Source organism: Microtus pennsylvanicus, chromosome 1, assembly GCF_037038515.1.
Source record: "Microtus pennsylvanicus isolate mMicPen1 chromosome 1, mMicPen1.hap1, whole genome shotgun sequence".
NCBI classification, from domain to species: domain Eukaryota; kingdom Metazoa; phylum Chordata; class Mammalia; order Rodentia; family Cricetidae; genus Microtus; species Microtus pennsylvanicus.
The window spans coordinates 71,319,247-71,427,759 of record NC_134579.1 but is presented as its reverse complement, the minus strand read 5'-3'; the positions used below and the strand labels follow the sequence as shown (position 1 = coordinate 71,427,759).

Below are 108,513 nucleotides of genomic sequence, written 5' to 3'. Positions count from 1 at the left end.
CTTAGATTCAAAGTTTAAACTTCTGTGTTTAAATATGAGTGAATATTATAGAGTCCAGGAGTCAAGAAAGCAACCATAAGGTAGAGGTGGTGGCAGTGTAGGAAGAAAACTAAAATAGGAGAAGAGTAAAGTGTGTGTCACAAAGAAATAGAGGGAAAACAGTGTAGCGGCCCTTGGAAGGCAGAGGGAAGACAGTCTCTGTGAGTTCAAGCCCAGCTTGGTCTGCAAGGCAAGTTTCAGGACAGCCAGGGTTGCTACGCAGAGAAACTTTTCTCAAAAACCAAAAAGGAAAAGAGAGAGAGAGAGAGAGAGAGAGAGAGAGAGAGAGAGAGAGAGAGAGAGAGAGAGAGAGAGAGGGGGGAGAGAGAGAGCGCCTAGTTGGATAGGACTGGAGACCCACATGAAGCCTGGTCTGTGTTGGTGGCTAAAATGCCTCAGGCAAATGGCTTTTTCATGATTTTTTACCAAAAAAGTTGGGCATCAAATGTAGTATTAATATTAAAAAAAAACAGAGAAAGATTTTGGGGTTCAATCCAAAAGGCAGAAAGGCAAAGCAGCCAAGTCACTAGAGAAGTCTTACCTCTACCAAGGCTGGGCAACCACAGACTAAACAGACTAAGCAGCCTAAGCCTTTCTCTCCCCTCATTTTATATTCCCTCCAGTGCTGGAATTAAGGCATGACTCCCTAGTACTCGGATTAAAGGTGTGAGCCACCACCACCTGGATTTGGTCCAGCATTGATCTTGTGTGGCTCAAGGTGGTCTTGAAATCACAAAGATCCATCTGCCTCTGTCTTGAAATCACAAAGATCCATCTTCCAAATCCTGGAATTAAAGGTGTGTGCTACTGCTGTGAGTCAGTGGCCTTGTGCCCTGTAAAGATTTGTTACTTGTATTTTAGTAAACTACAGATTGTCCAGTAGCCAGGCAGGAAGTATAGATGGGGACACCAAGCAGGAAGTATAGGAGAATTCTGGAAGGAGGAAAGGTTCAGTCAACAGTTGTCACCCAGACATAGAGAAACCAAGTTGAGAATGCCTCACTGATAAAAGGTACCAAGCCACGTGGCTAACACAGACAAAAATTGTGGGCTCATTTAAGATGTAAGAAAGAGTTAATAAGAAGCCTGAGCTAATAGGCCAACCAGTATATTATTAATGTAGGTCTCTGTGTATTTCTTTGGAACTGAACGGCTGAGGGACCAGGCAGGACAGAAACCTCCCTTGACATGCCACCACCACCTGACCTCTAGTGACTTAGCTTTGCCCTTCTGATTTTTAGGCAAGCTTTATTTATGAAAACATAAGTAAAATATCATTACACACACATACACACACAAAAAAGTGGGAGAAAAGTGTTTGCTTGATGGACAGTGGGAAAAATATTTAGGCTCTCTAACAAAGGCTGGACATAGAAATATGATACTTCCTGTTGTTGAGTGAAGCACTGAGGGGTCATCCTTCTGTTAAATCTAACAGTTTGGAGACACTCCCTGGCTCCAGGCCCTTGTCATTCAATTTCATGTCCCCCCCCCACCAATCATCATAATAAGCAGTCTTAAGCACTTGGGCACACCAAGATCTGTAACAGGGACCTCCTGCCTACTCTACTCCAGCTCATATCCTGGCCTTCTGTCTCCCACATTGGTTCCCAGCCTTCTCCAACATCCTCCTACTTTATTGATCAGGTCTGTTCACTGATCAAAAACAACCATAGATTGATTGAGTCTCTGTTCCATATGCTTTAAAGCAATTAATGTTCTATTTATTTGTTTATTTTGTGTAGGTGTGCACATGCCACAGTCATGTATAGAGGTGAGAGGATAAAGTGGGAGTATGAAGACAGGACAATGCTCCCATCAAGTTGCAGTTCCTCCATTGAAGACATAAGCCATAAAAAATCCCACACCAGTTTGGAATTATGATTAATAAAAGGGTTATTTATTTAAAGGAAAAACCTACAGATCACCATCCTAGACAACAGCCCTCTATGCAACCACGAAAGGAGTCTAGAAGCCGGAAGCAGAGCCCAAAGCAAGAGAGCAAGTACATGGCTACTGCTGCTTTTTAAAGCAAAGGAGACCATGCCCAAGTGGGCTGGTATCTTAAAGGCTATTGGCTGAAGGAGTGGAAGGAACTCCCGCAGCACCTCCATAAAGTTTCTAGGGCTTGACTTCAGGTTGTTGGTTTGACCACAGGTACCTTTCCATACAGCACCATCTCACTAGCCACCCCCATGCCTTTGTCTTGACATTTCAGTGAAATTGAAAGCCCTTTCTGGGAAAGAATTATATCTTCTAAAATTCATCTTTCAGGACCTAATCTACTCAATTATAGTTTGCTCTACTACTGAGAATAGAGTCAGCCAGAGATATTTAACAGTTTTTGGTAGAAATAATGATCATCTCGGAATCATAAATTATGTTGGTATGTCTTTTAAAAACATCATTGTTTTATGTGTATGGGGTTTTTGTTGCGCATGTATATGTGCATCATGTGTGTACAGTGCCTGATGAGGCCAGAAGAGGCATCAGGTTCCATGAGACCTGATTTACAGACAGTTGTAAGGCGCCATGTGGGTCCTGGGAATACAATGTGTGTTCTCTGGAAGAGCAGTCCCTGCTCTTTCCAACGACATAGTGTGTCTTTTGTAATAATAACCTTGAAGAAAGTCTCAAGGTGGATCAGTATATTGGAATTTAAAGGTCTGAATTGGAGTACCAGCTCTGTCATTGATTAGCATTTGGCATTGGTCCCTTGACCTCTTCAACATCCTCTTTTATCCCATTGGTCAAGGTACTGATAATAAAAGTTTCCTCAATGGAAAAGAAACTGGAGCACAAGAACTCAGGGCATTTGTAAGAATTAAGTGACCTTGTGTGCGTCACTGTGGAGGCTGGCTTTGAAGTCTCATACATGCACAACCCATGTCCAACGATACAGTTTGCTTCCTGTTGCCTGTGCAGCATATAGAACTGTCAGGTATCTCTCCAACATCATGTCTGCCTGCATGCCACCATTTCACCCTCTGTTTGATGTGTAACTTCTCATCGTGAAGGCCACTTCTTCACATGAGTATTTACTTTGTTTACAGAAGCTGAAGTCCCCTTTGTCCCATTTGCCTTCTTTGCTGAGCACCATGGGTGCTACTCAGAGCCCTTCCCCATGCCTGTGTCTTGTTGTGTATGCCCTTCTTTTTCTTCTTGAAGTTTCAGGTTTTACACTGAGATCTTTGAGGCATCTGGAGCTGATTTTTGTGTAGAGTGAGAAATAAGAATATCACTTTAGTTTTTTGGTGTGGAAATTTCATTTCTCCACACCATTTTTGAAGATAATATCTTTACTCCAGTGTGTAACATTGACATCTTTAAAAATAAAAATCAAATGGCTTTATGTAGGCGGAGGCTGCTCATTTGTTCTCAGCTGCCCGGACCCAAAATAATCACACAGAAATAATATTAATTATAATACTGTTTGGCCAATAACTTAGGAATATATCTAGCTAGCTCTTATATCTTAAATTAACCCATTTCTATTATTCTGTGTATTACCATGAGGCTCGTGGTTTATTGGCACGGTTTTGGGGTACTTCTGTTCCATTGGCAGCTACATGGCGTCTATCTGACTCTGCCTTCTTTTCTCCTTTATCTCTGCTTGGAATTCCTGCCTTGTTTTATTCTGCACTGCAATAGGCTCAAATCAGAATCCTTATTAACCAATGGAAACAAAGATATTTACAGCATACAGAGGGGAATCCCATATCACCTCCCCTTGTCTGCCTAAATAAAAAGAAAAATATTAACTTTAACATAGTAAAATTATATAAACAAAACAGTTACCAAGCAAGAATTATTGCTTCAAGTTTATCTCCATTTAGTATGATCCTGGCCCTGGGTTTGTCATATGTGGCCTTTATTACATGGAGATATATTCTTTCCAGAGCTATTTTTTGTTTGTTTGATTTTTGAGACAGGATCTCACTATGTAGCTCTGGATGGCCTGGAACTTGCTTTGTGGAACTTGCTTTGCAGACTTCCAGGATGGCTTTAACTCAGAGAGAGCCCCCCGAGTGCTCTATTAAAGGCATGTACTATCATGTCTGTCTCTCTATAGGGCTTTTGTTTTAAGAGATATTGGCTATTGCTGTGTTGGGCTCAGGTTGAAACACCAGATGGAGCTGGGGTGAGGACTTTATCTGTGGAAGGAGCAGGTGTTTCAGGTAGGTCCTGCAAGGGTGGGGTTCATGTGTAAGGGGAAAGTAAGTTGCTCTATTTGTGGAGAGAGTGGGTTGTTCAAGTAGGTCCTCGGATGGCAGGTAGGGTTTCTAGTGCAGCCCCGACTGTCCTAGAACTCTGTAGATCAGGCTAGCCTTGAACTCAGAGATCCACCTGCCTCTTTCTCCCAGTTTCTGGGATTATGGGAAAGTAGCACAACTGGGCTAGTTTTTATTTCTTTGGTGGAGGAGTGGCAGGACCATGTTCCTCTACATATCTCAGGCTGGTTTACACTGTGTAACCCAGACTGACCCAAATTTTCAGCAATTCTCTTTCCCAGGCTCCCCCAGTGCTCCTGGTATTACAAGTAAAGTATATGCCATCATGGTCACTGGACATTTTATGATTATGAGAAGCTAGTAGATATCAAATTGACATAGATTATTTTCTATCTGGGAAACTCCCAGATTTAGAATTATTACTGAGCAAGTCTAATCATTTCTAGCATGGGCTTGGGGAGCAGGAGCAGGGTGAAGAACAATGAGCTAAGCTTTGGATACTGGCAGAATGGGACTCTCTAACCCTTCACTTATCACCCATGGCTGTCTAATTTAGAGGGAATGTTCCAGAGTGGGGTTGTAAGCTTCTGTAGCTGACAGCTTCAGTTTGCTACAGTGCAGATGTGGCTTAAAGGAGACCACTGTGAACTCATCAAGTCTGAATTTTATTTCACCCAGAGGCTGAATGATGAAGGGACATCCTTCCATGTTACATGTGTCCCATGATTCTTCTGTTCTGTCCACTTGGGGTCGTGCTGGGGCTACTGTGCCAAGAGTGAAGATTCTGCCTCTCTCCCAGGCGCTGACTCTGCCGCTGAGCGTCTGCCCTTGTATTCGCAGGTGTTTGTAAGCCTCTGTAAGTATAGCAAAACTCTGTTAATATGATGTCCATGCTCGATATTTGCAAAAGGATGAACTGCTTGACAAGGTAAGAATGTTTCCTGGTGTCACTGGTTCTTTATTTTAAAATGTAGACAATATTGAAATGAAAGAAACACTCAGAACTCAAAGCTTCCAGTAAACACCAGCAGCAGCAATGAGTGCATTCACAGCATGGCGTGGTTGTGAAATTGTATCTTTACTTTCCCTTCCTACTCTTGACTTTATTCCTGTCTGTAAATATTTTGCTTTTTCTAAATCCAAGGTTTACAGCAACTCTGCAGTACGGGAATCCCTTGATACCATTTGTTCCGTGGTGTGGGAATCCCTTCCTGTCATTCACATTTTGGGGATTCTTTCTTTTAAAGAAGAGAGGTGGCGACTTGAACGAAAGCATGGTTTCATGAATACAATCCACCTGTGAGAGGAGACAGGCGAAGCCAGCGTTCAAGCCTGATCTTCTAGCTGTGAGGATCAGGATGGAAAGGGTAAGCTCTGATTGGACCTGCTCTCGATGCTGTACAAGCTACCTTCACTTTTCTGTAAAATTAAAATAGCAGCACTCCTCCCAGGGCCCTAAAGACTGGTGAGAATGTGCATGGCATTTGCTTTGCAGAGCCTGGGACAAGGGATATAGTGATGTAATTCACTCTGGCGCCTCACAGCTTTTCAAATCTTTTTCTTTGTTCTGTTTTTATTGTTGCTGTTGTTGTTGTTTTTAGAGACAGTGTTTCTCTGTGTAACAGCTCTGGCTGTCCTGGAACTCACTTTGGAGACCAGGCTGGCCTCAAATTCACAGATATGTCTGCCTCTGCCTCTTGAGTGCTGGGATTAAAGGCATGAGCCACCATGGCCTGGCTGGCATTTCAAATCTTAGTGTCCCATCTTTGACAACTCACAAAGCACTATTCTCTGTAAAGACTTGAAAGGATGATGTAGGGTCATGCCTTACAGACATGAACCATGTGTGTGAGCCCTTAAAGACCTATTAAAACACAGGGCAGATCAGCATAGAAAAGGATAACTTCTTACTATTTTAAAAGAGATACCCCCTCCCTCCAGTTTATTTTCAGTAATGATTCATTTTGAATACCCAGATATGACTTTTTGGAATTATACGCAGAATTGACCCCAAGCTGACCGCAATTGAGTTCCTACCACTTCTAATACTTGGCACTTGACAGTCGGTTCGACTTTGTTCTCCCAAGGTCTCATGTATACATCAGCATTACAGCTGAGACCATTCTGATGAGGAAAGCAGAAGCCAAGAGGAAAATCGTTAGTCATAAGGGCCATGAGCAATGAATTTTAAAGCATCACCCAGGCCCCCTGCTACTCACACCAGAGGACTTGACCTCACAATCTGGTCCCAGTTCCATGTTATTCGCCTTTGAACAGTTGGTTTCTCTGGCTATGAAGTCAATAAAATACCTCATTCCAGCTACCACCTGTAAAGTGAATTAGAAAAATGTTGACAGAGAATTCTGTCCCCTCAGTCGCCCAGACATTCAGTCCTAAAGTTCTACATTAATCATAAACTGGTTGTCCTATTAGCTCAGGTTTCTTATTGCTTAATTCTTACATCTTATCCCATAATTCTTGTCTTGTGTTAGCCACGTGGCTTGGTACCTTTCATCAGCAAGGCATTCTCATCTGTGTCCTCTGTGTCTGGGTGACGACTGCAGACTGAGCTTTCCTCTTCTCCAATTTCTCCTGTTCTTGTTGCCCCGCCTCTGCTTCCTGCCTGATCATTCTGCCTATACTTCCTTCCTGCCTGGCTACTGGCCAATCAGCATTTTATTAAACGGGTACAAGAAACAAATATTTACAGGGTAAACCAAGATAAGCTTTTAATAAGGATTAATTTAACAAATTATACTTTTTTTACTCTGATAAGTTAAAAGTTAGAACCTTGACATTTTGATTATGTACTGATCATTTTAATAGTCATACTCCCCAAGCTACCAATATCTGATACAGACTTTAGGGTTGTATGCATATCTAGGATTTCTTGACATTAGTTGGATAGAGTCCTTTACTATGTGCAAGAAAAGCTGGCTACAGTATTTAATTTCATCCACATGTATCAATTTTAAGGCTCAAGAGCTGCAAACTAGGTTCACCAGGGACTCGGGACTTAAGTTACAATACAATCTGAGGTATGGGAGAGCAAACTCAAATATTTTCTCCATACATTTTTTGTTGTCTTGCTGCCAAATACTGAATCAGTAAATTCTTATGTAGATTAATATGCAATTAGGAAAATATTTAGATTATCTATTGCTTCTCATTATTATTATCAATTTGGTTTTTTTTTTTGAGTTAGGGTTTCTCCATGAAACTGTCCTGACTGTCCTGCAACTTGCTTTGTAGACCAGGTTTGCCTCAAACTCACAGATATCCAATTGCCTCCACTAAGTGCTGGCATTAAAGGCATGTGCTACTACCACTTGGCTGCGTGGGTGTTCTTGCATGTACATCTGTACAACACACTGGTGAAGTAGTGTCCTCAGAGCTCAGAATAACATCTGGAGTTACAAGGGTTGAGGGCCACCATGTTGGTCATGAGAATTGAACTTTAGCCTACATAAGAGCAGCCAACCTCTAAACCACTGCGCCGTCTCAGCAGCCCTTCCAGTTAAGTATTTAGTAACAGTTTTTTAAAATTTTATTGAGCTAAACATTTTCTCTGCTCCCCTTATTTCCTCCCCTTTCCCTTTCTACCCTGTCCTGTGATCCCAAGTACTTAATTTACTCAGGAGATCTTGTCTTTTTCTCCTCCTGTGTAGATCCATGTTTGTCCCACTTAGGGTCCTCCTCATTGTCTTTGGTAACAGTTTTAAACACTACACAATCTTGTCTATAAACAGTAGCCCAATTTTGTGATCCATTTATATACTGTAGGATTGAACTGTATATGTGCACATTTAGAGTATTACACAGCTAGTGCAAAGAATTCATCTGTACATATTGATCCAGAAGAACAGAATCTGAAACCTTTTATAGCTCTTTATGCTTTCATCTTTGTTGTACTAGAGAGGGGTGCTAGCATTTACCAGGGAACTACTACTGAGTTTTATCCTCAACGTTTTAAATTTTTATTTTTTTATTTGGCAAATAATCTCATTATGTAACTCAGAGTGGTCTGTAGATACTGGCTGTCAAAATCACAAACCTCCTGCCTCAACCTTCCAAGTACTAGAATTACAGTTGTGAGTTGGCATTCTGGCTTCCTGGTGCTGACAGCTTAACTTAATTCAGAGTTTGGGGGGGGATGCAACAGAGCTAGTAGGGGTTCAAGACTACATCCACCCTGCCACCACCACCAGTGTTCTGATCAAGGTTTGCACTGCACAATGTCTGAAGCCACTGTGCCAAATTTTGTCTATCTATCTATCTATCTATCTATCTATCTATCTATCTATCTATCATCTATCTATCTATCATCTATCTATCTATCTATCTATCTATCTATCTATCTATCATCTACTTTGTTTTCCTTGTAGACAATGCTGTATGTCAATATAAATTCCAACTGTACTTGAAAGTCAAATAATGGAGGGGAAACATAGTGGGAGGAAGCCTAAAGTAAAAGGAAAATCTTTACAGTGCTAGACAATGATGTAAATCATTCCTCAGAAATTAGAGCAAGGTAGGGTAGTGGTGGCACACGCCTTTAATCCCAGCACTTGGGAGGCAGAGGCAGGAGGTTATCTGTGAGTTCAAGGACAGCCTGGCCTACAAGAGCTAGTTCCAGGACAGCCAGGGCTGTTACACAGAAAAACCCTGTCTCGGGAAAACAGGAAACCAACAGGCTTCTAAGGAATAAAAGGAAATAAAATATAATATATTAAGCTAGAACAAAACATAACACATTCAATGGGACAAAAATCAGAGTAAATGACATAGCACAGCGGGCAATGCTTTAATCCCAGCCCTTGGGAAGAGAACGTAGTAGATCTCTGTGAGTTTGAGGCCAGTAATGTTTACACAGCAAGATCCAGGACAGCCTGAACTATATAATGAGATCCTGCCTCAAAAAAAATGAATATAAAAGTATTTAGGAAGATATCTAGCGAAAAAAGTCAAAGACCTCCACAATGAAATTCTCAAGATATTGGAAAAGGAAATTGCAGAAGGTACTAGACAAGAGAAAAATGTCAATATTCTTGGATAGGCAAAATTAATATTGTGAAAACGTCTACACTACCAAGATTAATATACAGCAGTGATACAATACATATGAAAATATCATGTCATATTTCACAGGCTTAGAAAAAATAAAACAAGAATTCATATGTAACCACAAAGAGAGAACGGCCAAAGCAATCCTAAGTGTTGTAATACTTGACCTCAAATCTGTATAGTATATACCCATAGTGTTAGTGACAGCCTACAACTGGCACAGAAGCAGACAGGGAGACCAACGGCTCAGGAACCAGCCCCAAGTCTCAACAGAAGAGACTGGAGGAGAAAGGCCTGCTCGGCTAAGGAAACAACCAGCAGAGGACACACAGCCCACAGCATGGGGTGCGCTCCTCCAGCTACACGTCAGACAAGGAGCTAATATCCAGAATTTACAAGGAACTGCAGACATTCAATGCCAAGGGAATAAAACTGTCACTCGACAAGCAGGCTAATGAGCCGATAGGCAGCTTTATAAAAAGGACACACAAATGACCAATAACTATTGTAAAATGTATTCGGTATCCACATACACTAAGGGAAATACAAGTTACAGCTACTTGGAGATAACTCCTCCTCCCACTCAGAATTGGCTACCATTCAAACAACAAAAAGCTGGAGAGAATATGGAGAGAAATGAACCTTGATTCACTGCTGGTGGGGATGCAAATTAATACAGCCATTAAGAAAATCAGTTTGAACGTTCCTTAAAAAAAGTAGAACCATTATATGACCTATCTATTTCACTCTGTGCATATGTACAGAGAACTCCACCCCCTACCACAGATAATTATACCCCATGCTTATGACTGTTTATTACTTATAGTAAAGAATTGACATCAGTCTAGTTGTCATTGACAGATCAATGGATAACAAATATTTAGGACATATGTTTGTACATTGGAGTATTACTCAGATCAGAAAAAAGTGAAATTAAAAATTTTCAGGAAAATGCAACTTAAACTGTGTAATAAATATTAATTCTGGTCACATAATCTGAGAAAAAAATATGTCACATGTTTTTTAGATGAGAAACCTGGCCTATAATATACATAAATCGGTATATATGTGGGCATAGTGTAAGATGAAATAAAGAAAACAATAAGATATAAAGCTAATTTTTTAATGCTATTTCTATCATGGGCTTTTTGAATTTGGTGTTGAATAAGTACATTATATACTTTTGATGCTGAAAATATAAAACAACATTAAGCTTCACAGCCTTTCTTTTGATGCCAATTATATTAGCATAAGTTCATTAAGGACTTCGGCTGTGGTTAATTTTGCTGTGTGATGTTTTTATTGTTTATTCAAGTTTATTAAAAATGATAAGTAAGATAGCACAATAAACAAAGTGAAAAGGCAAATGGGTAAAACTGAGATGTAGGATAAAGTTTGTCATGAGCATAAAGCCCGACGTTGAAAATTGGACATTGTGCTGAGTATCTGAGAAAAGATATTACGATGTGTACCAGTCATTAAAAGGTTTAATGTTGCTAATAAGCAAAGAGGGTGCTTTGAGAAAGGAGAGCAACATTATTCTCAGTTTTCCAGACAAGCAAGAATGAGGACAGGCAGACACCCGCTGTTGAGCAAGTGCACACTTGGTCCATGCTGGGAGGAGGAGAATCAAGACTACATCCTTTATAGTGGTCTCCTGCCTCAAAGTCTGGACCCTAGCTCTCATGTCATGAGGTCCTCTCTCCAAGCACAAAGTTCATTTCTAAATGGCAATTAAAAAAACCCTCCCCCCTCCTTCCCTCCATCCATCCTTTCCTCCCTCCATCTCTCCTTCCCTCTCTCTCTGTCTTTCTCTCACTCTCTCTCTCACTCTCCTTTTTTCTTTCTCACTTCCTCTCTCTCCTTCTTCCTTTTTTCCTTGATTTTTTTGAGACAGAGTTCCTCTGGGTAGCCCTGGCTGTCCTAAAACTCAAGCTGTAGACCAGGCTGGCCTCAAACTCCCAGAGATCCACCAGCATCTTGAATGCTTGGATTAAGGAAGTGTGCCACCACCACTCACCTTAGGTCTTTTCTTGAACCTACCTACCTCTCCATTTGGTTTCCATAACACTACTATGACAGTTTGCTTCAAAAGTGACAGGTATATGCAAACTGAATTGAGGGTTTAGTTCAGTGCAGCAAGCCCTAGGCCTTGGGTTTGGTCCCCAGACCACAAATGAACACATAAACAAATCCCTCAAAATCAGATGTCTACATTTTTTTTTACATTTCTTCTTAGGACTTCTGTTAAAAGAACATTCTCAAAACTGTGCACATAGATTTTCAGCATTTGTTCATCTGTGCAGAGACAGGGACAATTTTCACAGCCCCAGGGGACACCATCCACAGCCCCAGAGAATCCCCATCCACAGCCCTGGGTCCAGCAGCAGGGGGGCAGGAACAATGGACAAGAAGCAGCAGAAACCTCACTCATGGAAGATTTGGATTCAGAGTTTGGTGTCCCAACTATCAATCCAGTTTGGAGTGGATGCACACTCTAATAGGACTAAACAGATAAATCCAAGGCAAGGTTACAACTATATAAAATATCTTTAGCAACTTAGCAAGATCTTGGCCAAGAGTCTGCATCAAAACAAGTTCGTAACAGCTAATTGAGTCCCTGTAAATTGCTACTTTAAAGGCTGCTTTGAGTGACCAGTTTAAGGAGTCAAATAGAGGCTTTCAAATGAAGTTCTTACTATATTCTAGTAAATTTGGAAGCTAACTGCAGGTTTGTCTGTCACGGAGACTGCTTTTTGGTTTCCAGCTGAATAGTCACACAAAACTCTACCAATTACAACACTGTTTGGCCATGACTCAGGTATATCCCTAGCTAGCTCTTCCATCTTAAATTAACCCATTCTTATTAATCTATGTACCACCATGAGGCCGTGGCTTACTGGTAAGTTTCCACTGTCTTTCTCCTTTGGCAGGTGCATGGCTCTGTCTTCTTTCTTCCAGCATTGAGTTTAGTTTTCCTGCCTAGCTCTATTCTGAGCAGCTATAGGCCAAAGTGGCTTCTTTATTAACCAATGGTAATAAAACATGTTTACAGCATACAGAGGGTAATCAGTTGTCTGCTTCCTGCTCGCAGTATTATCTCAATGTGTTCCCTTGGCATTCTTGACACACACACATGCACACACACACAAACACTCATCCACACATGCACATACATACACACATGCACATACATACACACATGCACACACACACAAACACTCTTCCACACATGCACATACATACACACATGCACACACACACAAACACTCATCCACACTTGCACATACATACACACATGCACATACATACACACATGCACATACATACACACGCGCACATACGAGGGTGAGGTAGAAGAAGGGGGATGAATGAAGGGCTCCTAGACCCAAGCCTTGGATGTGCAGTGCATGGCCACCAGCAATTCTGACATCGCTAAGAATAAAGAAATTTCATCAGACAGCAGAACAAACAAACAAGAATAAAGAAAGCACAAAGAGGAACAGTAGAAAGCAGCAGCCCCTTTGAGGGAGCTGGCCTGTGACATCAGTGGGTCTCAGTGCTGTGAGCATCACACAGATGGCAAATGTCAGTTTAGATTCATTTTAAGAAAGTTTGTCTACTCTTTTTGGTGAAAAAACTGAGGAAACTAGAAAGATGAGAATAAGCGGACCCTTGTCCCACATTCTAAAATTCACCACTGTGAACAACCGAGGCACACAGCACCCCACCTTCTCATCTCTTTTCAGTGTTGCTTTCTGTAGGCGCAGCTGTGGCATCACGTGCATCCTCATCCTCTTTCTGTCTGTCTCTGTCTCTGTCTCTGTCTCTGTCTCTCTCTCTCTCTCTTTCAGACAGGGTTTCTCTTTAACTGCCCTGGCTGTCCTGGAGCTCACTTTGTTGACCAGACTGGCCATGAACTCACAGAGATCCACTTGCTTCTGCCTTCTGAGTGCTGGGATTAAAGACAAGCACCACCACCACCCAAACTCATGGATTCCTTTTTACAGTCTGCTTGTTGTTGGCTACTAATCACAAGACCCTCCTCCAGTGAACACTCCTTACAGAGATGCCTTTAAGTCTCTGCCTAATCATTCCCATATTGTTGGTTCTGTTATTTTCAGTGGGGTGGGGTGGGTGTGTGCATGCCATGGCCTGTGTGTGGAAGACAGAGGACAACTCCGCGGAATCGATTCTCTCCTTGCACCCATGTGAGTTCCAGGGATTGGATTCAGGCTGTCTGTTGGGTGGGTATAGAAAGTGCCTTTGCCATCTGAGCCACCACACTCACCTGGAGAGTGTGACATTTTGCCACATCTTTTGCTCCTATAACCGCAACGAAAGTGACTATGGCTATGTATGAAGTCTCTTGCTTCAGATGCCTAGGAAATCCAACTACTAAGCCAAAAAATGGGCATTTTCTTACTAGATTACAAAGGTCTCATCGGCTTCTTTAACAGTTTGGCTCTACTTTGATTACCTAGTATCTAGGAGAGACAGCTCGAGTCTCTAGAGTAGGAATCTGTCCTTGCACAATATGATTATAGACTACCAGCGCTGTTAGAGGGTCTGGCTTTTTTAATCCAGCTACTCATTTTACAGATGGTGCCACAAAGGCTGAAATTTTCATAACCACACAGAGTCACCAAGAATAGAGGCTGTTTTATAGCGGATCCCAGATGATAGGGTGTGAAAGTGGAGCTGAAGCTCTAGAGATATAGATATGAGGGCATTCATGGCAAAGGGAGAGGAGGGAGAAAGAACAAGGCCATGTGAGAGTGTAGGGCTTTTAATGACTGACTATCGATGTGGATGAATCTAAGGGGTTTAGCATTTTCCCCCACCTCATGCTTCCATCCCCCATCAGTGTGTGTGTATGTGCACGTGTACATATGTGTATGTGTGTGTATTAAATCAGACCTTGCTATGTAGTCCAAGCTGACCTAGAACTTGTGGCAATCCTCCTGCTTCAGCTTCTGAGAGCTTGGATTATGGGTGTGCACCACAACACCTTACACTAATGTTCTTGTGAGAGAAGAGCCTGCAAAGGGTGAAAGTAAAAGCCTTGCTCTTCCTCCCCAGGACCTAGTTAACTCTACAGTGGTTTCCAGGGTTTGTATAATAAAAGCCTTGCTCTTCCTCCCCAGGACCTTGCTAACTCTACAGTGGTTTCCAGGGTTTGTATAGTAAAAGCCTTGCTCTTCCTCCCCAGGACCTTCCTAACTCTACAGTGGTTTCCAGGGTTTGTAGCGTTTTCTGGAGTCCGACATTCATTTGTCACACTTTGTCTAATTTGAGCTTCATCCCAGACATTTTCAGGTAGAAAACAGAGCTTTTGCTTTGTTTTGTTTTGTTTTTTTGTTTTTCAAGACAGGATTTTTTTGTGTGTAGGCCTCACTGTCCTGGAATTAGCTCTGTAGATAAGGCTGGCCTCAAACTCAGAGATATGCCTACCTCTACCTCCTGAGTGCTGGGATTAAAGAGATGCGTTATCACCTTCTGGCAAACAGAGAACTTTAAAAATACTTGTCTGAGACCCTCAAGCACAGAGAAGAGTTGGGAGTTGAAATTTAAACCATAAAATCCTATTACAAAGTACAGTTTCCCCAACAACAGTAAAGACCAAGAATCAAATTAGCAACCAATCTGCACATAGACTACACCCTCCCATCTTTCTGTCCGTTTACAGACCTGGGATGTCGCTTTTTTCACTGTGTGGATCTTGAAATAGGAAATATGGTTAATCTCTGAGTTAAGCTTTTTGATGGCATGACCGAGAGGCTCTGTCAACACTGGGCTATCTACAGGTATGGTTCTGGGGCATCCAGGGCAGGTCGCAGGAAATGGGTGTTTCAAATACTTTCCTGAAAAAGAAAATAAATTTATAGTAAGTAGGTATACCCAAAAAATAGTCTACCCTGGCTCCTGTCACACAGAGGCCCAGCAATCTCATTTTCACAAGGTGGGAAGTGAGCAGAGAAGAGTTAAGGGATGATGGTCCATGAGCCACCCACTTTCTTCCTCTCTCTCTTTCTCTGTCCTCCTTGCAGCTCAGGTGCTTAGGGAAGCATGCCTTTGACCATGTTGAGCCATATGTTCTACTTTTTTTGATCCACTCCCCCAGACAGATTCTGATGTGTCCCAATGTTGGGAATATTAATTTAAGATGTGTTACATTTGTTTATGCTGTGATGCAAAGATGTGTTGCAGTCTTTTACGTTGCATGTATGTAACTCTGGGAAGCTCTTACCCTTTGCCTGTCTAAAACACGTGATGCTCTCATAAGGAGCTGAATGGCCATTCACAAGGCAGGAGGAGGGATAGGCAGGGCTGGCAGGCAGAGTGAACAAAAGGGAAGAAAAATCTGGGAGGAGAGAAGAAGAAGCAGGAGAGATCAAGAAGTGAGGAAACAAAGGACCAGCCACCCATCCAGCCATGGAGGAAGAGTGAAAGTAAGATACAGAAGTAAGAAAAGAAAAAGAACCTAGCAGGAAAAGATAGATGGGATCATTTAAGTTAAGGAAAGCTGGCTAGAAGCAAGCCAAGCTAAGGCCAGGCATTTATAAGGAAGAATAAGACTCTGTGTGTGATTTATTTGGGAACTGGGTGGCAGGCACCGCAAAGAGCCAAAAGAATCAAAGAGTAAGAAACAACCAACTACCTTTGGTGCCCAACGTGAGGTTAGAGTGAAAGAAAATTCGTCATCCCAAACCAGCCTTGAAGTCTATATGGCCTAGAACTTCTGCTCCCCTGCTTCAGTTTCCCAAGTGATGTGATTACAGGGGTGTGCCACCGCATCCAGCTTAAAATTTTGCATCTTCAGTGCAAACTTGGGAGAAATGTGTAACTTAGAGGAAGGCAGAGGTGACCATAAAGGAATGAATGAATGAGCCTCCAGCGCGGCTGCAGTGGACAGCGATGTCCTGGTGCTTCTCATCATGACCTGTGCACAGCGCTGCCTCCGGCTCTGACATGTGCAGAACTGTTTATGACTGTGAGAGAAATCAGCTCTCTTTTGAGAAATGCCAATTTAGCCATAAGCTTTTCACAGACAACCTCCCATCCTAACATGCTGGGAAATCCATCTTTATCTGGAGGGATTCCACTGTGTATGGCTTAAAATGAGTCCTCTCCAACTCAAAACCCCACATTTAATAAGAATTGGTAGAAAAGGAAAAGAAAGCCAGCTGGCATTGCCCCTGAAGATGGCCTTGGTCCAGAGAGCACACACTGTTCTTTCTGTCCTGGGTTGCCTTGGCGCTTTACAGACACGCTGCAGCTGGGTCAGAAGGCAGGCCCCATTGCTTCCCCATGGCCCCCTATGTGCTTTCTCACCTGAATAGATGTTACAGTCCTGGGAGAAGTCAGCAATGTTTTGATCGATATCCACAAAGGCATTATCTCTACACTTCCAAACATCCTGGTGGTTCAAAGTCAGAAATTAAAATCAATTTTGAAAACAAACAACTAATAAAAATCAAAGAGAGTATGCTTGCTTAAGAAATTCTTGCATAGGGAAAAAGGGAATAGAAGCTGAAAGCAAAAGAAAACCAAAAGCTCATGAGAGTATCTATGTCTACAAATAAACACAGAGGGACATGAAATAAGAATGTTCACTACATGGTGAACGTATAAGTGAGTGGGTTTCTCTCTCTCTTACTCTCTCTCTCTCTCTCTCTCTCTCTCTCTCTCTCTGTGTGTGTGTGTGTGTGTGTGTGTGTGTGTGTGTGTGTATTTCTGTGTGTTCACAAGTGCGGGATGATGAATCTCTTGACACTGGAGTTAAAGAAGTTTGTAAACTTCCTGATGTGAGATGGGGGTGCTAGATATCAAACTCAGGTCCTCTATAAGATAGGGCTTCTTTATAATCATTGAGCCACCTCTCCAGACTCTGCACCTTAGCTTATGAGAAGGGTTTCTCGCTTAGCCTGGGGTAATAAATTGTGTGAATATGAAATAAGATATAAAGATAGATAGGATGTCTACATATAAAATCTAAATTTTTCCATTTAAAACATTGAAAGTTGTAGAATTAGCTGTTGTTGATTAAAATTCATGCTATAAAATCTTCACTGCTGCATTGAAAAGTAATTTTACCCAACAGAAATTCTAAGTCAAGTAAGCAATAGACAAGAATACTACCCTTTCTTGGTCCCTCTGAATGTTCATCTACTTTCTGTCTTTATGAATTTGCTTACCTTATTTATTACAAATAAATGGCTTCATACAATATTTATACTTCCGTGTCTGACTCACTTCATTTATCCCACGCTTCAGAGTTCACACATGTTGTAGGTGCATCATCCTTTGGTGTATGTATAGAGTGTGTTATTCATCCATTCACCTGCTGTCCTGGTTAGTTTTTTATTAGGTAGATGCAAATGAGAATCAAGTGGGAAGAGGGAGCCTCAACTGGGAAATGCCTACATCAGATTGGCTTGTTTCAAGTCTGTGGAACAGCTTTTTCCTTCTTTTTTAAATTTTATTTTATATGTGCAAGTGTTTTGCCTACATGTGCATGTCCACCATGTGCCTGGTGCCCGCTAAGGCCTTGAGAGGGAATCAGAAACCCTGGAACTGAAGTTCCAGAAGGTTTTGGCTCAGCCGAGAATGCAAACTGTGTTCTCAGGAAAACAATAAACGCTCTAAAGTGCTGAGCCATTTTTCCAGTCCCAGCATTTTCTTGATTAATGATTGACATAACTGGTCCCAGCCCACTGTGGATGGTCCTACCCCCTGGGAAGACGCTCCTCAGAGGAATAAGAATCAGCCTGGTCAGCAAACCAGTGAGCAGCTCTGTGCTTTTGCTTCAGTTCATTCCTCAGGGCTGCTGTTTGAGTTCTTGCCTTGGCTTCCTTCAGCGAGAGACTGTGACTTGTGATAAAATAAAGCCTTCCCTTCCCAAGTTGTTTTTGGTCAGTATTTTATCACAGCAACAGAACTGAGAAAGACCCCTGTTGATGGGCATGTGGGTCATTTATACTTTTGGGTTGTCTGAGTAGTGCTGCTGGGAACACGACTTTCTCTGTTTGAGCTTCCTTTTGAGTTCCTTTGGGGAGACATCTAGAAGTGTAGTTGCAAGGACATCTACTAATTTTCTGCTTAGTGTAGCTTGATTTATTTGTTTGTATATTAGGTGTGCATACCTTCATCTGTGTGCATGCACGTACACGTGTTTGCACACAAATTCAGAATCCAAAGGTTGATGTCAGAGGCCTTTCTTAGTTTCTCTCTACCTTATTGGTTGAGATGGAGTCTCTCACTGACCCTGGAGCTCTCCTATTCAGCTAGGACCAGTGAGTGCCAAGATGTCATCCACAGAGGGCTAGAATCCCAGAATGTGTTAACTAACATGAAAGTAGAATTGAGAAGATGAAGAACCAGGAAGGGAAGAGCTGAAGTAAGGAGCCGGGGTCTAGAGGAACCTGTGGAACACTGAGCACACATGACGTCAGAGGAGACAAAGAGAGGATGGCAGCCCAAGCCTTGGGCCTCATTTCTGGTGAAGGTAAATATTCAGGGTGACGTGTGCAGTGTCTCTGCCCAGCAGTGTGGGGCCCAGAGATCCTTCGTGACCATGGATGCGAACTACAAAACCATATCTCAGTTTTAGGGACAGTCTTCCCGCAGGGTTGACAGTCCCATCATGCTGTTAACAAAATGTTAGAGACGATCATTCAACTTTTGCCTACTTACTCCATCCGCAAGGGATTTGCACTCCGGAGATAAGAATAGAAACTGCTCCTTTGAACAATTCGTTTGCACAATTGAGTAGATGATTTCATATTTCTTTCCACCCACCACCTGAAATGATTTTAGGTTGAGTGAGAACTTGAAGTTCAGCATGAACATTAATCACAGTGAGCAAAAGTTATAAACATCTTTAAACATTGAATTGGTTTGAGTAAGTGCTCAGGGAATATACACCATCATTGCTACCAGGCAAAGGGATCACTGAGTAAAAATTGAGTATCTTTGCACATGTGTGCGCACACACAACACACACACACACTTCCATGTAACTGCAAAATACACACAAACACTCCAATGTAATTGTAAATTATATATATACATATATATATAAGCACACACCTATATATACATATATACATTATATTTCTTGAAATAAAAGCCCCACAATCTTTCCTTTTCCAGGTTGCCAGAAGGGCACGGTTCCCCCAGCTTTGTTAAACAATAGGATTGTCTATACAGGAGGAATGAGAAATGGGAATGACCTTTCCTGGTGAGTCTACTGGTCTCAGATCACCAGGTAGTGAAATTCTCCTGCTTTGTTCTTGACAGGCCCCACACTGACCGCCAACTACATGCTGAATACACACGATCCCCATGGTGAGCACCTCCCCATGCTGACCACCCACCCTCCCTATGCTGACTACAAGCTCCATGCTGACCACTCCTCTTCCCTATGCTGACTACCCCCTTCCCTATCCTGACCACTCCTCATCCCCATCCTGACCACCCACCTTCCCCATCCTGACCACCCACCTTCCTCATCCTGACCACCCCTCTTCCTCATCCTGACCACACACCTTCCCCATCCTGACAACCCCTCTTCCCCATCCTGACCACCCCTCTTCCCCATCCTGACCACCCCTCTTCCCCATCCTGACTACATACCTTCCCCCATCCTGACCACCCACCTACCTCATCCTGACCACCCCTCTTCCCCATCCTGACCACCCCTCTTCCCCATCCTGACCACACACCTTCCCCATCCTGACAACCCCTCTTCCCCATCCTGACCACCCACCTTCCTCATCCTGACCACCCACCCTACCTATGCTGACCACAAGCTCCATGCTGACCACCTTCTCAATACTGACCACATACCACCCTCATGCTGACCTCTGTCCATGGACACAGATGGGTAAAATACAAATCTCTTGCCGTGGCAAGTTAAACTGACGGTAGAGAATGATACATAGGCAGAGGTGGCAGATCTCTGTGATTTTGAGGCCAGCCCTGTTTACATAGTGAGCTCCATGACAATCAGAGCTTTGCAGAGACACTCTGCCTCAAATAAACAAACAAAACCCCAAATACATGGATAGATAGATAGATAGATAGATAGATAGATAGATAGATAGATAGATAGATAATCAGATGACTGTGGAATAGACAGCTATTTCCACCTCACCACCATGAGCGAGTGTCAAGTATAATTTAGGGTGTACCCAGGAAGTCATGTCCATCTTTTTAGGACCAATTTAATACTTTGAGGCAGTATTTAATTAATAACAACAAGATAGTAATACAGATTTTTAAAATCCTAAAACCAGAATGACAATTTCATGAAATGCTGAACTATTTGTTACAAGCAAGCTCCAAGGGAAGAAGATGTGAGTCACCCATCCCTTTGTATGGGTCACTCTGCTCATTTGGGCCCTAGAGAAAGCCCCTTGCTTTAAAAGCTATTCTCGTGAAAATGCAGAGGGACACTCCAATATATTAAGCATGAGACCAAACAGGTTCCTCCTGGCAGGGGGAACAGCAGGAACCACACAGGTTTATTTTATGTGACAAGATGCTAATCTAACACATTTTTAACCATATCATGTCATGAAACACTGAAAAAACAAACCTGTCTCTGGGCTGCTTTTACTTCTTTAAGAGCAAAGAGGTGGAAGCGCCTGGTATCGATGTTGAAATGCTCGACTGCATGTTTCAGGACAGGCTCCAGTTCAGGGCTATCAGGCGGTATGGGGTGTACACAACCCAAACAGTTGTACTGGGCTGTCAATACGGGTCCATTCCCTTGACAAAGAGCAGACAAAGAGACAGCATTAACAACTGAAAACATCTCTCATATACAGCGTTCCAAACCTAAACCATTTAGAAGTTCCTGATAACTGACTTTCCAGTTACTCCCATAGGAGTTAAACATGATGAGCATCTAGGACTCCTGTGTATTCAAAGGAAAAGTGGAGAGTACTAAGAATAGTTTTTATGTTATATTTTTTATTTAACTTCTTAGAGATGGGTCTCATATGCCCATGTCTAAGAAGTGTTGGTCTGGAACTATGTGTAACTAAGGATGGCCTTGGAAGTCTAATCCTCCTTCCTCTCCTCTCTGCAAGCCTCTCTATTGTCTGAGTTTCTGTACTGCCCAGTTTCTGCAATTGTTAGGTTCCAAAGAAATGGCACAGAGATCTACATTAATTATAAAGGGATTGGCCCATTAACTCAGGTATCTTATTAACTCTTACAACTTATATTAGCCCATTATTCACATGGCTTGATAAATTTTCAGCAAGGCAGTCATATGTTGCCTCTTCTGTGGCAGGCTCACAACTGCAGAAAAAGCTTCCTTCTTCCCAGAATACTCCTGTTCTCATTGACGCACCTCTACTTCCTGCATGGTTGTCCCACCTATACTTCCTGCCTGGCTACTGACCAATCAGCGTTTATTTAAAATATAGTTGACAATACACAATTGTCCCACACTACTTCCCCCTCTTTTTTTAAATAAAGGAAGATATCCATAGTCCATTTTTGGGAATATCGGCATAATTTTCCAGGCTACTTCCTGCTGGTTGGGGGCATTGATAATCTTATAGGGACCTAAAGAAAATTTAGAATTATGATCAAGTCCTGACTGGAGTATCCTGTGAAGCTTGATCATCTCAGGCAGCATCTTGAATCTGTTCTGGATGTAGAACTCTGACATCTGGGCCATCTGTTCCTATCAGAAATTTCTCAAGTGCTCTTCCTTGATCGAACCTGATTTTCTTTTTTTTTTTTTTTTTTTTGGTTTTTCGAGACAGGGTTTCCCTGTGGCTTTGGAGCCTGTCCTGGAACTAGCTCTGTAGACGAGGCTGGTCTCGAACTCACAGAGATCCGCCTGCCTCTGCCTCCCGAGTGCTGGGATTAAAGGCGTGCGCCACCATCGCCCGGCCGAACCTGATTTTTCTTAACTCAGAACGAATCCATAGCCTCTCATTTCCTGCGGAAACAAAAGCAAAATCTCTTCTCCAAAGTAACATACCTTTTGACTTCAATTTTGAAGTCAAGGTATTTTCAAAATGCCTATCTTGGGTTAATTCAGCAGCATTTATAAACAAATATCTTTTAGCAGCAGTTGCTCCTTCCTCAGCATTCAAACAATTCAATGAGAATATAATAACATACAGTATCCAGACTCTATGTGTATTTTTCATCTTTATGTGGTTTTATTTTAACCTCGATTTCTTTTATTTTCATTTTTAATATTTGGCTATTTGACACAGAATTTCTCTGTGTCAAAATTTGTCCGGGAGTTTTCTCTGTCGAACAGGCTGTCCTTAAACACACACAGATCTGTCTGCCTCCCAAGTGCTGGGATTAAAGGTGTGTGCCACCACACCTTCAATTCACAGAGATCGGTCTGCCTCTGCCTCCCAAGCATTGGGATTAAAGGCGTGTGCCACTATGCCTTGAATTCGCAGAGGTCTGCCTGCCTCTGTCTTCCAAGTGTTGGGACTAAAGGTGTGTGCCACCATACCCAACTACTTCCTTTTTATATTTTAAGGTCTTTAGCCTTTTTTACTTACCCTCCCAAGCTTGCAAATATTTTTAACATGCTGCAAAACATTTAGAGGTTTTCTTTGTCTTTGAATATCTCTTTACTGTATCTCTCTCTCTCTTTTTCTGACCACATGAATCTTTAATTTGCTAAGCAATATGGAGAGGATTAAAGCCATGGCTTTGACAGCTGGATCTAGCTCATTCCTTAGCTTTCTGAGATTCCAGCCTTATGGTAGATATACCAGCTCTAGCCATGTATATTGCCCCAAATCTATGACATTTCAAGGTCCCTGCCACCAAGCAAGCTGCAACAGTGCTCACAAACCACACTCAAATGCTCTGTAGCAGACCTCCTGCCTGAAAGAGTCAGTGTTGTGCAGGCAGAACGGCCCAGAAAGCTGCATTTTAAAATGGTGCGGCTTTTTTCCTGCTATGGCTAAAATCCAAAAAGTGTGCAGTCAGCTTTTCATCAACACCATTTAAGTGTTTTGTGGCCTCTTAAAAGAGCTGCAAGGTTTTGCAACTAAATCTGAGTCAGGAAGCCTCTCTTAAATGAGAGCACTTGCCTCTAGCTTGCAGAGCCCCTCTGGGAAAATGCTGTTTCAATGAGCCGTGCTTAACTCTATTCTTTGCTGTCTAAAATTACTTCCCAAGCTCTGTCAGGCTTTATGTGGATGCAGTGCCTACATTGGGCGTCATTTATTGTCTGAGTTTTTTGTCCTGCCCAGTTCCTACAGTTGTTAAGTCCCAAAGAAATCACACGGAGTTCTACATTAGTTATAAATGGATTGGCCCATTAGCTCAGGCTTCTTATTAACTCTTGTAACTTATATTAACCGATTATTCTTATCTATGTTAGCCACATGGCTTGATAACTTTTTCAGCAAGGCAGTCATATCTTGCTTCTTCTTGGCAGGCTCACAACTACAGAAAAAAGCTTCCTTCTTCTCAGAATACTCCTGTTCTCATTGACCTGCCTCTACTTCCTGTGTGGTTGTCCCACCTATGCTTTCTGCCTGGCTACTAACCAATCAGCATTTATTTAAAATATAATTGACAGAATACAATTATTCCATCTCTCATATACACCATCCCAAACTCAAAACATTTAGACGCTCCTGATAACTGACTTTCAAATTACTCTCATATGAGTTAAACATGATGAGAGTCTAGGAATCCTATGTAGTCAGATGGAAAGTGAAGAATATTAAGAATAGTTTTTTATGTTATATTTTTTTATTTAGCTTCTTAGACATGGGTCTCATATACCCCAATCTTGGTCTGGAACTATCTGTGTAGCTAAGGATGGCCTGGTAAGTCTGATCCTCCTTCCTCTACTTTTCTCTGCAGGCCTCTGTGTCTGACTTATGAGGTGATGAGAATTGAACCCAGGCATTCAGGCATGCATACAGGCTTTTCAGAGAAAAAGGTCCAGGAACAGAGTTATGCGAGGAGAATTCTGAGTGTCAATGAGAACACTCCAAGAAACAAGACAAGGGTCTTGTGACCTCAGTTGCTTCAAAAAACAGAATTGTTCTTGCAATGGGTTTTGGGCCCCCGTAGTGAATACGAGCAAATTTACTGCTTGTTCTTGTTAGTCAGTTAAATATTGAAATTCTCCTTGGTATGTCTCTATGGAGAAACACATGAGTGCCACAATGTGGCTTGTCTTTGTGACTGTATACAGCATGTGCTCATGGGAACTTGACTGATGCGGCCTTTCTCTTGTCTATGGATTTAAAAAAAAAAGATAAAAAAAAAGATTTACTTATTTATTATGCATGTATGCCTGCGTGCCAGAAGAGGGCACCAGATCTCATTGCAGATGACTGTGAGCTGACGGTTGAACATAGGACCTCTGGAAGAGCAGCCAGGGCTCTGAACATCTGAGGCATGTCTCAAGGCCCTCATGTGACCTTTCTTAACCCTCAGGGTATAAGTCGTCTGAGGCTCTGAATGAAGTTGGTTATTGCTGAAGACTTTAGACTGCCTCACTTAACAACTCCATGCTCACAGGTCCCACCGCCTCCAGGGCGGTGACACTAGCTGAGCTACATCATTAGGCCTTTATTTTAATGATCACAGTAATATATCAACTCACCACTTTATGAAAGGGAAGCATTACAGATATATCATAATTTGTGTGTTAATTAAGCTCCTTTTTGCCTACCTCTGTTTATTTCCTGTCATTAATCCCGACAAAGTCCACCTGATCTTTAACTCTTGGAGAAAAACCCTCCCAAACAGATTTTTCTTTCCATTTTTTTATGTTATACATCATCTAAAACAAATCATTGGCAGGTAGAAAGTGAAAGGCTCTGAGTTCATGTGATTAGTGTGGTAGTTTGGATGTAAATAGTCCCCACAATCTCAGAGAGTGACACTCTAAGGAGTTTTGGCTCTGTTGGAGTAGGTGTGGCCTTGTTGGAGTAGGTGTGTCACTGTGGGGACAGGCTTTGAGGTGTCTAAGCTCATGATACCCTCCAGTTTCACAGTCCATTTCCTGCTGCCTTCTGCTCAAGATGTAGCCAGCACCGTGTCTGTCTGCACACTGCCATGCTCCCGGCCATAATGATAATGGACTGAACCTCTGAACTGTAGGTGAGCCTGCACAAACTAAATGGTTTCCTGTATAAGAATTGTCATTGTCATGGTGTCTCATCACAGCAACAGAAACTCTAACTAAGACAACCAGCATAAAAGGTCAGAGGTTTTCTTCTTAGTCATCCCAAGAGGAGCCTTTCCTTAAATCCATCTGCCCCTGCTATCACACACCAGGAGCTGAACTAGGGTGTAGGGACACATTAAGTGTCACTTCCATGAAGAAATGACAACCAGGTAGAACAGAAAGAGTGTACACAACATTTCATGGAGGTTGGCAGGAGCTAGGAAAACCAGGAGGCTAAAATGAGGTCAGAAAGGACATCTATGAAAATGTTGAAGATGCCTGAGCTGGAAGGAAGAAGCTGGCAAGAGGTTTCGGCATGCTGTGTGGGGGCGGGGGAGCTGTAATGGTCGAATGAGGTAACACATGATCCATGTGAGGTAATTAATACATGTAAAGTCCCTAGACACATGGCAGCACCTAAGTGCTTGGTGAGCGTGAGCTCTGGCTGGCATCTGCTGTCTGTGTCTGATGATGCCCAGACACTGCATCTTTCATCATCTCATTTTCTAGCACACCAGTCCTGTGAAGTGTGCAGTCCTGCTCTCTCCAGTAGGAAACAAGGAAAAGGAGAAGTGCAGATGATAAAAACCTGGACTGATTTCAGGTCCGAGCCGATCCCAAAGCCCACAGCCTCCTCCCTGTAGGAGGCCCTATGGGACTGGAGATGAGTCCAAGCCTCCTTCCTGTAGGGGGCGCTGTGGAACTGGAGGTGAGTCCAAGCCTCCTCCCTGTAGGGGGCGCTGTGGGACTGGAGGTGAGTCCAAGCCTCCTCCCTGTAGGGGGCGCTGTGGGACTGGAGGCAAGTCCAAGCCTTCTCCCTGTAGGGGGCGCTGTGGGACTGGAGGCAAGTCCAAGTCTCCTCATCCTCTGTCAGCCTCCACCCACACCAGTCCCAGCAGACACAACACAGGAGGACTTAGGATAGGATAGGGGATGATTGACACAGCCTGACCCAATCCAAAACCCTGGGTAGGGCTACTCTGCCCACACATCTACCACAGTGCTAACACTGCAGCTGGCATTGCCATTGTCACCGTCTGCAAAGGTAAAGTAGTCTGGTCTGGGTTGTGTTCCTGGTACATACGCATAATTAATGCCAACTGCAGGCTCCTACCCGCTGTCACCACTAGGGAAGTCCCCCTGATGTATCACCCACCTGGAGTAATATTGCAAGTCTGGGTAACTACATAGAATTTCTCAGTTTTACTCTTCCCCACTGTTGCTGAACATTCTCCAGTGGCCTAAAAGAAAAGAAAGAGGTTATTTGGTCGAGTCGTCCTTTCTTTGGGTGCATCTAGCTAGTACTGTTGCTAATTGTGATTTAAAGGTTATTTTTTTCTAATAGTTTTTTTTCTTAAAGATTTATTTGATTTTATGTAGATGAATGTTTTGCCTGTATGTATCCTGATGCCTGTAGAGGCCAGAGGACAGCGTCAGGACCATGGATCTAGAGTTACAGATGTTTATGGAATCCATCTGGGCGTTAGGATCCCAACCCAGTTCTTCTGGAAGAGCTCTTAACCCCTGAGCCATCTGTCCAGTCCTCTAACAAAGTTTAGAGACATGAGAATGAATATTGAGTGACTGCTCCCACAGGCCACTGATCTCCAAGGGTCAGGGAGAGGGAGAGTAAGGCTTCTGAACTTGAGCCTCAATGTGGAGTCCTAGAGAGACTTCTCTGTCTCCAGGACGGACACTGTGCCTCAGGAAAACAGGCTAAGCCTCCTCCTTGATGTCCATTTTACTGTCAGTGGGTTCATGTTCTCTGCATAATTTTTAGTTAAACCTCTTAGAATATCCCACTTCCGTTCTGCTGCGTGCCAGCTCCCTCTGCCCTGGTGCCTCTCAATGCCTGCGTTGTCCCACCTTGTAGAGATACACCACATGCATGTAACAGGTCATTGCGAGGAGTAAACATGCTAACACGAAGAAAGAGCCCAGTGAAGCAGCACACAGTCGGTCTTCATGGTGGCTGTCCACGCATGGTGCTGAACTGTGTTTTTTGTCTTCTTCCTCAGCCTTATCCACTGTACTGTGTGTCAGGAGCTATCATGTGAGGCTAGAACTCACCCCGCTGCCTCCCTGCAGCTCTGAGACATTCTGCAGGGCATAGCTGCCAGACAGGCACAGTGAGGGGCAGAGCCAGCGCGGCAATCCTGGTCTCCTAATCTGGAGTGCAGTGTGCTCTTTTACATCCATGGAGGACCACAGTGTGAGCACACTCAGGAGGATGCTGTCATCCCATATAAAAGTGCAGCCCAAGCTTATGAGAATTATCTGCTTCTCAGGCAGATGACTGCCTGCCGTCCCTTCTCACCCATGCAAGGCATCCATCCGCTGCTAGATCTGGAGTTTCTTTAAGATGCCGATTGTCAACAAGATGCTTTGTTTAATTGATCTCGTTTCAGCCTCCTCCAGCCAGGGAGACCAAGATTGTCTCATTTTAATAGGTTACAGCACCTACTGAGGAAGGCCAAGTGGCTTCCTACCACTAGGAGGCAAAGTCAAGATTTGTACTCAGGCCCAGTATAGTTGAAGTTCCCATATTTTTCTTCATTAGACCTTGGACTCAGCCCAAATGCCTATCTGCTGTCTCTGTGGGATCTGACACACAAGCTTTGGTTGGTTATTAGGACCATTTTCTCATGAGAAGACAACAAGATTGTTTAATGGTTGGCATATTCCTGGCTTTTCTGACCTCTCAAATTAAGACAGAATGAGGCTAAATTTTCTATATAATAGGAGGTTTATGTGCATCCTTCATAAACAAACTCAATAATAGAAAGCATGCCTTTTTAATTTAGAAAGTCTGTCGATGCTAATGGGCAAGGAAGTTGATGTGTGTACATAAAGGAAGAATTCTAAAGAATTAAATCTCGTCCCTTGCAGCACGGAAGGGACTGGAACCAGCAGGTTGGTGAAAGCATCAGGCACAGGCCAGCAAGGCCAGCAAAGGTGATGCCACAGAAGCTAGGAGCGGAACACTGGAGGCTGCAGACAGGACAGGGCTGGCAAGAATACTGAGCGAATACAGACGAGGATTTTATATTGTTCTTGCAGAATGGATGGAAGGATTTTGAATTTTGTCACCGTAAAGGACTGACAGCTGCCTGAGGAGACAGGTACCCCGGCTTTAAACAAGCCCATGGGGGTCAAATCCTCAGATGTGTACAAGTTTTATGTTTGACACTCTTATTTAAATGTTACAGAGCCCCGAAGGTTCCACGCAGCAGGCTGGGGACTTTGGAATGAAGAGCAGACTTACGGCTTCCTCGGCGTCCTTGTAGTCACAGTCCTGCCAGCTGAGGTCACTCTGAACAGGGCAGTTGCCCTCCTTGATTTGATACTTGAAGGAGTAAAATGTGTCAGAACCCACCTGAGGAAAGCAAGGGGAACACATGGCGTCATTCAGTGGACCCATAAGAAATATGTGGGAGTTGATGCATTACAAATACCTGTCCTTCTCAGACTCAAGGAGTGGTGTGTTTCTTAAAATATAAACGTTTACATTTGCATAAACACTCCTTGGAAGAATGCTCATAATATACTTATTTTCTTAGCAGTTCCAAAGCAGCACCCATAGTATTAGCCCTGCCCTCTTTTTCTGAAACCTAGTTTACGTGTACATATCTGAGTCTTTAAACGTCTGGTTGAAGATAGGCATAGTGCGAAGCCTGTAATCCGGGTACCACACTTGGGGAGCTGAGACAGGAGGGCCTTGGCTTCAAGGCCAGCTGAGCTACATCAAGAGGCCCTGCCTCAAAAACCCCAAAGGCCAGAGTCCAGATTAGAGTTTGGGTGACATGTGCCCTGGGCTGGATCCCCAGTGTCCGGGAGGGGAAGCCGACTACAGGGACATCGTAGAACAAACTCCCATGTACCCATCCATCATCCAATGGAGACAGCAGTGCACAGTGGCCCAGAGCGTCTGGGGGGAGAATGCGAGCTGTGCTGTAGTGAGAAACAAAAGGCTTCATTTTACCTTCAGAAAACAAACAAACAAGTCTACGTCCATTAGGGTTTTCTTTTTATTCTCATGTCAAGTTATTGGATTTTTCTTTTGCTGAAGTAACTTGCCCAATCCAAAGAAAGAGTCTTTAAAAGTAAAATTTATTATATTATATATATTTAAAAAGTTCTACATTTTTAAAAAGTTTTAAATGTGTGTGAGTATTTCCCTGAATATACTTACATATACTACATGTGTTCCTGGTACTTATTGTGGACAAAAGAGGTGCCAGATCCCGAGTTATAGATGCTTCTGAATGACCATGGGTGCTCACCCAGGTCTTCTACTAGAGTCGTCAGTGCCCGAACCTCTCTAGTCTGTGAACGCTACCTGTCTGTCTGTCTATCTGTCTATCTGTCTATCTATCTATCTATCTATCTATCTATCTATCTATCTATCTATCTATCTATCTATGTGTACACCACTGCCCAGCTTTCACCCAGCTATTTTTAAAACTCTTAATGATTTTGCTTTTCTCTGATATATGAATCCTGCCTGCATTTGCCTCCTGCCTGAGTGGACTAAGGCAGAAATGAAAGCATAGTCAAATCCAGCTGAAATGGACTCGGGGTGGGGGGTTAGCTGGTGAAGCCCTTGCCTACCTAGCATGCCCTGGGTTTGAATCTCTGGCACCACATAAACCTCGCATGGAGGCACACGCCTGTAATCAAAGCACTAGGGAGATGCAGGCGGGAAGATGAAAAGTTTATGTTTATCATCAGCACCATAGCAAGCTCGTGGTCAGTCTAAGGCTACCTGACACCCTGCCTCAACCTCCCTGCATCCCCCAAACTGAAGAAAACTAATGCACACATTGTTATAAACCTCAAAGAATCAGCTACACACACTCGGTGGTATTCACTTGGTCCAAGGCAATAAGACAGCTCTCTTCCTGTTCCCTTTATTCAGCCCATGCAGAACTCTCACTTAAGACTGGGAGGCCATTGAGTTCACAGACCCAAGGCTGATTAAGTTGCTGGATTGCCCTGTACCTTGTCCCTTTCAAACATCTCCACCCGCTGCTGTTTCTCTCTTCCCAGGAAACGGCTTTTAGGGTCACCCAGGAAGCCTCTCTTGCTTACCTAAGGACTGGCCACCTCCTGTCCTCTCCTCCCATGCCAGAGAGCACGAATTACAAGTGATCTCAGGGTTAAGCAGTCACTCACCATTTTAGTGCCCTCCGTCACTCGGTACAACACAAACTGGTAGCCAGTTTGGTTCCTAGCATTGTACTTCTTCAGAGCAGCGTCCACAGCCTGAAACACATCCTCATCATTGCAGTCGATTTTCTGGGTAGTTTCTTCCTGTGCTAAACTTAGGAGCAGCCTGGAGCAGAGGAACAGTATAGTAACTAGCTTCATGATTTGAGTTTCCCTCTATAATCAGAAGGGTCGTTTTGACGAGAACTGGAAGCCAACTCAGCAGCTGCTCTTAGCAGTCTGTCTGTTCTGTCCAGTCCTCCTTTCTCCCTGCCTGACCACTGGGACCCTATTTAAATTCCTGCCGTCGCAAGCTGTTTGCCCTCTTCCCAGAGAACAAATAGGACTTGGTTAGCTGTCCAAGCAGGTTTCAGGCTGGAACATTGCAACACAGGGGTTTTTGACCAGCGTCTTTGAAAAGAATGTGGGAAGGCAGAGCCCATTTCCGAAACATTGCACAATGTTAATGAATTAGAGCAGAAACCAATAAAAGAGGAGCTAAAAGCAACAACCAATTCTGTTAGCTTCCAGCAATGTAACTCTGCCAATTACAAAAATTTCTATGTTTGTGAACATGAGGACAATGTACAAACCTCCCACACAGCATTACTTATGAAATGCCAGTGTGCTCAGAAGCAGGTTAACGGGATGTCGGTGTGTTCAGAAGCAGGCTAACGGGAATTGATGTGTACAGAAGCAAACTAACAGGATGTCGGCAGGTTCAGATGCAGCCTAGGTTGAGTGTGAAAGCAAAGATTCTACAGTTAGAATGTTTTTTATAAATTACATGTATTGTGATTTTTGTGGACGTCAGAATGAGATGTTCTGCACAGAGCTAAAGATAAGCCTAAGTGTCATGTCATAATTGTACAAGACCAGCAAAAGCCATGGATATTAATAACAAAAAGAAAAGTTCAGTTCTTTAGCTGCATGAGTAAAGAGTCCAGCATGGGCCCTAATTAGTTCAAGAACGTAGACTATTCTACAAAAGCAGCAATTATGGGCAGATTGTGTAGGAAGACATGTGCTCCTGGTTGGTACGTTATCAATTTCTAATGGGAAAATAAATACAGTATTGTAAAAGGTTACACAAATCCACTGCAGTTCTACAGAAGCACAAAGGGGAATGAAGTAGCCAGTGTGCATGTCCATCCATCATGTCTCCAACAAAGAGGACTGTTGTACGACTGCACACCTGAGGAAGAGCTAGCTTCAGCAAGGGCTGGGAAACACTGGAGTCACACAAGTCACAATGGAGCCGGAGGATATCTCCTAGGTAAGAGGATCTTGTTAAAGCTAGGCCAGCAGGTTTAAGGCCGTCAAGTCTAAGCAGTTATTCAAATCTTTTGCAGCCTTTCTGTGCGTGTCTCAATCATGTGACTTGTCTTCCAACCTGTCGTGTCTCAATCATGTGACTTGTCTTCCAACCTGTGGCCAAATCATCTGGCTTACAAAACCCCGAAGGAAAACACAGACATAATCAATTCAGCAGAGGTTCTATTAAATAAGAGTAGCATACAAAGCTGTGATTATGGGGAAGCAAAGAAAGTTTGAGCATTAGCGAGGTAACACTTGCTTGCTCCTTGTTGGAGCCAGCCCTTCACCTGCTATGCAATAGGTACAATTACTGCTACATTAATTACATTGCTATTTCACGTTCTCTGTATCAGTGCACGGTTAAACTAGTCAAACCCTCCACACGTGTAGGTTTCCCTACAACGACAGCACACACTACCATTTCAATTATGGCACAAAAATTTCTTTTGTGTTTTTAACAAGTGTGGTCAGTACACTAACCTTGTGGTTGTATCAGAGGCAGCGCTCCTTCAACTCAATTCTACTTCCTGGAACTTAATGTTTCCTGAAGAATGTTTATTTGTAAATCCTTTACAGCATCAATGTTTCTCCTTCAAACTTCTCCTACATCAAAATGACCCAGATAACAAACAACACACGCCACCGAGCAATATCCGTGTTACCTTCAACATTTATGCTTGATACTCATTTTATTAAGCCCCTTACAACCCATTTGCTCTTTTTTTCTCTGTGTTAGTCAGGGTTTTATTTTTTTTTTATTAAAAATTTTCACCAACTCTCATTTCCCTTTTCCTCCCCCTTTCCCCTCCCCCTCCCTCTCCATTCCAAAGAGTGGTCAGGGTTCCCTGCCCTGTGGGAAGTCCAAGGTCCACCCCCCTCCATCCAGGTCTAGTAAGGTGAGCATCCAAACAGACTAGGCTCCCCCAAAGCCAGTACATGCAGTAGAATCAAAACCCAGTGCCATTGTCCTTGGCTTCTCAGTCAGCCCTCATCGTCAATCACGTTCAGAGAGTCTAGTTTGATCACACGCTCCATCAGTCCCAGTCCCAGCTGGCCTTGGTGAGCTCCCATTAGATCAGCCCCACCATCTCAGTGGGTGGACGCACCCCTCGTGGTCCTGACTTCCTTGTTCATGTTCTCCCTCCTTCTGCTCCTCATTTGGACCTTGGGAGCTCAGTCCAGTGCTCCAATGTGGACTCTATCTCCATCCATCACCAGATGAAGGCTCTATGTTGATATGTAAGATATTCATCAGTGTGGGTATAGGATAGGGCCAGTTCAGGTGCCCTTTCCTCAGCTGCCCAAGGAACAAGCTGGGGACATCTCCATGTACACCTGGGAACCCCTCTAGAGTCAAGTCTCTTGCCAACCCTGAAATGGCTCTCTTAATTAAGATATATACTTCCCGGCTCCCATATCCACCCTTCCTTCATCCCAACCGTCCCATTCCCTTAAGCTCTCCCTACCCTCCCCTCTCACTTCTCTCTCCCCATCTCCCCTAACTCCCCCCCCAAGATCCAAATTTTTGCCTAGCAATCTTGTCTACTTCCAATATCTAGGAGGATAACAATATGTTTTTCTTTGGGTTCACCTTTTAGCTTCTCTAGGATCACGAATTATAGGCTCAATGTCCTTTATTTATGGCTAGAATCCACTTATGAGTAAGTACATACCATTTTCATCTTTTTGTGTCTGGGTTACCTCACTCAGGATAGTGTTTTCTATTTCCATCTATTTGCATGCAAAATTCAAGATGTCATTGTTTTTTTACCACTGAGTAGTACTCTAATGTGTATATATTCCACACTTTCTTTATCCATTCTTCCATTGAGGGGCATCTAAGTTGTTTCTAGGTTCTGGCTATTACAAATAATGCTGCTATGAACATAGTTGAACAAATGCTTTTGTAGTATGATAGGGCATCTCTTGGGTATATTTCCAAGAGTGGTATTGCTGGATCCTGGGGTACGTTGATCCCGAATTTTCTGAAAAACCACCACACTGATTTCCAAAGTGGTTGCACAAGTTTGCATTCCCACCAGCAATGGATGAGTGTTCCCCTTACTCCACATCCTCTCCAGCATATGCTATCATTGGTGTTTTTGATTTTAGCCATTCTGACAGGTATAAGATGATATCTCAAAGTTGTTTTGATTTGCATTTCCCTAATCGCTAAGGAGATTGAACATGACCTTAAGTGTCTTTTGGCCATTTGAACTTCTTCTGTTGAGAATTATCTGTTCAGTTCAGTGCCCCGTTTTTTAATTGGGTTATTTAGCATTTTTAAAGTCTAGTTTCTTGAGTTCTTTATATATTTTGGAGATCGGACCTTTGTCTGATGCGGGGTTGGTGAAGATCTTCTCCCAATCAGTAGGTTGCCTCTTTGTCTTAATGACAGTGTCCTTTGCTTTACAGAAGCTTCTCAGTTTTAGAAGGTCCCATTTTTTCAATGTTGTCCTTATTGTCTGTGCTACTGGGGTTATATGTAGGAAGTGGTCTCCTGTGCCCATGTGTTGTAGACTACTTATTACTTTCTCTTCTATCAGGTTCAGTGCGTTCAGGTTAATATTGAGGTCTTTCATCCATTTGGACTTGAGTTTTGTGCATGGTGATAGATATGGACCTATTTTCATTCTTTTATAGGTTGACATCCACTTATGCCAGCACCATTTGTTGAAGATGCTTTCTTTCTTCCATTGTATACTTTTAGCTCCTTTGTCGAAAATCAGGTGTTCAGAGATTTGTGGGTTAAAATCCGGGTCTTCTATTCAATTCCATTGGTCAACATCTCTGTTTTTGTGCCAATACCAAGCTGTTTTCATTACTGTAGCTCTGTAATAGAGTTTGAAGTCAGGGATGGTAATGCCTCCAGAAGTTATTTTATTGTATAAGATTGTTTTGGCTATCCTGGGTTTTATTGTTTTTCCATATAAAGTTGATTATTGTTCTCTCAAGGTCTGTGAAGAATTTTGTTGGAATTTTAATGGGGATTGCGTTGAATTTGTAGATTGCCTTTGGTAGAATTGCCATTTTTACTATGTTGATCCTACCCATCCAAGAGCATGGGAGATCTTCCATATTCTGGTGTCCTCTTCAATTTCTTTCTTCAATGCCTTAAAGTTCTTGTCAAATAGATCTTTCACTTCCTTGGTTAGAGTTACCCCCAGATACTTTATGTTATTTGTGGCTATCGTAAAATGTGAAGTTTCTCTGATTTCCCTCTCTGCTTCTCTATCCTTTGTGTATAGGAAGGCTACTGATTTTTTTGAGTTGATCATGTAACCTGCCACATCACTGAAGGTATTTATCAGCTGTAGAAGTTCTTTGGTAGAGTTTTTGGGGTCACTAATGTACACTATCATATCATCTGCAAATAACGAAAGTTTAACTTCTTCCATTCCGATTCAAATCCCCTTGATCTCCTTATGTTGTCTTATTGCTATTGATAGAACTTCGAGAACTATGTTGAAGAGATATGGTGAGAGTGGAGAGCCTTGTCTTGCTCCTGATTTTAGTGGAATGGCTTTGAGTTTTTCTCCATTTAATTTGATATTAGTTGTTAGCTTGCTATATATTGCTTTTATTATATTCAGGTATGATCCTTGTATCTGTAACCTCTCCAAAACCTTTATCATAAAGGGATGTTGAATTTTGTCAAATGCTTTTTCCGCATCTAATGAAATGATCATATGGTTTTTTTCTTTCAGTTTATTTATATGATGGATTACATTGATAGATTTTCTTATGTTGGACCAGCCCTGCATCTCTGGGATGAAGCCTACTTGATTGTAATGAATAATTTTTTTAATGTGTTCTTGGATTCTGTTTGACAGAATTTTATTGAGAATTTTTGCACTGATGTTCATGAGTGAGATTGGTCTGTAATTCTTTTTCTTGGTTGGGTCTTTGTATGGTTTTGGAATCAGGGTAACTGTAGCTTCATAAAAAGAGTTTGGCAATGACTCTTCTGATTCTATTATGTGAAACACATTAAGGAGTATAGGTATCAGCTCTTCTTGGAAGTTCTGATAAAATTCTGCATTAAAACCATCAGGTCCTGGGCTTTTTTTGGTTGGGACGTTTTTTATGACAACTTCTATTTCCTCGCGACTTATAGGTCTATTTAAATTGTTCACCTGGTCTTGATTTAATTTTGGTAAATGGTACTTATCAAAAATAAGTCCATTTCTTTTACATTTTTCAACTTTGTGGCACATAAGCTTTTGTAGTAAGACCTAATGATTCTCTGAATTTCCTCAGTGTCTTTTTTTATGTTCCCCTTTTCATTTCTGATCTTGCTAATTTGCATGTTCTCTCTCTGATTAGTTTGGATAAAGGTTTGTCAATCTTGTTGACTTTCTCAAAGAACCAGCTCTTTGTTTCATTGAATCTTTGGATTGTTTTCTGTGTTTCTATTTTGTTGATTTCAGACCTCAGTTTGATTATTTCAGTCTTCTACTCCTCCTGGGTGAGTCTGCTTCCTTTTTTTCTAGAGCTTTAAGCTGTGCTGTTAAGTCTCCAATGTGAGCTTTCTCTGTTTTTTTAATGTGGGAACTTAGAGCCATGAACTTTCCTCTTAGCACTGCTTTCACAGTGTCCTGTAGGTTTGAGTATGTTGTGTCTTTATTTTCGTTGAATTCAAAGAAGACTTTAATTTTTTTATTTATTTATTCCCTGCCCCAGGGGTTGTTTAGTAGTTGACTGTTCAGCTTCCATGAATTTGTAGGCTTTCTGGGGAACTTGTGTCTGGAACATTTGACGAGAAAGAGTCCCTTCGAGTGGTGTGTACTGTCTAAACGACATGTTTCACAGGTGTGTGTTATACTTACTGGAGGCCTTCTGTGGAAATACTGTGTAGAACAGTTCCACATAGAGAAGTCCACATAGTAATTGGGTCTTTCCCCTCCTCTCTAGAACAGAGGAATCAGCAGAGTTTCAGGAGCAGAAAACGATAAGAGGAAAAGCAATAGATATCTATTATGCAATATCTCGCAAAGCACTATGGGAATAAAAATGACAAATGCAGCCGGGCGGTGGTGGTGCACGCCTTTAATCCCAGCACTCGGGAGGCAGAGGCAGGCAGATCTCTGAGAGTTCGAGGCCAGCCTGGTCTACAAGAGCTAGTTCCAGGACAGGCTCCAAAAGCTACAGAGAAACCCTGTCTCGAAAAAACCAAAAAAAAAAATGACAAATGCATGCTATTTTTCTATGGCTTCTGCTTTTAAAAAATATATGACATGACCCTATCCTATAGCCATACTGATGAATATCTTGCATATCACCATAGAACCTTCATCTGGCAATGGATGGAGATAGAGACAGAGACCCACACTGGAGCACCGGACTGAGCTCCCAAGGTCCCAATGAGGAGCAGAAGGAGGGAGAACATGAGCAAAGAAGTCAGGACCACGAGGAGTGCACCCACCCACTGAGACAGTGGGGCTGATCTATTGGGAGCTCACCAAGGCCAGCTGGACTGTGACTGAAAAAGCATGGGATAAAACCGGACTCTCTGAATATGGCGGACAATGAGGGCTGCTGAGAAGCCAAGGACAATGGCACTGGGTCTTGATCCTACTTCATGTTCTGACTTTGTGAGAGCCTAGCCAGTTTGGATGTTCACCTTCCTAGACCAGGTTGGAGGGGGGAGGACTTTGGACTTTCCACAGGGCAGGGAACCCTGACTGCTCTTCAGACTGGAGAGGGAGGGAGAGAGGAGTGGGGGGAGGGGGAGAGGAGTGGGGGGAGGGGGAGGGAAATAGGAGGCTGGAAGGAGGCGGAAATTTTTTTTTCTTCAATAAAAAAAATAATTAAAAAAACAAACAAAAACATATGACATCGGTGATAAGAGATTGCCATTTTGCAGAAACTCTAATATACAAGTGGAAGTACAGCAGGGAAAACACCCTCCCTGAGCGCAGACCCTCATTCTTGGGGGATGTCAGTGCTACTGGTTTTTTTTTTTCATTTTATTTATGCTTTTATGTGTGGGGTGTTTTTCCTTCATATGTGACTATGTTCCGTGTACATGCAGTGTCCAAGGAGTTCAGAAGAGGGCGCCAGATCCTATGGAATAAGAGTTACAGATGGCTGTGAGCCACCATGTGGATTCTGGGAAGCCAACCTAGGTGTCTAGAAAAGCAGTCAGTGCTCTCAACATGTGAACAATCTCCCCAACCCCATTGCCACTGCTTTGATGTGTTTCTTCTTCTGGGCTTTTCCACATGTGGGGATATTTAGATATGTAAATATTTCATTTGCATGGGCTCATAAGCTCAGTAGCAGTCTGCAACCTGCTTTTTCTCTCTTGCAAATACACGTGAGTCCAGAACACTCTTCATAGCAAACCACATTATATGTATCCTGCTTCATAAAACATGACATATTTAAGTTTCCCTTTCCAAAACACTGGGCAGGGCTAGAGAAATACTGTTATTGTTAAGAGTACCTGCTGCTCTTTCAAAGGACATGAGTTCAATTCCCAGTACCCACAGCAGGAGATCCAGTGCTCTCTTCTGGCCTCTGGGGGCAGAGCACAGGCAAAGTGCCCATACATATACGCAAGCAAATACACACACACACACACACACACGCAAATAAAAAATCTTTAAAATATGAAAAGCAAAGGGCAAACACCAACCAGCTCTCCTACCAGACAGTTCTGTGTGGGAGGCACTAGAATTCGTGGTCTGTGAGGCAGCATCAGCGACAATGCTGGTCATGGTGAGGATTTTGTTTTGTTTTTGTTTTGTTGAGCCTCGGTATTCTAACCATAATATAAGAAAGCTAAATTTGGATGGTTTTTCAATGCTCAGATAACCCCATCATGCTCTTGCCTTTCCTTTGGATTCTTTTCTTTTTCCTTTCAGATGTTCAGTGTTTCCTCGTTCTACTCTCTCTCAAGCAAAAGAAGTTGTAGAAAAGCTGTGCATTGGCCTTGCTGGTGGCCGAGCATCGAAGGCTGTGACTGTCAGAAAGGAAGCTGGCCAGGTGAGCAGGTGAGGCAGTAGACAGTGTGTGGCCCTCAGCTCCCCGCACCAGGTCGGAGCAGGGGAAACTCACCGCTTTTATAACCCTCTCTACTCGGTCCACTCGGAAAGAGTCAAAGCCATCGTTCTCCCCTTTGTACTTTTCCAGGGCCTTATGGGCTTGTTGTCTGTGAACCTCGGACTCTCCAAGGTATTCCAGGAGTACAGGGCTGTCTTTGGTGTTGCTCAGGGCTGAAGAGACTGAGGAAGAAAGAGGGTGAGACCACGGGGTCAGAGGACCAGGTCTGAATACAGCTCATGTAAGCGCAGTGCGCAGGGGACACTAGGTTCTGTATAAAAGAGAGAAGAACTGATAATGCTTAAAGTAACGTGTCAGGGGCTGGAGAGATGGCTCAGCGGTTAAGAGCATTGCCTGCTCTTCCAAAGGTCCTGAGTTCAATTCCCAGCAACCACATGGTGGCTCACAACCATCTGTAAAGAAGTCTGGCGCCCTCTTCTGGCCTTCAGGCATACAGACAGAATATTGTATACATAATAAATAAATAAATAAATAAATATTTAAAAAAAAACAAATAAAGTAACGTGTCAGGATCAGTCAATCAGGCTGCACAGACACCAGGCTTTCCCTGCCTGCTGGTACTTGTTGGGACCTCTACCCATGATGCCTTGCCCACTCCAGACTTCACAACTTCCTATCTTTGTCAAGGAGCAATCTTTTAAATTAAAGGTACAGAAAAGGATCCAGCAGTCTCTCTCTCTTTCTCTTTCTCTATCTCCCTCTCTCCTTTTTTTTTCTTTCTTTTTTTTTGTTTTCTTTTCTTTTCTTTTTTTTTTTTGGTTTTCAAGATAGGATTTCTCTGTGTAGCCCTGGCTACCTGTAACTCACTCTGTAGACCAAGCTGGCCTCAGACTCGCTGAGATCCACCTGCCTCTGCCTCCCAAGTGCTAGAATTAAAGGTGTGCACCACTACTTCCCAGCTCTCACCTGTCTCACTCTGTAGCTGGCCTCAAACTCACACCTTGGCCTCCTGACTGCTGGAGGGTAGGCCTGTACCATTGTGCCTTGCTTCTTTCTTTCTTTAAACAACTTCCTGTAGAAGCTGCTGGCTTGTTGCCTACGTTCAATCATGCTGAAATCTGTCCTTCTGAAACTAAGTCTTTCAGAAAAATAAATAGGAGTCTGGACTCTGGAACCAACGCTGCAGAGATGTAGCTAGAGTCCTTTCTATCATGTCTCCATTGCTTCTGAGAACACACATTGGATCTTTGCCAGATCCAGTTAGTTTTATCTCTAAAATAGAAAGTTTGGCAATGATTACTTCATACTCTTATGTGAGGTTAAACAAAATGACCAATGCATGACATAACACAATATATAACCACTCTGTATACTGTGGAGTGATATAGACCGTCTAACTGTCGAAGCCAGTTCTTACCAAGTGTTAAGGATTCTGTGAAGATGACACATTCTCTTTGATTCTAACAAGAATCCTAAATGAGAAAAACCTGAAGAGGTTACACGACCTGCTCCCCAAGCCACAATTATTTGGAGATAACATACCTGGGCTGGCAGAAGTTCATGACCTTGAAAACAAAATCTAGACACAATGGAGACACGATTCCATTCCAACGGTGTTGACTGTGAGGCAACTGGCAAATAAGGAAGCTTGAACTTAAGCTCAGGCCGGCCGAAACTCAGAGCTGCATCTCTTTAGTGGTGTGTGTACTGCCTCTTTAAGTCTCTATGAGTACATACTAAATCTCTTTAAATGACGTTTGCCGGGGTGGGGGTGGGGTCTATTTCAGCAGAGGGAGTGCGAATGGAGAAGGGAAGGGCAGTGGCCCTCCCTGATGGCTACCGTGTGTTCCATTACGAACACCACCATATGATCGGGTTCTATGTTAATCTGGAATGAGCAATTCGGCAGACGACCTTACCAGAGCTCGTGGTGCAGTTATAGTTGTTCACTCTAAAGTCTTGAGACTCGTTAGAGTATCTTGTAGCTATGACCTTACATTGTCCAATCACCTGCAAAACAAGACGATTTTAAGCCCTTAGGAACCATGTGCACAGACGGCCTATGACAGAATACCAAGGCCGTGTTACACCATCTCATGTAATGTGTATTTGGGGATTCGTCCACCAGTCTTGTCCCAGAGCGGCCTTTTCAGCCTGCTCCGTGTGCTGCACACCTTTGGCACACCAAACCCTGGTGAGAGCAACTGTTTAAATGGGTCGTGACCACTTCCCAAACATTATCAAAGGGGACAGAACTAGTGTGTCCCCTCGGTGTGCAAAATTCTTCTGGCCCTGACATCCCATGTCTGCTGATCCCTTGTGCTGTCTTCTGTGACAGGGAGACTGGCCTCAGTAACCAGGGCCAGCATGCACAGCAAGGCCGTGTTCCTTGCTGCAACCCTGGCTGTCAACAGAAGGACCGATCACTCTTCAAGGCACACAGTTCCCAGTTCATACATTCATAGACTGTGGTTCTGGAAATGACATGGGCATTCCAGTTGAGGAGACTGAAGTCTAAGATGGTTGGGGATTTGCCCAAGGCTCGTAGCAGCTGATGTTATCCTGGGGACACCACAAACCCTAACAACTTACTTCAACGGGGTTCCGGAGAATGGTTCTTAAGGGAGTACTACTTAAGGCTGACGTCATCTTCATACATAAGCAGCTTTTTCTAGCTTCCATGTGGCTCCACTGAGTGAGCAGAGTGGATAGAAGATAGAAGAGCAGCGGTCCTAGTTACTTACGATTTCAGTTGGCCATGAAGCTTCAAGACAGTCATTCTCAGATTTTGTGGATAGGGCCCAACAGTCAGGTTCTTTCACATCTAGGACAAAGTAGTAGATGGTGGTGTCTCCCTGAGGATGACAAGGAAGGATGGTGTCAGTAGGATGTGGGAATCCAAAGATTTCTCGTTTTGGTTTGTTTCTGTTTTTATTTTTAATGATAGGAATTTCTTCCTTTCCCTTTCCTTCCTTTCTCTCCCTTTACCTCCCTACCGTTCCCCTCCCCTTCATTCTCCTCCCCTTTATTCTCCTCCCCTCCATTCTCCTGCCCTCCATTCCCCTCCCCTTCATTCTCCTCCCCTTTATTCTCCTCCCCTCCATTCTCCTCTCCTTCCTTGCCCTCCCCTCCATTATCCTACCCTCCATTCCCCTCCCCTTTCCTTTTTCTGTCCCTTGCTCCTTCCCTTTCCTATTTAAGAACAGATCCTAGGATGTGAAAACCCAGGCTGGCTTGGAATTGAGTGTCCGGCTTCACACCCCCAAGTGCTGAGGTCATAGGCATGCATCACTATGCCCATCAGCAATCACCTTTCTTAAATCAAATTTCTTTTTTTTTTTTTGATTTTTCGAGACAGGGTTTCTCTGTAGCTTTTTTGGTTCCTGTCCTGGAACTAGCTCTTCTAGACCAGGCTGGGCTCAAATTCACAGAGATCTGCCTGCTTCTGCCTCCCGAGTGCTGGGATTAAAGGCGTGCGTCATCACCACCCAGCTCAAATTTCTTGGCATACCCAAATTTCTGCAGATATTCTTTCTGGTGTTTGGGTATCAGGGTAATTGTAGCCTCATAAAAAGAGTTTGGCAATGTTCCCTCTGTTTCTATTGTGTGGAATAATTTGAGGAATATTGGTATTAGTTCTTCTTTGAAAATCTTGTAGAATTCTGAGCTGAAACCATCTGGTCCTGGACTTTTTTGGCTGGGAGACTTTTGATGACTGTTTCTATTTCTTCAGCAGTTATAGGTCTGTTTAATTTGTTTATCTGGTCTTGATTTAATTTTGGTAAGTGATATTTATCCAGAAAGTTGTCCATTTCCTTTAAGTTTTCCAAATTTGTGGAGTACAGGTTTTCAAAATATGACCTGATGATCCTCTGTATTTCCTCTGTCTGTTGTTATATCCCCTTTTCATTTCTGATTTTGTTAATTTGGATATTCTCTGTGTGCCTTTTGGTTAGTTTGGATAAAGGTTTGTGTATTTTGTTGATTTTCTCAAAGAACCAACTCTTTGTCTCATTGATTCATTGTATTGTTTTCTTTGTTTTTATTTTGTTTATTTCAGCTCTCAGTTTGATTATTTCCTGCCATCTAGTTCTCTTAGGTGAGTTTGCTTCTTTTTGTTCTAAAGTTTTCAAATGTTCTGTTAATTCACTAGTGTGGTATTTTTCCAGCTTCTTTATGTAGGTGTTTAGTGCTATGAACTTGCCTCTTAACACTGCTTTCATTGTGTCCTATAAATTTGGGTGTGTTGTGTGGTCATTTTCATTGAATTTTAGGAAGTCTTTAATTTTCCCCCTTTATTTCTTCCTTTACCCATTGATGATTCAGGTGAGCATTGTTTAATTTCCATGTGTTTGTGGGTTTTCTAGAATTAGTATTGCTGTTGACTTCTAGTTTTAAAGCATGGTAATCTGATAATGTACGTTGGGTTATTCCAATTTTTTTTGTATTTGTTGAGGTTTGTTTTGTTGAGTATGTGGTCAGTTTTTGAGAAGGTTCCATGAGGTGCTGAGAAGAAGGTATATTCTTTTCTGTTTGAATGGAATATTCTATAGATGTCTGTTAAGTCCACTTGGGTCATGACATCTGTTAGTTCTCTTATTTCTCTGTTCATTTTTTGTCTGATTGACCTGTCCAGTGGTGAGAGGGGAGTGTTGAAGTCTCCCACTATTAGTGTGTGAGGTTTAATATATTATTTAAGCTTTAGAAGTATTTCTTTGACATATGAGGGTGCCCTTGTATTTGGGGCATAGATTTCAGTATTGAAATTTCCTCTTGATGGATTTTTCCTGTGACTAATATGAAATGACCTTCTTTGTCTCTTTTGACTGATTTTAGCTTGAAGTATATTTTGTTAGATATTAGGATATCTACACCCGCTTGTTTCTTAGGTCCATTTGATTGGCATTTTTTTCCCAACCCTTTACTCTGAGATGATGTCTGTCTTTGAGTTTGAGATATGTTTCTTGTATGCAGAAGAAGGATGGATTTTGTTTTCGTATCCAATATGTTAGCCTGTGCCTTTTTATAGGTGAGTTGAGTCCATTTACATTAAGGGATATTAATGACCAGTGATTACTGTCTAATGTTAATTTAGTTTTCATCGTTGGTGATGTTAATTTGTGCATTTTTTTCTTCTTTGGGATTTGCTGTAATGAGATCATCAATTGTCTGTGTTTTTGTTGGTGTAGCCATCTTCCTTGGGTTGGAGTTTTCCTTCTAGTAATTTGTGTAGGGCTGGGTTTGTGGCTAGGTATTGGTGAAATCTAGATTTGTCATGGACTATCTTGTTTTGTCCTTCTATGGTGATCAACAGTTTTTCTGGGTATAGTAAGTAGTCTGGGCTGGCATCCGTGGTCTCTTAATGTCTGGATAATGCTTGACCATGACCTTCTGGCTTTCATTGTTTCCAATGAGAAGTCAGGTGTAATTCTGATAGGTCTTTCTTTAAATGTTTCTTGACCTTCTTCCTTTGCAGCTCTTTTTTTTTTATATTTTTTATTGAGAAAAGGAGAAAAAAAAACAAGTTTCCACCTCCTCCCAGCCTCCCATTTCGCTCCCCCTCCTCCCACCCTTCTCCCCCTCCCCCCACTCCTCTCCCCCTCCCTCTCCAGTCCAAAGAGCAGTCAGGGTTCCCTGCCCTGTGGTAAGTCCTAGGTCCTCCCCCCTCCGTCCATATCTAGGAAGGTGAACATCCAAACTGGCTAGGCTCCCACAAAGCCAGCACATTACGTAGGATCAAAACCCCATGCCATTGTCCTTGGGTTCTCATCAGCTCTCATTGTTCGCCATGTTCAGAGAGTCCAGTTTTATCCCATGCTTTTTCAGTCACAGTCCAGCTGGCCTTGGTGAGCTCCCAGTAGATCAGCTCCACTGTCTCAGTGGGTGGGTGCACCCCTCGTGGTCCCGACTTCTTTGCTCATGTTCTCCCTCCTTCTGCTCCTCATTGGGACCTTGGGAGCTCAGTCCAGTGCTCCAGTGTGGGTCTCTGTCTCTATCTCCATCCATCACCAGATGAAGGTTCTATGATGATATGCAAGATATTCGTCAGTATTGCTATAGGATAGGGTCATTTCAGGTTCCCTATCCTCAGCTGCCCAAGGAACTAACTGGGGACCTCGGCTTGGGCACCTGGGAGCCCCTCTAGGTTCAAGTCTCACTAAGAATTGTGCTTCCGTGCTCCCCTATCCAACCTTCCTTTATCCCAATCCTCCTTTTCCCCCAAGTTCCCCCCATCCTCCCCTTCTCCCTTTTCTTTCCCCATCACCCCTTACTCCCATCCCACCCCACCCCCAAGATCCCAATTTTCTCCCCGGCAATTTTGTCTACTTCCCATAGCCAAGAGGATAACTATATGTTTTTCCTTTGGTTCACCTTCTTACTTAGCTTCTTTAGGATCACCAATTGTAGACTCCGTGACCCTTATTTATGGCTAGAAACCAATTGTGAGTGAGTACATCCCATATTCATCTTTTTGGGTCTAGGTTACCTCACTCAGGATAGTGTTTTCTATTTCCATCCATTTGCATGCAAAATTCGAGAAGTCATTGTTTTTTACCGCAGCGTAGTACTCTAATGTGTAGATATTCCACACTTTCTTCATCCATTCTTCCATTGAAGGGCATCTAGGTTGTTTCCAGGTTCTGGCTGTTACAAATAATACTGCTATGAACATAGTTGAACAAATGCTCTTGTCATATGATAGGGCATCTCTTGGGTATAATCCCAGGAGTGGTATTGCTGGGTCCAGGGGTAGGTTGATCCCGAATTTCCTGAGAAACCGAAACACTGATTTCCAAAGTGGTTGCACAAGATTGCATTCCCACCAGCAATGGATGATTTGTACTCTCTATGTTTAGTGTTTTGATTATTATGTGGCAAGAGGACTTTTTTGGATCCAGTCTACTTGGTGTTCTGTAAGCTTCTTGTATCTTCATAGGCATATCTTTCTTTAGTTAGGGAAAGTTTTCTTCTATGATTTTGTTAAATAGATTTCGTGTGCCTTTGAGTTGAACTTCTCCTTCTTCTATACCTATTATTCTAAGATTTGTCCTTTTCATGGTGTCCCATATTTCGTGGATATTTTGAGTTAAGCTTTTGTTTGATTTAATGTTTTCTTTAACTGGTGAGTCTATTTCCTCTATTGTATCTTCGGTGCGTGAGAGTCTCTCTTCCATTTCTTGTATTCTGCTATCCATGCTTGCATTTGTGGTTTTTGATCTTTTTCTCATGATTTCTGTTTCTATAATTCCTTCGGCTTGTGTTTACTTTATTGTTTCTATTTCAGTTTTCAAGTCCTGGATAGTTTCTTTTATATGTTTGATTTCTTTTTCTTGGTTTTCTTTAAGTGATTTGCTGATATCTTCCAATTTTTTTTGTTTGTTTGTTTCCTCCATTTCTTTAAGGGAATTTCTCATTTTATTTTCAAGAATCAAACATTCTCTTGAGGTTATTTTTTAGATCATTTTCTTCTGGTTCATCCAAATTTAGTTGTTCAGGTCTTGCTGTTGTAAGGTTTTTAGGTTTTACTGGTATTGTGTTGCTCTTTGTGGTGTAGCGTGTGTTCTTACCTTTTCTACTCATCTTTTCCTCTAATAAGTGTGGTTGGGGCTGTCTGAGATTCTGTTGAATAATCTTCTAGATGCCAGAGAATCCAAAGCTCAGATGGTTGTTCCTCATGGTACAGTCAGTGTCACAGTTCTGGTTACCCCGTTGGTTACTCGGGTGTTCCTGAAGATCACTCAGCACTCCTGTGCTTTGCTCTGCTCCCTTAGAGTTTGCTGTCTCAGACCTTTGCCTAGGTTGCTGGCTTTGATATGTTTCTGTAAATCCTGGTCTGGATCTCCTCCTGCAGAAGTCCCTGGCTTGGAGTAGGACCTGTTCTGGTGGAGATGGCTGTCTCTGGATCTGGTTTCTGGATCAGTCCTGATCTGCCAGTGTTCCGGGACTGGGTTGGCTCCCAGGACTGGATTTGCTCCTGGCTTCTGCTCCCAGTGGAGCTTGTTTCCCCAGGCCCTCTCTGTCCTAGGTGTCTAGTTCGGTTCCATTCTTGTGGAATTTGTTGCCAGGGTGGAGATCCTGGCCTCCAGACAACTTTGACCTGTATCTGTAAATTCTGGTCTGGATTCCCTCCTGCAGAAGTCTCTGGGTTGAAGTTGGACTTGGAAAGGTTTCTGGTTCCGGTCTACATCCTTGGAGGTCCCAGGCTCAGGTGCACCTGAACCTGCAGACCTGAAGGGGTTCCAGGGTTCCCTTTGATGTCCCAGACCAATGCCCAGACCCACAAAGGTCCTGACTCAAGCCCACTCTCTCTGAGGTCTCAGACTCACGCCTGGTCCCGCCGAGATCTCTGGTTCCTGCCTATTCCCTCAGAAAACCCAGGTTCACTCAAGTCCAGACTCGCAGAGGTCCTGGCTCAGGCCTAGTTCCTGGGAGGTCCTAGACTCTCACCCAGACCCACTGGGGTGTTGGCTTAGGTCTACTCCATTGAAGGTCCCAGATTCATGTCCCCAGCAGCCTCTGGCTCTGGCTCACTTGCTCAGCGGTTACTCCCCTGTACCTGTACCAACTGAGATCGCTGACTCTGGATCTAATCACTGGCTCAATCCAGATCCACCCATGTCCCAGGACTAGGTTTGCTCCTGGCTTCTGCTCCTGTGTCCTAGGTAGCTGGTTCAGTCCCACTCCGGTTCCTGTGAAGATCAAAGACTCTGAATCATGTCCTTGGCTCAATCATGGTCTGCCAGTGTCCCAGGACTGGGTTGGCTCCTAGGACTGGAATTGCTCCTGGCTTCTGCTTCCAGTGGAGCTTGTTTTCTCAGGCCCTCTCTGTCCTAGGTGTTGGTCTTATATTTTAAATTAATCCATTTATATTAATCTACATTTGCCTCATGCCTGAACTGGCTTTCCTTCCTTAATCTTGACTGGAGCTACATTGCATGTAGGCAATGTTTCCCAAAGTCATTTAGAAGGGAGCCTTCACTGCCCTGTTCTTCGCAATAGCTTCTAAGCATTGTGTGCCAACTAAATGGCCCGATGGGTAAAGGGGCTTGTGCCAAACCTGCTGACCTGAATTTGATCTCCCCATGCAGCCCAGGGGGAACCTGAACTAGTGATCATCCTGATTCAGCCTCCTGTGTACCAGGACTGCAGGTTTTTACCATTATAACCCATACATCCTTAAAACAATGATATTGTGTGTGAGCCATTCATATGATAGATGTATTTCAGAGGTTGAAGCTGTAATTATCGCCTCCCCTTTTTAATGGTAAAAAAATTAATATTCGCCAGGCGGTGATGGCGCACGCCTTTAATCCCAGCATTCGGGAGGCAGAGTCAGGCGGATCTCTGTGAGTTCGAGGCCAGCCTGGTCTATAGAGCTAGTTCCAGGACAGGCTCCAAAGCCACAGAGAAACCCTGTCTTGAAAAACCAAAAAAAAAAAAAAGAGAGCTAGTTCCAGGACAGGAACCAAAAGCTACGGAGAAACCCTGTCTCGAAAATAAAATAAAAGAGTAAAATATTAATATTCATTTGTTTTTTTTTATTCTCTTACTGCCCACCCCTTAAAAAACTAACCATTTTTTTGAATTTTATGTTTATAACCTCTTTCTTAGTTAGAGTTTCTATTGTCCAAAGAGACATCATGATCATGGCAACTCTTACAAAGGACAATATTTAATTTGGGCTGGCTTATAGTTCAGAGGTTTAGTCCATTATCATCATGGTAGCCACTCTGCTATCCAGCCAGCTGTGGAGTAAAAGTGAAAGTAAGATACACAGAAGTAAGAAAAGGAAAAAGTCCAGAGGCGGTAATTTACGTTAAGAAAAGCTGACAAGAAACAAACCAAGTTAAGGCCGGTTCCTGATACCTGAGCCCAATGTCCAGGGCACACATGGTAGGAAAGAACCGACTCCTGCAAGTTGTTCTCTGTCTCTGTGTGCACAGATCTGTACTGCCCTGGGGAACGGGGAGGGATGTGAGATGCCCACCACAGCCAACTGCACGGTTTCTATCATCTACAACCATATATGCAATAAGAAATGGATTGAACCACTTAAATTCTAGAAAAACTTTAAAGTTTTATTTTTATTACCAATATGGGTGTTTTGCATGCCTGCATATCTGTGTCTCAGGTCCGCGGAACTGGAGATACAGTTGTGAGCTGTCACGTGGATACTAAGAATCGAGTCTGGGTCCTTTGGAAGAACAGCTAACACTCTTAAACACTCAGCTCTCCTGCCCTCTAGATAAACTTCCATAGATTTGATTTAAAATGACCTAGCTCAGCCGGGCATGGTGGTTTATGCTTTTAATCCCAGGACTCAGAAGGGAGAGAAGGTGGATCTCTTTGTGTAAAAAACAAGTTACAGGAGACCCAGGGCTGCTCAGAGAAACCCTTTCTTGAAAATCAAAACCAAAGCCAGAGGTGGCACATGCCTTTAATCCCAACACTGGGGAGGCTGAAGCGGGCAGATCTTTGTGAGTTTGAGGCCAGCCTGGTCTACAAGAGCTCGTTCCAGGACAGGCTCCAAACCTACAGAGCAAACCCTGTCTCAAAAAAAAAACCCCAAAAAACAAAACAAAACAAAAATGAAAAATAACCCACTCACGAAAACAAAACAAAACCTAACTCTTGATTCACGGCACTTTATTGCTGCTAATTTTCAACACAGCATTTCTTTGTGTAGTTCTGGCTGTACTCTGTAGACTAGGCTGACCCTAAACTCACAGAGCGCTGCCTGCCTCTGCCTCCCAAGTGCTAGGATTAAAGGTGTGTATCACTACTTCCCTGTTTACCAAATTTTATTATTTATTTATTTTTATTGTATGTATGTGTGTGTGTGTGTGGTTCCCAAGTGTGTGGGGTGGGGAGTGAGATGCACCCCAAGTGTGTTTCAGCCTCTCCTGAAGAGAAGAAATTAGCTGTCTTAGCATTTTCTGTCTATACCCTTTGGTGGCTTCTCAGGTGACATCTCAGAAGATTGCTAAAAAGCCCTTCTCCCCTCTCTTTCCCTTCACATAAGAGAGATGAGTGAGCTGACTCTAGAGAACCCGGATGAAATGATCCAGAAGCCACTGCATATGGAAATGGGGGGATTCCTGGAAAATTGCAGGTTCGTAACTGGAAGGGGAGAAGACCTCAAGCAGTTGGTAACTTCTGAAATTCTTCCTACTTTTTCTTCTCCCTCCCTTCCTCTGTGATATCTTTTGCTTGTTTTCTATTAAAAGCTCTATTCATGTGTGTAATTTACCTCAATTAAATGCTCCCCACCACCTTCCCCAAGATAGCCCCCCACCAACACTTCCATCTCCCACCTTCATGCCTTTTTCTTTCTCCGTCCAATTAGTGCTGATCAAATGTACTCAGGCCTGGGGACATCCCCTGACATTGGACAATGCAGTGTTTAAATAGGTATGGCCCCCATAGACTCCTATGTTTGAATGCTTGGCCCACAGAAGTGGTATGGCCTTGCTGGAGTACGTGTGGCCATATTAGAGGAAGTGTGTCACTATGGCGGTGGGCTTCAAGGTCTCCTATGCTAAGCTATGCCCAGTGTGGCCCACAGTCTCCTTTTGCTGCCTCTGAATCAAGATACAGGACTCTCAGCCCCTTCTCTAGCACCATGTCTGCCTGTATCCCACCTTGCCCTGCCATGATGATAATGGACTGAACCTCTGAACCAATTAAATGTTTTCCTTTCTAAGAGTTGCCATGGTCATGTGTTCTTCACAGCAATAGGAACCCTCACTAAGACAGAAACTTCCCAATTGTGCTGGAAAATTTGCTATGATGCTGGTAAGTGTATACAGAGTTCTTCTTCAGGATCACCAGCTCCTCAGTAAATCACATGGAGACTTATGATTAATTACAAATGCTCAGCTGATAGATTAGGCTTGTTACTAACTAGCTTTTCAACTTAAATTAACCCATATTTCTTATCTACCATGTAGTGGTATCTTTTTTCAGAATGGCATGTTTATTTCCTGCTTTTTCTATATCTGGCTGGTGAGTGACTCCACCCCCTTTCTTCCCAGAGTTCTAGTCAGGTTCTTTCACCTAAGCTCTTTTTGCCTACCTACTGGCCAGTTGGTTCTTTATTAAACCAATGAGAACAATGCATCTTCACAGTGTACAAAAGGATTATACCACAGCAGGTAAGGAACTTCAACTAGATGTGGAGGTGAGGAGCCTCTCCCTTCTCTTCTCCCCTCCCCCAATTTTTGTCCTTCTCCATCCTGGTGGATGGACTGGAATTTGAGACATATCTTCAAGGGTCTATGAAGTCCTTCACATACGCAGCTTCTAGGCACTGTGTTCATTGGGTTTTATGGAAAAGGAGAAGAAAGATAACAAGAAACCATCACATCCTGTGAGGGTAGAGGGATGTGTGGGGGTGGGAGACAGCTCAACAGATAAAAGCACTTGTCAGGCCTGTGTTCTATCCAAGAACTCACATCATGTTCCAAGGAGAGAGCCAAGTTCACAAACTTATTCTCTGATCTCCACACATATTTCATGGCACACGAAGACTCACACTCACATATACAATAACAATAAAGTGTATTAATTTATCTTTAAGAAAAGCAGACCACAAAACAGTGTCCTTAAGTATATCTGGCAGACCTGGTTGCCAAGAATGAGTTTCTTTTTCATTTTCTCATCCACTGGGCTGTGGACAAGGCAGTGTTGTGACAAACTCAGTAGGTGAACTCCCTACAGGGCAGGGAAACATGAAATCTCAGCACCCATATGGGGATGCTGGAAGCTCTCAGGCCTGTTGCTCTAAAGTACAGCATGGCTACAGACTAGAGACGTCAGGCTCAGCAAGTCAGAAAGTAGGAGCAATGCCTGACCTTTGTCCTCTGATCTCCACACACACGATATGGTTTTCTCTGCCTCTCTCTCTTCTCCTTCCTCTCTCTCTCTTATCCCCCCTCCCCAGCACACATAAATACATAAGTGAACCTGTCTAAGTACAGTGCTATCCTGACTTTTAGCAGATGACACATCTCCTAGCATCTGCTGTGGGAGCTCTTTCCACTCCTTCAGCAAATAGCCTTTAATATACCAGCCCACTTAGGCATAGTCTCTTTTGCTTTAAAAAGCAGCATTAGCCCTGCTCTCTCTCTCTCTCTCTCTCTCTCTCTCTCTCTCTCTCTCTCTCTCTCTCTCTCTCTCTCTCTTTCAGCTCTGGCTTCCAGCTGCTAGGCTTTGTTCCTGGTCATGCCGAGGGCTGTTTTCTAGGACAGTGATCTGTTTTTTCCCTTAAATAAATAACCCTTTTATTAATCATAATTCCAATCTGGTACGGGATTGTTTTATAACTTATGCCTTCATTCTGGCACCCAACGTTTGGTTTTAGAACCTCCCAGCTCGGCTGACTGCCGCCAGCTCGGACTTCGCCCAGCTTGGCACGAGCCCTCCTTCAGTGGCCATGACCTTTATATTTTCTCTTTACATGCCTCCGATTGGCGTCAAGTCCCCATGTACCTTATCATTTGTCTCCCGCCAGGGTGCACTGCAGAAATCTGGGTGAGACGCGGCTTCTCTTGTCTGAGCCAGCTGTTCCACGGCTTTCTAATGATTCATTTGCATTTGCCTATTCCACTGCTCTAAAGACATCCGCAGAGCGCACAGTCCATGATTTATCTGTCTGCTTTTTTCTCTAAAATCAGATTTCAGACAGGCCACATGAACTCACCTGCACCGCTACACCCCACCGGATTAGTTTTATAGGTGGCCCATGACACCTACTGGCAGGTAACAGTTATTGCACCTAATCCAGCTAATTAAATCACAGGTAAGATTTAATATCCTAAATATAGATTATAAATTGCTAATTCAAAAGGGCAATATGTTAGACAACCTAACCATCCAAGGTTTAATTAGCCTCTTTACCTACGGCATGTGTGAGGTTTTATAAGACTTATATGATGTTCCTTCTACATCATCAATCTTAATTTTGGGGATTAGTTTTTTTCCTCAATATTTTTTTCTTAAAATAATGGTTTGACAATAGGGTTAAGAATGAGGCGATTTTAGAAATGGTGCAGTCTTTACAGACTGAAACCACGTTTCTCAAAAAAGAGTTTGGAAATCTGAAAAAGTATACAACTTCATTTAACTTTAGTTTCCAAACTCTTTTTTGAGAAACATGGTTTCACTAAAGATTAAGCACTCTGAGCCGGGCAGTAGTGGCGCACGCCTTTAATCCCAGCACTCGGGAGGCAGAGGCAGGTGGATCTCTGTGAGTTCGAGGCCAGCCTGGTCTACAAGAGCTAGTGCCAGGACAGGCTCCAAAGCTACAGAGAAACCCTGTCTCGAAAAAACTAAAAAAAAAAACTAAAAAAAAAAAAAGATTAAGCACTCTGGAGAAGGAAACAGATGATTTGGCACATAAAATCCAATCGATGACAGTGGGTGCTGAAACATTATTTGAGAGAATTTGCACTGTTGACGTATTAATTGGACTCTGTCAAAGGGGTATGACAGATTGACTGGGAGAATGTCTCTACAGGAAGGTAATATGTATGCTCTAAAGATTATGCCCAAGGATGAGACATTATCTCTGCTGGACAGACTTCATACCTTGGAATCCTCAATGAGGGCATTAGAGCAGAACACTGGACAGGAAATCCAGATATTATAAAAGGCAATAGTAGACGGATCTGAAAAAATTGAGGAAATTATCGAATTTGATGACCAGGAACAAAAGGTACAAAGGCAAAATTTAACCTCGTTGGTTCGTAAAAATATCCAGGATAGCTTCCCTGGGGTTCTGCCTGCCTTTCCAGTAATAACAACATAAAAAGTATCTGGCTCCAAGTATCCTAAGGATGTCAAAGAATATACATGGGAGCCCATACATATGACTGATCTAAGGGAAATTAAACAAGCAATTGTAGCTTACAACTATATTCATCCTTTGTTAGGGAGATGTTCAAAACTTAGGTCGAGGTAGGAAGATCACTTGAGTCCAGGAGTTTAGCAAAATACTTAGGTAATTGTCTTGAAACAGAGAAAAAGTAACTGCTCTGGACATATTCAGGGTTTTCCTGACATATATATGCTTGTAGTTTTCTTTCTTTGAGACAGGGTTTCTCTGTGTAGCCCTGGCTCTTCTGGAACTCACTCTGTAGACAAGGCTGGCCTTGACTCACAGAGATCTGCCTGTCACTATTTGAGTGCTAGGATTAAAGGCAAGCACCAACACCACATAGCTTAGTTCTTCTTAATTAAGCTACAAAAGGATTGTGCTAACAAGTCTTATGTCAATTTGGCATACAAACTAGAGCTATCTGAAAAGTGGGAACTTTAATTGAGAAAATGCCCCCATAAGAATAAGGTATTTTGCCGGGTGGTGGTGGCTCACTCCTTTAATCCCAGCACTAGGGAGGCAGAGGCAGTGGATCTCTGTGAGTTCGAGACCAGCCTGGTCTACAGAGCTAGTTCCAGGACAGGCTCCAAAGCTACAGAGAAACCGTGTCCTGAAAAACAAAAAATAAATAAATAAATAAATAAATAAATAAATAAATAAATAAATAAAATAAACATGTACACAGTTGTTGATGCCCTACCTTGGCACGTCTGGCTTTCAAAATATTTTTAAGCAAATGAACAAACAGTTGTTTGCAACTTTCTTGACCCAGAATTATGTTTACACTTAAACTGAAGTTACTTCTTTTTCCTGCTGCCCAGCTAACCTCTTTCATTTACACCACACACTCACTTTTATCTGGACACTATGCAGGCTCCTGAATGCAATTCTACTTTCTCCGAGTGTACTCTTTTAGCCCACGATGGCCTTGTGAAAGCCCCTGTATCCAGCCCTGTGCTTGGCGCCACTTGTCAGAGCCTGCTCCAACAGTCAGCTGGGGTGCCTGCAAGAGGGCACCGAGGCTGAAGAGATGTTAGACTGAGAGAAATCCAGACAGAAAACACAGGATAGATTCGGGGGACTGCCAGCTTAGGCCGCACAGCCTCGAGTTTATTTCTCAGGAAGCGTATATACTAGTTACAGGCAAAAGCTGATCAAAGAGCAGCAGAATCAGGTAACCACCCCCACACCGTCCCTTGACAGAAAGAAGCAAGTAACCTTATTACCTATCTCGAGAGTCCTGCTAGCAGCCAACACTTGTTATAGTTTTTAACTGGACGTGCCTTTGGCTGGCATTCAGCAGCCTGATTCTTAATAGGGAATGTGTTCTTTCCCATGGGCAGAAGTTTTCTTTCCCAGAACTTTCTCGCAGCCCTCAAGGATACTGGAGCGAGCAGAGCAGCCAAGTTTGAACTCAAATGACGGTTGAGCCAGGATGGACTCCAGGAGGAAATGGAGTCTCGTGTGTACTCCAACAGTCTCTGAGCTCTTCCAGGTGCAGGAGTTGGGAAGCAGATGTACCCATTGCAGCTTAACTCCGTTGATCTCTGCATCATGACCAGTCATGGTTTTCTGCAATGATCTTGTTTGCTGCAAACAGAACTTTCTTGGATGAGGGGTAAGAACTACATTTACCTGTGGGTATAAGGCTGTCTTAGACTGTAGTTAGAAATCACGCTGGCTTAGTAAAGCGGTTGTAGTGGGTTAAGAGACACAATGCAGGGGCGGGGGAATGGTTAGTTTACGGTTTTTCAATACAGTGTTTCTCTGTGCTGGGATTAAAGGTGTGCTCCACCACCGCCCAGCTAAGAGACACAGTTTTAAAGATTAGCACAGTGGTGACACACACCTTTAATCCCAGCACTTAGAAAGCAGAGGCAGGCACATCGCTGTGAGTTCGAGGCCAGCCTGACTTACAGAGCTAGTTACAGTATCGCCAGTGCTACACAAAGAAAACCCTGTTTGGAAAAACAAAACAAAACAGATTATCAGAAGTAATGAAACTTCACGCCAGAGTGAAAAAAACTCAAGAGGGAAGAGAACAGCAGTGTTCTGCCACCTAGTGCCCATGGGGGGAAATTGCATCCTGAAACTTACCAAAATTTCTCCAGGAAGTTTAAGTCTCCCAAGACTGAAACCTGAAAGGTCTCCTCTACCAGAAGCAAACAGATGGTGTCTTTGCTTCTAGATGGAAGAACCTCAGTCAAGACATCAGTTAAAACTGTAATTCATCATAATAAAATTTACAAATATAAATTACATTCTGAAGAGAGCTAAATTATTAACAAAAAGTAAACTATTAGATTTTCTAATACACACACACTCAAAAGTAGTCATTAGACTGAGAAAAACAGAATTTTCATTTCTGTGCTCACTTTGGCGGCACATATAGTAAAACTGGACCAATACAGGGAAAATTTGCATGGTTGCCGGGGCCTGGCGGTGGTGGCAAAATGGCTTTAATCCCAGCACTTACTCAGGAGGCAGAGGCTATGAGATCTCTGAGTTCAAGGCCAGCCTGCTCTACAGAGTGAATTTGAGGACAGCCAGGGCTACACAGAGAAATCCGGGTAAGGAGAGTTCTATGTGGTGACACACCCCTAGAATTCAAGCATCGTGGGGACGGGCAGTGGCTAGGGAACTAACTACATTCTAGACAGGGCTACAGAAACAATTAATGGGTTCCAGGACAGGGCTACACAGAGAAAACACATCTTGAAAAACCAAAAAACAACCAGACCAAAAAAAAAAATCCAGTTAATGATGCCAGTCACATTGTTGAGGAGGTAAAGCCATCAGCTGCCAATCCTGAAGATCAGGCTTGATCCCCAGGACCCACATGGTAGAAGCAGAGAAACAATTCTCATATACTGTCCCCTGATTGACACACAAGTTGCTATAGCACTTGTACACCCAAACACGTAAACACCCAAAGTAAATACACACAAAATAAACTGGAGGCTGGAGCCCTGACTCAGCAGGGAAGAGAGCTTACTGCTCTTGCAGAGGATGGCTTTGGGGTTCCCAGCACCCACAGGATGGCTTACAATTCCAGCTCCAGGGAGTCTGATGCCTCTCAGGCCTCTGCAAGAACCTACGTGCATACACTGCCTCCCCCACATATCATTAAAATAAGTCTTAAAGGAGACTAATAAATCAAATGTAATTCATAATAGCCAATCAATCAGTACAGTTTCTGAAGATGCCAGTTACGGCAGGCCACACTGTGTATCAGCATTCAAGAGGCGGAGGCAGAAGGATCTTAGTCCAAAGCAAGGCTGCTCTGAATAATGGCACCCTCTTTCAAACAAACACACAAGATTTCAAACAAACACCATTCAGGATAAGGGTTCTGTTGGCAGCTAAGACTATTAAGAATGGGTCCTTGCTTGTCCTGTGTGGATTAAGCTTTCTGTTTGCAGTTAAAGAATAGGCTCCTGTTTGTCCCACGTTAAGACCTTGCAAGTTAAGGTTGCCTTTTGCAGTTAATAATAAGTTCCTATTTCTTTTTTTAAAAATATTTATTTATTTATTATGTGTACAATATTCTGTCTGTGTGTATGTCTGCAGGCCAGAAGAGGGCACCAGACCCCATTACAGATGGTTGTGAGCCACCATGTAGTTGCTGGGAATTGAACTCATGACCTTTCCTGATTATATATATGCATGCTTGTAGTTTTCTTTCTTTGAGACAGGGTTTCTCTGTGTAGCCCTGGCTCTTCTGGAACTCACTCTGTAGACTAGGCTGGCCTTGACTCACAGAGATCTGCCTGTCACTATCTGAGTGCTAGGATTAAAGGCAAGCACCAACACTACATAGCTTGGTTCTTCTTAATTAAGCTACAAAAGGATTGTGCTAACAAGTCTTATGTCAATTTGGCATACAAACTAGAGCTATCTGAAAAGTGGGAACTTTAATTGAGAAAATGCCCCCATAAGAATAAGGTATTTTGCCAAGCAGTGGTGGCTCACTCCTTTAATCCCAGCACTAGGGAGGCAGAGGCAGGTTGATCTCTGTGAGTTCAAGGCCAGCCTGGTCTACAAGAGCTAGTTCCAGGACAGTAACCAAAAGCTAAGGAGAAACCCTGTCTCTAAAATCCAAAAAAAAAAGGATAAGGTATTTCCATCAGGTGGTGGTGGCACACGCCTTTAATCCCAACACTCGGGAGGCAAAGGCAGGCGAATCTCTGTGAGTTTGAGGCCAGTCTGGTCTACAAGAGCTAAGAGAAAGCCTGTCTCGAAAAACCAAAAAGAAAAAAAAAAGAACAAGAAGAAAAAAAGAAAGAAAGAAAGAAAGAAAGAAAGAAAGAAAGAAAGAAAGAAAGAAAGCAAGCAAGCAGGTCAGGAGGCTGGAGAGATGGTTTAAAGGCTGAGAACACTGGCTGCTCTTCTAGAGGTTCTGAGATCAATTTCCAGCAACCACATGGTGATTCATAACCATCTGTAATAAGATCTGGATCCTCTTCTGGCCTGCAGGAATACATGCAGATGGAACACTCTATACAAAATAAATAATCTTTTAAAAAAAATAAAGAAAGTAGGTCGAGCAAGCCTGCATGTTCCTGGCCTGCCTGAGTTCCTGTCCTGGCTTCTAATGATAGACTATGATCTGAAAATGCAAGCCAAATAAACCCTTTCCTCTCCAACTTGCTTTTAGTCCTGGTGTGTCGTTGCTGCAATAGAAACCTTAACTAAGACAGGGACTTTGCCCTTCTCACACATTCATAGAAATGTAAAAAGAAAAATCAAACAAAAAAGAGGGAAACAGGTGGGGAGGCACTCTCCCCACCCACCTGACTTCCGCGTTCTTCTTTGGGGCAGAGTATCTTAGCATGTCGTTCTTGTCTTAGGGTTCCAATTCTTTTATGCTTTTGTTATTGTGAAATTTACTCCTTTGTTGTTTCTTGTAGACTCTTCTATTTTCTGAAGTTTATAGACATCAAATCCTATTGTTCCAAGACTTCCTCAGTCCTGAGAGAATCCGCTATATCTTTGGTGGAAATTTAGAAAAAAGATCCTAGCAGATGTATCATCTGCTAAAAGTCGGGATAGCACTGTGCTTAGACAAATTCATATGTTTGTATGTGTGTGTGTGGGGGGGGGAGACAGAGAACACCACATCGTGTGTGTGGAGATCAGAGGACAAAGGTCAGGCATTGCTCCTACTTTCTGACTTGCTGAGCCTGACGTCTCTAGTCTGTAGCCATGCTGTACTTTAGAGCAACAGGCCTGAGAGCTTCCAGCATCCCCCATATGGGTGCTGAGATTTCATGTTTCCGTGCCCTGTAGGGAGTTCACGTACTGAGTTTGTCACAACACTGCCTTGTCCACAGCCCAGTGGATGAGAAAATGAAAAAGAAACTCGTTCTTGGCAACCAGGTCTGCCAGATATACTTAAGGACACTGTTTTGTGGTCTGCTTTTCTTAAAGATAAATCAATACAATTTATTGTTATTGTATATGTGAGTGTGAGTCTTCGTGTGCCATGAAATATGTGTGGAGATCAGAGAATAAGTTTGTGCACTTGGATCTCACTTTGGAACATGATGTGGGCTCTTGGATAGAACACAGGCCTGACAAGTGCTTTTATCTGTTGAGCTGTCTCCCACCCCCACACATCCCTCTACCCTCACAGGATGTGATGGTTTCTTGTTATCTTTCTTCTGCGTTTCCATAAAACCCAATGAACACAGTGCCTAGAAGCTGCGTATGTGAAGGACTTCATAGACCCTTGAAGATATGCCTCAAATTCCAGTCCAGCCACCAGGATGGAGAAGGACAAAAATTGGGGGAGGGGAGCATGAAAGAGAAGGGAGAGGCTCCTCACCTCCACATCTAGTTGAAGTTACTTACCTGCTGTGGTATAATCCTTTTGTACACTGTGAAGATGCATTGTTCTCATCGGTTTAATAAAGAACCAACTGGCCAGTAGGTAGGCAAAAAGAGCTTAGGTGAAAGAACCTGACTAGAACTCTGGGAAGAAAGGGGGTGGAGTCACTCACCAGCCAGATATAGAGGAAGCAGGAAATAAACATGCCTTGCTGAAAAAAGATACCACTACATGGTAGATAAGAAATATGGGTTAATTTAAGTTGAAAAGCTAGTTAGTAACAAGCCTAATCTATCAGCTGAGCATTTGTAATTAACCATAAGTCTCCATGTGATTTACTGAGGAGCTAGTGATCCTGAAGAACTCTGCTACACTTACCAGCATCATAGCAAATTTTCCAGCAACATTGGGAAGTTTCTGTCCTAGTGAGGGTCCTATTGCTGTGAAGAAAACCATGACCATGGCAACTCTTAGAAAGGGAAACATTTAATTGGGGTGACTTACAGTTCAGAGGTTGAGTCCATTATCATCATGGTAGGACAAGGTGGGATGCAGGCAGACATGGTGCTAGAGAAGGGGCTGAGAGTCCTGTACCTTGATCCAGAGGCAGCAAAAGGAGACTGTGGGCCACACTGGGCATAGCTTAAGCATAGGAGACCTTGAAGCCCACCGCCATAGTGACACACTTCCTCTAATATGGCCACACGTACTCCAGCAAGGCCATACCACTTCTATGGGCCAAACATTCAAACATAGGAGTCTATGGGGGCCACACTTATTTAAACACCGCATTGTCCAAAGTCAGGGGATGTCCCCAAGCCTGAGTGCATTTGATCAGCACTAATTGGCCTGAGAAAGAAAAAGACATGAAGATGGGAGATGGAAGTGTTTGTTGGGGGGGGGGGGGCTATCTTGGGGAAGGTGGTGGGGAGCATTTAATCAAGTACATACACGAACAGAGCTTTCAATAGCAAAACAAGCAAAAGATATCACAAAGGAAGGGAGGAAGAGGAGAAAGGAGGGAGAATTTCAGAAGTTACCAACTGCTTGAGGTCTTCTCCCCTTCCAGTCACGAACCTGACACACTTGGGAACCACACACACACACACACACACACACACACACACACACACAATAAAAATAAATAAATAATAAAAGTTGGGAAACAGGGCAGTGGTGATGCACACCTTTAATCCTAGCACTTGGGAGGCAGAGGCAGAGGCAGGCAGAGCTCCGTGAGTTTAGAGTCAGTCTGGCATACAGAGTACAGCCAGAACTACACAAAGAAATGCTGTGTTGAAAAATAGCAACAATAGGGGGCTGGAGAGATGGCTCAGCGGTTAAGAGCATTGCCTGCTCTTCCAAAGGTCCTGAGTTCAATTCCCAGCAACCACATGGTGGCTCACAACCATCTGTAATAGGGTCTGGTGCTCTCTTCTGGCCTTCAGACATACACACAGAAAGAATATTGTATACATAATAAATAAATATTTATTTAAAAAAAAAAGAAAAATAGCAACAATAAAGTACCGTGAATCAAGAGATAAGTTTTATTTTGTTTTCGTGGGTGGGTTTTGTTTTGATTTTTTTGCTTCTTATTTTGGGTTTATTTGTTTTATTTTTTCGAGACAGGGTTTGCTTTGTAGCTTTGTAGCTTGTCCTATAACTAGCTCTTGTAGACCAGGCTGGCCTCAAACTCACAGAGATCTGCCCACCTCAGCCTCCCCAGTGTTGGGATTAAAGACACGTGTCACCTCTGGCTTTGGTTTTGATTTTCAAGAAAGGGTTTCTCTGAGTAGCCCTGGGTCTCCTGTAACTTGTTCTTTACACAAAGAGATCCACCTTCTCTGCCTCCTGAGTCCTAGGATTAAAAGCATACACCACCATGCCCAGCCGAGCTAGGTCATTTTAAATCAAATCTATAGAAGTTTATCTAGAGGGCAGGAGAGCTGACTCAGTGTTTAAGAGCATTGTCTGTTCTTCCAAAGGACCCAGACTTGATTCTGAGTTCCCATGGAACAGTTCACAACTGTATCTCCAGTTCCAGGGGACCTGAGACACAGATATGCAGGCATGCAAAACACCCGTATTCATAATAAAAATAAAACTTTAAAGTTTAGAATTTAAGTGATTGAATCCATTTCTTATTGCATATATGGTTGTAGATGAGAGAAACCGTGCAGTTGGCTGTGGTGGGCATCTCACATCCCTCCCCGTTCCCCAAGGCAGTACAGATCTGTGCACAAGGAGACAGAGAACAACTTGCAGGAGTCGGTTCTTTCCTACCATGTGTGCCCTGGACATTGGGCTCAGGTATCAGGAACCGGCCTTAACTTGGTTTGTTTCTTGTCAGCTTTTCTTAACGTAAATTACCGCCTCTGGACTTTTTCCTTTTATTACATATATATATATATATATATATATATATATATATATATATATATATTTGGTTTTTCGCGACAGGGGTTCTCCACTAGCTCTTGTAGCCCAGGCTGGCCCTGAACTCACAGAGATCCGCCTGCCTCTGCCTCTCAAATGCTGGGATTAAAGGTGTGCACCACCACTGCCCGGCTTACTTCTGCATATCTTACTTTCACTTTTACTCCGTGGCTGGCCACGTCGCTGAGTGGCTGACTCTAGAGTCTTCCTCTCGTCTAGCTCCTCTTCCTCTCCTCAGTTTGCCTTGGTTCGCCTTCTATTTATTCTCTCTGCCTGCCAACCCATGTCTATCCTTGCTCCTTCCTCCTAGCCAGTCAACTCTTTATTAGGACCATCAGGTGTGTTGTAGTCAGGCAAAGAATGACAGCGTCTCAAAGTTAAACAAAAGCAGCATAAACAAAAGTCACATACCTTAAAATAATAGTCCCCAACAGACCCTAAAGTGCCATTGTCCAACTATGGGTGGAAGTAGTAACAATTGGATGATCTCTAAAACTTAATGAAGAGTTTTGACACTCTAGATTGCTGGAGGAAACAGACTCTGGCCATGTATTTGGCTGCCCTCCTGGTCGTTCCTACTCAGTTGTAAAGCTTTCCTGAAGTGATTGTGTACAAAGTACTGGAGAGCTGACAAAGAATCTGTTGGTCCATTTGACATAGGAATAAAAGATGCAAAATGTCATTTCTACACTTTTGGATCACGTCTCACAGTTCCAAAAACCCTTAGCATCGCTGCTTTTGTCTACTTTTCACGTTAACGGCCTTTGCTAGTGTATTTATTTATTTATTTATTTATTTATTTATTTATTTATTTATTTATTTATTTATTTATTCTGGTTTTTCGAGACAGGGTTTCTCTGTGACTTTGGAGCCTGTCCTGGAACTAGCTCTTGTAGACCAGGCTGGTCTCGAACTCACAGAGATCCGTCTGCCTCTGCCTCCCGAGTGCAGGATTAAAGGCTCGCCCGGCTGCTCGTGTTTTTAGAATTCCTTTTCTATTGATTTATTCAGGGCTCTCTATGTATTTTAGATACTAGTACGGCTGGTTTGCAAATCTTTCCTCCTGTGTAGTTTGTCTTTCTAGATTTACTTTACCAGAATCTTTCAAAGGCAAGGCGTCTCCACACCGGCGGCTGCGCTGCAGCAGGAGACTGGGCTGCGGATCTTTGCAGGCACTAGGGAGGGTCGTGCTTGCTTAGCAGCCACACGCCGGTGGGGGGGAGGGGCTGGGGAGCAGGGGTGGAAGGAAGAGCTGGCGGAAGCAGGAGGTGGATCCAATGGTGGAGGAAGAACAGAAAAAAGGCGGCAGGAGGAGGAGGGAAGTTACGACCAGGGGACGCCAGGGGCAAATTCTGAAGCTGAGCTGCTTTTCCCGCAGCTAAGAAAGTGAAGCTTCGGCTTTAGGGGAGCCCACCTCTGTACCCCAGGAGCGCGGGAGGCACCAGCCCAGGGCACTCTCAACTGGTGACCTAGCCACACAGATGTTCCCACCCCAAGACTTCTCGATTGGCTTTCTTTGTAGGGAGCACTGCTCCCTGTGGGGATCCTGGTGCTGCTTAGACCCCCATCTTGCTGTGGGCCATGTGGCCAAGCCTCTAATCCGAGTCAAAGTTCATAGCAGTTGAGTGTGTCTCTGCTGGCTACAGCATAATACTCTCCTTTGGGCCCCTTTCCAGCAAGACGGACCCTTCTAGCCTGGGTGTGCCCCACCTTTGAAAGATAGATGGGAGATAGGAAACAGAAAACTGGCTTCTTGCCCCAGGCTCAGCTCCCAGTCCCGCTAGCCCCAACCCTTTGCCTTCTTCCAGCTTCCACGCAAACGCAAAGGGCAGGAGAGTTGGAGCACTGGACACATCGGGGAGCATGGCCCCTAGTGCTGCTTTATCTGCCCGGACCAGCACCTTGGGACCATCGACTATTCTCAGTCTCATTCTTCCACAGCACGTACCACAGTTGTGAGTTCTACTCTGTGTGACCAGAGTTGTACAGTCTTCCTCCCTTTGGGGTGGAGGGGGAGGGGAAGGGGGGGAGCAAGACAAGCGAAGTTTTAACTTTGAGGATCTGCCCAGGTTATCCCCCCAACCAACAAACATACAGACCAATACACACACTCATACACACACCCATCGCCAACACACACACACACTAGCTCAAACTGGTTTTGAATCCTTAGTCCTCCTGCCTCCGTTTCTCTAGGGCTGGGATTACAGGAGACTGACTCAGAACTACATATCAAGTGGAAACTTTGCTCTAATACATAAGAAACTCAGAAAAACAAAACAAAAAACCAAAAACATTTTCTTTTCATTATTACTATTTTTTTTTAGTAGACAAAATCTCTTTATGTATAACAGTTTGAGGCTATTCCAACTCACTGCGAGTCTGGCCCCTTAAGCAGATGGGAGATCTGCACAGCATACGGAATATATTGTCAGAATCATTTAAAATTCACCAGGGTTTTTGTTTGTTTGTTTTGTTTTGTTTTTCTGAGACTGGGTTTTTCTCTGTGTAGCCCTACCGTCCTGGAGCTTTGTAGACCAGCCTGGCCTCGAACTCAGTGATAACAGCTACCTTTGGCTCTGTAGTGCTGGGATTAAAGGGGCGGACCACTAACGCCCAGCTTAGTTTTCTTTCTTTTTCTTTTTGTTTTTAAAGATTTATTTGGGGAGGGAAATGGGAGGAGGGAAGGAGGTGGAAATTTTTAATAAAAGAAAAAGATTTCTTTATTTACTATGTATACAGTGTTCTGTCTGCATGTGTGCCTGCAGGACAGAAGAGGGCACCAGATCTCATTACGGATGGTTGTGAGCTACTATGTGGTTGCTGGGAATTGAACTCAGGACCTCTGGAGGAGGAGCAGCCAGTGCTCTTAACCACTGAATCAACTCTCCAGCCCTTGTTTTTTTTTTTTTTTTTTTTAAATAATTGTTGCTGGGGTCACCTTACACACCTGGCTGGCAGAATTACGTTTTCCTTATAGGAGCACAGAAGACTTAATGGCAAACAGAGACTTGATGATGGTTGTGACCCTGCTCTGCTGCCCTTGAGTTGGTGGTTTGTCTTTAGTATGCAAACCAGGGCTACGTTTTGTTTTTGTTTTGTTTTGTTTTGTTTTTTTTTTGGTTTTTCGAGACAGGGTTTCTCTGTAGCTTTGGAGCCTGTCCTAGAACTCCCTTTGTAGACCAGGCTGGCCTTGAACTCCCAGAGATCCACCTGCCTCTGCCTCCCAAGGGCTGGGATTACAGGTGTGTGCCACCACCGCCCCGCAAGGGCTACGTATTTTTTGTCAAGGGAATGGAATCGAAAGGCTGGTCAACCTTGGTGAAGGGACATTTACACCCTAGCATCTAAATTTCCTTTATCTTTAGCAGGCCTGGTTGGCATACTACTTACCTTGCGGTGTTTCGGAGGCTTTGTCCCTTTACCTAAATCCCACCTGTGTGACTTGCTGATACCTAACCAAATCTAGTAATAAGTTCTATATTACTCTTGTTACTTTTGAGTTTCTTCTATATCAACATGGTCTATGTAGCCTAGACTAGCCTTGAACATCAGGCCCTCCTGCCTTAGCCTCCTGGCCCCGGAATTCTAGATGTGTGTCCTTGACTTCTGTGTGATACTTGATTGAATCCCAGTTTCAAAAATGGAGACTGTATAAAAAAGAATCTATTTTCAATAAAAAGGAAAAACACCTGAACTCAGATTCAAGGTTAATGTGCACCATGAAGTGTCGTGTTTTACTGTTCTTATAAAGAGATAATGGTTTAATCAAGAAAAGTAGTGGTTCGTTTTTGTGTGGTTTTATCTCTCTTTCTCTCTCTCTTCTTTATTTTTTTCAAGACAGGGTTTCATTGTGTAGCCTTGGCTGTTCTGGAACTCATTCTGTCTCACTCTGTAGATCAGGCTGGCCTCAAATGCATAGAGATCCACCTTCCTCTGCCTCCTGAGTAAGGGGATTAAAACTGCGCCCCAGCCAGGCGGTGGTGGTACAGGTCATTCACCTCACCACTTAGGAGGCAGAGGCAGGCAGATCTCTTTGAGTTCAAGGCCAGCTGGTCTACACGCGGAGTTCTGGACAGCCAAGGTCACACAGAGAAGCCCTATCTCGAAAAACAAACAACAGCAGCAACAACAACAAATGTGTGTTACCATGGCCCAGCATGAAAAAGGCTTCTAATATTTTCCTACCATCATGTTTCAACATGGAAATAACAAACTAATTTCTTTGTCATATTGTGTTAAAGTTCTTGACTTTAAAAATTGCTGGTTGAGGCCGGGCGGTGGTGGCGCACGCCTTTAATCCCAGCACTCGGGAGGCAGAGGCAGGCAGATCTCTGTGGGTTCGAGGCCAGCCTGGTCTACAAGAGCCAGTTCCAGGACAGGAACCAAAAGCTACAGAGAAACCCTGTCTCGAAATTATCAAATAAACAAACAAATAAATAAATAAAAATTGCTGGTTGAGTTCCTAACTCAAGTTTCTTAATACTCATGCAATGGATTTTGCCTTAGTTTTAGAAGAGAATTTCTAACAGTTTCTTAAATGACCCTAAAGATATTCCTGTCATTTTATACTATATATTTATACAAAACAAACTATCAGAAATGATGATTCTATGGGCTGTTGAGATGGCTCAGTGGTTAAGAGCACTGACTGCTCTTCCAGAGGACCCGGGTTCAATTCCCAGCACCCACATGGCAGCTCACAACAGTCTGAAGATCCAGTTGCAGGGGATCTGACACCATCACACCAATGCACATAAAATAAAGTTAAATAAACCATAAAAAAATTTAAAAAAAGATGATTCTAAAATCAAATACTGATTATGAAATTTCTGTTAAGCTGTGTCCTGTAATATCAAAAATTCAGTCAAGATTTCTATATGTAAAAAAAAAATAAGTCCATCCATTTTTTTTATTTTATTTACCATTCATTTGTTTGTTTGTTTCAAGTCAAAGTTTCTCTGTGTAGCTCTGGCTGTTCTAGAACTTGTTCTCTAGACCAGGCTGACCTCAAACACAGAGACCCACCTGCTTGTGACTCTCGAGTGCAGAAATGAAAGGCATGCAATACCACCACCTGACTTTAACTATCTTTATCTTTGACAAAGAAATAAACAAAATTCTTGGTTTGTCGTTTCCGCTTCAGTTAATTTCAAGTGCTGTTTTTTTGCTTTTTTGAAAGATCGCAAACACTATAAATAGAAGCGAAACAAAATCTTTCCCCAAAATTTAGCCATAATGTTTTTTCTTCTCCCTTTTTGTTTTTATTTCTTTCCTCTTTTCTTTTTTAAGCCAGGGTCTCACTTTGTAGCTAGCCTGGAACTGGCTGTGTAGACCAGACTGGTTTTGAAAACAGAGATCTCTATGTCTTCATTTCCTGAGCGCTGGGTTAAAGACGGGCACCCACCACCACACCTGGTTTTGCTTTCTTTCTATGTAACATTTTAGATAGTCACTTAAGGGATAGAAGGCCATGCAGGTGAAGATTCCTGGAGTCAAACCTGCGGACCTGAGTTCAATACCCGGAATCCATGTGGAGGGAAGAGAGCACCAACTCCTATAAGTTTTCCTCTGACCTCTACATGTGGGTGTGATGTGATCTGCGGTCTCTTCCTCCTTCTTCATATAGATAAATGTTAAAGATGTAATCTGTTTTATCTACTTAGTTAAAACACTTTAAAATGTTCTTGTGTGTGTGGTGTGCTGTGTGTGTTATGATGTGTTGGGGTGCAATGTGTGTGGTGTGTGTGGTGTGTATGTTTGTGATATAGTATATGTGTGGTGTGGTGTGTGGTGTGGGATGTAGCATGTGTGGTGTATGTATGTGGGGTGTGTGGTGTGTGTGTGGTATGTTGTGTTGGGGTACAGTGTGTGTGTGGTATGTGTGTTTGTGGTATGTATATGTGTGGTGTGAGTGTGGGGTGTGTGGTGTGTGGGGTATTATGTGTGGTGTGTGTGTGTGTGGTGTGGTGTATATAGCGTGTGTGTCATATGGGGTGTAGCATGTGTGGTGTATGTATGTGGGGTGTGTGGAGTGTGTGTGGTATGTTGTGTTGGGGTACAGTGTGTGTGTGGTATGTGTGTTTGTGGTATGTATATGTGTGGTGTGAGTGTGGGGTGTGGGGTGTGTTTGTGGTATGTATATGTATGGTGTGAGTGTGGGGTGTGTGGTGTGTGTTGGTGTAGAGTGTGTATGGTGTATGTATGTGTAGTCTGTCTGTGGCGTGTGTGTGTGAAAATGGGCATGGGTGTGGAGGCCAGAGAGAGCTTTCAGGAGACTGTCTGTGCCTTCCACCTTGCTGTGGCCAGGTTTCCTTGTTTCTGCCTGGCTGTGCACTCCAGCATAGCTGGCTGGTGGGTTGTTTCTGACAATTCTCCTGTCTCAGGAAGTAGAACTGCTGGGATTACAGATGCAAGTCACCACATCCAACTTTTATTTATTTTTTTTATTTTTCGAGACAGGGTTTCTCTGTAGCTTTTGGTTCCTGTCCTGGAACTAGCTCTTGTAGACCAGGCTGGCCTCGAACTCACAGAGATCCACCTGCCTCTGCCTCCCGAGTGCTGGGATTAAAGGCGTGCGCCACCACCGCCCGGCTCACATCCAACTTTTAAAGTGGCTTCTGGCAATCAGAACTCAGATCACCAGGCTTGTGCTGCCAGCTGAGCCAGCTGGGCCCCAGTAGCTTCATCATTAACAATAACACTGAATTGCTGGTAGGTCAGTCTGTTCGATCATCCTGAGACCTAAAATTCTAACTATGTGAGAAAAGCATCTTATCTCCCGACGTTTACAACTGTTATGTGATCTAGCTACATTGGTGGCCCCCATAAGCCCACAGGAAATGGCACTGCAGAGGTGTGGCCTTGTTGGAGGATATGTGCCACTGTGGGGGTGGGCCTTGAAGTTTCCTATGCTCAAGACCACTTCTTGTGGCATGAAAGAGGTAGGACTCTCAGCTCCTTCTCCAGCACCATGTCTGCCTGCATGCCACCACATCCTACCATGATGATGACGGACTAAATCTCTGAACTATAAGCCAACCCCAATTAAATATTTTCCTTTGTAAGAGTTGCTGTGATCATGGTGTTTCTTTGGACAATAGAAACTCTAAGAGAGCAGTTATAAACATGAAATTCAAAAGGTGGTTAGTTATTTTAGGGGTGGGCAGTAAGAGAATGGAGAATAACAAATGAGTAATAATTTTTTTTACCGTTACAAAAGGGGAGGGGATAATTACAGCTTCAACCTCTGAAATACATCCGTCCTGTGCACGGCTCACGTGCAATATCATTGTTTTTTTTTTTTTTTTTTTTTTTTTGGTTTTTCGAGACAGGGTTTCTCTGTGGTTTTGGAGCCTGTCCTGGAACTAGCTCTTGTAGACCAGGCTGGTCTCGAACTCACAGAGATCCGCCTGCCTCTGCCTCCCAAGTGCTGGGATTAAAGGCGTGCGCCACCACCGCCCGGCTGCAATATCATTGTTTTAAGGATGTATGGGTTATAATGGTAAAAAACCTGTAATCCTGGTACACAGGAGGCTGATCACTAGTTCAGGTTCTCCCTGGGCTGCATGGGGAGATCAAATTCAGGTCAGCAGGTTTGGCACAAGCCCCTTTACCCATCGGGCCATTCAGTTGTCACACAATGCTTAGAAGCTATTGCGAAGAACAGGCCAGTGGAGGCTCCCTTCTAAATGACTCTGGGAAACATTGCCTACATGCAAGCAGAATCTGTCCTCTAATCTGCTCCAGCAACTGAACGATTAAAAGCAGTAGGTAGGTAGCAGCAACCATTCTCGTCCAGCATAGGTCTTCCCAGACAAATTACAGATTAAGACAGCTGCAGGTACTGGGCTGTCAGCATACTGAACAGTAAATTTTCATAAGTAGTAACTAGGTCTTCAAATATGCATGAATACTATTTTGTGAATCAATTGATTACCAAAATGCTGTTTTATTTTTGCTTGCTTTTTATTTTGTGTGTGTGGGGGGGGTATTTAACACTGGCTGGCCTGACACTTGCTATTGTAAGCCAGGCTGGTTTCTAGCTCACAGAGATCTACATGCCTCTGCCTCCTGAGTGCTGGGATTAAGGGTACATGCTATGCAGGGCTCTATTAAATGATGTTTGTTTTCTTTTTAAACAGTGTTTTATTTAGCTCAGGGTGGCCCTGACTCACATTCTAGACCAGGTGGACCTTAAACTTGTGATTCTCCTGGCATAGCCACCTGAATGAGTGAGACATGGGCCTGCGGCCTGGGTAACAATCTGTTTTTTTTTTTTCTGGAATACCTGCTGTGTGAAAAAAAAATCTGTTTTTTGTTTTGTTTTGTTTTTTGTTTGTTTCTTGAGTCAGACAGGGTTTCTCTGTGTATCTCTGGCTATCCTGAAACTCAGTCTGTAGACTAGGCTGACCTTGTACTCAGAGATTTGCCTGCCTTGGCCTCTCTGGGTGCTGGGAATAAAGGCAGGCACCACCACCACCCAGCTGTTTCTTTTCTTTTTCTTTTTTAATCATTTGTAGTATTAGTGGTTTCACAAACTCCAAGATTGCTAAGGAGCATTTATAACCAATTTTGAGAAGGCTAATTTTAGACTGTAAGTAGAGACACCTTAAACTGAAAAGGTAAGCATCTTCAATGCAGATTTGCAAAACATTAAAACATACGTGATTGGGGGCTGGAGAGATGGCTCAGAGGTTAAGAGCACTGATTGCTCTTCCAGAGGTCCTGAGTTCAATTCCCAGCAACCACATGGTGGCTCACAACCATATATAATGAGATCCGGTTCCCTCTTCTGGCATACAAACATACATGGAAGGAATGTATACATAATAAATAAATAAATCTTTAAAAAAAAACATACGTTATTTTCAGCTCACGTTACTTGATACTATTTATATGGTGAGAATAGAACAAAGCACAGTATTTATTGGAAATACATTACAAGATAGCGATACTTTTATTATCTGTTTATTATTTATATCATTTTATTTATTTATTATTTATTTATTTATGGAGACAGGAATTCTCCGTAGCTTTGGAGCCTGCCCAGGAACTCTCACTTGGTAGATCAGGCTGGCTTTGAACTCACGGAGATCCACCTGTCTCTGCCTGCTGAGTGCTGGGATTAAAGGTGTGTGCCACCACCACCGGTCTGTTTATTTGTATTTTTGAGATTGTGTCTCACTCTTTAGCTCTGGCTGTCCTGGAACTCATTACATACATAGACCAGACTGGCCTCAAATTCATTGCGATCCACCTGCCTCTGCCTCCCAAGTGCTGGAATTAAAGGCATGGACCACACCCGATTATGCTTTTTAAATACGAAATTCCTTCCATAGTTGCCGTCTAAAGGCTAACCCCAAGGAAAACATTCAACAGGCAGGTGTGTAGTAGACCTATCCCATCCTCAGTGAAAGTAAGCCTAGACAGTAAGCAATCACATTTCTGATTTAGTGTTTTGAGTTTCTGAGATCAGGCAATTACCTCCCCCAGCCCGAACTTTCTTTGACTGAGATCATCTACAAGAAGGCCAGTCCATTTTGTCTCTCACACATACCTCTTCCCTTGAGGCAAGGTCCCTTTATGTGCAGCCCTTGCTGGCGGGGAACCTCCAAGTAACACTTGGAGGGATCCACACGCCTCTGCGTCCCTAGTCCTGGGTTAAAGGCCTGAGCCACCACACCCGGCCTCTATTTTGTCATCTTGATTGTGTTACAGCTTCTGACTCAATACTTCCACATAAGTAAGCAATTTGTTTTTGAATAAGGAGAGTATCTAGGGCTGGCAAGGTGGATCTGTGGGTAAAGGTGCTGGCCTTAGAGCCTGATGACCTGGATTCCATCACCCACTTGTGGGATCCACGTGGTAGAAGAACCAACTCCCAAGGGATGTCCTCTGACTTCCACAGGCGCTGAGGTGCATGCAATAAGTAAATAAACAAATACAATGTAATCATTAAAAAGAATGGTTTTTAGAACCAAATATCTGTAAAGTAGAAAACTGAGCTTCCCCCCACCCCTGTACCTCTGGTAAATCAGCATTTGGTGTTGGTCTTCTGAATTAATGAGAAAAAAAATGAGCTTTCACAATACTGTCTTGAATAGAGAACAGAGCTGTGTTTTAAAACTCAATGATTAAATATCTTCCTATTTTTTTTTTTTTTTTTTTTTTTTTTTTTTTTTTTTTTTTTAGCAAGGGGTGGGAGCTGGAAACCTCTTGGCTTAAGGAGCCACTCAAGTTTATTACGGGCAAAAAGAACTGCATTGCTCTCCATTTCCGTAAAGCGACTTTAGGCGATTAAAATCGGTTTTTGTTTTGTTTTACCAGTAGGGAGGGAATTAACTTTTTAAGTGCTAGGGCTGAACCTGCCGGAAGCACCCTACGTTTCAGTACAAAGAATGACAGGTCCTTTGCAAAAGTTGGTGATGATTTCATCAAACGTTTCTCACATCTGTTAGGTTTAAATTACTAGCATTATTATTATTTTTTTAACTGAAGCTAAAGGCAACCAGAAGAACCTGAAAATAGAACCGCCACCCAAGGGACATCAGTTAAATGACACTACAGGTCTAACTGCGAACTGGATTTCCTAGGACGTGCTGGGCGGCCGACATTTTCCGGGGCAGATCTGGGTGGCTAGGAAAAGGCTGGGCTGAATGCCAGGTAGCCCTTTACAGACCCATTAAACGGCAGTGAGCACGGGCGGAGTAACCGGCATCCGCTCCGGCGCGGAACGTGGCGTCCCGGCCCAGCGGCACGCTGACGCGCAGGCAGCCCGGAGCTGCGTCCTGGAGACGCCGCCCGCCAGCGAACAGCGCCACCGGCTTCCGCCCGGGGCGTCCCCAGCTCCGCCGGTCTCTGCGGCAGGGCCGCGGAAACCCCGTAGGAGCAGGGCGGCCGAGGAGCGCGGCGCGCGGTCGTACTGCTGCAATATTCTTCCGCCGATCGCAAAGAGTCCCAGCCCCGCTCCTGATTCATGGATCTCCGGGAACGCTGTAATACCAAGTAATAATGAAATGTGGATTTTGTCATCGACTCCCCTAGGATTTCAACTGCGGGAAGAAACCCGAGGAGGACAATTTTTGAGGCTTCTGAAGACAGCTAAGAAAATTCCTCCGCGAGAAAACGGGTTCCGGCCGCGAGCCTATAAAAAACGGGCGGCGCCGCGCGGCTGTCTTTTTAGTCGGGCGCTGAGTGGGTTTTCGGATCATGTCTGGTAGCTCCGCGGATTACAACAGGTACGGTGCTCCCGGGGCGGCCGGTGGCCGGTAGGGAAGGTCACTAGCACCCGCAGTTGGCGTGGGTGGCTGGCGGCCACACTGCAGCCATGCGGGCTTTTTCTTAGGGACACACACAGTCCCCTTGTGTCCTTCGAGAAGCTTCCATCATGGTAGGGTTCCAGATGGTGGGGAGACAGGACGGGTGGGAGAACGGCGTGTTACGGATGCCTTTTCTTAGGAGACATTGTGACATGTTGGCCGCTGCCCCTCCCCATGCGGGACATGGCAAGCGGAACCGTGGCGCAGTCAGCAGAGGACAGGGTGACCGTGTCCCGGCTATATTTGCGGCCGGTGGCGCGAGCCGGGGGTTCCAAGGGTTCTGTCAAGGTGGGAGATTGGACGGCTAGAGGACGATGACACCGGGCCGTAAACGGGGTGCCGACGAGCCGTTGGCATGGTCCTGGCTGGGCCTTCACGGCGTCAATCACGCCGGCTTGCGCAGAGTTAGGGGCGGAGCTCGGCGCGCGCAGCACTCGCGAGAGCTGCTTTTCCCAAACGGGAGGGCCTGGTCCTAGGGCACTCAGTGAAGGGGCTTTTTACACATTTTACTAACATTCCCAGCCAGTGGGGAAAGAGAGTGGTGCTTAGCCGAGACGCAGTGTCAACTTGCTCGGGCAATTTCAGAGTACGCATGCGTGGAGGGTACTGAGGCACAGGGTGGAAAAGGCCTTCCGTCTAGAGGTCTGTTCGTGGCTTGGAAGGGGTGAGTTGTCTAACTGCAGTGTTCTTGTCAGCAGAGAACATGGCGGCCCAGAGGGAATGGACCCCGATGGTGTCATCGAGGTAAGAAATGGGTGTTGGATGCTAAAGGTTTGAGATGGTAAACTTTTTACATCTTACTCATAATTTAATCATTAACTTGCAGAGCAACTGGAATGAAATCGTTGATAACTTTGATGATATGAACTTAAAGGAGTCGCTTCTTCGAGGCATCTATGCTTATGGTTTTGAGAAGCCTTCAGCTATTCAGCAGAGAGCTATAATTCCTTGTATTAAAGGTAAAACTCACTGACACACTAAAAGTTGCTGCATATATATGGACCATAAGTGGGAAAGTAACTTTTGGGGGAAATAACTAGCACCTGTCTGTATTCCTTAAAGTGAAATGATGGCAATCATCTTTCGGGACTGACCTGAAATGAAGAGATTCTCTTGCTGATCACTTACTTGGGCATAAATTTATGTTCCAACTGGAATACATGGTGTATAGTAGACATGACGATTTGATGTGGGATCGGTAAATGTGTATCCTACTTTTTTTAGGGTATGATGTGATTGCTCAAGCTCAGTCAGGTACTGGCAAGACAGCCACATTTGCTATTTCCATCCTGCAACAGTTGGAGATTGAGTTCAAGGAGACCCAAGCACTAGTATTGGCCCCCACCAGAGAACTGGCTCAACAGGTATTGATAGTGTAGTTCAAAAAACTGCTTGCGTGTTGCATAGGTTTCAGGTTTCACAACTGTGAAGAATTTAAATTTAAAACGTATGAATCGTCCTAGTAATGGCAGCCCCCATTTTAATTATACATGCATGCAGGAAGTTTTTGTTGAAAGCTAAGTAGGAACTGGGTATTGTAGGTTTGTAGGGTTGTACCTCAACAGTTGAACCTATAGGTTTATACTCAAAGGGTGGAGATTGTATCTGTACCCATTTGAAAACTTGGAATCCAGTTGTGCAACATGAAAACTGCAGTGACATGTTAAACATTTGACTGTCTCAGTAGTTTGTGATGCATCTGTTGCATGCCCTGTTTCAAAGCACTGCTATATTGGCTTTGAAGTAATGCTAATAAAGCTGGAAATTTTATCCAGGCCAAGGTTATAAGGCACAGTACACTGGGAGAAAAATGGCCAACATTTGCCCTTACAAAATATATTTCACTCTGACCCTACACAGTGGAGAAAGTGCAAATTTTTTTCCTTAGTCCCCAGTTGGTGTTTGAGGCGACAGGATCCCCAGTTTTAACAAGAGGAGGGAACAATAAGAGAATTGTAAGCTTGGAATTGTAAGTTTGTGCTATGCATGCATAAAGGCTATTGGCAGAGAAAAATAGTGCGATTATGCCTTGGAGCTTAAGTCTTAAAACTTACGTTTTCATAGAATGATAATTAAGCTTTTTGGCTTTTAGATCCAAAAGGTAATTTTGGCTCTTGGGGATTATATGGGAGCAACTTGTCATGCCTGCATTGGAGGAACGAATGTCCGAAATGAAATGCAGAAGTTGCAGGCTGAAGCCCCTCATATTGTTGTTGGTACACCAGGGAGAGTGTTTGATATGCTAAACAGAAGATATCTTTGTAAGTATTGTCTTCTATAGGTTGTTTTTTATTACTAAAAATGGCTAAAGGAACTTTGAAATACAGTATGACTTTTTTGATTAACAGCTCCAAAATGGATCAAAATGTTTGTTTTGGATGAAGCAGATGAAATGTTGAGCCGAGGGTTTAAGGATCAAATCTATGAGATTTTCCAAAAATTAAATACAAGCATTCAGGTAAGGTTTATTTTGTACTCCTACTGGTTTGGGTTGGGTTTCATGCAGGTAAAGTTACAATATAACTGAAGTGTTCTATTGTCGTTCCCCCTGCTGAAAGTATTTGATACTTTACTATCTCTGCTTAGCTCTACCATAGTCAGGCAGAGACGCTTGGTTTCAAACATTTCTTTTCTGTATTATTAACTGAAAGTTCAACAAATACACAGGTAAAACAACCGCTTTCTCTCTTACAGGTTGTGTTGCTTTCTGCCACAATGCCAACTGATGTGTTAGAAGTGACCAAAAAATTCATGAGAGATCCAATTCGAATTCTGGTGAAGAAGGAAGAATTGACCCTTGAAGGAATCAAACAGTTTTATATTAATGTTGAAAGAGAGGTAATTTGTCTCATTGTTGAGTATAAAAGTTTTTCCTCACCTTCTTGTATAAGCACTGTGCTAAAATTGCAGAAACTAGGATTATATCTTAGTTTTTGTAATGATGCTAGCAGAGTACACACAAGAAGAAAAGTAACTGCACTGGATCCCACAGACAGGGGTGGACCTCTTTCTTAATGTCCAGTGTCCTTTGTCTTAAGATTTGGTGCAATAAGTCTTTAGAAACAGCAGTTTTCAACATGTTGTTTGCATAAGATTACATCAGAATTCTACGTGCCATACATATATATTATGATTCATAAGAGCAGCAAAATAGGGAATTGCTGGATTCTGGATGCACTTTTTGTTATTTTTTTGATTGGAATTTTTGGACAGGAAGAGAAAACTAATGTAAATTGGTATTTAATGATTGTTAAACTGAAGAACAGCTTCTATAAAGTAGCTGGGTTTTTTATTTTTTACTTGATTTGCGCTTCCATTTTTGACAACACTTCAATTTTGGTTTTTTGTTTTAGAAATAAATTTCAAGGAGCATTGTATCTGTTTTAAGCTGCATTTATTTTCTTAAAAGAAAAACAGCAAAATAAAGTAGCAACAATATGGTTGGGTAAGCTCAACATGAGCTGTCTTACAGAATCACAGCCTTAAGTTGAGTACCACTGAACAACAGTCTTCTTAAAATGGAAAATTTAATTGACATAACTTTGTTTAACCTACATTAGGAGTGGAAGTTGGACACTCTTTGTGACTTGTATGAGACATTGACCATCACACAAGCGGTTATTTTTCTCAATACAAGGCGCAAGGTGGACTGGCTCACAGAGAAAATGCATGCCAGGGACTTCACCGTTTCTGCTCTGGTAAGAGTTGGATTTAGTAATGCTAATCAAATTACATTCATTAAGCAGGATTTAACTACAATATGGCTGTTGAGTGCTATGTTGTCGTTCCCCCTGCTCAAAACAATATTGTTTCTTAACTATACCTGTCTGCTATACACTCAGTAGCAGCCAGGGACGCTTGGTCTCATACACGAAATTGAATGTGTACCTTACTAGAGATACTTGATTAAAAGGTTGTTAACATTTGCAGCATGGTGACATGGACCAGAAGGAAAGAGATGTCATCATGAGGGAGTTCCGATCAGGGTCAAGTCGTGTTCTGATCACTACTGACTTGTTGGTAAGTGTGCCCCCATTTTTAAAAAGTACCAAAAAGCTAGATTTGTGGGGAAGGTATTTTAAATAACCTTAACCAACTTAAGCTATTTGGCAGAATAAGTTAGACCACACTCCACAGTGGACTATACCATTTAGTATGGTTCATTACTATCTTGTGGCCTACAATAATCATAGGAATGTCTAGTTTGTTGAATTTTTAAGGTATTGAAAAGCCTTGTTTCTATTTCAGGCTCGTGGGATTGATGTGCAACAAGTGTCCTTGGTTATAAACTATGATCTACCTACCAATCGTGAAAACTATATTCACAGGTGAGGAGAAAGCATCTTCTCCACTTGTATTGGAGAAGGAATTTCGAACGTTTTCCTACAATGTTTTATACACAAGGTAATGGCAATTCAGGGAATAGATTCCAGTAAATAGGCATAATTTATTTACCAAGGTCTAAGTAAAATTGGATTTGGGAATATTGATCAGAACAAAGTGGGAAAACTTGTAAATGTGGCCAAGGTTGTGTACATACATGCAGATTAGGTTGCTTTAGTTTTTTTTGGTCTTAGCTTATGTTTGAGCCTTACTAGTGATTTTTCTTGAGTTCATGTGCTTCTTTCTTGGTGATTGATTCTATATAGTTGGGATTTTCTTGGTGTTGCTGGTAGCATTTTGAGTTGATTCCCTGGTTTAGTTATAGTGGCTTTTATCCCTAAATAAATTGAATTGTACTTTGTTATATGATGTAAAAAAAGACTTTTTAAAAAATACAGGAGTCGATAGCGGCAGTTGATGACGAGATGGCGCTCAGAAACGGCGTTGACGTAATTTAGGACGTGGAATCATAAGCGAAACAGCACACTGTTTGAATAAAGAGCGAGTCGGTATTTATATTTGATTTTCTTTTGTCATGATTATTTGATATTTTAAGTTGTTCCAGCCCAAGGCATTTTGTTATGTTAGCATTTATGATAGGGAGCATTAGGTGGTCTGTACTGTCTGGTACTTGGTAGGAAGGTAGAGCTGTTTTGGAGGTAACACGTTTGAGTAATCTTGAGTATAACGTGTGAAAAGCTGAGCAAAAAGCAGTGATAAGTTTGGGTTACCATACCAAATATTTGTTTTCCCACTGGAAAAAAAGTAAGTTTTAGGAAATAGTTAACCTTGCAGCATTTGTATTTACAGTTTACAGTTCCAGAAGTGCGTCGAAATGGATTTTATAACTGTTTTCTTTTATCCCTGGTGTTTACATCTGTCCCAGGCTGACATCTGCTCCTGGCTGGCCCACTTTGGTATGGGCTTTAATTCACCCCAAACACAATACTGTCATCTGCTTTTACTATAATGCTCAAGGCGCCTATCTCATTTTGCAGCCAGACAAGCCTTGAAATCTTTTGGCACTAACTGCAGAGGAAGATGGTTCCTCCCACCTCTGGATATATTGGTTTTTAGCGGCTAGTGCTCCACTTAGAAGCACGAACTATAACCATAAGTAAACAGCAGCTGATGGTTAACAAGTGGATCGTCATATTCAGTAGTATGAAGTAATACTAAAGCAACATCCTGACTGCTGGTTTCTTTTTTCTTACACAGAATTGGCAGAGGGGGTCGATTTGGGAGGAAAGGTGTGGCTATAAACTTTGTTACTGAAGAAGACAAGAGGATTCTTCGTGACATTGAGACTTTCTACAATACTACAGTGGAGGAAATGCCCATGAATGTGGCTGACCTTATTTAATTCCTGGGATGAGATAGTTTGAATGCAGTGCTCGCTGTTGCTGAATAGGCGATCACAACGTGCATTGTGCTTCTTTGAGAATATTTGAATCTTGTCTCAATGCTCATAACGGATCACAAATACAGATTCTGATAGCAAAGCGACTTTAGTCCTGAGCTCTTGTGAGGAAAGGCATTGGCTTTATCCTCTTTAGAGTTAGACTGTTGGGGTGGGTATAAAAAGATGGGGTCTGTAAAATCTTTTTTTCTTAGAAATTCATTTACTAGTTATGTAGAAATGGTTGTATTAGATGTTCTCTATCATTTAATAATATACTTGTGGACTAAAAGATATAAGTGCTGTATAAAATCAGCCAATTATGTTAAACTAGCATATCTGCCTTTATTGTATTTGTCATTAGCCTGATTAGAAAAGGCCTTTAAAAGTGATTTTTCTTTTTTTTAGAAAACATTTGAATGCATTTTGTTTGGTATTGTATTTATTCAATAAAGTATTTAATTAGTGCTAAGCGTGAACTGGACCCTGTTGCTAAGCCTCAGCAAGCAATCATCCTAGGTAGGGTTAAACCCACAGTAAAATTGCCATATTGCACATGTCTTAATGAAGTTTGAATGTTAAATAAATTGTATATTCACTTTATAGGGTTTTTGTCGTTTATTTATTAGCTAAAAAGATCATCATACAAGTTGGTCTTCAACAGTTCTGAGTTAGTTGCTGCATCACAGTTGCACAGAGGCTCATCAACTGCAGGTGTTCATCTGCACCATCCGCCAGACATTTATCCACTTCCTGCAAAGGGAATAAGCAAAGTTTAAGTCAGGCACCCAGGGGGCAGAGAGACATACAGTTTTGTACAGCCTCAATACTTACAGCAAGTTTTTCTGTAATAATGGACTTCTGCTTATCAGAAAGCTCTTCATCTTCTACAACTGCATCATGAAGTTGATTAACAAGCTGAATAGCTGCATGTCCTTCATCAATTAGGTCCTGCAACAGAAATAGTTAAACAGAAATAGTTTATTATTTTATCAAATAATAAGATTTTCAAAGCAGTTCTTTTAACTAATAATTACCTTTACCACAGCTTCTAGTTTGTCAAAAGAGCCACTGTGACATGCAGTGAATACTCCACTAATGGTTGTAGCTGGTATTACCTGAAAGAATAGACATTTAAGTCAGGGCAAGGTCTCCAACTTGAGTACTGGAATAATAAAGAGCCAGGAGTTGCCAAGGTAACAACTAGTACTCACGCCAGCAATGTCTGTGATGATATCTTCCATGACTTCCTTTCCACCGGTTAGTCGAGTAGCACTTTGAAGAAATGTAATGGCTTTCCGTAGATCTCCTTCTGATATTTTAACAAGATAAGCTATTCCCTGAAATGAGTTAGGAAAATTGGTCTGGCCAGATGGCTTACCAGGTGCTTGCCACACAAAGACAACTAAATTCCTATAATGCTGGAGAGAATCCTGTTTAGAGTCTATAGTCAGTTTTTATGACAGGGTTTCTCAGTCTTGCAGGTGGGTTGAGATAGCATCTGTGCAAAGGCAGATCTTTGCTTTAGAAAGGAATTAAATGTGAAGAGGGCACTTAAAGAGTGGTAGGGCATGCCTTTAATCCCAGCACTGGGGGAAGCAGAGGTTTCTATAGAGTACACAGAAACCGTCTCAGGAAAAAAAAATATATGTGGAATCATGAGTTTCAATTGTGCTCAATTATAATTTTCAGGACCTCTTTAAGATGTACATTCATAAAAGGAATTAATATATAATCATAATTAGTATTTACCTCATTGCTGATTTTGACATTTTCCTTCTCAGCAATATCCAGTAATCGCTCCTGCTGAATTTTATCTGACAGAGGCTTGAAGCGGAACTTTGAACATCTAGAAGTGAGGGGTTCAATTATTCTGGAAAAGATTGAAAACCAACCATGATGGTGCACTTCAAATTAACATAGAATAAGGAATGTTGTCACTACAAATCCAAAGTGAAAGATGAATCAGTTACTTTGATCCAACTATTACACATGTAGGAATGTATAGACATATCACCTGGCATACCGATGTTAGCTTTAAAAAGGCGGCTTAGCATGTCGCTTCAGGGCGTATACATACCGACTGACATAGTTACAGATGAGGCAGAATCTGGTTGTTTTTGACTCTTTTTCCATGGTACGTCTTAAAGCTGCTTGAGCAGCTGAGGTCATAGAGTCTGCTTCATCCAGAATTATAATCTTAAAGGGAGGACATGGCTTCCCACTAAATCAGAAACACAGGAGTTAAAAACCGATAAGTATCTTTGCTGAGATATAATACACAGTTCACCCACTTGTATCTTAGTATGTGGTAACCTATAACTTGTAAATAACTCAGCTTATTAGGGTGTGTGTATAATGTGTATGGGTAGGTGCATGCTTCCCATAGTACTCCTGTAAGAAAATAGGGTACCTGGAGTGGGAGGGTACCTGGAGTGGGTTCTTTCCACCTTAACAAGGGTTCTGGAGAACAAACTCAGGTTTTCAGGCTTGCATGGTAAATAGTTTTTTCCCTCTGAATCATCTCAACCTATATTGTTTATAAAATGATACAGATAAATGAAATTCAACATATTACTGTTCTTTGTGCTATAGAGTAATTTTAACCTCCTTTCATACTCCAGCAACAGTTCAGAGTGGGCATCCCAGACAAACTTATGTCCCAGACTGGTCAAAATGACACTGTCTCTAAGCTACTCAGAATGGTGGGTGTTCAATTTAAACCAACTATTTCTGAAGTTCTCCATTAGTTGTTTTCAGACCATAGTTAACCACAGGTAACTGACAGTATAGACAGTTTGGGGAACCTACAGTAAAGCCGTCAACAAATCTAACTTTAGACTTTTCCCTGAAAAAGCAGCTGTTGTCAAGACCCCAGCTCCACTCGTCTACTGCCTGTATGAAGGTATGATCTATAGCTCGGTTTTTTCACTTAACCATATGGTAGTGGGTGCCAATACTTGAACTTCTTTATAACCAAATAGGCAGATGGGTATTTCACATTTTGTTTACCCACTAATCATTTGGATATTTTGGTGTTTTGTCTAATAGGAATAATTACATCTGTACACATTTTAGGCATTCATCAATTTTAATCTTCTATGCAAGAATACAAGGGATGGAATTTTTGGGTCATGTGGTTTAATTCTTTTCCTTTTAAAAATATTGTTTATTTGTTCATTGATGTTTTGCCTGTGTGTTTGCGTATATAAGGGTGTTGGATCTTCCAGAACTGTAGACAGACAGTTGTGAGCCACCATGTGGGTGCTGGGAATTGTGCCCGGGTCATCTGGAAGAGCCATCTTAACTTCTAAGCCATTGCTCCAGCACCCACGTGGTAATTCTTAATCTTAAAGAAAAGAAAAAAGAAAAAGAAAGTGTGGCCAGGCGGTGGTGGCGCACGCCTTTAATCCCAGCACTCGGGAGGCAGAGGCAGGCGGATCTCTGGGAGTTCGAGGCCAGCCTGGTCTACAAGAGCTAGCTAGTTCCGGGACGGGCACCAAAGCTACAGAGAAACCCTGTCTCGAAAAACCAAAAAAAAGGCCAGCCTGGTCTACAAAGGGAGTTCCAGAACAGGCTCCAAAGCTACAGAGAAACCCTGTCTCGAAAAACCAAAAAAAAAAAAAAAAAAAAAAAAAAAAGGTATGTGTGTACAGCATTCAAGTGAGGTCAGAGGACAACCTTTTGGACAACCAGTCTTCTCCATTGCATGGATTCCAGGATTGGACTCAGGAGCTGGTCCTTCACTGTTGGCTATCTCACTCAAGCGCAATTCTACTTAATCGTTAGAGGAGCTGACAAAACTATTTTCTAAGACACTGTACTACTTTTTTTTAAAAAAATTTTTTAATATTTATTTATTTATGCATGCAATATTCTTTCTGTGTGTATGCCTGAAGGCCAGACGAGGGCACCATTACAGATGGTTGTGAGCCACCATGTGGTTGCTGGGAATTGAACTCAGGACCTTTGGAAGAGCAGGCAATCTCTCCACTGAGCCATCTCTCCAGCCCCGACACGGTACTACTTTATAATCTAGCCATCAATAAGTGAGATTTACAGTGTTTCTCCTTAACAAGTGCTGGTTGTTTTCTGTCTTTTTTTTTTTTTTATTTCAGCCATGGTATTGGTTGAGAAATGTCTATGATCTTTGCCCATTTTGTAGTTGTATTTTTAATTGAATTCTTTATATATTCTGGATATAAGTCCTTTTCTAGATATGACTTGTAAACATTTCCATTTTGTGGGTTATTTTCTGTACACTGATTTCGCTTCATTTTTATTTTCTATAGCATTTTTATTTAATGATGAATCTTGTTTTTGGCTTTTACTGTTCATTTAGTTGGCCCAGGATAGTTTTATGATATTCAGGAAACTACTAGAAGCATTCTAAGGCTTTTTAGCCTTCATGTTGCCAGGCTGTTAGTGACTGACACCAATGCCTTTCATGTAACAACAGAGGGAGGGAGGAGGCATGCCCCTGCTACCCACCCCAGGGAGGAGAGAGAGAACAGCTGCAGAATTAGTACAGTGTAGGCTCTCATAGCAAGACCACATGCTGAGGGAGAAGCAGACGCAATAGCAATAGGACCTTGCAGGGCCTGTCTGCATCAAGAGCAGGGAACTTAAGTTGCTGCCTATTCGTCTACTTCTCACTCTCTCTGTTCACTCTAGGTGTAAGCACTTTCCACTGTGAACTCAGATTGATTTTAGGCTAGTCTGTGTTGTTATAACATGGTATCTGAGACTGAACGGTTGTGACAGTTTATCTGTTGAGGATTTCTTTTTTTTTTTTTTGTTAAAACGATTGAATAATTGTGCTAAACAGGGTCTACCATTTTCTTATAAAGACACGAGGGGACTTAGTTTCATAACTTCCAATTATCTCACCCAAATGCTACACTGGAGGCCAAATTTAAACCACAGTCTACATTTAAAGCAAATAGAAGGAGCTGTATTACAGAGAGGGGAGGCAAGTTACTTACTCCGAACGACTTCCTGACACAGTTAACTGAGCAAAATTCTTCACTTTCTCACGGACTACTTGTATTCCACGTTCATCAGATGCATTTAGCTCAAGAACCCTTTGTCGAAAGAGTTCAGGCCTATTTCAAAATGAAAAGCATTATGAAACATAACAGCACTAAGTAACCCAGGTGCTGATGCTGTTTAGAACACACCTGGTGAGCAAAACCAAAAGGCGGCGCAATTACACACATGGTCTTTCTTTGTGGAGCTATGCATCTAACATTTTGGCTAAAACCTAGAGCCCAGGCATGGTGGCCAACTTTAATCTCAGCACTTGGGAGGCAGAGGCAATCAGATCTGGGGATCTCTGAGTTTAAGGCCAGCCTTGTCTACATACAGTGAGACCACGTCTTCAAATAAATAAATAAATATTTAATTTCTCAGTTTTGTGTAATAAGCATCCACTTTCTACTAAAACCAGTAACATTCATTCCATTGTTAGATATCTATTGGGTTTTAAATGTTATAATTTAGCACATTGACTTATTCCCATAAAATAACTTGCTAAAAGGTAAATTTCTGGATTAAAACATGAATGAGTAAGGTGGTATGTGGCAAGGGTCAGACTCAGGGCATATACTTCAAGCCTAAATAGAATTTAATTTTTTGTTAAAGATTTTATTATGTATACAGTATTCTGCTTGCACATATGCCTGCAGGCCAGAAGAAAGCACCAGATCTCATTACAGATAGCTGTGAGCCCCATGTAGTTGCTGGGAATTGAACTCAGGTTCTCTGGAAGAGCAGCAGTGAGTGCTCTTAACCTCTGAGCCATCTCTCTCCAGCCCCCAAATATGAACGTTTTAAAAGATGTTTTCTCCAACATAATATTTCTATTGATTATTTGGAAATTTCACACAATGTACCCCTATCACACTTGCTTCCCAGTCTTTCCAGGTCCCCCCACAACCCCCACAAAGAGAAAAATACACCAGGTACAATTTGTGCTGTTCATATACTCACTGGAACATGATAAAAATGAGTGAGCCCTCCCCCACTAGAAGCCATCAACTGTGAAGAACTGTCTTCAGTATCTTCCTGTCTAGACTGCTGGAGTGGGCACTGGGAGAGAGGCCCTTACAGAAGCCTTCAGGGTCTCTCACTGACTGAGACCGCAGTCATTGATACCGCTGCAAAGTAAGCTTTCCTGTCCATAAGAGATGGATGCTCATAGCCAGGCTACATTAGAGCTATGTAACTCAGGGTGGCTCAGCTTTCAGTTCTATTTCCACTTTTCAGTATAGGATTTATAGGCATGTACCATCGCACCTGGCATATAAACCTTTCCTTGTCACTGTTGTTTTTGGAGGCAGGATTTCTCTGTTTTATCTCTGGCTATCCTAGAATCATAGACAGGCTGGCCTTGAACTCACAGAGATCCCTCTGCCTCCTGAGTGCTAGATCAAAGGCGTGCACCACCACTCCTAACTGGTATAGAAACATTTTTTATTTAAAGTAGTATATGCTACTATAGAGATTTGAGAAATAAAATAAAATTATTCCCTAGAAAACCACTGTTTTCCAAATTCTCTACACAGACAAAATGTGCACATGTACTTTTTCTTTTTGGAAACAGGGTTTTGCTGTGAAGCCCAAACTGGCCTCAAATTTGAGATTATTTCACTAGGATTATAGGCATGTTCTATCATGTCTAGTGCATGTGTGTGTGTGTCTGTGCCCAGAGGCTAGAGGGTGTATTAGATCCCTTAGAGCTGATATAAGCCACCTGATCTGAACTCTGGTTCTTTGCTACCTTTGATAAAGCTAAACCATCTCTCTAAGCCAAGTGGTTTAGGTTATTCTTCATTTTTCCAAATTAGTATGAGATCCTAAATATTCTAAAGCATAAACATTTAGAGAACTCAGTGCATGTACTTTGAAAAGTCACATGTATAACTAAGTATGGCATTTACAAGTACATTCTTTAAGACAATTATAAACATTATTTTGGAAACTGTTCTTGTCATGTAGCCTTAGACTCATGAGGCCCCTGCCTTAGCCTCTTAAGTGTTACAAGTATGCACAATGAGTGACTATGAACATATCCCCCCCTCCCCCCAATGGAGCTTTTCTATGTAGTCCTGGTTGTCTATCTGTACTGGAACTCACTCTGTAGACCAGGCTGTTCTCAAACCCAGAGATCTGCCTGCCCCTGCCTCCCAAGTGTTGGGATTAAAGATGTGCTGCCCCATCACCCACAGCTGTCTGGAGACGTCAGGGAATGATCCTTAAGTCTTTTAAAAATATTTTTAATTATATGTGCTTTGTGTGTGTGTCCAGAATGCAGGTGCCCATGGAGGAAACAGGTATAGGATGAGCCAGAGTTAAAGCATGGTTGGTCAGCATGGGTGCTGGGAGGGAACTTAGGTTCTCTGAAGATCAGAAAAACCGAAGTCATCTCTTCAATTCTTAGTGAATAGTCTTAACCACTGAGTCATCTCTCAAAACCATTTCTTTTTTACTTAAGATTTTTACTTAGCATGTTTCTATGTGAGTAAATGCCATGTGTGTTTGGATACCTGAAAACAAAAAGGTGTCTGATCCCCTGGAGCTGGAGTTAACAGGCATTTGTGACTCACCAGATGTGGGTGCTAGGAACCAAATTCTGGTTCTATGGGAAGATCAGAAAGTTCTCCAAACACTTAAGCCATCTCTTTAGTCCCTGGTGTATAGTCTTTAAAAAGAAATTGACCAGCTGTGGTGGTTTGGATATGAATGACCCCCAAAGCCTCATTTATTTGAAAGCATAGTCATCAAAACGCGGCACTATTAGAAAAGAATTTGTGGCCTTGTTGGAGCATGTGTGCCATTAGGGTGGGCTCTGAGGTTTCAAAAGCCCATGCCAGACCTAGGCTCTCTCTGTCACCCCCTGTAGATCAGGATGTAGTTCTCAGCTCCTTCTTCAGCATCATGCCTGCCTGTGAGCCACCACGCTCCCTACCATGACCATAATGGACTAAACCTCTGAAAACCGGTACGCAAACCCCAATTTAATGCTTTCTTTTATATTTGTCATCTTGGTCATGGTGTCTCTTAACATCAATAGAAAACTGACTAAGACATCAACCAATGTCAACTTACCCAAAGAGTTCTCTAGCTGCTGCCAAAATTGTGGATGTTTTGCCAGTTCCGGGTGGCCCATAGAATAAGAGATTAGGAAGCTGCAAAAATTAATTTTTAATTTTTTTTAAAATATTTATTTATTTATTATGTATACAATATTCTGTCTGTGTGTATGCCTGAAGGCTAGAAGAGAGCACCAGACCTCATTACAGATGGTTATCAGCCACTATGTGGTTGCTGGGAATTGAACTCAGGACCTTTGGAAGAGCAGGCAGTGCTCTTAACCGCTGAGCCATCTCTCCAGCCCTAATTTTTAATTTTTGTAGATTGTATTCTGTCACAAATAGATGAAACCGACAAAACCCAACGGTCTGTGAAATGGTGTGATGACTTTCCTGATGGACTACATTTAATATAAATGCTGTCGCAGTGTTTAAAGTTCTAAATATGCCTTTGACCTTGCTATGTAATTATAGATGACCTTGAACTCCTGACCCTCCTGCCTCCACTTAGAATTCCAGTCTACTATACCTTGATAATGCATTAAGCTCTAACTCAGGTAGAATTCTGAAGATAAGTAGGTAGTAGTTTGACTTTTACCACATGTTGCCCCTCTTGTTCATTCATGCTTTACCCAAACACCCAGGTACTGCCCTGAGTGCCACTTAAAAGCCTTCATCGGCTTCCTACTCCACTCAGAAAACAGCAGCAAAACCTCAAGCACTTATAATGACTTGCAGTAAGAAAGAACTTTCTCCTCTGAATGTATGTAATTCTCAATCTGGACTCTGACACCATTCTGCTTGCCATGTCAAGGCTATGCACTGCAAGTTGGATTCTATATTTGCTGCATTTTTTAAAATCTGCATTTATTAATTGTTTAACAGTTGAATTTAATTATAAAATACCCACCAACCTCACTAGATAGCTCACTTAAAAAGGTGAAAAACTTTTACTGCTGGGTGTAGTGGTGCATGCCTTTAATCCTAATACTCAGGAGGCAGAATCCAGCAGATCTCTGAGTTTGAGGCCAGCCTAGTCCATAGAGTGAGTTCCAGGACAGCCAGGGCTACACAGAGAAATCCTACCCTAAAATAGAAAAAAGAGAAAGAGGGGGCTGGGGAGATGGTTCAGAGCATTGCCTGCTCTTCCAAAGGTTCTGAGTTCAATTCCCAGCAACCACATGGCAGCTCACAACTGTCATTAACTCCAAGACCTGACACCTTACAGACAGACATGTAGGCAAAACACCAATGCACATAAAATTATTTTAAAAAAAGACTACCACATTAACAACACATAGTTTAGATAGCTATGAGACCCTATTTTTCAAAAAAAAAAAATCAAAATATCCTATATGATGATTAATATTAACAGATCCTGGGTTCACAAACCCTTGGGTATGTCCTTGAGGAATATCTCTAGGAATATTCTAGGGTCAGCCCAGAAGCCACACAGGTCTATGAAACAGTAGTTCAGACAGACCAAGCTACATGTTGAACTGGAAGCAGAACTTAGTATCATCACCTACATGGTACTAGTTTTACAGATATGAACAATTTAAGAATAAAGTCATAGTGCTTATGCCAAAGTTCAGAAAGGCTGCTGAGGTTACTGTGAAAGTGAGGCAGAAGTTGCAATGGAGACCCCGGGATGTGGGAGACATAAGATAGTGGGATGTCTACTGAGGAGCTGGTCCAAGATAGAAATCATGTGTACTGGAGGTGGCCAAGCTGGAGGGATGAGGCTACCTAAGTCCTTTGTTCTAGAACCTCATGTTTGTCTGTCCAGCTGGTTTAAGATATGCTTTGATCTATTCTTCCCTTGCTATGTGCCCTTCCTCCCTTTTGGGATAGGGATGTTCACTTTGCAATTGTATATTAAAATTATGTAACTTGGCTTGGATTGTAAGGGACTCACAGTTTACAGAGGGAGTCTCAGAAGTCTCTGCTCTTTAAGACAGAGAATTTTTGAAATTGTGTTGAATACATTTTGTATTATGAGCCAGCCATCAGCCTATGGGGATGAGGGTCAGAACAGCATAGCTTAAAAGTTGAATGTTTGGAGCCATTTCATGGTGGTGGCACATGTCTTTAATCCCAGCACTCGGGAGGAAGAGACAAGTGGATCCCTGTGAGTTTGAGGCCAGCCTGTTCTATAAAGTGAGTTCCTGGACAGGCTCTAAAGCTACAGAGAAACCCTGACTCGAAAAACCAAAAGACCAAAACAAACAAAAAAAGTCGTATATTTGGATGTCAAGTTGACAAGAGACTTGGGATGTAGGACTGATTGTAAACGTGACATGTTCTAGATTCACTGAGGAAATAAGCCTCAGAGCATCAAAAGGAGTCAGGACTAGCGTTCATCTCTATGCTTCTTGGTCATAAATGCAGTATGACCAGCCAACAAAAGTCCCATGCCTTCCCTGCGCTGTGAGACTGCCTAAATCCTAAGCTGTTTGTGTCACGGGTGGTATCACTGCAATGTGCAAATGAATTAGCATACCCTCTCAGGTTCCTATTTTTTAAGGTGATAATTACTTTGATATGTATATGGCTCTATTTGTAATGATTAATCAAGGTAACTATAACACACCTCAGTTCTTTAAGCCAAGAGTAAAATTATTATTTTGGTTTTTTGAGACAGGGTTTTTCTGTGTATCTCCAGCTGTCCTGGAACTCACTCTGTAGCCCAGGCTGGTCTTGAACTCATGAGATCCTCCTGCCTCTGCCTCCCTGAGTGCTGGGATTAAAGGCGTGTACCACCATTGCACAGTTGAGTAAAATTATTTTAAAATGTCTTTAGTTAACATTTATTAGTTATACATTAAATAATTGTGTGTGTGTGTATCATGTTTTTACCCCCATTACCCTTTCTCTTTTTTGTTTTTCCAGACAGGGTTTCTCTGTGTTAGTCCTGGCTGTCCTGGAACTCACTCTGCAGACCAGGTTAGTCTCAAACTCAGAGATCTGTTTGCCTCCCAAGTGCTAGGATTAAGGCGTGTATCGCCACTGCCTGGCTACCTTCTCTTAAGAGTATTAATTTTTATACTATATAAACTGATCTCAGAAAAAAAAACTATTGCTCAATTTTAAAATATTTGAAAGAAAGGACTTTTAACTCTTTAAAGTAAAACAAAAATCACTTTATTAATTTCTTCAGAAATGAAGTGTAAAATATTAAATAAGACCTCCTTTTCTGTACCACTGGAGATCAAACATAAGACCCCTGTACTATTTAAAAATGCTATTTAAAAATTTACCAGTAAACATCCCCACCCTTTTTTTGACTTTATATTTTGAGGCAGGATTGGCTAACTTGGCCTGACTGGCCTTGAGTTTACAGTCTTCGGGCCTCAATCCCTGAGTAGCTAAGAGTATACCTGCACTTGCAGGCCCAGATAAAAAAAGAGGTTAACCAATGTTATATTAGGTGACAGTCTTACATTTGTCTAGAAATGTTAATAATTACTTTGTAATCTGTTAGTAGCCAATTAACATTGTATACTATTATAGCATTAAAAGACAAATGGTATTTGGATCAAATCAAAATGAATACTGGAAAGGATTTTAAAATTTTAACTAGGTGTTTTTCTCATTGTGTAGTATAATACAGGCTGAGAATCCCTCATTGGAAATCCCAAATCCAAACTATTTTAAACATTAATGTGCTGCCACACACATGGTTTCTCTGAAGACATTTTTTTTTCATCGTACTACAAGGGAACGTTTGATGTACCACTAATAGTACTAATTCACTGATATGTGAATGTAGAAAACAGTAACTTATTGTTCCAGGACAGTCAGAGCTACAAAGAGAAACTGTCAGAAAAAGGCAAATAAACAAAAGAAGTGGAAAAAAAAGTCAGCAATGATGTGATACCAATCCACAACTGCCTACATGGGTGGGTAAGATATTTACAGCTTTGTTTTGGATTGTATGAAAACCTCAATTCACAAAATGCCACTGTATAAAATTCAGGGCATGGGTATGAAACATTAATGAATTCTGTGTTGACTTGCGGGTCTCATCTCAAATACATTTAATTTGGATTTATGTAAGCGTTAATGCTTAGGTTTTAAGTGTTTCCAAAAGGCCCATAGGCAGAGGCAGGAGGATCTCTGTGAGTTCGAGACTAGCCTGGTCTACAAGAGCTAGTTCCAGGACAGGCTCCAAAACCACAGAGAAACCCTGTCTCGAAAAAACCAAAAAAAAAAAAAAAAAAAAGGCCCATATGCTAAGGCTTTGTCATCAGCCTGTAGCGCAAAACGTAATGAAACTTCTGAACTGTAAGCCAAAACAAACTTCCCTTTTAAGTTGTTTATATCAGATATTTTGTTAAAAAGATGCAAAGTTGCCTAACCCACAACCATTCCAAAATCTAATAAAAAACAAAGAAAAACAAAACAAAACAAACACAATCAAAAATCCAAAACATATTTGGTTCCAATCACTCTGGAAAAGTGACACTCCTTAACCTGTGCCATAACTTCAGAAATGAATAATGGAAGGGCAAACCAAGTCTCTAAAGGCAGTCAGGTTTAGAAGACGGAACTTAAGAATAAAGCAAAAACTATGTCCTATGCTCACCTCTGATTCCCTTTCTGTACTGAGCTCATAAGACATGGGGACACCTCTTCATATATAATTTAAAACTGCTTACTCAGCCAGGTGTCCTAGTATACACCTGCAATGACATCATTTGGGAAGTAGAACCAGGAGGCTCTAAAATATGAGATTATCTTCAGCTACACTGGGAATTCAAGGCTAGTTTAGAGTACCTAAAACCCAGTCTCAAAAACTAAACCAAACAAACCTGCTAACTCTTCAAATGGGCTTATGTTGACTATAATAATTTAAAAGCAAGTTATCAAGGATATTTTGTCCTATCCATGACAGGAAATGCAGTGTTCTAAGAATTATATGCTCTATTTTTTAATAAAACTAGGTTAAAAAAATATGTACCTACACATACACATGTTTCAGACAGGGTCTCACTGTGACTGTTCTGGAATTTACTACGCACAACAGAGCAGCCTATTCTTCTGAAGTGTTAGAATTAAAGGCACATGCCACGACACCCAGCCAACTATATCTATTTTAAAATCGGCTCTTTTCTGTAACAAGTATTTGTAATTTCTTGTAACATGCTTATATCTAACTTGATTTACTTGTTTATTCTCTTTCCTCTCCAAAATATAAGCTCATGGAGAAAGGGTCCCAATGTATCTTACTCACCGTACTTTGTGGTTGTTTCTCCAGATAGAGCTTCTCTTGTAGCTCTGGCTTTCCTGGAACTCATTCTATGCCAGGCTGGCCTGAAACTCAGAGATCCACCTGCCTCTGCCTTCCGAGTGCTGGGATTAAAAGCATGCACTACCACCACCAGGCTGTATTCAGTGATCTTGAACACCACATAAGAATGCCACACAGGGGCCGGGCGGTGGTGGCGCACGCCTTTAATCCCAGCACTCGGGAGGCAGAGGCAGGCGGATCTCTGTGAGTTTGAGACCAGCCTGGTCTACAGAGCTAGTTCCAGGACAGGCTCCAAAGCCACAGAGAAACCCTGTCTCGGAAAAAAAAAAAAAGCCACACAGAAGATGATAATTGTAGCATCAAAGACTTATAGCATATATTTAAGGTTATATTTATGGATAAAAGGTTAAAATAAAGGAAGAGGTGAATAAATGCTAACTTCCCAATACCATCAAACAACATCTACTTACATCAGCTCCTTCTAAAGACTTTTTAAGTACCGCAACCACTTCTTCCTGGAAAGCAACTTCATCCACACACTTTGGACGACTGAAGGATGGAGGGAAGGGAGGTTATTTTAGCATATGTGGTAGCCACAGAAGTTTCAAGTGTTCCTTCTGCTAAAATACCAATCAATGATAGCTTCTTAGTTATAAAATTGAAAGTAGGCGGTCTTCATTTGTATTTACCATAAGAAAATACACACTAGTGGAATGAAATGATTTTTGTTTCTACCTATACTACACACATAAATTATTAAGCAGAGGAATTTAATTTACAGTGAACTGGATATGGAGGCCCACCTCTTTAATCCTAGCAAGGATCTCTGAGTTTGAAGCCAACTTGGTCTACATAGTGTATTCCAGGACAGTCAGGGCTACATAGTAAGATCCTGTCTTAAAAAAAAAAAAAAGAGAGCCGGGCGGTGGTGACGCACGCCTGTAATCCCAGCACTTGGGAGGCAGAGACAGGCGGATCTCTGTGAGTTCAAGGCCAGCCTGGTCTACCAAGGGAGTTCCAGGACAGGCTCCAAAGCTACAGAGAAACCCTATCTCGAAAAACCAAAAAAAAAAAAAAAAAAAAAAATCAAAAAAAAAAAAAAGGAAGGAAGGAAGAAAAAGAGAGAGGAGAAAGAGAGGTGAAAGAAAAAAGAGAGAAAGAAAGAAAAAAGAGAAAAAGGAAAAGAAAAGAAAGAAAAGAAAAAGGTGAACACCTGTCTGGTCTGTAAAATAATATATCAAATGTCTGCGTAAACACACACACAAACACACACACACTTTCTGTCTCTACTAATACATTATATGGTTAGTACCATTTTTTCTAACAACTAACTACGCCAAAATAAAGGAGACCTTTTTTGTTTTGTTTGAGACGGTTTTTATCTGGTTAGTTCTGGCTGTCCTGGAACTCATTCTGTAGATCAGGGTAGCCTTGACCTCAGAAATCTGCCTGCCTCTGCCACCTGAGTGCTTGGATTAAAGGCGTGCATCACCACACCCAGATAATAACTTTTATTGTACGTAATTTATTAGTAATTTTTATACTTTGAGACAAAGTCTCACTATGTAGCTCTGGCTAGCTTAGAACTTGCTACCTGGACCACAGAGATCCGCCTGCTTCTGCCTTTCCAGTGCTGTGACTAAAGGTGTGAGCACCACCTCCAGCCATTAGTCAGTAATTACTATGACAAAGTTGTTCTCCCAGGTTGTACAACTCAAGTTTCTGCTTAATAAACTAACAAAACATCCTTTTATTTTAAGAAAGTTATGGGGGCTACAGAGATGTCTCAGTGCTTAAGAGCAACTGTTGCTCTTCCACAGGGCCCAGGTTCAATTCCCAGTGCCCACATGGCAGCTCACAACCATCTAGAATTATAGCCCTATGGGCTCTGATACCCTTTTCTGGCCTCTATGGGCACATGGTACACAGGCATACATGCAGGCCAAACACTCACACATGTAAACTAAAATAAACACAATTCAAAACTTTTTAGTGTTATGTGTGTGTGTACACACTTTCAGGAGTCACTTCTCTCCTTCCACTGTGGTGTTCAGGGATCACACTTATGTTGTCAGGTTTACACAGCCAAGGGTCTTTCCCACTGAGCCTTTTCACTGGCCCCAAAATTCTCTGGCTCACACTTTTATAATTAATCAGGTTAATACTGGGCAAGAATCACTGTGTGCTGTAAGTCAAACTCTCATCCAAATGCCTGCAAGGATTAGGCAGATATCTATGAAAACAATGAACAGCAGCTATATGGTGATGTAAAGCCTCTCCAAAGGAGAAGCAGCATACAGTCTGATGTCATGCAAGAACGTATCCAGACTGATTGGGGAAGCTGAAAATCTAGATTTCTCCCTTCCCCACATATGTTTTTAAATTTATTGTGTGTGTGTGTGTGTGTGTGTGTGTGTGTGTGTGTATAGTGTTCTAGGTACCAGATCTCATTATAGATGGGTATGAGCGATCATGTGGTTGCTGGGAATTGAACTCAGGACCTCTGAAACAGCAGTCAGTTCTTTTAACCTCTGAGCCATCTCTCCAGCCCCCTTCCCCCATATTTTTTTTTAATTAAAAAAATAATCTAGTTTTGGAGCTGGTAAGATAAGAGGCAAAAGCACTTAACTCCTGCAAGTTGTCCTGTCTTCCACGTGAGTCAAGGCATGCTTTCTAAGGCATGCACCCTCCTTCCCAAACAATAAAACTTAGAAATGCAAAGAAACATAGAATTCTGAGCTCGAGTACAGTTCATTGGTAGAGTGCTTACCTACCATGTAGAAAAGCCAGTGAATTAATGCAAAGTAAATTAAAAATCTAGATTAGGGTCAGGAAGATGGCGCAACAGGTGAGTGCTAGCCTTTACAGCCTGAGGCTCTGAATCAGATCCACAGAACCTGGGTAGACACGTTAGCTGTATTAATACCAGCACTCCTAGAGGGAGACTAGAGGCAGAACTGCCTGGGAGCTCAGGAGCCAGCTAGCCTGGAGAAGGCCGCACAGTAGGAGAAACAAGAGATCCTGCTTCAGCGGGGTGGAAGCTGAGAACTGATTACCACAAGTTGTCCTTGGACCGCCATGCACAGGCTGTGGCACACAGGCACCTTTACTCTCCAGAATACACAATAAATAAAATTAAAACAACAACAAAATCTAGATTGCTATAAGCACTGACTTTGGGGACACGAACATGCAATAAGTTGGGGGTAGGGAGGGGTGGGAATGATGTGCATGTACTTATATTTTAGTTTCTAAAAAATGATTAAAACAACAAAATAACCCAAAGGTCTTGTTTAGTTTGTAAATAACCTGAAAATCCTTGGTAACGACAGAGGCTAGTTAATGATTACACCGAGTATCACCTAGCTGATGACAACTTAGTGCTACTTCAAACCTTTTTTCTTATGCTAAAAAACAAAACAACCCCCAAAATTTCCAGCATATTATAATAAATGGGGACAGAATTGAGATTTCAGTAGTACTATTTATAGCCAGCTCACAGAGAGGTTGTTTATTTCTGTACCTAAGACTCTAAAACTGTACCCTTTATAAAAATTTTAGCTCACTTATAAAATAAAATTACAGAATTAAACTCAGCACTATATCAGTCCAAGGACTTATATAACTGGGTGATTTCCTTCCCACAAAGTTAGCATCTATATACGGCAAATCCCCTGTAGTGATATTGTGCGTTTTAACAAATAAAGCTTGCCTGAAGATCAGAGTGCAGAGCTAAGCCACTAGAAGCCAGGCACTGATGGCACACATCTTTAATCCCAGGATTCAGAAGACAGAGGCAGGTGACCTGTTAGTTCAAGGCTACCCGGAGCTACACAAAATTGATATAGTCTAAAAGAGAGAGCTCACACAAAGGTGACCCTAGCCCTTGGGATCTCAGGCCTTTAATCCCAGCCCCAGGGAGGAGACAGGAGTGATGTGGCTGGGAGGAGATAGGAGCTCATTGCAGTCTGAGGGTTCATAGGGACAGGATTGCTCCTTCAACTGGAGGATTCAGTAGAGGTGAAAGGTCTCTCTAGTGGCTCTGTGGCTCTGCTTCTCTGATCCTTCAGCTTTCACCCCTAATACCTCACTGCAGGTTTTTATTAAGAACAATAAGAATTTGTGCTACATCTGATGCCCAAGCATATCCACCTTACATGAAAAAAAAAATGGACTAGAACTGATGAAAGAGGAAACTTATTAGTTATTCCAACAACAAAAGAATGATTGATTCTTACTATTTCTCCACCCAAGGAACTGGTTTGATTTTCTTGGTTTCTCCACTGCTTCCTGCAGTGGCAGATACTGCCCGGTCCTTAGTGAACTGTAGTTTAGTACCGGCAGACGTGCCTTTTAGAAATGCCTGCATGGTTTCTTTTCCTGGGTATAAGGCAAAAGAAAAAAAAAAAGAAAGCATTAGGGGCAAGTTCCCTGTGAAAGGACGCCTAACCTTGTGCAAAGACATTCAGCAATTACTTAATAAGTACTGACTTAGAATGCTCTGAATGCACTCAGGGTCACAGGGTCATAAGAGGGAACAAAGTCCTTACAATTGAACAATATCATCTCTCCTTTGGGCCTTGAGAGCAGCTTTTCTAGCAAAGCCAATGCTGGCCTTCAAAGACTTGGGGGCGGGGAGGGTGGAATCTTGCTCTAAGGGCAGGAGTTACTGTGATAGACTCAAAATAAGAAATCAAAATGAGAAAAGTGTTAAGATTTATACCAAACCTAACTACTAATACATAAGCACATTTACAGGCTATTTTCAGGTGCTCCAAAACCACCACCCCTCCGCTATCCCCGGCTTCTCTGGTAACTCCCAGCATCGATCGCAATGTGTTTTGTTTTTGTTTTCTTTTCCCCACTGCTACAGTTGGTGCTTAAACGTGACTAGCTTCATGACATCTGGAGAAGCTTTACCAAAGGAAATGTGAAAACGGGGCTAACGACGACTCAAAAGTAAACGACAGCAAGCCGGGCGGTGGTGGCGCACGCCTTTAATCCCAGCACTCGGGAGGCAGAGGCAGGCGGATCTCTGGGAGTTCGAGACCAGCCTGGTCTACAAGAGCCAGTTCCAGGACAGGCTCCAAAGCTACAGATAGACCCTGTCTCAGAAACCAAAAAGAAAAAAAAAAGTCAACAACTGCAAAAACGGAGCTGAGCTTGGCCCACGGGTTAATTAATGCTCGACAAAACACAGTACGCGGTCACTGTCTGGTCTAAGGCCAGTTTCTTGCCACCTCGCGGGGCTGCTGCCTCCCGCCGCGGGCTGCAGACGACAATGCCGCCCGAGCCGCGGTAGGCAGTGACCACCGCAGAGGTGGAGGACTCAGCCCTGTCCCCGCCAGCCCGGATCCAGGCCGAGAATACGCAGAACCGACACTTACAGTCGCCGCCGTCCCTCTTGAGCCGCGGTTCCCGCCACAGGACAGCGGCGAAAGGCACGGCGGGAGTGCGCGTTACGATAACGTCACTTCCGGCGCGCGGGTCTGGGTGGCGCGCGAATGTTTGACTAGGTGTGGAGAGGTGCAGGTATCGGCTCCGGCTGCCAGGTTCCGCCGAGGTAATTCTGTGAGGACCCCGCGGACAGACTCGGGGACGCTCCGGTCACTGTGGAGTGCAGCGGGGATGAAGCGGACCCGGCATGCTCCTCCGGGAAGGCCTAGCTGAGGTCCGCCCGCACTAGGAGCCGCTTTTTTAAAAAATATTTATTTATTTATTTATTTATTTATTTAATGTATACAATATTCTGTGTGTATGCCTGAAGGCCAGAAGAGGGCGCCAGACTTCTTTACAGATGGTTGTGAGCCGCCCTATGGTTGCTGGGAATTGAACTCAGGACCTTTTGGAGGAGCAGGCAATGCTCTTAACCGCTGAGCCATCTCTCCAGCCCCCTAGGAGCCGCTTTAAGCAAGTTTGCTGCCACCGTCACCCCAAAGGTCGGCCGGGACGCTCTCTCTCGGCCTTTCCCCGGAAGGGGGCACCCGGCAGAGTCCTGCCCTCATCCCCCATTCTGAGTGGCCACAGGGCAAACTGCGTACACAAATGCGGCGTCTGAAGCTAGAGCGATGGCTCTGTAGTTAATAGCATTGGCTGTCCTGGGGGGGGGGGGGGGAGGACCACGGCTCATCTGGCGGCTCACAACTGCTAACAGCAGTTTAGGGGCTCTAACGCCCCCTTCGGGTCCCGGCAGTTTCTATATGTATGTGGTGTACATACATGCACTCGGGCAGACTCACACACACACACGCGGTCACAGCTAGAGAGATGGCTCAGAGAGTATATACAAGCAAAATACCAGTGCACATGAAATAAATGAACCTTTGCCACTCGGTGGAAGGAATGTCATTGTTTCCACCAGAAATGTGTCTAGGTTTGGCGAAGCGTGCTCATTTTTCTGGAGCCAGAGTTCTCAAAGGCTCCTGGGGTTGCACCAGAAGCACTCGAGGGGTTTGTAAGAAGTACTTTTCCCGTCCTTACACCGACCCACAGGGCCAGAATCTCTGTAGTGTCTGGGAATCTGTATTTGTCGTGTAAGGTTCTTGGTTAGTATCTCCTCCAAAACTTAGGTGGAAAACCCCAATGTAATCAACCCCCTAGTGTCGTCCTCTGCAATCCCAGGATTCCTGACGAAATAAAAGACTTTGTTTTCCCCCTTGAGATGACTCACCAGATAGCGGCACCGTAAGCTTAAATTTCCCAGGTTCCAGAACTAAGTGTCCATTCCTTATAAATTACTCAGCACAGGACGGGCTAGGTTTCTTTTCACTACACTGTGGATATCCTAACTAATTTCTTGCAGAAAATAGCCCAGTTTGCTGTGCATGGGGATGAGAATGCAAACTATACAGGAATATCCAAACTGCAAAAACTCTTTGTTTATTGCTCTAAAGTCGGTGGAACCTGGGAGAATGAGGCCTCAAAATGAGGCGGACTAGAGTCTCAAGTAACAACCAGCTTTATCCAAAGCCTCAGACAGTGTGTACTCTGAGAACAGTCAGGTGAGTGAAGTGTAGCCTCACAAGGACAAGCCACGCGTGGCATATAAACAAACGACAGCAGCCCGCTGTAATCTGAAGCAAACTCCCTCCTCCCTCTACGCCCGGGAGGGGCACCGAAGCACATTCCAAGAGCAATTCTGTATTTTGAAGAAACTGAGGTTACAAAATTTGTCTTGGGAGTTTTCTCACAAACATTCATTTATTCTAGGACCGTTTTCTGACACCATGTCAGCAGGAAAAAACCACTTGGGAACAAACACATGTACAAAGGACCCATGTCAGCCTGGCCTTATGCACTAGGAGAGTGGTTCTCAACCTTCCAAATGCTGCGACCCTTTAACACAGTTCTTCATGTTGTGATCCCAACCACAAAATTATTTCATTGCTGCTTCATAACTGTAATCTTGCTATTGTTATGAATCACAGTGTAAATACCTGATATCCGGGATATGTGACTCTCAAGGGGTTTGAGACCCACAGGATGTAAACCATCACTCTAGTCTCTGATGGAAATGAGAATCATGAAGATTAGCTGTAGGGGAAAACATACATTTATAAAATGTTAGAACCAAAGGGATGTGCCAGCCTCTTCCTTTTGCAGATCTTCCTGTCTTCCTATCTATGCAGGGGTCATTTCCACACTTGGCAGCTCTATCCAGTTGGGAAACATCACCAGGAGCAATGCAAACAGGACAGTAAGAATCTGGAGAGGGTCACATGACTGAATGGCAGTAGCCAAGTCTGGCCCCTGTGATGAGATGAGACTCATGGGGGAGAACGTGGACTCCATGGCATCCAGGGAACAGAGAGATGGTGATTCCCAAGGTGTTGTCATCAAGAATGTCAGGAATAGCAACGCCCTAAATCTCTCTAGCACTTTATGAAGCTCTAATACACTGGCATCCCTTAGTTCATTCTTAGACCACCTTAGACTGCTTTCCAGCTGCAGGGATTGTTGGCGTAATTACTCTATACTGGGTACGTCCTATATAAAGTCCTCAGGCTCATAGGTAAGAAGGACAGTAGAAAGGACCAGTGAGATGGCAGGTGAGTTCAATCTCTGGTACCCATGTGAAGGCGGAAGAAGGAACCTTACTCAATAAAGTTGTTCTCTAAAGTCCATGTGTGCACCATGGCACATGCATCCTCTCCAACATCAAATATGTGCATGTGTGCACACAAAAACACAAACTCTGTCTGTCTATCTATCTATCTATCTATCTATCTATCTATCTATCTATCTATCTAAATTAATTAAGTTTAAAAAGGAACAGAGCCTCCAAGAAACAGCCCAGGAGAAGAAAGCATTGTACTCAGAGATAGGCTGCTGAGATTTGGGCGCAGGGGAACTGACGGTGTGCAAGAGTTGAGGAGGATGGTGAGCACTGTAGTTTAGGACAGACTCTTCATTCACGACATGATCATGTACCAATTGCATGGATAATCAGACAGTTCCAGGAACCTGGAGATCACTGAGCTGCCTTCAGGTAAGCACCGTTGGTAACTATGAAGCTGCCTTGAACCAGCTCTACAGATCACAGGATATATGTGATGGCGTTGCAGCAACATCCTGACCGACAGTACTAAAGTAAACACAGAGATGGGGCCTCTCCAACCAGGAAAAACGTAATACCTTCTATTTCATTTTATCGTTCTTTATTTCTGTTAATTTTTTTAAACTTTTTTATTTTAAAGTAGCTTACAAAGTAACAGGGTTCCATATGGGTTTTTTGAATATTTTAAATTTATTCTTTGACAATTTCATACATGTTTACCAAGTATATCTATCATATCTAACTCAAATCCCCCCTTACACCCCAGACCCTTCCAATCCTTGCTCCTCCCACTTCCATTGTCTCCTTTTTTTTATAAGTCATCCAGTCTAATTAGTGCTACTTACATACGCGTGGGTGTGGGGACATCCCCTGATCATGGGCAACCTATGAACATACGGTGACCTTTAGGACCACACTGAAACAAGATTAATTCCCCATCAACAGCAAATAGCTTGGCACTTTGTGAACTTCCTTTCAATGCTGGAATGCCGGCTGGTTTGACCTTGTTCAGGTCTTCTGCAGGCAACCCCAGCTGCTATGAATTCCTGAGTGCAATGACATGTCATATCCCGAAGACATTTCACAGTACTCTTCCTCCCCACCTATTTTATGCTTTCTGTTTCCTCTTCTACAATATTCCCTGAACTTAGGGTTGTGTGGGGTGTTGCTCTGTTGTTCCATTTAGGGCTGAACACTCAGCAGTTACTTATTCTCAGTATTTTGACCAATTCCAAGTCTGCAAAACAAGGCTTCTCTGACCAAGGTTGAGAGTAGCACTGGTCTATGGATATTCACTATCTGGAAGAAAGTTTGAAAACACGATCATTTAGCAGCAGCAGCAACAACAAAACAGTAGTAGGTTCCCATGTAGGGCCTATAAACTCCTGACCATGTGCTTTGTACTGTGTTTACAATACTGGGCATGTATTTCCTCCTCTGGATCCCGCTTCAAATCCAATCAGAAAGTGACTAGCTATCTCCGGGACAGTCATGCCATAATTGCACGAGCAAGTATATCTTACCTGGCAGGTTAGCATTCATAGTCTGCTGCTGGGTGAATTCATTGATTATGTGAAAGCTAGTCATCAGGAAGGAAGAAGTTTCCATGTCACCTCCTGATTGCTTTCTCTATGACCTGCACCCAATGTGTGTTGTGTCTTAACACACATGTTAATAAGGTCTTAACACGTAGCTATGTTGGGCAGCCAAGAGCAATGACAATAGTTTGTGTTGTTTGGGGGAACCTCCACAAACTTCCTAGTCAATAACTCACAGAGGGGTAGTTTTTGTCAGGCTCTGGGATTTTCATTTAATAATTCACTTTTTCTGGGGAAAGTATTGCCTACCCATTAAGGGAACCTGTGTTCAAACTCCTTATTTTTTAATTACATTTTAGAAATATTTTCTTTTAACAAAGATTTATTTATTATGTATAGTATTCTGTGATAGTATATAGTATTCTGTGCATTATGTCTGCAAGCCAGAAGAGGGCATCATATCCCATTGCAGATGGTTGTGAGTCACCATGCAGTTATTGGGAATTGAACTCAAGATCTCTACAAGAATAGACAGTGCTCTTAACCGCTGAACCATCGCTCCAGCCTCCTGAAATTATTTTCTGTTCATTTAAAACAAGGTTTTTCTTTTTATATGCCTATAACTTGTAGGTTTGGTTTTGCAAGAGTGTCATGTGTAGCTTAAAATTCCTGCTGGTATCTTCTTAATGTTCCATCCTTGTCCTTGCTTGACTACTCCAGTTGCTTTTCCTCATCTTCAAGCTAGAAAGTCCCTCTTCCTGACATAGTCTGTTGGTGAAATGTCCCACAGAGGTTTTTTATTTGACATATTGAGGATTTTTTTAGTCTTTCTTTTCTTCAGTATTTCTATATCTTGTTGAATTTCTTTCACTTTTTACGTGATCTTCATTCTTTCATTCAGCTGCTTATGTGTTCTTCATCAAGAGCTTATTTCCTTCTTTCATTCTTTGAACATTACTTATAGTCATTCTTTAAGTTCTCTGTCTGGGATTTCATTTTACTCCCTCTCTCGATGCCATTATTATAGTCTTAGTAATTCTTGGAGGAGTTACGTTTTCTTGTCTTTTGTATTACTGAACTTACTGCATTGGGACTTATTATACAACTAGGACTATTTCTTTCCTTGAGATTTCAAAAACCAGTTATATTAGTAATGTCCAATTTGAGTTGGATGAGGTGAAGTTGAGGTGTATAGTTCAGAAAATAGCTCTTTAACCTAGTAGTTAAGGGCGCTTGGTGTGGGATCTATACTTCCTGAGTAGAGTACTAACTTTGAGAACAACTGTAGTTTCTGGATATCACCCTAATTCTAGTGTTATGCTAGGCATGTGGCAGGATGAGAGGATAGATGGTAGAGTGGGTGTGTGAGTCAGGAACTTCTAAATAGGAGACAGAAAAAAGGGGATCAGAGAGAGAAATCAAATATATACCTTTAATTACATGGCTATAGTATTTCATCTGTGTGGTGACCAGGTTCATTTAATACTGTTGATGTGTATATGTGTGTAAAATAAATTAAAATTGGCTTCAAAGATGAAAGATGCCTCTTCATTTCTATGTAAAATAAACTGTATGAAACATGCAAAATTGCTGACTTGATTAAACATTATTGTTTTATCTAAATGAAATAGCAAAATATTTACTTCGTTTTATTATTTTGCCTGCACATATGTGTATGCATCATTTGTGTGCCTGGTGCCTGTGGAGGCCAGGAGAGGGCTTTGAATCCCCTGGCACTAGAGTTACAGACAGCTGTGAGCTGCCATGTAGGTCCAGGGAATCAAACCCAGGTCCCCTAGGAGAGAAGTCAGTGTTCTTAATCTCTGAGCTCTCTCTCCAGCAAATGCCTTAAATATTCATGTCAATAACTGATTTTTTCCCCCTGGGTGGCTTCAAGCCACCAGGACACAGACCCCTCCCAGACCTTTCATTGCCTCTTCAGTTTTTCCGCTGAAGAATTTGGCCTTCAAGAGGCTGCTTAGGGAGCTTCCCATCTCTAGAACTTTGTAGCACCCCAATCTCACATCAATGACGGGAACATCTCCAGTGTTCTTTCTTCTGCAGCACTGACCCGTGTCTGCTCACTGACCAGTGCCCACAGTTTATCCATGTCGCCAGCCTGGCAGGAGCTTTGGTTACCCTTTGAGTGGTAATGCTCATACCAGCTCTCCCATAGTCACTTGGGTGACATTTGTCAGCGTAGATCCTGTGGTGATGCTTGACTCCAGCGTTTCCAGGGCTTCCTGGATGCTTCTGGTGTTTACCAATGCTGTCATGGCTCACGTGGCCCTGGAGTTTCTGGGTCTTCCTCAGTCTGGATGGCATGGTGGTGACAGAAAGGAAAGAGGGAGGCACCTCCAAGTTTCAGAGGTAGCAGGCTGAAAATTGATTTTTATTATCTCATTATATAGTTATTTCTTTTTCTCTTTATTTACTTATTTTTTTTGAGACAAGGTCTCTTTATGAAACCCTGGCTGTCCTGGAGCTCACTATCTAGATAGGCTAGCCTTGAATCCACAGAGATCCTCCTGCCTCTGCCTCTTGAGTACTGGAATGAAAGGCAAGTGCTACCATGCCTGGCTACAAAATATTTTTAATTTTTATGATAAGTATACCAAACTCCTCCTAGTGACTATTTGTAACTAGGATTTACATACTTCAAAATATGTGCAGGTTTAAAGTTTTGGCTCACAAACAAAACTTTGAAAATATAAGGATTCTAGTTTAGGAATGTAGATTATTCCAAGGTTCCTAGGCCAAAAGTGGGAGATGGAGAAAGTAGTAGCAACATCAATAAAGAGAAAGTGGGCAAGGTCTTGCACCTCTGGGTTCAACTCAGATCTCTTTTTGGGTAAGCTATTTTAATGCACTGTGCTTTAAACTAGCCCTCTTCCCCTTCTCCTCCTCCTCCTCCTTCCCTTCTCCTCTCTGTCCTCCTCTTCTCCCTCCTTCTTTGTGTGTGGGAGACTTAATCAGGGCCTCATACATACTAAGTACCTGCTCATCACTGTTCTATATCCTAAGCCCTGAGTTCTAAATTTGTAATTGCCTTAGAACATGAAGGCGAAAGTATGTGATCTCCGTGTAGAGATGAAGTGGCCGGAGCTGTGAGCATAGCACCGTACTCAAAGGGAGTTTCACCTGAGTGGGGTCATATGATAGCTCCATCAATTTGCCAACAAAAGCTAAAGCCTGTACTGAAGATGCAGATAGACAAGGACTGGGAAGGTGGTGGGGTCTTTTTAGACATGGTCTGTCTATGCATTTGAAGCTGCTTAGATCAGGCTAGTGTTGTGATATTCATCCTCCTTCCTCAGACTCCTAAAAGCTGTGGTTATAGGTGCATGCTACCATGAGAAGGGTCTTTAAGGCAGCTCCAGTATTCCAGTCAATACGTCTCGTTTATATACTAGAAAACTGTCTGTATTTGTATGTACGACCTTTACTTTTCTTTCCCCCTAGATAAAAGGAACCAAGCAAAAATATAGTTTGACATGTTAAAACTTGGGAGACTATTGTGGCTTCATTCTGCCATCTAGTGGGCAAGACAAAAAAATAAAAGAAAAAAGAAAAACCAGACCAAAGCAAAAATTATTTTATTATGATTTTGCTGTCATTGTCATTTACCAAGTGTTTTCTGATTAGCATAGCATGATGGCTATTCTTGGTTGTCACCTTGACTATATCTGGAATAAATTCCAACCCAGAAATGGAGGCCGTTATTGTGATCAGGATCGTGAGGCAGGAAGACAACATGCCTTTGATCTGGACCTTAAGTCTGGGAGGCACAGGCTTTTGATCTAGATCTTGAAGCTGGAAGGTGCACCTTTATGCTGGACCACACCTCCTTCTGGAAACCTATATAAGGACAGTGGAAGAAGGAAGGTGTTGATGGAGGCTGCTCATTCGTTCCTGGACGCTCAGGCCCGAAATAATCACACAGAAACTGTATTATTCGCAATACTGTTTGGCCGATAGCTTAAGCATATTTCTAGCTAGCTATTATATCCTAAACTAACCCATCTCCATTAATCTGTGCATCACCACAAGGTCATAGCCTCCCCACAAAGGTCCAGCAGGCTCGGGTGGGGGCATCTGTCTCCTGTGGAGGTGGTGGCTACATGGTTTCTCATTGACTCCACCTACTCTCTCCTCTTCTATCTGTTTGGAACTCCCTCCTTGCCCTATTTTGCTAAGCCACTGGCCAAAACAGCTTTATTTATTAACCCATAGAGGCAACAGATAGACAGAAGGTCTTCTCACACCAGGAAAGGATCCCTCGTCTTAGCACATCCATTCCTTCACTGGTGTTGGAGTCTATGTCTTTGGGGTTCCAGCATATACAGAAGACCAGTTGGGACACCCCACCTGGTGGACATTCCATCATTCACAGCTAGCCATTGTTGGGCTGTAATTCAGTCCAATAAAGTCATATATATATATATATATATATATATATATATATATATATATATATTCATTCATTCTGTAAGTTCTATGACTCTAGAGAACCCTAATACATGTAGTTTAAACCTTTACCAAGACTACTGATGAGCTGACTAGCTGAAATATATAGAGAAAAACAATTCAATATCCTAAACCCTAGGCTCCCAAGCCAAGTTTTCCAAGACGTTTGTACTTAGGAGCTACAAAGATAAAGACTGAAGAGGGAGCGATTCCAGTTCTCATCACCTGCACCTTCCTGAGGTGTCTTCTTCTACCTGGTCTTCCCCCTTCCTTCAAATGTGAAGGTCTCATGGCGGGGGAGTCACGGTGGCAGGAGTGTAAGGCAGCTTGGTCAGATTGTATCCATAGTTGTGAGAAACGGAGAGAGAGGGGACACTCTAGTGAACCTCTTCCCTCGACATTCTTCACAGTTACATTAGCACCAAGACTAGAAATAGTCTGAAGCTCTCGAGGGTCATGTCTTCCCCAATACACAGAGCAAAACCATAAAGAAAACTATTCCACTTAAAAAATTACAAACCCTTAAAATGTTGGTGTTTGCATCTGGCTCATGTTTTGATTTCTAAGAGCGTTCCCTTAGTGTCAGTGAGAATGTCTGTGCTTCCGAGGATGAAGACAGTGGTAGCCAAGTCTCCTTCTAACGGCAGGAGAAGCAGCACACTTAGTGTCTAGTGATGCCTGGGGGATGACTCAGGCTCTTACTATTGTTAACAACACTGGCAAGTGCTCACCTTCCCCAGCTTCTGTGATGTGCCAGACACTGTCGCATGCGCTTTGCGATCTTCCAACTGTCCAAACAGAGTTGTTTTCACCTTTTGGGCAAGGTCTCTGTCTTGCACATGCCTGCATGGTGAACTTCACTCGTTGGTGGCTGCATTCTCTGGAGTCAGATTCCTTTCCTGTCAAATAGTTTTCCACCATTTTGTGGACACCGGGGAAGAGAGAGCATCTGTGGAAGCCGAGATGGGGGGAGGGGGGAAGAGAGCTGGTGGCCTGTTGGGACCTTAGGATTTGAGCTTCGGCTCTTTGAACCCAGGATCTCGAAATGCGTCGTGATTCCTCTCCAATGGACTGTAAGGTTTTATGAGGACTAGCTTTGAAGTGCATAGAAACTCTGTGCAGGCTGACTTGAGGTAGCATTCTTGCTGACAGGCTTGGCAGGTCGGGTAAGGAGGAGGCAAACCTTTTCTATCGGTAGAGTGCCCTGCTAATAGTCAGTCCTTGAGTGCACAGATGTGCACTGTAGTTCAAAGGCTACGATTAGGTTGTGGTTTATCTCCTCCTGAGGAAGTGTTTCTACATATTATATAATGGCAAAAGTTATTCCCATAACAATAGGCTCCCTGTTTAGATTAAAGAAGGCACAAAACTCTTGAAATAATTTGTAACAAAGTTGTTAGTTTCTGTAACTATTTCCAAATATTATGAGAACCTAGCTTGAATCATGATTTGAGTATTATAAAAGAGCACTGGCTTTGCAATAAAGTATGCAGTTGTATCTCCTACTCTGCATCCCCTGTGTCCTGATTTCTGTGGCACTACCCAGGGTCATCCACAACTGAGGTAGTTGGGGAAGGGTCCCCAACATAGTTTATGTAGCTAATCTTGAAAACAATGGGAACAAGACTGCGTTGGAACGGGTTTTGGCTTTTATGGACCACTCCGGAGTGTGTGGATTGCTCGAAACCTTCCTGGCTTTGCTTTCCTTGAGTTTGAGGATCCCTGAGATGCTGCTGATGCTGTCTGCAAGCTAGATGGAAGAACACTATGTGGAACTGTCCAGTGATTGAAAAGA

The 108,513-nt window shown here is 42.7% G+C and overlaps 4 protein-coding genes, 5 non-coding genes and 2 pseudogenes across 14 annotated transcripts; 7 read left to right on the top strand and 4 right to left on the bottom strand.

Annotated features, from left to right (window-relative positions):
- Positions 1–4,917: 4,917 nt before the first annotated feature.
- LOC142847080 (T-kininogen 2-like) lies at positions 4,918–31,109 on the bottom strand. The gene is made up of 10 exons (XM_075967812.1): positions 30,703–31,109; positions 28,793–28,903; positions 26,684–26,768; positions 20,938–21,110; positions 19,032–19,139; positions 16,671–16,755; positions 15,027–15,199; positions 6,491–6,598; positions 6,309–6,395; positions 4,918–5,125 (listed from the first exon to the last, which is right to left on the bottom strand). The coding sequence occupies exons 1-10, from the start codon at positions 30,895–30,897 to the stop codon at positions 5,033–5,035; spliced, it is 1,218 nt and encodes a 405-aa protein (XP_075823927.1). The 5' UTR covers positions 30,898–31,109; the 3' UTR covers positions 4,918–5,032.
- Positions 31,110–32,401: 1,292 nt separating this feature from the next.
- On the bottom strand, positions 32,402–64,138 carry LOC142843311 (histidine-rich glycoprotein-like). The gene is made up of 6 exons (XM_075960543.1): positions 63,965–64,138; positions 41,805–41,915; positions 40,980–41,070; positions 39,115–39,281; positions 36,842–36,962; positions 32,402–32,448 (listed from the first exon to the last, which is right to left on the bottom strand). The coding sequence occupies exons 1-6, from the start codon at positions 64,136–64,138 to the stop codon at positions 32,402–32,404; spliced, it is 711 nt and encodes a 236-aa protein (XP_075816658.1).
- Positions 64,139–73,015: 8,877 nt separating this feature from the next.
- On the top strand, positions 73,016–79,913 carry Eif4a2 (eukaryotic translation initiation factor 4A2). 6 transcript variants are annotated; one of them, XR_012910113.1, is made up of 12 exons: positions 73,299–73,447; positions 74,227–74,272; positions 74,355–74,487; positions 74,753–74,892; positions 75,621–75,789; positions 75,877–75,986; positions 76,223–76,366; positions 77,089–77,226; positions 77,459–77,548; positions 77,777–77,856; positions 78,310–78,416; positions 79,130–79,913. XR_012910113.1 is itself a non-coding variant. In XM_075967737.1 (11 exons), exons 1-11 carry the CDS (start codon positions 73,419–73,421, stop codon positions 79,272–79,274), a joined length of 1,227 nt encoding a protein of 408 aa, XP_075823852.1. In that variant the 5' UTR covers positions 73,016–73,418; the 3' UTR covers positions 79,275–79,913. The 6 variants fall into 6 exon arrangements, 2 of the variants coding, with proteins under 2 accessions (XP_075823852.1, XP_075823857.1); XR_012910112.1 differs by having other exon boundaries at positions 78,310–78,420; XR_012910110.1 differs by having other exon boundaries at positions 73,308–73,447; positions 74,224–74,272; positions 78,310–78,420; positions 79,130–79,268.
- Positions 74,588–74,654, top strand: LOC142842859 (small nucleolar RNA SNORD2). Its single transcript, XR_012909514.1, has one exon. It is a non-coding gene; the product is annotated as a small nucleolar RNA SNORD2 (small nucleolar RNA).
- Positions 76,029–76,153, top strand: LOC142842811 (small nucleolar RNA SNORA63). Its single transcript, XR_012909474.1, has one exon. It is a non-coding gene; the product is annotated as a small nucleolar RNA SNORA63 (small nucleolar RNA).
- On the top strand, positions 76,405–76,582 carry LOC142842858 (small nucleolar RNA SNORA81). Its single transcript, XR_012909513.1, has one exon. It is a non-coding gene; the product is annotated as a small nucleolar RNA SNORA81 (small nucleolar RNA).
- LOC142842810 (small nucleolar RNA SNORA63) lies at positions 77,269–77,400 on the top strand. Its single transcript, XR_012909473.1, has one exon. It is a non-coding gene; the product is annotated as a small nucleolar RNA SNORA63 (small nucleolar RNA).
- Positions 77,574–77,713, top strand: LOC142842827 (small nucleolar RNA SNORA4). The gene has a single exon (XR_012909488.1). It is a non-coding gene; the product is annotated as a small nucleolar RNA SNORA4 (small nucleolar RNA).
- Positions 79,910–98,100, bottom strand: Rfc4 (replication factor C subunit 4). The gene is made up of 11 exons (XM_075967757.1): positions 98,045–98,100; positions 96,896–97,037; positions 93,128–93,206; positions 87,420–87,499; positions 84,296–84,415; positions 81,391–81,534; positions 81,063–81,183; positions 80,525–80,650; positions 80,348–80,428; positions 80,145–80,261; positions 79,910–80,063 (listed from the first exon to the last, which is right to left on the bottom strand). The coding sequence occupies exons 2-11, from the start codon at positions 97,024–97,026 to the stop codon at positions 79,968–79,970; spliced, it is 1,095 nt and encodes a 364-aa protein (XP_075823872.1). The 5' UTR covers positions 97,027–97,037; positions 98,045–98,100; the 3' UTR covers positions 79,910–79,967.
- A 6,043-nt stretch (positions 98,101–104,143) lies between these two features.
- On the bottom strand, positions 104,144–104,576 carry LOC142839611 (large ribosomal subunit protein uL15-like; annotated as a pseudogene).
- A 3,187-nt stretch (positions 104,577–107,763) lies between these two features.
- LOC142843266 (serine/arginine-rich splicing factor 3 pseudogene) overlaps positions 107,764–108,513 on the top strand; it is a 1,035-nt pseudogene continuing 285 nt past the window's right edge.

What these genes read in the sequence shown, in the direction of transcription:
- Eif4a2 (XM_075967737.1), top strand. Translation starts at nt 73,419, where the DNA reads ATGTCTGGTAGCTCCGCGGATTACAACAG. An exon ending in AGCTCCGCGGATTACAACAG is followed by an intron (nt 73,448 to 74,223) that starts GTACGGTGCTCC and finishes TGTTCTTGTCAG; the next exon opens with CAGAGAACATGGCGGCCCAG. An exon ending in TGATCACTACTGACTTGTTG is followed by an intron (nt 77,549 to 77,776) that starts GTAAGTGTGCCC and finishes TTTCTATTTCAG; the next exon opens with GCTCGTGGGATTGATGTGCA.
- LOC142847080 (XM_075967812.1), bottom strand. Translation starts at nt 30,897, where the DNA reads ATGAAGCTAGTTACTATACTGTTCCTCTGCTCCAGGCTGCTCCTAAGT. An exon ending in GACTTGCAATATTACTCCAG is followed by an intron (nt 21,111 to 26,683) that starts GTGGGTGATACA and finishes CTCTTTGTCAAG; the next exon opens with GGAATGGACCCGTATTGACA. An exon ending in GCAAATCCCTTGCGGATGGA is followed by an intron (nt 16,756 to 19,031) that starts GTAAGTAGGCAA and finishes TTGAACCACCAG; the next exon opens with GATGTTTGGAAGTGTAGAGA.
- LOC142843311 (XM_075960543.1), bottom strand. Translation starts at nt 64,138, where the DNA reads ATGAGACTGAGAATAGTCGATGGTCCCAAGGTGCTGGTCCGGGCAGAT. An exon ending in CTTCATGGCCAACTGAAATC is followed by an intron (nt 41,071 to 41,804) that starts GTAAGTAACTAG and finishes CTTGTTTTGCAG; the next exon opens with GTGATTGGACAATGTAAGGT. An exon ending in TAACTGCACCACGAGCTCTG is followed by an intron (nt 39,282 to 40,979) that starts GTAAGGTCGTCT and finishes TTTCTTCCTCAG; the next exon opens with TCTCTTCAGCCCTGAGCAAC.
- Rfc4 (XM_075967757.1), bottom strand. Translation starts at nt 97,026, where the DNA reads ATGCAGGCATTTCTAAAAGGCACGTCTGCCGGTACTAAACTACAGTTC. An exon ending in ATGTCAAAATCAGCAATGAG is followed by an intron (nt 80,651 to 81,062) that starts GTAAATACTAAT and finishes AACTCATTTCAG; the next exon opens with GGAATAGCTTATCTTGTTAA. An exon ending in TCATCACAGACATTGCTGGC is followed by an intron (nt 80,429 to 80,524) that starts GTGAGTACTAGT and finishes CTATTCTTTCAG; the next exon opens with GTAATACCAGCTACAACCAT.